Source organism: Ammospiza caudacuta, chromosome 4 (genome assembly GCF_027887145.1).
Source record: "Ammospiza caudacuta isolate bAmmCau1 chromosome 4, bAmmCau1.pri, whole genome shotgun sequence".
In the NCBI taxonomy this organism is placed as follows: domain Eukaryota; kingdom Metazoa; phylum Chordata; class Aves; order Passeriformes; family Passerellidae; genus Ammospiza; species Ammospiza caudacuta.
Window position 1 is genome coordinate 298,706 of NC_080596.1, and position 144,179 is coordinate 442,884.

Here is a 144,179-nt window from a genome sequence, read left to right on the forward strand (position 1 = left end):
CTATTTATTTTAGTTATCCCAAGTCTTGCTTTCGAGCCAATACATTCTCAGAATGCTGTTTCAGCCTTGTGGTGAACACACACACATTTAATTTTTTAGAGAAAACTTTCTGGCAATTGCTTTCATACAGACTCCACTTTGTTTTTAGAGACTAAAATACATTTCTAAGCCTTTTCTTTCTTGTGAGCTACACTGAACAACTACATTTTTCTTTTTAGTGAAGTTACTCTCATATTTTTAAAATGGCCTTCTATTTTAGGACTGCGTTCATTGAAAAACATATACATTCTATTTGTAGTTTTGTGTTTAGTAATAGGTCAAAGCCTCTGGGGTTTCACACTTGAATGAATTACATCCTGGGGAATCCTGTGTACTGAGAAAGCCAGAGTAATTAACATAATCAAACATGTCTCAGTAAAACCAGTATCTAAAAGTACAGTGATGTCATATCCCATCACAACACCCCCTTTAAATGCTAGAATGTACAAACTGACAATGCAAGTGTGGTAAGGAACACATACTTGAGGTCTTTACTCCTTACCATTATGATATGTGTGGTTTTCAGCTGTTAGTTTGGAAGCCAACCTTATAAGAAAGTAATGAACTCTAACTCTGTAGCTGAATATATCATTATAAAGCATTTGGGGTTTATAGGTTCACATGTTTTAGTATTGGAGCCATGGCTGACTTGAACTGAATCTCAAGGATCATCAGACTTTACCCAGTGGCTTCTGGACCAAACCCAGAATATACAACTGACCAAGCTCTAAAGACTTCATCATCTTTTAAGAAAGGTGATCGGTTTTGCTCCCTTTTTATGTATTTCAATAATTTAATTGCTTCAAAATAAGATTATTATTCTTGTATTGTGTATTCATCTTTTATCTGGTTCCAGTTTTGCCAATTTACTACCTCTGATTATTTCAGATTTTAAATTTTTTCCTTGACTTCACAATTTCATTTGCTTCATGCAGGTGTCTGAAGACCTTTCAGTTTTTTACAAGATGAAGTTTAATCTTATATTTAAAAAAGTATTCCAAGCTGTAACATTCTTGTAGTTCTTTTCATAAACCTTTGAATTTTGTTGGCAGCCTTTTTACAGGATGATTAAACATACTGAACCATATTGTGTTTATGATTGGGCATACTAAAGCAATAATAATAACTTCTCATGACTACAACTATGATTAAATTGTCTTAACAATCCAGAATAATGCTATCAAACCAAAAAGCACATTAATTATTCCTTCTACCCATATATGCACCTCCGTTCCTCTGTGTGAATAACTTGAAGTAGCTACATTATCTTGCATTCAGTTGTATAAATTGTGTGTTAATAAACTGAGGTAGACTATAATATTGACCCATCCTATTTCTTGTTGTCCTAATATACAAAGTTTTTCAAGCATCCCCATTTTTGGAACAACAACAATAAAAAATATTTTAATGATTCTCATTAGGAGCATCTTCTTCCAGTAGTCTTAAACCACTTTTGCCTCACAGGCTACTGTGAACACTTGAAGTTCACTCCTGGTGAACACTTCTCAAGCTTATAAACACAAGTGATTTACTTTCATATGTACCTAAATCATGGTTGAACCAGGGATATAGTAGCTATCCAGCCTGCTGGTTATAAGGAGAATTAGATACTGACTTTAGAATATTTTGGTAAAAACTTTTTTCCAACATACTGATGTTTTCCATTTGTAAAGAATGTACTTCAATTCACTTCTAATACTACTGAAAATAAATGAAGCAGCTCATTTATTTTCAGTAAGTATGCTGAGTTTTGTATGCGTGTGACACACACCAGCTACCATGTTATGAATTATGAGAAATATTACTTTATTTTTTTAATATAAATAAACAACATTAATATTTGAGACGGAAGCTCTGATTCCTGGATTCTGGTTTTAAAATAGATGTTCAAACAAATCTCATTTTTCAATCTACTGTAACTGCCATAAGTATCAAAAGATACCATAAAGATCTTCTAAAGATGGGACATAGCCCTTAGTTTAGCTCTATATAATAAGCAGGTAAGTCTACCAGTAACGATATGGAAAGACTAAAAAGGTGGTAATTAAAACAATATAGTAAAATTAAAAGAATAGGAAATATTTAATCAAAGTTTGAAGTCTACAGTAGTGTTTTGTTGAATTGGAACCTTTTATATATCAAGGTGCGTTGTTTTAATTCACTCAGAAGAAAATATTTTAATATTCAACACTACCAGCAGAAAAGTTTGAAAACAGTCTCATTTAGCAGAATAAAATATTGCAATGGTAAACTGGCTACCTAAAGCATAAGCGAGCATATATATTTCCCACAAGGATTTTGAGAAGCTTGAACTCTGCATATCTAAAGTATAGCCTGCATTTATAATTAATAGAACTGCTCCTATTAGAGACATGGAGAGTTCGTGATGGCAGTTTCAACTAATAGCACCTTAAAAAAATGCATATGCCTCAGTGCAAATAAATGAAATTAGAACAATTCACTGTTGAAGTACATAATGCACAAAAATAAATAGCTCCTGGAGGAGCAGCCTCGCTGCATACTCATTTTAAGAGAAAAGAGAGGAATCAATTCTTCTAAATACAGAAAGTACTCCACTGATTCTGCAGAGCACCTGCATTGACAGAGTGTCCCTGAGCAAATAGAGGGTTTGTTAGTTTGTTTGCCATTGTGTTTTCAGTTGAAGGTGTAAACAAGTTTCTTTCATTATCATTGTTGACATTTAGGGCTACAGAGAGAAAAAAAGCCCAAAAGGATCAACTTTTTGCAAAGTGGACCTAGAAACCTAGAGTATCCCTTCGTTTATGTAACCCCTACTAATTAAAAAAGTTCAGGGAATGGAGGAAAATTTGTTAGTGATGTTCTGGTACATTCTTTGCCATACTCTTGATAGGTATCAACAAAGAAATCCCAACTGGCTCTGAAATGTGTGGTAGGCATTAATATTTAGTGATGCCTGCTTGGAACAACCTTGAAGAGGAGCTAAAAAAAAGAACAGCAATATTGTAAAAATGGTCAATGTAAATTAAGAACTGTGATGAAAGTTACATGTGGGGTATTTTTTGAAATAAAAAAAAAAAAAGAAAAGACAATATACCAGCAGGTGGAACACGTGATTACTTTCAAGGTTTCTAATGAAATGCCTTCTTTCTAACTCACACCTATCTTTGGATATAAGGAATGCATAAAATCCCTGTTTCTTATTTCTTTCCTTCATCTCCTCTACTTGATGACCTTATAATTGGGGTTTTTTCTGTGTTAAAAGTTTTTCTCTTTTTCACTTTCTCTCTTTCAATCTTCCTTTTTCTGTAATGAATGTATTATACTTCCCTCAAATTTCAGTTTCTTTTTGTTTGCTTCATGTGCTTTATTTTGTTGAACCTTTGCCTTTTTCCACATCTGCTTCCATCTTTGGCCTTCAAGTTTTCTATGGCTTTTTAATAGTTTTAATAAGAGTCTGACATGAGATAATCCTGTGGGCTGTGCATTTGTTGGAGCTGCACAAGTATTGGGGCTGCCATCTGACTGTTAGTGTTTCCTGTTTAGTGGCTACAGGGAAAAATAGCGGGCACATCATTCTGAGGCAGTCGAGGAGAGGGAGATAGGCCCAGTCAGATGCTGTTCACAAATGCAGAGCTGTGTCCTGAACTGGACCTGCCAGATTTCTCTTTCCACTGGGTCTCCCTGGCATGACGTGGCTGTTCAAAGGACATTGTCTTTTAGATTCACAGAGCAGCCCTACTTTACAATCTCATACATATTCTCCCCTTCTGCCTTTCTCCAGGTGTAGTCCTTCATGACAAATCCTTCATATTACTTTGTTGACAAACCATACAGATTACTAAAAGAATTTCTTAAACAATATTTCTCCATATCAACTCATAAAGCCTTCCCCTTGCTAAGGAAAGCTGAACCTGGTTTGCCTGAAATGTTTGGTTTCTCTGACAATAAATGTAATCATGTCACTTCCCTACTGCCACCTGTACTCGTAACATTGTTCTCTGTCCCCCCTGTTCTCATAAATAACTTTCTGGTTTCCCTATTAAGATGTTCTTTCCCATAATCCCTTCCACTCTCCTTCCCAGTCAAACTTTCAGACTCTTTGGGTTTCCCCATTAGCCCACCCTATAGTTCTAGATCTTCTCTCTTTTCTGAAAAGTCAAACAGAACAGGATATACTTTTTCTGTGTCAATCAGCGCTGTATTTTAAAAGAGTCTGAAATACAGAGATGGGTTTTTCACACCCCCTCAGCCATTTCCTAAGTAAAATCCTACCCCCAGACCTACAGGCAAAGCAGAAGCGCCCCTCTTTGCCCAGTCTTGTCCGAGACCCGAGGTTCAGTGAGTTCACCCGGCCTCTCTGACGGCAGCTACCCCGTGTAGGCATCGACTCGGCGGCCCGGTCCCCGCGGCAGGGACGGCGCTGGGGCAGGAGCCGTTCTGGGCCCCGCCAGCCCCGGCGGAGCGTCCCCCGCGCCCGGTCCCGCCCCGCGCCCCCGCGCCGGCCGCGCTCTCGGGGGCGGCCTCAGCCGGCCCGGCCCAGCCTCCCGCCCGCCCCGCCGCCGGCCGCGCCGCGCCCCGTGCCCGGGATGCGTCCGGCGGCCGAGAGCCGGCTGCTGCCAGGAGCCGGGGGCAGCCGGGCGGCCAGCGGGGCTCCCGCCGCCGCCGCGGCTGGGATCAGCTCCCGCTGGGCTGCGATGCGGAGCGGCGGGGCGGGCGCGGCGGGGCCCAGCGGGAGGGCGCCCAGGCGCTGAGGCGGGCGAGGAGCCGCCGGAGCTCTCCAGGGTGCTGGGCTGCTGCCCGCCCGCGGAGCCTCTCCGATGCCTCCGACACCGCCGCTCCCGGGCTCCGCCGCGTCTGCGAGCAGCATGGCCCGGATTCGGTACCTCCGCGCCGCTGTCTCGGGGTTTTATCTGTGGGAAGCTGCGGTCCTGCTCAGGTGAGTTGCTTTCTTTGGGGAACTAGAGGCGTCCCCCTTCCCGGGTGTCGGGCAGCTGAAGTGCCTGGGACGGGTGCGGGCGGCCGCCTCGGTCACCGCCTTTCCTCACCACGGACGCCCGGCTACCTTCGGCAGCCAGGCTGTGGGCACAGAAACTAATGCGTGAGCTCCACGCTTCCTGAACGGCTTCATAACACTGCACTGTCCCGAATCCCATTTTGAATTTTACATTGTGTAAAAATTGTGTACTTTCTTCACTTGCTCGCAGATGGAGTTTCCCTGTAAGATCTGTGAATTTTATAATTGCTTTTAGCAGGAATTGTAGCATCAATGATACTGAAAATTCTTAAGGTGCAAAGTGTCTATATGTAAAAGTTACGGAAGATGATCTGAGTTGGGAATATAAAGACTTCTTTATTACTGTCAGTTCTTTTCAGCAAAATGAAAATCACAGATTGCCTTAGGTCAGAAGTCTTGTGCAGAAACAGAGAAACACTAGCTGAGTGTTTCTGAGAGGATATGGTCTACAGAAGTTCCCTTAAGAGGGAAAGCATTTGCTGTGCTACTGACAGTCTATGATTTGTATTATGAAAGATGGCAACATATCCATAAATTATGACCTGAGTAGAAGACTGAGGTTCGTACGGCTTTCTCAGCCCAGCACACTCTTTTTAGGTAAAGTGATGTTACTATATCAATGTAAGCATTCTTTTAACACGTAGCTCTGGAAGTGTGGTGATACCAGGCTAAAATGAACTTAGAAAGTTCATTTTAGAACCAGTATCACCACACTTCCAGAGAAAGAGACTTCAATGTCTTATATTCACTGCTGATGCAGTTAACCATGCTTGTTATCAACAAACATTCTAGCCCTGTATCACAATAAACAAACTATGGCATATAACATGACAGTGCCAGACTATTTTAAGAATCACATTGTTATTTAACAGACAAAAATCAAAACTTAAATTTGAAAAGAGAGTTTGGGGATTATACATGTAAGGGTTTTATAAACATGAAGTTAAGCCAGCAGCATGTATTCCCCACAATGATGGCACACTTCACAAGTGCTCACAGGTTTATAGCAAATCTTTCAATTTTGAAGTTAATTTAATGATGTCAACATATGTAACATAAATATTTTATAATGCAATTTTATTGTAATTGTGCCAAAAGAAAGAGATTTTAAGAAACTTGGTCACATGGTATGAGATTGACACTGTGAGGAAAGAGTCAATGCATGTATATTACACTTTAAATCTTGCAGTGAGTATTTAATGTTCAGTGTAGGTGACCAAACACTTGTGTAGTGTAAGCAATAAAAGCAGTACTATGCTATTTTTTTCTATTTCAATGTACTTATGGAACTTATTTCTCCTCTGCATATCATTCCATTCAAATGGTTGAATTGTTCATCCTTTATTTTAACAACATAAAAACATTTATTCCAAAGGGGGAAAAAAGCTATAAAGTCAGTTATGAAAGTCATAGAGGTATTTTTCATCACATAAATCTGTACCAATAATCTGAATTGTTTCCAAACATATGCAGATATCTTATGTAGCATAAATTCAAACTATTCTCTTCAACATCCAGATAACTGTTGTATTGTAATAACATTTTGCTTATAAATAGTCACTTTATGATAATGAACATGGTTACCGTGCACATGGGCTATATAGTTGGAGAAAGAGTTCAGAAAGCTGCTCAAAGTCCATGTTTATCTTCCATATCAATCTCAAGATAGAGACTGCTGATGACTTTAGGTCTAGAAATAATACATGAGAAACCTGAGCCGGTTCAAAACACATAGGAGTCTTCTCCACACTTTGAAAATGGGAAAAAAATGAAAAAAAATGTAAAATATGAAAACCTGTAAAATTCTCAACTTTCCTAGAGCCATTAATTCTATTTCTTTTCCAACTTAAGCCTTGTGAAATGATTCCCATTGGAGCAAAGGGAGCAGGGAATAGTAGAATGCTGCTCCTACTCTCTGTTAGACACAGACTCCAGCTTTAGAACCTGTGTAACACTTGATGGGAAGGTGGGTGTGCTATGGATTTCTAGGAACAGTCAAAGTGGTTTATTTACTCAAACACTTTGGAAGAAATTATGTTATCTTCTTTTACATTGTGCAACTTTGAAACTTTTCTGCTCTTCATTAAGAAACTAAAGGCTGTGTGAGAAAACTGAATGAAACTAACAAGAAAAGCCTTCATTACTTGTCCAACAGCCCTGAGGCTATTTAAAATTAATGTTTAAATTGCATGCCTGTGAAGATAGGAAAAGAGATGGTTTTCAGTGTAAATTTGGACTGGCTATTTTAATGAGCAAAGTCTCGAGATGCATGCTTAACAAGAAGAAACTTCACCTGATTTATTTTTTTTTAATAACTCATTCTTCATTCCACATCAAAAGATCCTTCAAATTGCAGTGACTGAAACAAGATGTCTATTGGTCATTATTTGGTCTAATTATTTGGTCTCTGAAAGATGTAGGGAAAAAAATTAGAAGAGCAATGAAGCTGGGAAAGGGTCTAGAGAGCAAGTCTTGTGAGGAGCAGCTGAGAGAGTGGGGTTGTTTAATCTGGAGAAGAGGAGGCTCAGGGGGGACCTTATTGCTCTCCACAACTCCCAGAAAGGAGGGTGCAGCCAGGTGGGGATCAGCCTGTTCTCCCAGGCAACAAATGACAGGACAAGGGGAAACGGCCTCAAACTGTGCCAGGGAAGATCCAGATTGGTTATCAGGAAGAATTTGTTCATGGAGAGAGTGGTCAAGCATTAGAATGGGCTGCCCAGGTGGGTGGTGGAGTCACCATCCCTGGAGGTGCTCAAGAAATGACTGGATATGGCACTTAGAGCTGTGGTTGAGAAGGTGTTCAGTCAAAGATTGTACTTGATCTTGAGTTCTTCTCCAACCTTAATGATTTCATGATTATCTGTAGTCTTTCATAGTACTGTGCATGTTTGTACTGTTATACCATAGATTACCAAACATATTGATAATGTATTAATACATTTTAAACCTGAAAAACAATGGTTAAAGCACATAACACTCTTGTTTATGCAATATATATGAGGATAGAGAGAAAATCTATTATCAGACCAAAAATAAAAAAAACTCTTTCTTATTAATATTACTGCCAGTCTGAGCCTGAGTGTGATACTAAGAGGGTCTGGGTGTAAAAAAGAGGCAAAATCTAGGGAAAATAATGTAATGTAGCCTTGAAATAACTGTAATTTACTATCAAAGAAAGAAAAAAAATTCTGAGATATAGTTTGAAGTTAAAATAATGTCTAAGACTGAGTATTCTCCTGAGTTTTCAATAAAGTAATAGTGTTAACAAAAATTCCTCTGGATTTGCCTGAATTCCAAAAGGTCATGATGAAAGCAAGATCATATTTGTAGAGTAAATGCAAAGATCAGATTTGTGAGTCAAAAGCAGTTTCATAACAGCTCAGGAACTTTCACGGACACCAGCACTGATCTGTTAGAGCTATGTCGTAGGGGAATTGAAGGCATTTGCTTTTTCCTTGGAGGATGTAATCTATCTATTTTATATGTAGACCTGTGTATGAGGAAAGAACAGGATGAAAAGGTAGACTGCACTGGGGAAATGCAAAATAGATTCTCCCTATGTGGTATTTCTTTATTTGTCTACATTAGCATAGACTAAGAACTGTGCTACAATTAGACTCTTGCCTCTTTCCTTGTTCTTTTCACTACTCCATTGAACCTACATTAAAGAAAACAGTATTGCAGACACAGATAATTGCTCTTAAAAAACAGATTTTGGTGGGGAAAACCTCCATGCAACCTAACTTTGGGGCATATCTGAGTTTAAGGTTAACTGATTTTGAAATTGTTCCTGCATTTCATTGCAAATTGATTCCAGGTGAATAGCTATAAGAGGCAGAAGTCATTATCCTTTAGGTCAGTATTAGTTCCTTCAAATAATGAAAGAGAAAAAATACAACAACTAAAAACTATTAATTCTGACATAGCATCACAAACACCTTTGAAAATAGAGATTTTCAGGTGCTCTAATGAAGCTTCAGTAGCTTATTAATATGTTAATAATTAGACCTACAATGCTACTCAAGAAATAAAAGTGTCCAAATCAAGATGTGAATAAAAGTTTGTAAAAGAAAATCTGCTAAAGCGAGATGACAGCACTGAGGCACAATGCTTTTTCTTGGCAGCCCAGACTTAATATGAACGTTAGTTTCTGTGGAATAAATCAGGTGACAGACTCCAGGTCCCATGAAAAGCACTTAGCACATCTCAGGGAGTAGCACAGGAAGGGTAGGCAAGCTGGGAGCTCAGACTCACAGCAGCACAGGAAGGAACAGGATTCTGCCATAAAAGTTTGCAATCCCACAGCACTTGTGCAGGAGAACAGTTCAAAAGTTCAAACTGATGGGCAAAGGTGGTACTGAAGAGGTATGCCCAAGGTCAAAGCCAAAGGGTCAGGTCAGCAGGTCAGGCTCACGATGGAAATGATGAAGGTACAAGACTGGGTGAAAGCATGCTTGCACACTAGCTCGTGCAGAGACCACAAGAATCTCCCCAGCATTTCTGGGGGTGAAAATAAAAGGAAAAGCAAACACAAGTCCTCAGAGAAGAGAGGTGAACCCCTGCTGAGGGTTCTTCAAAACAAACCTCTCTGTTTCAAAGCTGAGTTACCAGAGCTCACACTGAGCCCAGTCAAATTCCTGTGATGAAGGGTCCTTCCAAAAGTCTAAGAGGACAGCATCAGTACCGTTAGGAAAGCATTGCATTTTCCTAAACTCAGACAAAACTGACAAAAAGGGGTTTTGTGACCCCTTATTTGAATATGTAATTTAAATGCTCCTGTATATTAGCTCTACCAATTTCTCTTCTATTTCAACTATACCACTGAAGACACTGAAATCCTTTTGTACCAAACAGGTACAATTTTTACTTTACATGAGTAAAAATTTGATTAGTGCTTTAGCTATCCATTCTTTACTTCTATAAAAATGTGGTGATTTTTCTAAGTGATTATCATCTTTATAATTTCAGTAAAGGATAATATATATTATGTATATATTTTTGTGTTTACAGTACTATAACCTTTAAGAAAATTAAACAATACAGAAATTTCAGTTAAAACTATGAATTTTTCAATTCTTACAGTGCTAGTGACATTTTCTTACTTTTCAACTTATTTTAATTCATTCCTAGCCAACTGATGGTAACAACAACAGAAAGCAAGTAATACTGTGAGATAAGTGCTGTGCTTCTGTATGATGATAAATGTAATAGCTCCTCTATAATATTAGTTTTGTCCAGGCATCCTAGAAATCATGACAATCAGAGAAAATAAAAATTTTTACAAGATTAGAGCTTCTTATTTTAACAGATTCAGAATACAGGCTTCAAATGACCTTACTGAGTATTATGTAATAATACCTATAGGGAATTATTCCTGCAAATCAGCTTTTCTCAAGTAATGAATGATGAAGAGCCCTTTTCTGTGGTGTTGCTTCTTGTCCTCTTTACTGCTTTTCCTACTAAAGTTCATGATGTTTAGTGAAAGAATCAGTGAAGGAAGACAGGAAATAGAAGATATCACTTTCACTGATAAATAGGCATCATGAATAGGTCACATAAAAGGCACCTGTTTGAGGATATCAACTACCAGCAAAAAGGGAACATCTCAGAGAGCAGGAAAATACACTGTAAAAAACTATGTTTAACAAGGATGCAGGACCAAAACAGAAGAATAAGAGCATCAGAAAGCAGAATAGTTTGCACGGTAAAGTCAAGAAAAAAGGATGAGAATCTTAAAGACTACACTTTTTCCTAGCATAATTTCTTCTTTTTTATGGCTTTTGAGGCAATATTATCCTTTCTGGCTGTCCTTTCTGCCTTTAGATGGTATGGCAATGGAAGTGTAAGAAGTGACAATAAAAAGAAAAAATGAGAAAAAACCATAGGTGGTATGTATTTATATAAGTATAAAATAATGCATTTCATTATTACATTTCCAGCCAGATGTCTAACGAATTGCTCCAACACATTATTGAATACAACAGCAAACAGGGTAACAACACCTGATCTACACTTAACTGGACTTTCCACATAATGAACAGAATCACAGAACCATAGAATCACAGATCACAGAATCACAGAATTAGGTTGGAAAAGACCTCTAAGATCATCACATCCTTTGAATGAACATCCTCATGTTAACTAGACCATGGCATTAAGTTCCGCATCCAGTCTTTGATTAAACATCTGCAGGGACAGTGACTCCACACTCCAAATTTTTATACAATTTTTCCATACCACATACCACCCTGTTACTTCTCTGGGCTTACCTCTGGTGCACAAAATGAGTGGGGACAGCAGGGAGAGTCAGGGCTATTTCTAGGTAGGAACTTCCCTAAGGAAGATCAGTCCTCTTCAATATCATTATTACTGAAGTTTCTTTCTGGTGACACAAAATATAAGCAAAATGCAGTTTTCAAGGGAAACAGTTTAAGACCACAGAAAAGGTAGAAAATTTCAAGAATACTCTGGTCTGACATGACCATGGTCACTGATGGGGCATTGAAATAGTGGAGCTGCACAAGTCGTGGGGCTATGACTAATACAAATCAATGGTTAGAGGAGAAAGAATGGCAGCAGGTTATCCCAAGGCTCTTCTGGTGAAACAATAGAGTAGAATACAGGAGTACTAAATTTTCTCAAACAGTTCCTTAGGCTCAGTTAATTGCTATTAACCTGCATGGGATTCTTAGAGTTAAAACTAATTTAGGAAAAGTATCATAAGCAAAATCAAACCAGCTGTAAAATTTAAAGAAACAAACTAATTTTTTTCCTCTAATAAAATTCAAGATGTAGTAATAACTACATCACCTACTGTCTTAATATTTTTCTCTGTTTTGCATTCTCTCTTTGATATAAGATAGATTTTTAAAAACATTTAATCTAAAAAAGGTATTGGCTTATGCTGCCCATCACAGCATTGCTCAAGGCTTCATATACGATGTACAGTTTACATTAAGACTCCACTATGTCTAAAGGTCGAGTTCCTTATAAAAAACATTCCAAATACCTTCTCCCTTTCTGAATTTTGAAAGGTAAAATGTGAACCTAATATAATCCTAGTATCTCTGAAGACCCACAAGTACCAGAACATGCAATTTTACAGATTATTTTTCTACAAAATTGGCTGTTAACAATTTTGTATGATTTTTAGCAACACTTTAATTAATTTTAATTTCACAAGTAATAACTCAGCAGAAATACCTGGCTAATACAATTATATCAGCATGGTTCTCATTGGTTTTTCTTTTCTTTTCTTTTCTTTTCTTTTCTTTTCTTTTCTTTTCTTTTCTTTTCTTTTCTTTTCTTTTCTTTTCTTTTCTTTTCTTTTCTTTTCTTTTCTTTTCTTTTCTTTTCTTTTCTTTTCTTTTCTTTTCTTTTCTTTTCTTTTCTTTTCTTTTCTTTTTCTTTTCTTTTCTCTTTAAAACTATTATGATATTACATCTTAGTGGGAGACTGCACTTAGGGACTATTTCAGGACTGATCTTAGGGACTATTTTGTGAAAAGCTGGTTTAAAATGTTCTGGCATAGAGTGGGACTCAATTTCTAAAAAGATCTTGAGTTTTTGTCCTGCTAAGTCTTGTAGTTTCATAAAGGGCTCAAAACTGCAGTGTCCTTTATGAGATTCAGAAATGCACAGGAGTCCATCCTCTGGGCTAGGTAGGCTAAGACATCTTCAGGGACCAAGTGAACTTGCAGGTTTGTGAGCAATATATGTGCTGAGTAAGAGTTGCCCTACTAGATAAAATAAACATCACAAAGTGGTAAATTGCTGGCAAAAATAGAATAAATACCTTGAAATCAATCATGAATAAAGTGCTGACTTCACACAGCGAAGTTGTGCCTAACTCCTGTGTTTGAGAGTAAATGTCCATTCTGTGCCTAAGTACATACATAGAATTTTTGGAAGGGATGTGCATCTGTGGGATGTTTTCCCTGATGCTGTTGGGTTAGATCCATTACCTCTGACTCAGCAGTATTAGAACTAAATTCAAAGTGGCCAGATTTCAGCATCATATCTGGAATATATCACCCAAAAGACTTTTTTTTAAAATCCATAGTGGATTTATTCCACAGTGCTTTATTCCACTAGAAGAATTCTTTGTGGATTGTTTCTTTTCTTTCCTTTTTTATTTTTTTTTAAGAAGCAGATTTATAAGAGTTTGCCTAAACTCTTAATTTGCAAGACTTACAGTACAATAATATATCTTGTCACTTCCCGCAGTTCTTGTGCAATAAGAACTGATAGTCAAATGTTTTGAGCATAGTATTACAAGTTTTTACCACACAAAATGAATATGAAATGTCCCCACTTGAGACAGAAATATGTGATTACAAAAACTACAATATAGCAGGGAACTGGAATAAAAAATACTATTTGGAGGTTTCTCCATATATGTGTTAAAATTTTACCTTTTGTCTTCAAAACTTATACCCAAATTCTAACACTCTGCAAATGAGCTCTCAGAATATCCCTCTCTCTTTACCTCTTTCTGTTGTTTCTCTACACGTGTCTTTGGATCCAAAAGTGCTCAAATTTTCACCTGTGATCAAAATGTGAGCACAAAGGCACTTGTTCAGATTCCCTAAATAATGGTTAACAGAATGCTCTTTTTCCTCCTTTTCATCAGGGATGACTCCTTCAGGAAAAAATGGATCTTGCACATAATAAAGCCTTTAACACTCTTTGGGAAGGAGGCAGTGTCCTCAATGCGTTCATGATGGGCCAGGGAAGGGGAGAGGGTGCTCTGTCTGGACCCCTTGCTCATCTGGGGAAGGATTTGTGAGGACAGTGGGGGATCAGCTCAGGTCATGAGCCTTCCTTCTCTCAGCTTATTTGGAAGTTTTTACACAAAGTTCCTAATACTGGGATGATAATTTAAGTGCTGCCATAATGAAGACTAGAAAAGCAAAGACTAAATATGTATCTGAGGGGAAGTTTGAATGCCACTTTCTGTGTGTGAAAGAGAATGAGTGTAGTGGACCAGGATAATTTTGGAGGAAGCATGAAAGGCTAGCAGCACTTTTTTTTAACCTTCACATTATTTTCTCTGACTTATTCCGTAAGGAATATGCTTCAATGCATGCATTAGGAATACTGGGTTCTGTCATTATGTGGCATGAATTCTGTCACTCTCATCATCACCCTGAAGCTCAACTCTGTTCTTGTTAAAGAAAGTCTTATACTGATTTATTACAGTGTTGATCCTGGATAGAATTAATAGAAAGGAAAAAATTACTTAATCCACATATCTCCTGTAAATTAACACGGTTGGTTAAACATCACCATTCCTGTCTCACAAAAAATTCCGAAGCTCTGAAAATATTTTCTCACTTTTTAATGCATTAAAATAATTCTAAGTTGCAGAAAGCAAGAAAAAAATCTCCTAATTCTTTGAGGAAGATGTTCAGAGTCTTTGAAAATTAGAACCTGAGACTCCAACTTCAGTTTCCATTGACATTGGAAAACTGATTGTTACTGACAAAACAGAAAGGACACTGAACAATAGTCCATCCAAGGCTGTCAACATTTCATAGAGCTACATTGAAACATATATGTTTCCTTTAAACTCCATTTCATGAAAACAGTATTTTTTCAACTAGAAATATTTTGTCTTATTTGAAAACTCTAAATTATTAGTAAGAACACAGATCTACACTATAATTAGCTGACTAGTCAGAATAAACAATTTCATGAGAAGTATTTTGGGAAAAAATACTTTGTATAGTGAGTTTTCAGGCTATATTCAGCTCTTCTCTAACAGAAATTTTATCAAATTTATTTTAGAGAAAACAAAAAACATTCTAAACAGCCATCTCACATGTTCACTCAAGATCCAGGACTGATATAGAGCTTCCCTAAGGCAAACAGAATATTGTGTCATTGAATTGTGGTTCAGTCTTTACAAATCTGGAGTTTTAATTCAAAATCAATTTTTTATCTAGTTTTGATAAACCTCAATTGTTTTATTCTAATGTAAGATTTTCTGAGAAAATTTTTATGTATACAAAAAATTAAGAAGAAGAGCAGCAAAGAACCCATTTTTGGTTTTGTTTAGGGTTTACAACCCATAAAAGTCAATTTTTAAAACAAAATATAAAAAAGGATCAGAATACATACGACATTCTAATTGGCCATTAATTATGATTGCAAGAAAGATGTCTCTTCTGCAGAGGTGCACTTCAGTGAACACTGTTCTGGTTATACTGTTAAGAGTACAGCAACCTAACAAATGCAAAGCTGATGGGGCACTCCCATAATAGTTAAAAATCCATTAGAACTGAGAAACTCAGTGATAAACATCTCTACAATTTAAATGACATTTTGGAATGTGTTCTAAATGCAGAATGAGCAAAGCAGCTATACTCTGTAGAATTTTGTTTGCAGAATTCACAGGTTCTTCCTCGATCTAGGAAGAATTGCCTTGAGAAACAGCAGCTTACAGTCAAAAGTCTCCCTTGCATTCATTTGCCTTTCAGCCTTGCGTTGCCTCATTGCCACCAGCCGCATTAGCAGCCATTATGGTGGCGAAAGACACCAGCCAGGGGCTGTGCAAGGTCACTTGGTTAGGGGAACCATGCCTTAACCATGACAATAAATGTAATTATTCAACCCTGACAGCTTTTATAGAAGAATATCTGGTGTAATAACAGAATATTCGAGAAATTATTTCACTTGGTCATTTTGCCATCTATCCATTATGCCTATAACTTTTCTGCATTATTTAGTGAATACATGAATTACTCTTTATAGTGAGATAATAATGCAAGTTCAGAATTCTAGAAATAAGTGGTCTACAGATTATGTAATATTTTTTAAAATATTCCATTCTTTTTAGCCAAGTACAATCTATCAAAAAAACCCAAACCAAACCAAAACAAAGTTAACTGAATTTGAAGATTTAACTATTTTTAATCAACAAATAAAGTTGTCAAAACCTAAACCCATTCTTCAGATCCTTGGAAGAGTGAGAGATTTGTCAGAATTTGAATATTTGAAATATTCTCTGCTCCTCTTTGAGTTAGCTTTTTCCTCCCCCAAAAGTAGGCTGAATAAAATAAAAAATGGCAAGAAACTAAGACCTGAGTTTAGATAATTTATAAAAATAGGCTATACAACAGGCTAAAAAAATATTAAATAGGTTCTTCTGGGAGATAAATGAAAAATATTCAGAACGGAGTCCAAATTTATAAAATATATTAATTCATATGCTGCATTGCTGAAACTGGCAACAATAAACTTGTCTTATAAAACAAGGCAAAATCACAGAGACATCCTGTAGTTTGTTTTATTCATATTTTAATGAAGATAGAAAGCCTTGCCCATAGGATTATGAAGAATGCCGATAAATTAGTTTTCTTCTTTTACCCTAAGAGATTATTTTTCCTAAGGAAAGTCTAAAGCATTGTGCTTATATATATGAACTAAGTCACAAACAAAAAAAATTATATAAATCTAACTTTATCTAGACTATAATATACTAGAATGATGATCATGACAGATCAACTTATTCAGAAGACTTTAAATCACATTATTCTGTTTCTTTTCTCTCTGTTGAGCTGAAACATTCCACATCAATCTAAAGTTTTTTGAAACTATAGTCCATAATTTATGTACTTCATGTTGACATGTGTTAAACATGTGTTTACTTCAGCATGCTATTTTACTTCCATCGCAAACATGACTAGAGGAAGATTGTAGAACTGTATTAATAAATGCAAAAAAATATGGCACCTTAAAGGTATCAGGAACATAAAAAAATGCATGTAACTATTGCCTAAGCTACAGGAGCACTAAAATTTAATGTTAATTCTGTAGCTGAAACAGAAAAAAAAATTCAAATCTAAAAGAAAAATACTTTTCTAATAGTTGCATTGAAATTCAATCCCCTATATATTTAATGTAGCTTTTATTTATAGCCACTAAAATAATAACGAATAAATATTTAGTACACTTAAAATAGAAAGGGTTTTTTTGTTGCACCTAAGTACTGTTACTTTGGCTGAAAATGTGTCCTGATGCAACTCTACTTATCTCCGCAGCTGTGAAAAATCAGTAGAAAATCTAAATTTTACACAAAATATTTTAAATTTTTTTGAGGGCTTTTCTTAGAAAATACCTTTTTTAAGTCTTGGTAATACAATGCTTCTGCTCCTCTTAGTTGATGACACTCTGGCAAACATGAGTTAAGAATTCTGTGTTTGTTCTGATAAAATTATCATTATCTAAAACATTGCAGGACATGAAAATCTGCATTTTCTTTGCACAAGGAACTGTCAATTTTATGACCTACAACAAGTAAAAGAGATTGCATCTTTAATTAGCAAGAAACACATTATTGTCAGTTTTAGCAGAAGTACAATGAAATGCACTTACAATCTCAGTCTTTGTTAACCCATTGCAAATTTAATTCTTTCTCTGTCATTTACTATCACTGGCTTTATTATATGCCACCCTCTTCCACTATTCTTTCACCACAGGAAACTTTTTTTTGTCCCCCAGAATTAAATTAATTTATTCACCAATAAATCATTATTCAAATAGAGTTATTTTCATAATGGAATACAAAGGAGTTGGAAGAAAATTATCTCCTTGTATTAACCTTGAATAGTAGATGTTAACATTGTCTAATTCAGGCATCTGAACTAAGAGTTCAGGTTCCCTGAGTTCACAGTACAGATAATGTAAAGAGCTTGTCTTCCAAGGATAATTCAGAGAAGGAGATGAATTTTGTATTTTGTTTTGTTTCTCAGAAAAAAGTATCTCTGTGTGAGCTAGAATGGAGCAGCAGTGACAGATTATTTACTATGCCACTTTCAGTACTGGGTCCATGCAGCTGTGACCCCCTGACATAGCTCCTGCCCTTCCAGAATGGCCCTGGATTTTCATAAATAAATATTGCTGATGAATGGCCTCCAATCAGAAAAGTCTGTTTGTCTTTTATTTTTTATGAAGCATTTCAATTTGTTTAAATTTTAAAAATAATTGCTTAAAAATTTTTATCCTGTCTTCTGAACTCCCACACCACAATATTTGCTAATCTTTAAGGTTTCGAAATTTAAACTTCTTTATTGCAGTAAACCATCGAGACTTGTCCTTCTCTCCTGCACAGCTATCTCAGTCAGTTTAAACACGTTACACCTCAAAAGAATATCTGTGTCGTGCCACTTAACTGAACAAATGCATTTCAGTGATAAATGATGCAAAAGTTTAGAAAAACCTTAGCTTTATCCCAAAAAATAAAAAAAAAATTAGTATTGTTTATGTTTTACAGTAATGGATTACATTTTTTGGTGTAAAATTGAAAGCAGTTTTTGTCTTTCTAAAGAGAGCAGAGTTTATTTCTGTAAAAACAAGGAAAACACTAATTTGGATCAGCTTGAGGCCTTCAGTAATCATTCCTGTTATATTTTATTTTTTTATTTTAAGATATAACATACTGGAACATTCTACTGTCAAAAAGGTATTTTTGTTCAGGTTTATGCACCTCTTGACTAATGTGTGCAAATTATGCTTACTATAAACTCTGATCTTGTTAGTCCTTCACCTACTTAATTAGTAGATCAGATAGTTAGACATTACCATTACAAAAAAAAGCCATATTTTTGTACCATTACAAAAATGCTTCTGACCTCATCAAGTTAAAAGCTTGCTTTCCCCATTAATTCTACCAAATGTATTTGATGAAGTTCTGTATCATTCAGAAGAGATTTTGAATGCTTTCTTCATATCACAAAATCTTATTGCTACAGTTTTCAAAATGCAAGACACCATCAGATGATCCAACACCACCAATTAGAGGATCATTTCCTTCCTAGCAGACCTCTTAAATTTCATGGTTACACTGAATATTTTTTTGTTTTAAAAGCTGATGAATTCTATCACCATTGCTTACAGCTATAGAAGCAAGGACACTAGTCATGAGGTTAATTCTCCTAACCATTGCTGGTGAATCAGTGAATAAGTACCACTAGAATAATTTACTGAAATGCTTTTGTGTAGCAATGTATGTGAGATGCAATTAAATGCATATTGGCTGCAGTTTTTGCTTTCCTTCTAAGGGTGTAATTAATTTCTTTGAACTTCTCTGGAAAGTATTTTCATATGAAGTGCATTAAAACATTCAAACATCAGCTGGAGAGAATGGACCACAAACACAACATCCAGTTGCTCCAGGGGTTTGGCCACACTTGCTGTCTGAGAGAATAAGTTAAATAATGAAATGAAAGACCTACTGGACCATCACAATGCACGTAGTGGCACTGTAGTACGCATTGCAAAATGAAATGCAAAACTTCAGCCTCTCTGAAAGACTTAAATGGATTGTGTTTGAGACAAAATTAGTAATTTATGATGAGATTAAATGAATTCCCAGGACAAATGTGACAGTAACTTAGTGTTAATGTGAGAAAACATTTTTTCAAGAAAAAATGCATCAGTAGTTTACCTATGGAAGGGAGAAAATGAACTTACCAAATAATTCAAAGATAATTTGTATCAATTGAGTTCAAAAGAAAGTCTGTGAGACTCTGGACACTACTCAGAGCTAATTTGGATAAATGAGCAGATTGTCCTAAATTGGACTTGGAAACACCTCTCTAGGAAGTTTCCAGGAAGGTATAATTACAGCACACCATATTCTTTCTCTGCCTGTCACCTCCTTGTAGCAGCAGCAAAATGAGAAGACTCAGCAAATGGTGTAAGATGTAATTTCTTCCTTCCCTTTTGTCTTATTAAGCCCCTCTGGAGTGACACAATCTTTTTTATAGAAATGCTGATAGTACTCCATCACCATTTTTCTTCAGTATTTTCAAAAAAAATATATGTATTTTTAAGGCTGAAACCACACACTGAAAACAATTTTTAATACCCTACCTTGAAGATGAATGTTTAAATGAAGGAAATCAGTAAAAACCGGCACTTTCTGCAGTACAAGAATGATAAGTCTCAAAGGTAGTAGGCCTGAAATCACATTTGAAAATATGCCTTTTAAAATAAAGCTTGTATAAAGCACTTTCATATGTAAAGTTTCTTTCCCTTGTTTGTGCTTTTGTAAAAATGTGCAGAGGGTTAGGATAGATAGACACAACTTACAGGTAGAACACAGTAGTTCTTCAGGAAAAAAAAAGACATGGGAAAGCAATCTGATTATCTGATGCTTTTCAGCCTTAAATGTTTTCGAGAAGGAAACATTTGTGGGAATTGTACATGCCCTTTGAAGAGTTTTTTCCTATAGTTTTCTTTTGGAGGAAGAGAAGAGAAAGATGTTCTCTCACAAACATTCCTACTTTAAATAGACAATCCAGGAGCACAGATTCATGACCCATGCTTTATCTTATCATGACCCATGCCTTATCTTGGTAGGTAAATTGCAAGCTGATAGATGAGACCTCCCATTTAAATTCTGTAGATTTTGGTGCTCTGGCTGTATAGCTGTGTTAACCATACTTTTTTCAGACTTCTGTATCAGCAAATAATTTAAAAACATAAAAGAATCAATCATAATGCAAACATATTCTCAGGAGAGGATTAAAAATAGCTGAATCCCATCACCTGCAATCACAGTCATACATGTCACACTATCCTAAGGTCTAGCTCCATCTTGAAACACACAAGGCTATCTATCTCTGCTCAAAGTGTTATACTATTCCATAACTAAAATGTTTCAGTGGTTGAAAGTCTTTTAATTTTGATCTAAATTTATTCCTGGCAACTTCACATCCATTTGCTTTCATGACAACGTTGTCATTTAGCTTACAATTCTTTATTCCTTGCAGGTGCATGTCATAGACAGAATATTTGCCTCCCTTTTTCCTAGTTGTGGTCAACCTCTGATTCTTTAAACTGCTTGCTGCTTATGGGCAGCTCAAGTGCACTTTCCATTCCAGAGCTCAAGTTCCTACTGTGCAAGGAGCTGATGCTCATACAACTGCTTAGTAAGTCAAATACCCAGCTGTGAAAGGAATTGAGCAAGATGAGCCAACATTACAGCTGTAACTTTCAGACCTCATTACAGCAACTGCAAGCCTGCCACCCAGCCCTTGTGTAGAAGGACCCTGAGAAGACATCATTTCACACTTGGAACAATGCCCATTGCTTCCCTTCCTTCAGTCAAATCAATCAAATGCCTTTTGACAGTCTGAAGATTTCTGCATGAGATTTGTAATGTTTAATTTTAATTTAGCCTGCTTTTCTATACATTATTCCTTTTCACCAACCTAGCCATATATGAAGAACAATACCTTATATTTTATTAATTTTTTTCATCCAGAAAGCTGTATTGTCTTAGTTGGTTCAATCAGATCTTCTGTTATTAAATTGTGTGTCCAAATTCCCATTTGAATTTGTCCAACTCTCATTGGTTTTTCTTCTGCTTTTATTCTTTAGATAAATGTCCAGCATTTTCTGCTGTCTTGAGATATTTATGCACTTCAATCAAGCTATTTTTTTTTCACTCTTCTTTTTTGATAAACACAGAAGATTAAGCTTCTAAAGTCTCTTACTTGAAGCAAATTTCCCTAACTCTCAGGTCATGGCTTTTCAGTACCTTTCCAACTGCTTTAATGTCCTTTTAAAACTCAGATGTGGAATTTGATGCAACATCCCAGAACTGGTCTCATTAATATCGCATAAAATAATAAGTGACCTTCATGCTTCTACTCACTCTTTCAATCTTTCCACACCCCTGGATAACACAGCAGCACAGTGAGAACTTCACCACAACAGTGCTGAGTTGTTTCAGGAATTCTGAATCTTTCTTCATTGCTTTCTCATGTTCACAGTTCACACATCTCTTAATATCCTCGCTCTAATTGTTTTAAACTCCTACTTAAAGGGGCTGACTTCAGGAAAGGGGTTGTTTTCTTCACATCATCAGAATTTATGTCTCTGTCAATTCTTCTTGCATTTCTTAGTTTTAAACCATCAATTGCTTTGCATTTTCTTTTCAGATTGTAGATGGCATTGCTGAATGACATTCTTATCAGCAGCTTGCTTTCTCAAATTTAGGATGTGGTAGCTGATCTAGAGAAGCTGCCTCTAGTTTGTGTCAGGCTGCTTCTTCTCTCTAACATTTATATCCCACTTGAAATATCTTCAGCTTGACCTAACAGTTTCTGATTCAAATATGACTCTTTGTAGGTAAAGCACCTGTGATTTAGGAGAGTTTACTATGTCAGTGATTGAAATTCCAACTTGACAAAACTCATTTGATGCAAAACTCATCTGTTCTCAGATTTTTGTCAAAAAAAAGGTTAATGGACAGAATAGACAGAGACAGGAGTAATTATAGTCCTTGTGATTCTCATTTTCTGATCTTGTCTGGTGTTGTGTGACAGCTCATTTGAAACAAAAACTGTAAGTTTTAATGGTGTGAATTTGTCTGGCCAGAAATAATTTTTTAATATATCTCTTGACATTTTCAATTTTTTTCTTGATTCTTTTCCACAACTTCAGTTATCAAATTTCTTTTCCATTGTTTTTGAAGGCTTAATTTTCATTTTAAAGATTTTCAGGAGGCATCCAGGAAATTGAAGTCAAGTACTCTTCTAAGTCTGAAATTGGAAAATAGCATAAGTCCTTATAACTGATAGTAATATTTGCGAATAGCTCACAGGAACAGCTCAGAATCACTGCCAGGGAGACCATTCTTGTTGGGAACTTTTCCTCATAAAATATGAACAGACCAGAAGACTGTCAGGTTATAATCTCTCTCCAATAAAAGACTTCAGCAATGGGAAGCTTCTACCTCCAAAAAACTGTACAGCTTTGTTTTCCAGTAATTTAAAGTTGCATTATGACTTTATGTTAAACACAAGTCCATTTTACCTTGCTGATATTAAAATTCTTGCTGATATTAAATTCCTATAATTCTTTCTGTTAGAAAATGCATGTACAAATTCTTTAAAGAACTGTGACAGGTCAGAATGAATTCCCTCTGGAGGCACGCAAAGCCATTCCTGGACTTATGCAATAGTTGTGTATCGAGGACAAAGTTATGTGCATGATTAACACTAAAAGGAGCTCAATTCTTGGTTCATGAAAGGAGTCTACCCTCCTCTAACCCCTTAGCCAGAGGCCTAGCTTTCAGAGGCACCGTGCAATACAACTGAAGAGCCCTTACCATGCAGAGTAAATTTTTATATTAATCTGGAAACAGAAAATCCCTTCCTAAAATCCAGCGCTTTACTTGGCTTTTACTACATTATCAAGTCTAGCTCTTTTTTAGCTGGATGAATATTCCACATGGCAGCTTGGACTGATGAAAGTTTTATTTTTCCAATAGTATTCTTGTAATACATATTTTCAGTAAAAGTTAAATCAAAAGGGCAGAATTCTGCAGAATTCAAATAGCTTTTTCTCATTACACCCCAAGCTTAGTAAAAGGGAAAATATTCCTTGAAGAAATATTTAGCTACAAATTACAAATTACTTTTGAGATAAAGCTTGTTTATACAAAAGGTATTAATTATGCTGAATGTATTCTTTTCATAAGCAGGCATTGAATTATTCAAGGTACTCTGAGACTTAAAACTGACTTATGAAAGCAAATATTAATGATGCCATCATATGAAACAATAAATGTCACTTTGAGAAAATCCATAGTCACAGCAATTTCTATTTTTCCCAGTTAGCATTAGTTACCCTAATTTCAAATTACTTTATTCCATGGCAAAGCAAGAGCTACAAGTACAACAAAGAAAGGTTTACAAAAATTCCAGTGAAGTAAAAAAAGAGCAAAGAAACAAATTCTTCCTTTCCAGCAAATGACATTCAAGCAAACAATGGGCCTTTCTATATTTGAGTTCTGGATAATTTATGTATATTAAGAATAAAAATATAGGATTGCATATGCCATAGTATAGAAATTTCATATACCTAAAGAATAGAAATATAAATTCCTTACAGAGGACTACTAGAAAGAAATCTAAGTGTTTAAGTGTATATACTAAGTGTATACACGCAGTAACTTGCTTCTCCTGCCTTCCAAGTAGATAACACCCAACAAAGGGTAATCTGGCTCTTGTATTTTATTTGCTTTATAGACATTAGTGATGTTTTACAGAAACAGTAATCATTACAAGTTGTAATAATGTGAGGAATCAGGTCCATTCGGAATGATAGATAATGAAAATTGTGGCAATAGGATAATTTCAAACTGAACTACAAAAGGAATATGTTGAATACTTTCTCAGAAATGGAAATACATTCTGCAGCTATGGGAAGAAATAAAAAACTAAGCTATTGAAAGAGAGTAAAGAAACATTTCTTACTGAAAGAGACACCAAAATATTGAAAACCATTTAGAAATATCCAATAGTTTAACAATTTTTGAACAATTTAAGAATATACCAATCAACTTACACATAGCATGGAATAAACACTTGCTAAGCAATTAAATCAAGGATAAAATTTAAACCTTCTGCTTTAATATTACAACCAAAATACTTAATTTCCATTTTTAATTAAAATATGAGCAAACAATAGCATTCTAGAGATTTCTGTATTCACACTCTGTGTGCCCAAATTTGTAACTCTCAAGCACTAATATGAAATCTTTTTTTATTTAAGATAATAAATCCAAATTTCAAACTTGAAGACAAAAATGTTAGCAGACTTTCTAAATGGAAGTGTCTATAAAACTGTAACTTTTAACATCCTGGGTAAAAGAGCCTTCGAAAGAAAGAAATTACATTCTCAGTCTGTGCTCCACATGGCCTATGCATGCACACATACTTGCATGAAATTTTTCCATTTTGATATTCCATCCATTGTTTAGAAGCAAAATTTAGCATGGTTTTCTTATGAGCCAGAAAATTCCTAAAGTCTTTACATTATTCCCTGTGTTTACATCTAAACAAAAACATATTTAAGCGGTTCTAAAAGAGTGATTTGATATAGAGATAATGAATTGGGTAAGTAAAAGAGGTTTAAGTCCTTCTGTAATGGGTTTTTTACCTGAATTCAGCGCAACCGTTCAAAGGTCTTGATCTTTTTTGAGACTCCAAAAGCCACAAATAGTTTCAATTGTACCGTGTATCAAATATTACTCAAAATTTATGTATTTTCTGACTGTTATTTTTCCAGTGTGTTGGACAGCACTCAAGAGTTGTTCCACAAAACATAAACTTTTCCTTTGGGTCCCATGGCTGACCACTGCACTCTCTTAACATGTGCAGAACACACTTTAGAATGTCAGTGGGAGTTGTGCATGCATATGAAGAGGGAGCTATAGGAGATGACATTTGACATGTGGCCCTGAGAAGAAAAGTTTGCCCTAAAACAGTTTCTTCAGTAAGTTGTTAGGGTTTTGCATTTTTTTTTTGGGTTTGGTTTTTTGTTTGTTTTGTTTTGTTTTTTTTTTTTTTTTTGGTTGGTTTGGGTTTTTTTCGGTTTTTTGGTTTTTTGTTTGTTTGTTTTGTTATTGTTTTTTGTTTTTTACCCACTTGAAGACAATGTTAAATACCACCTGCCAAGAGACTGATTTGTTTTATTACAGTTACCTATCAACATAAAGCAAAACTTGGTGATAGTAGTCCTATTCTAATAAATTCCTTAGTACTTTTTTTTTCTTCTGATCCAGGCTTCTCTCACAGCACACACAGTTCAAATAGATCAGTCTCAGAATAAGCTCCACAATAGGACATCCTACATATGCTGCTGACATTATTTAACTCTGTCATAATGATATTGATTATTGCTGACCGAAAGTATTATTAATCTTCAGAAGTTCTGAGGAAGAAGCAACCTATAACTGCAGCATAGCATAATAAAATGCATGTATGAAATGACAGATATAGAAAGAACTTACTGTTTTACTTTCTTTACTACTACTGTTTTTGAAGTATTATCTAGCTTGAAAGACTGTCTTAGCTTTCCTGTTTTCCCATTGCTACAAAAATGAACTATGATTGACTAAATAAAATCAAAGTTTTGCTAACAAAACTTCTAACAAATTTTTGTTTATTTGTTTGTTTTTCCTCACTGCTAGCTTGGTAGCCACAAAGGAAACAGACAGTGCAAGATCTCGTAGCATGCCAATGTCACCATCCGATTTCCTGGATAAGCTAATGGGGAGGATGTCAGGCTATGATGCGAGGATCAGACCAAATTTCAAAGGTAATTTCACAACTAAACTTTCAGGTTTTCAGTATGTCAGTATTACTGCTCACAAAAATGCAATTTCTGAAACAAATATGAAAACTAAGAGGTACATTCCCTCAAAAAAAAAAATAGTGCCTTCTTTTGCATTTCTTTTGTATGTGTGGCAGCTCATTTCAGTAGCTATACCTTATCCTTCAGTAACTATACCATATCCTTAGATTTGAGTTATCTGATATAATTTGTTAGTTTCTTGCATTTCCTGAAATGCTTACTGATGGATTCAGATTCCCAGCTTGGATTGCCATAGCATGAAACACTACAGAAAGCAAGCTCTTTGAAAGATTGGCCAAATCTTCATATCTGTCTGGTTCTCAAGAGTGTGTTAATGACATTGACCATCAAACTCAAGACAGCTTATCTTAGTTACCAATTCTACCACGAAATTATATTCCTCTTTCTTGGGCCCCATTTGTGCCTTGAAATGCCAAAAGGACCATCTTTCCTCTTGTTCTTTTCTCTGTTCCCAGTTCTCCACTGAAATTTTAAGTTCTCAATACATGGAATTTTGTCCTGGCATGTGCCTTTTATGCACTTATCACAAAGGAGATTCAATTAAAACCAAGCAGTTTCAAAGGCTGAAACAGTTTGCAAATGGAATGACTGCACTCTCTTGACAGTCTTAGCATATTATCTAGACCCAGGCACATTAAAATATTTAATGAAGGATTACACAAACTATATTTTTATATGAATGTGGAAAGTGTCATACATACAAAGGCCATCCATTCTAGTCTTGGAAGTCTGTGTAAATTTGACTATCCTTCTTTCTGAAAACAAAGGAGATCCAGTGTTATAGTGGGACCATATTTAACTATATTACTGAATTTTTAAACAAGGTATCAGTCTTTAAATTACCCAGAATATAAATAAAGTTTTGAAAGAACAAACCTATTGTGATTAAAAATTATATTATTCTTACTTTGCCTTAGTTGCTTTGTTCTATGCCTATCTTCTTGAGTCCAAGAGATTCTCTTAGCTCTAACATTTCACATAAGCCTCATATAAGGCTTTACTCCATGTTTACTACAAAAATTTTCCTTCAAGCTGGCTGTGCTTTCTCCTCTAAGTCATCTGTCACTGCCTTTCCATCTTAATTCTCACTCAGCAAGAAATGTTATGATTTTTTGACATCTCCAAGTTCCAGAAACTTAAGTGGTTTTGACTCTAAAGCCACTGCCATGTGCTGGTTTTACCAGAATTTGCTCAGTCTTATTCATAAGGACCATGTAAGAGATTGTCAGATTACTTCCTCATCAGCAAACCATAAACAGTTGCTTGTGTATATATAAACTTGTTACCCAGGATTTACTGCAGCTGGAAATGCTTTGCTCTTTTTTAAGTTAGTGGTGCCGATATTTCTCAGGAAATTATAAACATGCACTGGAATTTTAAACACACCTCTATATGATTTGGGGATTGAATTTTATAGTTTGTCATGGATGGCATCCAATCACAATCTTCTGATGGGGCAACAGTGAAGAATAGGCAGATAGTTTAAAGATTACAAAATTAAATGCAGTAATTCTTGAAAGTATAATTCAAAGGATTTAGAGCTTTGTTTTGTAACTATTGAGACTTAAAGAGACAAAACCTAATTTGACGTTGTTCCTTTTCAAAAACTGCACATTCTAAATCTTCTGGACAGCTATGCAGTTTGAACAGATCTGCCCAGAATGATTCAGACCTATCACTAGGAATAAGTATCTCCTTAAGTGACTTTCCCACTTTTTGGTTAGTTTTATTACTCCTACAACAAGTGCTGGGGCTTAATGCCTTTTTAAAGGTTTTTAATTAGTGATAGCTTCAAAGAAAGAGGGTAAGTACTAAAAAGATAACTCAGACATTAATTTTAAATCTTTTTTTGTTCCAGTAAAATTCCTATGCAGACAAGATTTTTAATTACCCATTTTATTCATAATTAATCTTGGTCAAGAAGACAAAATTATATATTTTGTCTCTGTGGTCTGCTTTTGGATATGGAATACTGCATATGAGTTCTTGTTCAAAAAATATCATAGAGAAGACATGGTGTTTATTCAGCTATGGAATACACCAGGAAATTCAGCATCATTGTAAAAGCTTTGTTCCAGTTGCATTTTTTTTTTTTTAATGTTACATTAAACCTATAGCAAAGTGCTTCTCTGACTCAGTGTCCCATTGCAGATGGAAAGTATGGAAAACACTTAATTGCCTTTTAAATTTGAAAACAATTATGTATCCTAGATGTAAAAAATTTAAATATCAAAGTAAAAATTTGGGCATTTATATTATATATAAAATGCAAAGTATTACTTGCTCTGATATTGGCAAGATTCTTTCAGCAATCATTAGTTTAGAAGCTTTGAAAACCAGGACTTAATTAAAAAAAAAAAATTTGTTACATATGGTTTCCTGATCCCTTCTGGAAACTTTTATATATTTGGCCTTTTCATTATCTTCTGGCAATAAAACCTTTGTTTTTTGGAAGATTAAAAAGAATTTTTTTGTTTGCTTTAAATTTGCTGATTATTTTACTGATTTTATTGCCATGTGACATACTAAGATATGGAGAAATATTACCTCCTTTTGATCTTTGCAAAGTTGTGTATTTGCATTTTACTGCCTACTGTGTACCTTTTCCAGTGTTTTCTACTTAAGCTGGTTTTGTCTGGCAGCTTTTCAGAGAATTTTTGATCCTTTTTGACTTTTTGACATCTTTCTTCTTAATATATATATATATATATATATATATATATATATATTCATTCATGTGATGTATTTACATATAATATTAATCTGTATCTCTTATTTATAAAAGTTCTCATTATTTCTACTAGTTTGGCTGGTACAGAGGTAAGATTTGCAGGGTTAAAGTTCATGTCCCCCACCATCATTTCTGAAATCTGAGGGGTTTGGTTCAAGCTATGCTTGCAGAACATGGTAGACATTTCCACTGATTACAAAATTGACACAGGTGACAACTGACTCACAGTGAATTGTATTTCCACAATTCTGCAAAGATTTTTATAGTGTCTGGATTTATATCACCTCAGCCAGTCAGTTTGTTCCTGTTCACTTGGTCTGAAATGTCTTCTACAGTCTTCATACAAAATTCCAGCAGAATGGCTCTAGTATTTGACACAGCCAGCAATTGGAGACAAATGCTGCTACAAAGACTTCATTTGGCTTTTCTGCTCTGACCTTCTTCACTTCCATGGATACTTTTATACCTTAATCATCTTCTTTCAGCTTTCAGATCTTAGCAGGATTCTATTTTTAATGCCTTGTGAATAGCGATCATTGTTAGCTTTTCTGTCTCTAGTGAGTTTTAGCTCTATTTCTTTTCTGTCTCTCTTTAATCTATGTTCAAGTTGCCTGAATTCCTGTGCTGGAACATGACTTCCAGCTTTTACAGCTTCTCATTCGTGATTCTTTGTGACCATATTCTGGGAAGTTCATTTTTACTCTCAGCACAGTGTCTTTGAGTTAACTCTAAAGCACTTGGAGGCTACTTTTAGCTTCTACTTTTGTGTCCCTTTTAACTACCTATTAACTGTTTTATTGTAATTTGAAATTAGGCATCAGCACTGTAGTGATTTAGAGCTTTTTCTTAATAAAAGCAACTATGTTGATAAAGCAAGCATATTTTAAAGTATAGTGCTATTTTAAACAAGATAGTATCACATCAAATTTGAAAGGATGGCAGGTACCACAACATGGAAGTGTTTGAAAGAAAAGCTGCCTTGCAAACAAATGACTAATATGGGCAAGAAATACAATTTTCTCCCTGACAGTTTTTAGTGATTGCCTTCATTCATGGTCCCTACTTTTCCTGTTCCCCTTGATTCTTTTCAGGAGTTGAGCATGTAAAGCTTTTACTGAATTCTCAGAACTACTGGATATACTCCACAACTCTAAATAATTAACTGTGTATCAAAGTGACTGCAAGTGCTCCCTCCTTACCTGAGAATTCTGCTCCATAGGTGTAGTCTTGTGTATTGCAAAGACTGAAGTATGTGTTTAAGTGTTTTGTTAAAATTGTTGTAAAGGACTTCAAAACAATTTTGCTCTCAGAAAAGAAAGCTGGATGTTCCAAGTTCTGTCCTATTGGGAGAAATTTTAATGGACATTCTGATTCTTCAAGTATTTAATGTGAATTTTATTGGTGATGTTAGATTTTGCTAGTTGCAATCCACCAGTAGTGGCAGAGGAATTTTTTTCTTCGGTGATACTAAAAAAGAGATACTACATAAAAGTTTATAAGACCAGTCTTCATATTCCAGATACAGATCTCTCATTGTTAGACTGCTTGCAACTACAAAAAGAATCCAGGTTCTCCCACGCTGAAGTGGTTTATTGATATAAGAATACTGCATTGTAGAAAGGTAACAAAAAAAACCCTGGAGATGGAAAAACCTTGCTTGGTTTGGACACGGACTGAAATTGATAAGGAATACTGGAAAAATTAGCATGCTTTTCCACAATGACATTTTTAAAGTGACTTCTGGAAAATATTTTAAACCCTTTTCCATGAAGAGGCAATTCCTTGTTCAGTTATCATAATGACTGCTCTGCCACTATTGATTCTTAAGACAAAACAACAGTTGACTGAGGGCCCATGGTAACAAAGAATTCAGTTATAAATTGACTCAAACATTTTGTGAATTTAAGAGAAATGGGAATAAAATCTAAATTACTTTCCTGTAAGCAGTAGAGATAAGAGCAGCAATAATGCATTTCTTTTCCCAGTGATGACAGATAACATTGAAGGTAGAAGCTGCCTTGAGTGAAGAAAGTCACTTTCCCCTCTAATTGTCGTGAGAAGTGATATGCATTCTCACTGAAATACACATAAAATATTTTGAATATATATTTCAAATGGGATGTTGTTGTTTTTTTTTTTTCATTTTTTGTATAGAAGCATGTGTGCAGGTCTATACTGAACTTTGTTTCTGCGGGTTTTTTTAAATTGCTAAACGTGGTCAGATAGGTAGTGTGCCTTTGACAAAATTCAAAAGAAAATTATTAGAAACCATTGTGTTTAATGTGTGTTAAATTACTTATGAATGTAGCATTATTTCTTCCAAAGTCAGTAAATATTGTTTACAATGGTTCATATTGAACAAACAATCAATAAGCAATAATTCTGGAACAGGGACTGGTGGTATATTTTTTTTTTTCTTTTTTCAGGTCCTCCAGTTAATGTCACATGCAATATATTTATAAACAGCTTTGGATCCATTGCAGAGACAACCATGGTAAGATATTTTAACTAAGTCAATGTTTGAAGTTCAAATGAAATATGTTCCATGAGCTCTAAAGCTAGCTAGGGCTTCAGCTGGAAATCAGGGAAGAAAGAAATCCACTTCTGAGAATGGAAAGTGAGAATTCCTAACTTGGCAATTGATTTTTGTTCCTAACAAAAATTTCATCATTATCCCATCACACACAAGTAAAAGTAAAGCCAAGGCTAGAAGGTTTTTTTTAATGATTTCTACCGAAGTTTTATTTGACAATTTCAATGAAATAATTATTAGATAGATATTAGTTTCAATAATGTTCCACCTTCCTAACCTCAAAAAGAGCTAATTCATTAAGCAACTTTGTTAATAATATTTTTTAATTTCATCATGTACAGTGTATACTGAGATGAATAGTTTATTTTTAAAATCCTTCTTCCATAGGGTTATTGCAGTGAAATAAGAGAAATGACTAAAACTTTGAACTGGTATATAAAATTTGGAATAAAAAGAAGATGGTTGCATATTTTTGTACATACTTAAAATTTGTCCACTAAAGAAAGATGATACAATACAAAAAGATGAGATTTTAACAAAATGAGGAGAAGAGGTCAGAGTGTAAAGGTAACAAAACAAGATATTGAACTGTGAATTGATGAGAACCCTCAGGATAATCTCACTAAAAGGTGAGACATATGCTTGTAAATTAGAGTATATAATCACTAAAATTCAGTGTGGGGAGATATTGGCAATCCTTCTCCCTACAAGCATTTCACATTTGTTTGAAGAAAGTTAAAAACACCTCTTTGAAAACAGTTTCATAGTAATTTTGGGGCAGAGTGGGTTAAAATACAGAGAGATGACAGAACAACTGTGGGAGTTTGTAAGTTCTAAATATATAAAATACTCTGAAATCCTAACAATTTCAGGAGTCAGGATATGTATTTAGAATGACAGAATTGAATTCTTATAGCAAGAAAAGAAAAAGAAGAATCCAACACAAACAAACAAAAACCTACCAAAAAACCCTGCTGTAACCAAGAACCAAGGGCCTGTAGTTAGGAAAGCAAAAAGAAAAATTCATATAGTCTAATATTTATACCCCCTATCTTCAAGTGGTATTAACAACTGCCTGTTCTTTACCTACCTTGGAACATAGTAGTGGATGTTATTGAGAGAGGTAGATGATTTTTTTTTTCAGATAGAAAATTACTTTAATTTGTATTTGGGGGCCTTTCCAGATTGCAAATCCCAAACAGATTGACAGGGCATCTAGAGAGATTTATTCAGGTTCAATCAGAGGATTAAGCAATACCCACATGATTAGAATAGCGTTCCATAGCTACTTCCTAATGTCTGGACGAGTGGATCTGGTCCAAAAGAGGAGACAGACCACAAGGTCAGTAAAGTTCAAAGACCTAGCCACTCAACTGCTATATAAAGGATATATACAAAGCTAGAGTTGTTAACACACAAAAATTGTCCTGAGTTTGGGAAGAGGACGACCAAGTTCACATCTCAATTGGATTTTCTCTCCAAAACCAGAGAATTTTAAACATTTCCTTTCAGTGCAACTTAGTTAAGTTAGTACAATATTTCTATTTTATAATCAAACTACAATCTGCTCTGTGTTACCTCCAAAGCACATTGAAACAGTCAAGGTAGACAATGACCTGGTCTGTAACAAACAGTTCCAGGTAATGTAATGCGTTACAGAAAATACCAAACCTGGTCAGAACCACAAGGTTTTTCATTCTCTTATTTTCATGCATTCAGAAACTGGACATTTAAGTATAACCTTGACCTTCGTGATGCTTGTGTTGTGTTAATAATGTATTCACTGACATAGTTCAAAACAGACTTCTACTTATTGTCAGCAGCTGATGACCTCTCAGAGACTCAAACATTTCTTTGCAGAAAAAATGCTTTTGTCTAGATAGGACTTTCAATTGTGTGGTTTATCAGCTTTTCTTCTCCCTAATACTGATGGTGAACTTTTAAAAAACAGGAAAATCTTTCTGCCTTTAAATGACAATGAAAGCAATCTTGCATTTCACAAACTGAATTTTTAACTATAGTTGATTCACTGCAGTTCCGTATGTCTTCAATTTTCACTATTTTATCAATTGAATTTATTGTATCCCTTAAAATTCAGGTACCTATGTCTTAACTTATTAGAACAAATTCTTAGACTCAAAAAGGACTTTTAAATTGTTCAGAAATACCTCTTTTTCCAAACTGCAAACGGAACCGCTTAAGTAAGCAACAAGTGCAAAATAAAAACTGGCCACTGATACCTTTTATTTAAAACTACTAGCTGATAATGGGGTACATAAAGTTGCATACTAGCTTTAAAGGAGTCCAAACACATCCAGCCCTGTCCTTCCCTGTCGCTGCGGTTACCCCTGGAAGTGTGCTTCTCTGTCCGGGCCTCCCAGGGTCTCTTGCTGATGTCCAAAATCTTTGAGCTCCCTCTGCTGCCTCGGCTGGGCATAACAGAGGAAACAGGCAGAGAAACAAGGGGTTAAGAAAGCCCGCGTCACCTGCAAAGTAGCCCGGTGCCAATTTCACACTGCTGGGCTGAACAGCTCTCAGTAAGGACCAGGATGTGGCAGTGGGCAATGGGAAGGGCAGTGTGTGGCTCTCGGGCAAGCACATTCCCTTTGACGCACCTACACCTGCTCTAACAGCTCAGGAGACGCAGACAAACCGAAAAAGTAGCTTTATTTGGCTTACAGATTGTCAACTCTGCAAACTGGTTCTTTCTTTCTTTCTTTCTTTCTTTCTTTCTTTCTTTCTTTCTTTCTTTCTTTCTTTCTTTCTTTCTTTCTTTCTTTCTTTCTTTCTTTCTTTCTTTCTTTCTTTCTTTCTTTCTTTCTTTCTTTCTTTCTTTCTTTCTTTCTTTCTTTCTTTCTTTCTTTCTTTCTTTCTTTCTTTCTTTCTTTCTTTCTTTCTTTCTTTCTTTCTTTCTTTCTTTCTTTCTTTCTTTCTTTCTTTCTTTCTTTCTTTCTTTCTTTCTTTCTTTCTTTCTTTCCCTTCCGCCACTTCCGCCACTTCCTTCCGCCACTTCCTTCCGCCACTTCCTTCCTTCCTTCCTTCCGCCACTTCCTTCCGCCACTTCCTTCCGCCACTTCCTTCCGCCACTTCCTTCCTTCCGCCACTTCCTTCCGCCACTTCCTTCCTTCCTTCCTTCCTTCCTTCCTTCCGCCACTTCCTTCCGCCACTTCCTTCCGCCACTTCCTTCCGCCACTTCCTTCCGCCACTTCCTTCCTTCCGCCACTTCCTTCCTTCCGCCACTTCCTTCCTTCCTTCCTTCCTTCCTTCCTTCCTTCCTTCCTTCCTTCCTTCCTTCCTTCCTTCCTTCCTTCCTTCCTTCCTTCCTTCCTTCCTTCCTTCCTTCCTTCCTTCCTTCCTTCCTTCCTTCCGCCACTTCCTTCCGCCACTTCCTTCCGCCACTTCCTTCCGCCACTTCCTTCCGCCACTTCCTTCCGCCACTTCCTTCCGCCACTTCCTTCCGCCACTTCCGCCACTTCCTTCCTTCCTTCCGCCACTTCCTTCCGCCACTTCCTTCCGCCACTTCCTTCCTTCCTTCCTTCCTTCCTTCCTTCCTTCCTTCCTTCCTTCCTTCCTTCCTTCCTTCCTTCCTTCCTTCCTTCCTTCCTTCCTTCCTTCCTTCCTTCCTTCCTTCCGCCACTTCCTTCCTTCCGCCACTTCCTTCCTTCCGCCACTTCCTTCCGCCACTTCCTTCCGCCACTTCCTTCCTTCCTTCCGCCACTTCCTTCCTTCCTTCCTTCCTTCCTTCCTTCCTTCCTTCCTTCCTTCCTTCCTTCCTTCCTTCCTTCCTTCCTTCCTTCCTTCCTTCCTTCCTTCCTTCCTTCCTTCCTTCCTTCCTTCCTTCCTGCCTTCCGCCACTTCCTTCCGCCACTTCCTTCCGCCACTTCCTTCCGCCACTTCCTTCCTTCCGCCACTTCCTTCCGCCACTTCCTTCCGCCACTTCCTTCCGCCACTTCCTTCCTTCCTTCCTTCCTTCCTTCCTTCCTTCCTTCCTTCCTTCCTTCCTTCCTTCCTTCCTTCCTTCCTTCCTTCCTTCCTTCCTTCCGCCACTTCCTTCCTTCCGCCACTTCCTTCCTTCCTTCCTTCCTTCCGCCACTTCCTTCCTTCCTTCCTTCCGCCACTTCCTTCCTTCCTTCCGCCACTTCCTTCCTTCCTTCCGCCACTTCCTTCCACCACTTCCTTGTTTTTTCATATTCCATTCCATTTCTTTGTCTCAAAATACAGATCAGATGGTTCAGAGGAGGGAAAAGAATGCCACCTGTTTCTAGCAAGCTGAGTTGGACCTAAGTGATTTTAAGTGATCATATGAGAAGTTTCATTTATGTCATGTATGCTCTGAGGAGGCAGGCAAAAAAAAATAAATTGCATAATTGAAAACACCCTAAAACAAACTTTTATCATTGGCACCATTTAGGATCCAGCCTCACCAATTTTTCTGTGTTATCAAACTGAATGGTAGCACTAGATCAGTGCATGTCTCAATGATATTCACAAAGTAAGAATTTCACACTCATCCTCTAGACAAGAAAATCTCCTATTTCTTCACACATATAAAGGAAAACCTAGGACCAGTGTTTCATATTTTACATGTTGCTGTTATTCTGGGCTTTTTATACAGAAGAATTTAGAAATCTGGAAGAGTAAAAGATTAAAAAATTGTGAAAACACAGAATAAAACTACTATTTCATTATAATGAAATGAACATAACATATTTAATACAAATTAACATGTGAAGTTTTTCATTGGAGATAAATAGTAAACACCTAAGCACACATAACATTAAAAATCTGACAAATTGGTTGGATTGCTTGATCACATAAATTAAATATATATTGGCAGTACAGGAACTATTTCCCACAGGAAAGCCAATACTTTTCTTACTGGCGCAGTGGAACTTAAATTTCAGCTTTTATCACAATACCCTAAAAATTTCCTTAGATAGTTTTTCTAGCTCAAGCTGCACTCAGCTTGTATTCACACTGTATCTCCTAAAGATAAAAGATTTTTGTGATCATTAAGAGCAGAGTCATATATATTGTTGGTAATTACCAAAACATAAGAAAAGAGATTATTCAGTCACACAAGGTCAAAATAATATCAGTGCCAACATTTTCAGCTGCAAATGTTCAGAGTCAGAATACTGAATACACAAAACAATTAGTCTATTGGGTACATAGTAGGCCGTACCAAAATATCTGCTTTAATTCTAGGAAATGTGACTGATAAACTTGGTCAAGGTTTTCTGAGTTTTAAAGGTTAGGTACAACACTGACCTTAATGCAGATTTACAGCAATTTTGACTCAGGGTGTGTTAATACGCTTAGCATAATGCATGTGCTTAAAATGCATTGTAGGGGACGCTCACAGAGAGATGTGATGGAAAATAACAACAGTGCAGACAATTAACGCTGAATTAACTAATTTAATTATAGTCTAACACTCGTAATTAATCTCAATTAACAATTGAAAGTCATGTCTCTTATTTGTCCTTACCATGTTTTTGCTCAGGGGTATTTTTTGATTCAGTCTGAAAAGAATTTAATGTTGATAGGAAGCACGTTATAGATCTTTCTCTACTCCCCCCACTAATGAGATCATCTTGCATTTGCAAATAAAATATGCTTTTAAACCACACCAACACATTTTTAAGCCAACATAATTATGGTCCTTTCATGTGCCACAGCTCTTTAATTTCTGTAGCTTCATCTTTCTTCGATAAGCATTCCTGATTTTGTTCTATCATACCTATTCTAGGTTGTCTTTCACTAGATTGCTTGGAAGAGGAGTGCCCTTGTACACATTACAAACCTCAATGCTAAAGAGCTTCATCAAGCATTTTTCCTCAAATGAATAATTTAGGCTGATATCTCAAATACAAAGAAATAGATGCCTTTCTTTACTGAAAATACACTGAAAAATCTGTCCAGTATATATAGCAATGAGTTAATACTGAAGTGTGAAGAAGAAACACCTATGCTTTGTATCTCAGATGAGTGAAAGCAAGGCCTCTCAATAATGGCCACTTTACAGTTCCAGAATTTAAAAAAATAAAAAAGGTCTCTGTTTGACAATCAACTCTCTTCTATCATGGCACAGAAAAATGGATTGTTCTTGTGCAAGTTTGGGCATCAGATTATATAACATCCTTTAGTTTTTTTCATACACTGGCCACTGCCACCCTGATCCTGGCTTACAGAGTCACAAGTAGACAGATTTTACAAATTCTAGTGGGTCTACAGCTGTCCAGTTTGTTACATGTCCAGAGTAATCCAGGCAAATCCTGCTGCTGAACCTGGATTCTAAGCAGAGAGATCGTATCACCCTTCTGAGATTCAGCAACTATTCCATGTTAGCAAACAAATAGCATATTTTTTTTTTCAAATGTAAAAAGGAATTCCTATATGTAAGAGCATCAGTAGGAGTGACGGGGGTCATGCATGGTTGGCACGGACGGAGACGAGAAATCTCTGCAGCCAGGTCGTGGAACTATCAGTTTATTGCAAAGGGCGTGGGTGCAGGGCCCTGCTGGGAGCTGCAGCCCCAGCTCGGAGCGGCTCGAGAGATGAGAGGCTTAAAGCATAAGAGAGTTAAAGACAAAGGTTTAAGAGCGGAGAGCATGTAGAAAGGAGGGGGTGAAGAAGTGCAGAGGAGAAGACGAAGAAGTGAGCGAGAAAAGAGTGAAAAAAAAGCAACGTTCCCATTACAATACAATAAATCATCTTCAGTGTTGAATATTCAGATTCTCATGAACCGATCTACTACAGCATGCATACCCTATAACATTTCCATACAACCTATAAGAGTCACTACATTATCATACTGTGTTACATTTTAAACCCTAAATGTTACTCTTTGGGCCCCTTCTGCCAAGCTGTGGGGTCTGCTCTGACCCTTGGACCTGCCTGCTTGCAGAGGGTGTTGTTTCATCAAGAGGGGATTACCTTCAGCTGGCCACACCATTGTTTTCCAGTTGTTCAGTAACTGAGGGATCTCAAAACTTGCTTTCATTTCAATCTCGCTTATAGTTTCTATATTCTCAAAATCTTTTGCCAGGCAATCACATTTATAAGGCTTTTCTGTTACATCCTCCCCAACACCTATACCCACTGATTTTCCAAGCAGAAATGGAAAGCATTTTTATGTACACTTCTGCTCTGGAACTTTTAGTTTAGGATAACTTTTTAGCTGGGAATTTTTGAATTCCCTGGAAATTGTAGTGGAAGATATCATGTAAAACACTGGCCGGCTTTACAACAGTATAACAAAGTGAAGAGGGACAAGAAAATATGAAGCAAAGGTATCAGAGCCGTGTTCCAAATGTCTCAACAAGTTGCAAGGTGTGACGTGGCATTGCATTGCAACAGTGGATCAAGGTTGATGTGCTGTATTGCACATCACTAACAGGTGTTGAGGACTTGTTTTCAGAGAAGCTGGTTAAGAATGAGTTCCATTTGAAGCTGTGCATAGAACCGTGAGAGTCAAGTATCTGATTTGCTGATATATCCAGAAAATCTCTCTAGACTACTACCAAATGCATACAATATCTCATGCTTTGACTTCCTGGTCCTGGAAGAAATGTCAAATCAGGTATACAATTACCTATACCAACTTCAGGTATAAACAAGTTCTGAAAACAAAACCCATTAGTCAGAGATTGTTTCTTAGGTCTAGGGAAATGGTAGCAGTAGTAGCCTTGCTGCTTGTGCACTGGGTCACATGTTTTTTAATTCTTGTTTACATTAATGGAAGCCTAGCCTCAAATATTTTTTGCCTCATTTGAAGAAAAAACTGAATCCAAACCTACAGTTGACTTACTACTCTAAGCTGGAAGTAATTGTTCTGGTTTATCTAAAATAGGTAAATATTTACCAGTGCAGGTGTTATAATCAGCTCATCCAGACATACAAATCTATCCTTTTCTGATGCATTTTAATAAGCATTCCTAAAGAATTTGAAAAACACTGTATAATACAGAAAGCTGAACAGCTCAGCTTATAGGCACAAAGCTTTCTACTACCCCATAGCCCTTAGTGCAATCATTAGCTACAGAAGACCTGAAGTGACCTCCTACATCATCAGCTCAAGCCCCTGCTACTGCGTACAGTGCTGCTTTAAATACTACTCATCACCTGTTCTAACGCTTCCTAAAACCAAAATGGTTTCTTTACAAACTTATCAAAGGTTCTTCCAGAATCGTTATCTTCTCATTCCAAGGGAGACAGCCTTTGGTTAAATTTTTATATCCTTTGTTTACCTAAAGTGATTTAATCTTCTAGCAAAGCTGGGAAACAGTTCACACCTCTTATTTCCTCTTATCTATGTTTGTTTACACTGATTCCTCTTCCTCTGACTGCTCTTTTTCACTTAAAGGGAAAACCATTACTTGTACAGCACTGTGCACTATGCACTATGAAATCATGTGGCATTACTCCCTTCCCTCCCAGTATCTTCTTACTACTTCCAGATTATTATATTAGTCTTCCACATTATTATATTAGTCTTTTCAATCTGTTTGAAGGCTGTAGTCAGATAGGCTGTTCCTAAAAATCTACATCCTGATACAGCAATTGCAGCATTATCCAGAAAAAGATGTGAAAATATCTAATTTGCAAGCTGAGTTCTACTCAGTCACTATTGTAGAAAATCTTAGCATCTGTGAAAGTAAGATTGTGGCATCACTACATAGCTCTGTTCACATCATATGAGGTATGCTCTTAATGAAGTTTCTTATTTTGTTGTAATCACAAAAGATTAACTCCCTTGGGCTTATGATTATGCAACATTTGTGATGATTTCTAAAATCAGAACACAGATATCAGTGTAAAAACATTATTTAAAATAGTTAAATCAAAGGAATAGGTCAAAAGTAATAGTTTTAAAAATATCTTTAGTGTAGCGGCGTCCTTATGTGCATTTAAGCAATGGATATTAATCTCATCATGATATATGTGGATTTTATCCTTAACTCCCAATAATGCTAATAGGAGTTAAGTCCATAAATCCCCATCCATCACTGTATGACTGTAGCCTGTCTCCCTCAGTTTTGCATGAACTTGCAATTTACTAACTCTGTTTATAGTAACAAGAGCTGCAGTGGACTTTAGAATATTTGTTGAATGAACCTGAATTAAGAAAGTAAAGGATTTTCAGATTGTCACCTTTGTCCCTAATTTCTGTTCTTGAGTCTAATAAATATGCCCTGGAAAAGTTCTCAGTACTAACATTCTACATGACCTTGAAATTCTTGATTTGAACAAATTTCAAAGCCTCATTTTAGCATCAGTTAAAAACTCTATTCTCTCACCCTGTCTTTATTCTACTCTGAACACTTGGTACTTTCTGCACTCTGGGTGTGTGTATGCTGGGTGTGATTTTTTAATTACAGCAGCCAAAGTAATCACTCAACATAAAAGATCTGTATGCTCAGACTTCTATGCACCATACCTATACTGCAAAGATATATTGTAAACCATATATTAAAAACAAAGTTGAAACCATTTTATAATATTTTAAAATTAAACAGTAAAATTATACAATTCATCAAAAGTGCTTTTAAGAATCTGGTTTTTATGTACCAGATTCTTTTTTTTCTATAGACAATACACAGCATGCTATTAATTATGGCTGTTAAAATCTAGCAGAAGAAGTATTATGAGTCTGTGAATGAGACTTTAATTTTCTTTAAAAGTCAATATGATCACAGCAAGGTGTGGTATGATATGCATTTTCTACTGACATGCCACTCCCTATGTCATTGCTGCCATTACATCAGTAGTGTTAGACCTCTTCCTCCCCCCTCCAAATTCTTCTAAAGCCTAATACCAATTTTAAAAAATAAAAAAACTTCATGATCTCTCAAGTAGTTTGATTTCTTTTTGCACAAAGTAACCCTTATGACTTCAGAATCTCAGACATACTATGTGGGCCTCAGCAGCAGCAGTAGCCATCTCCTTCAGCACAGAAATTGGTTTCTGTCTTCTCTCACTCCTAAGCACTTCCTTTGACCCTTTTTCTAATTAACCCAGGGAGTGCTACTCTGCTGTTTAGATTCATCAGACAAGTGTCTCTAGGCAGAGATCTACAGATGATTAACACTTTCCTCCCTCTCTCCAAATTGCAGGTAATCCCAACTCACAGGCTTCTCTGCTCCTATGCCTCTAGTGCTCCAGCTTGCTGAGGCTTTCAAATTCTCAGCAATTTCATCCAGGGCTGAAAAGCACTGCCAAGCCAACAAAAATCCCTCGTCATGATTTAACCCCAGCCAGCAAATGAGAACCACACAGCCTCTCTCTTATTCCTCCACCAATGGGATCAGGGAGAGAATTAATTGGGAGGGTAAAAGTCAGAGGACTCGTGGGCTGAGATAAGTACAGTTTAATAGGGAAAGCAAAAGCTGCACACACAAGGAAAGAAAAACAAGGAATGAATTTACTGCTTCCCATGGGCAAGCAGGTGTTCAGCCATTCCCAGGAAAGCAGAGCTCCATCACACGTAGCAGTTACTTGTCAAGACAAACACAATCACTCCAAATATGCCCCTCCTCCTTCTTGCCCCTCTACCCATTTCTCACCCCCAATATATACTGAGCACGACGCCATATGGTCCTGTTGGGTATATTGCCTCAGTCAGTGGGTGTTAGCTGTGCCAGCTCTGTCTCTTCCCTATTTCCAACACATTCCCAGTCTCTTCACCAGCACAGCAGTTGGAAAAACCCAAAATAAAACAAAACAAAACAAAAACCCCAAAATAAAACAAACACAAACAAAAAACAAACAAACAAACAAAAAACCCCAAAAACACCAAAAAAAGCTTCGGCTCTGTTAGAGCATTTCTCAGCAATAACAGAAGACGTCTATATTATCAACCTTGTGCTGAGCACATATCAAAACATAGCCCAGTAACAGCCACTGTGAAGTAAATTAACTTTACCTCAGCTCAAACAAGCTGCAGACTTCTCCAGAGTTCAGAAAGATCCCAACTTGCAAGCCTCTAGGCTTAAAATCTAATTTTTTCCTATGAGGAAATTTAGTCCCATATACTTCTTTCCCATAAAAAAAAAAAAAAAAAAAAACAAACCAGGCAGCCACCTCCTCAAGGCATTTCTCATTGGAAACTGAGGCAGTCTGAATAAATACTAACCTAAAACTTTCTTACAACCATTAAGATATTGAAGGTGAATGATAAACAAATGTATTGAACACACATAACTGAAAAAAGTAGGTATACATTATTTCTTGTTTATCTGTTTTTGATGATAAAACAATAATCTTTGAAAGCACTCTTGGAGAATCTGAATTTATTCCCTTGCTTTAAAAAATAAGCAGTGCCAGATCTTTCAGTCGCTAGGTTTCTCTTTCAGTTAATGGATTTCAAAATGTAAATGTATAAGAACATATGCAAGCTAATTTATTGGCATAACAGGATTAGTTAAAGAAGATTTCTAGCCTGATTTCCATCTACAAACATTGTAAACTACAATATGCCAGATCTCTCACAATCTTCTTTTTAGTTCCTCTATCTTCTTTTAAAAGATTTAAATTGAATGAAGGTTTAGCTACTTAACTCCTGGTAGGATTGAAGGGATAGAACACTGAAAATTTGATGTTTCTAGTCAACCATTATTAGGTCCTTTGTTTGCAGTACATTTTTCCTTTTTTTTTGTTAATGTGGCTGCTCTACAGTTTCAGAAAACTGACTATACTAAATACATAATTTGCATGTCTTGTTAATGTATATCATATATGTATATAAAATATATACTAAATATAAATATTACAAAGTTTTTACTGCATATATTGATATTTTACACTGGTTAATTAATTTTGAAGCTTAGCAAAATGCAGGGAAAATGTTTTAGATTTGTGCCTGTGACTACTGTTTTGGTATTACTGTAGTATTACAGATTACAGTCTCTGAGATCTTTTAAAATAGGGATTCACTTTTCAATAAGTTACCTTTATTTCTACCCTTTGGTAGAAGTTCATCATGGACCTAGTGGAAGGCCATAAGTTGTATATTTCTTCTTTCTCCCTTTCTACTCATCTAGACCCACATGTACTTGTTCACAAAGTTGATTTCTTCATGTAAGGAACAGGTTAGCAAATCGATACTGAATGGAGTTTGTGTCTGTTGAAGTTTTATTTAGTTGTCCAAGTGTATTTAGTGTGGCCTTGATAATCCCTAAGACTCCCTGAGTTATCTGGGAAGGGAAACATATCACAGGATTGCAGAAGACATGCATCTTTTTGAACCAGCAGCCAAAAGGCAAAATACCTTAGGGCTTTTCAAATGCCACCAGATGATGCCTTTGGGTAGACAAACAAATAGTTCCCCTTCTCCTCAGTACTGGTACAGTACAAACACACATAAAATTTTATGGGTTGCCATGGTATCGTTGTAAAACCACTAAATCAACCAGGTATTCCTAACAGAGCTCTTGGTGCATTTCATGCATATCAATAAATTTAAGGTCAACTCATATCTGATTGAGTTTGCTTAAGTTACAAATATATTCCTTCTCATGGCCCACTTGAGCAGGTGTTTAGACTACAGGAGTTAGCAGGCTCTGCTTCTGGGCTAGTTTAACTTTACCTTTTATTTTACCTTATTTACCCTATCATAGACAATGTCATATTTGTCTACCAAATAAAGGAAGGCATCAGAGAAATTTAATATGGAATTCTCAAAATTGTATTTGATCTAATTTGGTTACATTTCTCTGAGGAGATGAAACAGAGGGTGATTTCAAATGCATATTTTCAGTAAAAAATTATAAAATTAGCCCATTCAGTCACTCATTGAAACCAGTCATTTTCAAAGGGCTAACATAAAATTAATTAATGACAAAATGGAATATATAGTACCAAAAATTCATTTGAATAAATGAAAAATCTCAGAAAAACTTAACTTTTCACTTAGCAAGAAGTACTTTCTGCTGTAGAGCAAAAACTTCTTCAGGGACACATCATTTGCTTGCAGAAAAAAAACCAGAATCTTTGGTCAACTGAGAACATGCCAAACACCAAATGAAGATAGAGGCTTAGTGTATGTTGTTTGTTCACGTAATTGTCATGTCCTTTATCATCTAATCCCTTATCTTACTGCTTAAAAGTGCAAACATTTTAAAAGCCCCTGAGCTAAAGCTTAAAAAAGCAATTACACTGAACAAGTTTCAAAATGTGATTTTAGTGTAATGCATTAGGAACACACAGCTTCCATTAAATATGGGAGTAGTATATAGAATCTTTAATTAATAAATATTCTAGGACATGCAGTAGGAGCTATGACAAATAATATTATACAGTATGTGAGTAGTAAATTAATCTTTTTAAGAATAAGCATCCTAGATATTAACTACCTTTGACTTCTGATGATTATAGTGAGCACAGAATGTAAAATCCAGTATTTCTACCAATAATAAACTCAACAAAATAAATCAATGCTAAAATAAACCAAACCCATCCATTTGCAATGTTTTATCCCTAAAAGGTATGGAAAGTAAGTAGATATTGTAGCACGTTGTTGAATTCAACTCATTTTGAATGCTTTGTGAAAAAGACAAGGGAGTAAGTAAAGAAAAAATTAAGGAGCTCTCTCAGAAACTACTGCCTATATTATTTTTTTAGCTGTGGATTGAATGATGGTCTGATAGCTCTGTGCTAACAAGCATCCCATAAATGACCCAATGCTCTATCTAAGGGAAAGACAGAACTGAAGTAGTTGCAGTAGCTTCTCATCCTTCATCATTTGTAATGGTGGCAAATGAGGTATGACTTATCCCGGAGAAAATAAAGCAAGGAATGTTCATCTGTGCCAGCCAGAATGCTAACAGAAACCATACCACTTCAGAATCCAAGGGAATGAAAGCAGGTGGCACACCTAGGGAGAGCGCTACATGCAGAAGTGGTGTATAACCGTATTTGCTGAACGGTAAATTTTAAGTGTATAAGAAGTCTGAGAGGTCTGATATTGCAGGTAGCAATGCTGAAGTACTAGTTTTAGCCAACTCTTTGCCAAGTGACTTCTAGTTCTATTGACTTCAATATGAATATTGATGGATGGTTATTGGAGTCAAACTCTGAAAGGAATTAGGTAAAATTAAAATAAAGTTTTAACCAAACCTTTCACAGGACCCCTATTGGGATATCTACTAGTTCTGAAATGTATGAGAAACAAACAAAACCAAGCTAAACCACTAAAACTTAACTTACCAAAAAGAATCCCAAACCCTAGAAATATTAAAAACATTAATACACACCTTAAAATCTACTGCTCAGAGGAGCTGTTCACTTGAATCCATCAACAGATTTTCTGAATAGCTCAATTAATTCTTAAATCTTCGTGAGATCAGAGTCAACTTAGTTGTCACCTAAACCTCCCATCCATCTGGGTCATCCTACTTAATGGAGGGAGCAGGAGCACCCACAATTTGCAATATAGATTAGGATTAGAGGAACTGAGCAGGCCTTATTGCTCATCCTCAGCCTTCATCGGCTGAAATCTAGACATCCTAATTACCCATAGTGTGTTTAGCCAAGTAACTTCAGGCAGGACCAGAAAGGAAAGCTTTCCATGTGTTTGCATGTGGAACCGAATAATTTTCCTTATACAGAAGAGTCACAGGAAGATTAGGAACAAAAATTGCAAGAAGTCATTTTCCTAAGGCACATCCATGAAGACATTGATGTCTGAGGGAGGAATCATGTGGTTCTAGAAAATCTGGACAAAGTAATTGATTACCTAATATGCAGCCACTGTACTTAAAAACAGTGAATAAATTTAAAATGGAAAGATGTTATTACCACAAATAAGGCCATCCTATCTAATTATACCAATCAAGGCAGCAATAAAAAGCATGTCAAATTGCATGTTTTTCAGATACCAAGACAGTTATTATGGAAAATATCAGAAGTAAAAATTAAAATTATCAATGTTTTCTTCTATGGCAGTGAAAATGAGCTTTCATTACAAGTGTCATAGTTAATTCACAAAAAAAAAAAATTTCTACAAGAACAAAATTTTTTATAGTGTCTTATGTTTACTCTTAACAGTGTTCTTCCAAAATCTGTAAGAACTTTTTCATATTAAAATTTTACAGTGAGTTAAAAGAAGGGAAGGAAGAATCCTTTGACTACATCATACAAAAGACAAGTCTAGATTTCACTTAGAAGTATATATTAGGCAAAATTATTCTATTTGGAATAGCAACAGAGAGAGTTCTGTAATTTATGCATGAAATTCTGAGGACTTGGTTCAAATAACAGCATATGTTCTTATGAGAACGGGTGATATTCAATGTTTAAATGAGGGGCATATTTTGGAATCTCTCAGATCTAGAAAGATTCCACATGAAGTGCATATGAAAAATGCTTTAAAGAAATAGTGATAATTAGGAAATTAGTATCTTGAAGATTTGTGGAAAAATCTCAAAAAAGCTACAATCTGTATGTTGTGGTGATATAGCTCTATCTGTACAAGTATAATGAGGTAGAAATCAAAATATCCTGTAAGTGTTTCAGATTTTACTGTGTGCTGGAAGTTATTAATCAAAATGTTAATACCAAGGTCCATAGTGGCCCGAGCCTTGGCATGGACAACAAAGAGCAATTACCTGATCTCCAATTTTTATTTTATTGAGCCTTATGAAGCAGGTGAACAGTATTCTGACCCTCTAAGAAGGTTCACCTTGTGCTAAGGTTTTGAAGCATGGTGAAACACGTGCAGACCCACGTCTCACTCTTGTTCTGTACGACCAGGGTACAGCAGCTGTTCAGAAAATGGCAGCCTTGAGGTTACAGATGAGGCTGTGGACGCCACCACAACTGAAATAATGATTTCTCCCTCCCCTCAAGGGACTGTTCTGTCACAGTTATTTGAATTAGGAGTCATCCTTTCAGGCAAAAGGATATAAAGGATATGTTCTCATAGCACATGAGAACACTGAGCCTCTTGTAGGATAACAAATCAATTCAGGCAGTTTGATTCTGGTGTCTGTGTTTGCATCAAACAACCCTACTTGTTTAAAGTAGTTAGGCCTTGTGCTCATAATGTGTAATTATAAACTGAGATGATGAATACTTGTCCTTCATAAAATAGCAGTCAAATAGCAGCCTCTTTCCTTTGATAGATTAGGATATGTATTTAAGTGAGTAATGAGTGCCAATGGCAGCATTTTCAAGGGAGATAACAATGAAAAATATTTCCAGTTGCTTCAGTGAGAAGTTTAACCCGGACTTTTTTCATCTTAAAAGCTGGAAACAATTTAAACCAATAAACTTTACTCATACTGACATACAGAATAGCTTAATATAATTTTGAAAGGATCACATCATTTGTTATTCTTCATTTTCCTTTTTCATTTGGCCTTCATGCTATGCATTTTTCACCTGTTCTGTCTCACACATGTGAGAAGACCTTTACTATAAAAATGATCCTGTCCATAAAGTCTTCATATTCTACTGAGAAAAGTAAAGTAAATAGACATACCTCAGGTTATGTAATTTAAAATATAAAGTTTGGATTGGGCAGAAATACAAAGTCTTGAGAGCTGTAGTGCTCCCACCCCACTGCCCCAGGTTTAGAGCTGTTTCCTTCAGTGCAAGGATCGCGCATGCTGGGAAAGGCAGTGGAGCCCTCATTGCTCCCACATCCTTCTTCCTCCTGTCCTTTTGATTTTGTACAGCAAGCTGGAATGGACTCTGGTACTACATGATATTTGGGATGATATTGGGATCATATTTCATGCAAAGAAATAAGAATATTTCGGGGGTTATTATTCCCTTTTATTAGAAGACACCAAAATACAGTTCTGTGAGCACTGAGGCACAAACTCGTCTAAGAGTTTTGTCTTACTTTGGAAACACACAGAAAATACAGGCTTGTTTTTACATCTGTATAGTACAAATCCCTGGCTCTGGTTTTACCACATCATGGTACTAATTATAAAAACACCAATGAGTTCTCGTAAGAACTTTTTATGACTTTTGAGGCTGTTCCTACCCATGATGAAAAAGAAAATGTCTTTCAGTCCTTTCCTGAAAGGAGTTGGGGTGTGTTTGTGTGTGTGTTTTTAACAAATTAATTAACAGTTTATTTCTTTAAATAAAGCAGTTGATTAACAATTCTAATGCATTTAATGTTGCATGCTTCCATTTGGTCAGAGAGCCCTTTTCCTGCACTGGAAAGAGTAATCTGAATTAATTTCGTTTTTCAAGTGTAGTTTTCTACTTACCTTCTTTGTGCTAAAAATTGTTAAAGTTATGTTAATATAAAATTCTTTAGTGGAACTTTCTCTATATGATTCACAAATATTGGCAAGTATTGGCAATACTTGGTAAGCATGTTTTTAGCATATTTGGCTACACTTACTTACTCAGTCAAGCTGAGTAATTAAATTGACCAAAACAGCAGGATGCTGAAGATATGAAAAACTTTCTCATGGATAAATGTTGCATATTGAGGTTCCTGTTGTCCTTTATTATGTCTGTTGGCATGATTCTTCCCCATTACATGCCCCAAGTTTCCTAAGAGAAATATTAATAAAATGCTGCATTTTTAACCAACAATTTCTACACCAATGGGGTTTTAACTAGTTAGTCTAACCTATTAAAACTAGTGTCCATAGTTTTTGGCTAAATTTTATTTCTCAACCCTGGACACCTAATTTCCCATTCTGACTAAAAAAGCCTTCTTGTTGAAATTAATTTTCATAATCTTTTTAACCATAAAAAAGTGATTCATTTTTACTTCTGTTATATTCAGAAGTGTCCTGTAAGGTCTGACATCCAGTTGCCATTTTCTCCCTGCAGCTAACCTATCTTTTTCTCTATTTTATTTTGATCTTTTTCATTAATGCAGTTCAAATAATGAGGAAAATCTTATTATGACCAATAAAAGTATAGTTCCTATGCCCTTATGTTCAGTCTCAGTTCTAAATGCAATGTAATGAGAAGCTATTATTCACCTTTATTTAAAACCAAGTATTTTCAGAGTGGCAAAGTTGTAAGAAAGTGGAGCCATAAATACATTTCTGACAGGATGTATGTGCAAAATGACTTCCAGAAGTTTGAAGTCATCTTTTCTTTAAAAGTCCTCTTGATTAAGACAGGAATTTCTGTAGAAATTCAGGTGACTACACCAGTGGCTAATCTAATTTATTATAAAGACTTATAGGGTCTCTACCCTATTTGAAGAGAGGAGGAACATGTGCCCTCCTCAGACTGCTGTATGGCAAGCTACTGCTCACACAATATCCCATAGGAAACTGAGGCACAGAAAGCCTGTGTGATGAGTCTAAAACTAGTAAGGATTAAAGAGAGAGAGAAAAAAAATAATTTAATTTCCCTTACAGTGGGACAGATTCTCACTGACAGAGAGAGAGGGAATGGGAATACCCCTGCCAGGGTTTGGGCAGAAAAAGGTAACACCATAAATCTCTTTTTATGCTTCTTATTTCAAATTCAAGACAAATTTGTGATAGAGTAGGTAGATAGATAAGGTAGAGTTATATGGAATTATATGAACTGTACATGGAGGTTGGATTTCCTTATCTTAGGACTTTTTTCAATTGCCCTGAAATGCATCTTTATTCTTATCCATTGTGTGCCACTAATATAAATAGGTATCATTCTGGCATTCAGCTAAGTAATTCTTTTGTCATCCACAGATGGACAGGGGATTACATGGCTAAGAAATGAAATAAAAGCTAAATCCCTATGCTTGATAAAGCTTTGCTTGTTTTCTCTTTTATTCAGGATTACCGAGTGAACATCTTTCTCCGTCAGAATTGGAATGATCCACGCCTTGCATACAGTGAATATCCAGATGACTCTTTAGATTTAGATCCATCCATGCTGGATTCCATTTGGAAACCTGATCTGTTCTTTGCTAATGAAAAAGGTGCCAACTTTCATGAAGTAACAACAGATAATAAGTTGTTGCGGATTTTCAAGAATGGAAATGTACTTTATTCCATCAGGTGAGTCTTTAATCTAATGGGGGTTTTGTCAGATAGAAGCTCAAAAGTATAATTAGGATTTTCTAAAACGTATATTCAGTTGCTAGTCATGCAGAACTATTATTTGTGAGTTTTGTATGCAGAATTTTGTCAGCATTCATTGTTTATATTAAAATAGAAAATGATCACTCATTAGTCATGCACATAGTAAAAGTAATAAGAAAAATTTCTTTCTAATTTTAAAGTACAGGTACTGAGCCTAGAGGGACTAGGGCACTGCACAGAACAAGTAATTCTGTAGTATTATAATTTGAGTTGGCCTATATACAAGTTTCAAAGTCTGTGGCCTCCAATGTCATGACAATCCAATGTTACTTCTTTTCCCCCTTTCTCAATACTGCAGTTGCTCTTCAACCTGAAAACATGTCCTGTTTGAGGAAGTATGACATTTATAGCATAGCCATTTACTCAACTCTGAAGATGGAGAGAAAACTGGAAAGTAATTTTTGAAAAGGTTTTAAGAAGCTGAAAGCAGTAATCTTAAGTATTGACAAAATCTAATTATCCCACTTCCCACCACTTTCATTTTAATAGAGACATCAGTAGGTATTTTACCACTGTCTTCAAAAAGCAAATCTAATCAGAAACACATTAGATGTAAGTGTGCTAATACCCCACTAGATTTGGTATTGAAGCAGTGACTCACGTCATGTGTGAAAAATGTTACTCTTTTCAAAATAAATATACTATTGTCCACTCAGTGTTTTGCTTTGCATGCTTTTATGACACTGAATTAATGGTAATTAGACTCTTTGAAGAGGCATCGGGAATCTCTAAACGCTCTGAATTCTGGAGAAAAAGAAAACTTTATGAATTTCCTTAATTGTATCAGTGGCGAGAATCTCCTTCCTCCTTCCCTCCTTCCAGTGCCATTAGGCAGCACTTCTCAAAGTTACACAAGGAGAAAAGGTTGGGTTAAAATTCTTATGAGGATTTCATATCCAAAAGGAGGTTAGTCTGCCACTCTGGGAACACAATCAATCTTCAGTGTCACAGCATGTATTCTGTCACTAGAAACAGATTCAGAGTAGATCGAAAGGATTCCTTCCCTGAATTCACGTAGAAATAGATCTAAATCAATTATCTGCAGACTGTCTGAGTCACCTCAAGAGGCACTGGGTGTTGTTCCACTCCAATCAAATAACTCCCTGCCTTGCCCTACTCCTTCCTAGTACGCACTGCACACAGTATAGACCCCACCATTCAGCTGAAACACGTTTGTATTGCAAATTCAATACAATTTAGAGCAAGTTCATAGCCACATGAAATGGGGTGAAAAACCCCAAATGTGAGAAATAGTATCATATTAAATTATAAAGGCAAACATCAACTCTGCTGAAAGCAGACACCAGATAGTTCCTCCATTTCTTATGAAGCCAGAAAGTTTATGTTGCCTTGATTTAATTAAGAGCTATAACAGTTTCTAAAACAAATTTAAAGTCATATCACTGGCATCTAGTTTAGTTATGTGCATTTGAGTAAGCTGACCTTCTGGTAAGGGGAGATATGCTAATTGCTATTATGCTGATATTAAAAGGAAAAAAAAAAGTTTCTAAATTTGCTTCTTTCTTTCATTCCCTAACTTCTCCTCATCTCTAATTGCATTGGGACAATACAGACAAAAAAATAATGGAGGGTAACAGTTCCCAGCTCAATGAAAGCTTAATATAAAATACTAAAATATTTACTGAAGCACAAATTAAAGTCCAGGTGCCTCTGAAATGACTTGCTGTATTACCTACTAGCCAGAATTTGCCTTTGGAACTATTTTCAACAGCATGGGAATAGGGGATGGGTCTGACTTCCCTCTTCAGACTCTCCCCATGCAGCTCTATCACTGTTTGGCTAAACATAAATTATAGCAACAATGAATCAAGAAGGTTTGGTCACCAACAAAAAATTAGGTAAAAGAAATATACAGCCACACTTGCCAGCTACTGCCCACTTCCCTTTAGCCCCAGTGCCAAAAACGTCAATGGATACATAGGTATATCCAGGGAGGGAAAACTTGTGCCTTTATCTCTTATAAATTCTTCTTTCTGATTCCTCAGAGAACTTTTACTCAAAAGATAAATTATTGTAAATAATGTATAAATTATTATAATAAATAAGAAATAAATTTTTACCTTAAAATTTAAAAATACCTCTTTGCTCATAATTTGCAAAGAATTTCACAGGAAGTATTAGGACTAACACTGTTACACAGCTACAGTTCAAAATTGCAGCCATATTTTGGTTTACCATCAATATCATCAAATGTTTCTTTAAGCCTTTGTGTTGACATTTTAAGCACTTTATTTTAGGACAGCAACACATAAAACTACTTTTCCACCATGACTGCTGGCATATGTTATGAAATTCTTGCAAATTTGGGTAAGTTTTATGCAAAGGCTTTGAAATACTGAAACTGTGAAATAATTCTGCTGTAGCACGAAAAGGCACACTGCTGCTGCATTTCTTTAGACTTCTCATTAAGTTAGGCAACGCTACTGAAAAATTTAGTTTTCTGGAAGTCTGTAAATTTATTTTCCATGCTGTCATACTAGGCTGAGTTGGATGGATTCAGCTAATAGAGACCTTTTTGAGAGCTTTCTACTGAAACATGTATTCTATTTCTAATTGCTTCCATTGTATTCGCGCATTTTTCCCGCACAGTTCTATGGCTTTTTTGGGGGTATGTTTTTAATGGCTTTTTTTTGTCCTTTCAGATTGACTTTAATACTTTCCTGTCCGATGGATCTCAAAAATTTTCCAATGGATGTGCAAACATGTATAATGCAGCTGGAAAGCTGTAAGTTTGCGTAATGTGTTATCCTATACATACTTTTGCAGAGATTACAACAGCTATACAGGAGGTAGGAAAACCCCTTGTGGTGGTACAAGAACAAATTTTCAAAATGAATCTTCTATTTTATCAATAGAATCTGTGAAGTATACATGATTTTGAGGAAGAGGTTCTTTCATACCTATTTGAACTGAAAATAGAGTTTTGTTTTGTGTAAATCTGAAGTTACCATTAAACTCAATGACAGTTTATGCAAATATTTCTGCACATAAGGTTTCACCATAAGTCTTTCTGTGTTCACACATGCAGGAGATAAATAATAGGGAGAGCATAAAGGGAACATAAGAATAACTTAGAGAAGTGATGGATGGGGCTTTATGTGAAATAAAATAATTATATTCTAACATATAAAATATTTTACTTATCATCTACCTTGATATCTTGTTACTTAAAAGAGGATGAAAAGTGTAAAGCAGCTATGCCATTTCAAGGCACAAACACACTCACAAAAGGAGAAATCAACTGTTCTGTCTGATGCATGATATTCTCATTTTCCTTGTGATATGAAGTATATGGGAATTGCTGTTTCCCTTAAATTGAGAAGACTTTGAAAGAGACCTGTAGCTGAAAAACCCTCCTAATGATGCAAAGAACAAAAATAAAATAAAGTAAAGCATTCTTTGAAAGCTTCCAGCAATTTGAAGTTAGTGAAAATAAATGACAGGAGTAAAAAGTATTCATCTAAAATATCTAGATTTACAGTTTTAGGGCCAACAAGAAAAATATTTCAAAAAAATAAAAGAATTATGCTTATAGAATGAACATATTGGATTGTTTTAAATATATCATACATCAGAAACACAACAAATATAATTTTATTAACATTTTTTTGAGTTTTTTTCTTTTACTGGAACAAAGCAGCACCTAGGCGAAGGGGAGGTAATTATCTATCAGTCAGTATGTCAGAACTGTTTGTTGTATGGTGTGCTATTTATAGACTATTGCAGGGTGAGTACAAAAGCCAGATCTATCTTTTATTACAATGGACAGATGGTAACATTATGAAGCAGCCTTTCAATATGAGGGCAACAGCTGAATCTGACAGCAGAAATTTTCTTGACTAAAATGGAGAGATAATTATTTGCTGCAAATGTCAAGGAATTTAGGACAATATAATATACCCAGTATCTGAGCAAAACTCCACAGCCAACCTGAGCAGACAATCCTACTGATAACCTGTATAATTAATGTGACTAAATAAAAGGTTACCAGGAGGCAGTTGCATCAGAGTACATGCAGATGGCAGGTCTACTCACTAAATACAGTTATGCTTCAAAGAGGGAGTATCATAGTGTTTGACTGAGCAAGCAAAATGTATCATTAAAAATGCTTTGAGATGTTTTGAAGCTTTTGCTTTAACAGCTTCATAAACTCAGCTGCAATTTTTCCTCTCTTTCAGCTGTTGTGAGGACAGGTCACACAACAACTGAGCATTCTTGAACAAGCAGGCATCTGGTTTGCTTTAGAGAAACCTTGCAGGAGGCCACAGTTCCCACAAACTACACCACAGGGAACCAACATTTATTAGTTACATGGCACTGTGGATGTTCTACTGTATTTTCCAGCAGAACATTTTTCACTGAAGTCTTGTTTTTAATCATTGAGTTCAGTGGGCGTAAATTCCCAGCTGCACATTCACATGGTAAGGAGAGGTTCTCACAAAAGAAGAGCTGAAGAAAATACAGATGAGTGCTTCAAATTCTTTATTCACAAAGAAAGATCAAATTTGATTTCATAAGGAAGTTGCAAGTAATAAAGCTTTTCCCATATTGCCTTGTCTAATTCTATTTTACCTGTAACTTCAGACATCAAAAAACAACTATGGGAAAACATGATGGCCTGCAGCATGTGGGAGCTCTGGATATGCTTACATGTCTGATAGCAGAATAACCAGTTAGGTTTGCAAGACCAAGGCAGCAGTTCCCTGAGATTATTTTGGGACAGATCCAAAACTGTTACATACAGTGACCTAAGTCCCAAGATCCAAGACCTTTCAGAGCAGGAATTCACCTGTCCATAGCCAGTTTCTCTGTACAGGAAGGACAGGAAAGGAAATAAACAACTTAGAAGTGTTACAAAAAATATCTACATGCCAGGAAGAAGAGTGATCAGGTAAAAAAAAAAAAAAAAAAAAAAAGTTTATATGAGAGTGAACTCTGATCAATTTCCAAAACTTAGGAAAGGATGAGCAGAAACACTCAAATTCCAGACTCTCTGGCTAAGAAAAGACATCTAGTTCTATTTAAAATTATAGAAGATAAAAGGAGGATGATGCATTTGGCATTTTCCCAGGCTTCACATCAAATCTCCCGAGGTAAGAACTGACATAACCCTGAGAGCCTGATTCCATCCAAGCATCTCTAATTTCTAGGCCACAGTGTCATACTCTGCTCTGGCTGTCTGCCTTGCATTTTTTGGTGCACAGTGAGACAATGTAAACAGGGGGATCAAAGCAGTAACCCTAGTGGTTAATGCCTTGTCTGGGGAAGTGGAAGACATTTGGTTTCAAAACAGAAAACACAGTCCTCTCATGTCCTGAGTGAATGATCTGACCACCAGGCTGTGTTATAGCTTGGTTTGCATGAGCAAATCAGCAGTAGCTGTGCTTCCAGATGTTTCTTTTTGAAGTGGGGATCACTGCTGTTTTTTCCAAGTTGTGTAGGACATTGTACATTATGAATTTACAAGGCACATTTGTCTCACAGTTTCTGTAAACTGTGTCTGATCTTGCAAGACGTGCTTCAGAAGGTGTCACTGAGAAAATTAGAATCAATCACCTATCTTTTTTTTTTTTTTTAACTCAGGTTACCAGTGGGTTGCAAAGACTGACAATTATAACAGACAGATTATGGGCTTTGTTTCTCCTTTAAGTAGTAATTTCTTTTAGTACTAGATACTTTCCTTCAGTATTGATATGGTTTTTCCATCATAGAAAAGTCTGACAGAAAAAATCCTGTATAGCTTTTATTCCCAAATGATATCTTTATTTTTATCTGGCTCATGCAACGTTTTCTCCAAGGTCAGTCTGAGCAGCTGGATTTGCCCCTGGTAAAAGTACTTCATTAGATCATGAAGTGTCTGAAAAATATTTCATTAGAAATGTCTTCTATTTTTAAAGGATTTATTTTACCAAATCATTTCTCAGCAGCTACAATAGCTGCTTTTTTATCTTAGAAAGGGAACAAATGAAAATGCACATATGAAATAATCCCTTCTACAATTCTATGCCTTACACCAGGGAAGCCTATAGGCATGTGGGATAATTTTAGTTTTATTCTGCTTGAATAAGATACAAAGAAATGTCAACCAGATATGTATTTATTTCTGTGGCCTGTCTCCCCACAAAGATTTTTTTTTCTTTCATATACTAGAGGTTGTTGTCTTTCTTTAAGTCTCTCTTTTACCTCACAGCATTCCTTTACTCATAAATTACAATTATAATTTTATGTGACATTTAATATCCCTGAATTTTCAAAGAATATTGAAAATACTAAGTTACAAAAGAAAAAAGATTATGAAAAGCAGCATAGGTAAGGTATAGAACACTTTCTTACCTCATAATTTTAATTTGATGTTGATTTTTAAATTAAACAGTGACCCTTTTTTTCCCCCTTCTGATTTATGGGGGCTTTTTAGTCTTTCTAAGCAATCATGCTCCTGTCTTCTGGATTGTTAAAGAAAACTCCCTCTGTACTACATTATTATTTGCACAATTTCTCTCCCCCCAGTCTCTAATTTGGAGATTGTACAAGTGGAAAAATGGGTATGCAGGCTGCAGCAGTACAAGTTAATGCATTACAGAAAAGTGTAATGTGTACATTTTTCCTTTTCCCACAACAGCACAAAGACAACATAGGAAAGTTAAAATAACTGGAGCATATTTCTAATCTGCCAGGGAATTCTCAGGTCTCTACCTGAACAACAGAAATTATGGACACACTAGGCCAATGCCTGTCTGCGCAGAAGGTGTAGAATCATACTGCTTCTCTCCTTTCCACTTTAGCAGCACAAAAATTATCAGCTGCTGAGGCTGTGATTGTTATTCTGCAGGTGGGTGACTCCAACTATTGTGTCTATCTGAAGCGAGACAAGAGACACCACAACAAAGATCAGCATACTTGTCATCAGCTCCTGCCCAATGCAGGATAAAAGGGCAGTAGGAACTGCACAACTGCTGCTGACATACACAAACTAGAATAAAAGTGATAGCTGAACACCTATAGGCTTCAGCAAAAATAGTAGGTTTGAGAGATGTGCTAGAGTGCTGAGCTGAAATGTTATGTTTTTCCAAAATCCAGGCTAAGAAGAATAACCCTATAACTGCCCAGGGAGACATTCCTTCAGAATGACTTAGAGGGCAATGCAAGGGGCAGACACTTTTCAAAGCAGCTCAGAAGTACATTAAATAAAATCCTGCCTTCTTGGAGCTCCAACAAAAATTTAGCCTTGAAATGAATCACAGCTCATTTCTGAAGCTAATATATTTAGTGCATAATGTAGAAGAATTTGTTCTAACCTCAAGGCAAAGGCAGATTCCTTAGCTCTGTCTTATCTTCCCCCTGCTACGTTGCTGGGAATTTAGGACACAATTCAAATTGTGCCATGCTCTTAGGAACAGCAATGTGCAGGCAGCCTGTCCTGGAGGCAAGCTGATGGGATGCCCGACAGAAGAGCAGTGGAATAACCCTAGTCAACATGACTGTAGTCCTTGCTTCAACTGGGGACCTAAAGAACTGATGGGTTTGGACCTGCACCTTACTAAAAATTAAAGAAATGAGAATGGAATTTAGATAAATCACTGGGATATTTTAAAAAATGTAGTTGAACTAAACTCTTTTGCAAAAAAGCCAGATACTCTGCTCAGTTTTTTCACATGCTGAACATGGGTCTGTTTATTGAACATGAGGAAAAGAGTTGGGTTTTAATACACCTGTAGGTATTTTAAAATTACACAAGGGAAGCACAGCCTTCTTGTAATGAAAAAGAATGAATAGAAAAATTTACTGGATATATTAATATTCAGCTGGATCAGAAGTTTGCTCATGGCTTGGAAAGGTGTGCTAAAGGAGGATGCAAATAAAAGCAAATAAAAGAAATAAGACTGTGTCAGCAGATATGATAAAGGAATTATGTTGGGATTGCCAAGACAATGACAGTTCAAAGGTGAGGAGTCCCTAAAGGTACAGGGGAGATGCTTGCTTTGAAGAACATCTTTCTGTAATGGTGTAGTCCTTGTAGTCCTTGGAAGCAGGAGAAGAGATTTAACAATTTAACACTTCAACACTACTTCAAAACAAACTTGTTCATTATTCACTGTTTTGTCTATGAGACAATGGGCTTTTAATGCCTACCACTGATACTGTATTAGCTAAAATAAAATCCTCCTACTTTTAGCGTGCAACTGATATAAACATCTTGGTTCCAGTAAGTTCTATAGAGTAATGTGGACTGATGTGGCTTAAATGGGACACTATGTATTTAAGGCAGGCTTTGTTACTATACTTTCAAAATTGAATGAATGAAAAGTTGATATTTGTTATTAATGGTAGTGCAAAAAATACAAAGATACAGTCTAATTCTTTCTTTCAGAAATCTCATATGAGTGTTGAAAACAACTTGTTAACACTGTTTCTGAAAAGATATCTTTTTCTGGGAAAGATGAGTCAGACCAAGAGAAAAGTTTGGTTTTTCTTTCAAGACACTTTAGATGCCCTTGATATTTAGAAATATTTCAGTAGGATCACATTGTTTTTTCCTGAAATTTTTCTGGAACCTGTAATTGAAAATGCTGAAAATTTTCACTCTAGCTAAACAATTTTCTGTGCTGTCTAAAGGCTAAAGTTACTATGTCTGTCTTGTCAACCATCTGCCAGTTTGTTTATGGATTACATCAACTAAATAAAATACCACTTAAATTCAATTTTAGTTGATGTCCAGTTATTCAAAATCTTTCATCAACTATTCCAAACACAAGTCCTGAGAACTACTTTTCATCAATGCCCTGTCTCTTCCACCTTCTCCCTCTGTTAGTGTGACAGAATTTTACTTGCATTTTGTCACACTTATCACCTGTTTCAGAAAACATAGTTTTCTAAAATAATATTTCTGCAGACCAAATCCAAGTTTCCCAATTGTTCCAGGCCTTCTTCCCTTCTAGTAAATTATAAATGTTCCCTAGTTTGTCATATTCTTCCCAGGCAGAGCTCTTAGTCTGCTATTATATGCTTCATTAGCTAATTACCTGGAATGACTTCAGGCTCCTGAAAATTACTTGTCTCTCTAAGAGAACTGTACACAAAGGCTACAGTGCCATGCATTCACAAAGTTCTTGAGTTTTCCTGAGAAATACTCCCCCTGGAAACGTTCTCTTCCTGGGATTATGTCTTTTTCATATAATTACCAACAATTTACTGCCTGCTTTTGCATTTTAAATGTGCAAGACCTCAGACTTTGGGTTAATAGAGTAGTAATGTAACCTCACCAGCGCTATAACTCCTGAGAACCACTTTTCAAACATAACAAGATTGTTTTTTCTATCCTTTCTTTGGAGTTCCATGAGGATGCCATTTAGATTTTGTATAATTAGTAATATCTTTATAAAATCAAGTAAGAGTGAGTACTGCACAGTAGCCAGACAAAATGAAATACATTGCTAACTGCCCTCCTCTTCAGCCACAGAAGCTGATGTTTGTCCTTTAAAACACAATTTAACAGCTTCTTGCCTTCCCAGCCTTCATTCTTTCATGCCCTGCAAACCCAAACCCTGGTGCACTGTGTTTCAGTGATAGAAACCTTTTGTAGTCTACTTGGTTTAGTTTAAGTTGGGCTGGTCCTGAAGAACATGCTAGATTATAGCCTCCATTGCTTTCAGAATTTCAGGTAGAATAAAAATTTCACTTTTTTGCACCTGTGAGCTGCATCCTCATATACTACCTAGTCTAGTGACTGACTGTCCTTTTTTCAACAATAAAATTTATCCACTAGGAACTCCCTGGTGGATAAACATTGTACTTCCCAGCCACTGGTAATAAAAATATCTGGTAGCAATCTAAAATAGTCACCAATACCACCTCATAGTCAGAAAAGAAAAGCTTCTGGTTTAATGAGAGGCTAAATATCATTTTGGGTTGCAGTCAATCCCTTATAGGCCCTAAAGAGAAATCTCTTTTTCTTTATAACTGCTACATATTTCAGCGTAGTTCCTACAAGTTGCATAATATCTCTAACAATATAACTGACACATATAGCACAAGCTTGTACAGGTGGCCACACATCATTCAGAATAAAGCCCTCATATTTCAAGACACACTTTACTGCTCCTTTTGCACAGTGATAACCATGTAATGAAACACAACTTCCCATATTTTTTATCTCATAGACCATTTGGAAAATACACACAGTGTATTTCTAATCTTCAAAAGCAGACCAGTATCAGCAACAGGCATTTAGACTTTTAGTTAAATTTATATTATTGAATGACATTTTTTAAAAATTGTTTTAAAGATAATGCACATTTGTTAATCAGGTAGCAAGTAGGCAAGAAACAAAAGCTCAGGTGGACTTCAGGTTTAGTATTTCTAGAACAGGACAGGGACAGTTATCACAATTAATCAGCAGAGGTCTCAAAATTAGTGTGCCAGGAGACTGTATTTTAGGCTCATTGCATACATAGCACCACATAACTAAACTCTAATAGTATAAATACTACACTATGGTAACCACTGGGTGTTTTAAGGAGCGATTTCTATGAAAATGTGTTTTTCCCCTTATGCATACAGCACCATGAGCATTCTGAGTGTTAAGCAGTGTACTATTCAGCAGATCCTCTTCATAAAATCAATTGAAAAATACATTTTCTTTTGATTTCATTCAATCTGATTTAATTTAACATACTAGTGGAAATATTATAATATTTTAAATTTAATTGGTATAACAGAGACTCACATCTCCATTCAGTTCTCTATATTTTAAGACACTTAATTTATGCCTAGGACCTTGAGTTACAAAACTGAAGTTACAGTTTTGAATGCTAACACTGTATTTGGGCATTTAAAATGTAAACGTGACAAAAACTAATTACTACAGCAGCATTTTCAATATGCTGCTATTATTTGTATTGTATTGCATTATAGAAGAATTAGTGGGCAGAGTAGAAAATAAAAATTAAAAGCATGCATTAGAGATGAATGAACCTGATTTAGAAAAATAAATTTTGACACTGCAGTTGTTTCTTGCCAGTTCAATGAGTTTTACTCAGGGAATATCACTTCTGGCCATAATCTATATGCTTCAAGTGGTAATCTGCTTTACACACAACTGCTTTTTGTCTGAATTCATGCAAAGTTTGATAAGATATATACTTCTGATTTTTCACAGTTTATGGCATTTAATAGTGAATTTTAACTGTGTTATGGAATATTATGCAATTGATAAAAAAGCAAGTATTTTATTGATATATGCTTGTAGTGGCTTGAGCAATGTCTGAACTTAATTACTTATTTAAAAAGATATGGTGGTCTCATTTTTATCATGTTAATCCAGCCTCAAAAAAATTGCTGAGTAAATCAACAGTCAGGCTGAGTTCCTGTGAATACACTGCATAAAGATTCTCCCCAAAAGAAACATCAAGAACTTAGAAGGAAGAAGAAGTGCTGAAGATATTTTTTCATTTATAAACACTAATTCTTAGCTCCTAGTTTCATTCAACATAGATCAGAAAAGAGGAAATTATCTCAGTTTTGAGGTCAGCAGATCAGGTCACTGAATGCGATTTATAGGTGTATTAAAAGAGTAACAAAGTCATTGAATATAATGGAGTAAGATTTGTGCCCACACAGCAAAGAGGTTCTTTTTTTGCTGAAACTCAAAATGTCAGTAATTTTGTCCAGACCGTTATTCTAAGAAAGTTCTGAACAATATAGTTTAAACAGTAATTTGTTACTTAAAGTTTAAAAGATTTTCTTGTTCTCAACAGATTATTTTCAACAGCTTATTAATACTGGACTAAAGCAGAAAGGAAATATTGCAATGAAACTGAAAGCTATATAAATCAGATGAAAAAATTCTTTTACCTTCTGGTTCCTTCTAGCACATGTGCTTTAAAATTGAATGAAAATATGAAGCCTTTTCTTATTTAGAAATAAAATTTGAATGAAATGCCCGAGAAAGTTAACAGATCACATATTCAGAAGAAATAGGGGTATTTTCCCCAATGATATCCTATGTGAACATTTATCTGGAGAGGGAAATAGAAGGAAAAAGTACTTGTCTGTTGCAAAGACTGGGCCTTGATTAGTCTCAGTCTTTTGCTGTTATAGCTAATCATATACACATACATGAGGTATGGACAAGTGCAGGAGTCTGAATATTAAAGCTGAATGCTTATTAATATCATTATATGTCACACTCAGTTAATATGAGAGGATTATAATCAATTGCTTTCCCATGTCTTGTTCCAGTTTCAGAGAAAAGCAATTTTTCAATTCAACTAATACTACTGCAGAATTTTGAATTCATTGTTGTCTTTGAACAATTTGCACTTAACCATTCAAACTGACATAAATCCATAAGCATAACTTTGACAATCCACATTTCACCTCAAGGAGGAAGAGATTTGAATGTCTATTTTATCCTTCATGGGTTGAGGAGAAAAAGATGTTCCCAAGCACCAAAGATATTTTAGATGTTTAGCTAATTTAAATGCTTTTGTTGTATCCATTAATAGACCATATAATTATAAGGATTTAAAAGAGTTTCATAAGACATCTGTTTTATCTCTTCCAATTCAATGTGGTATAAAATGGCAGATAAAAATTTGTGATTAACAGGTACAAGCAGACTCTGTGTATTACCTCCTTTGAATAACATTTATTAAAATATTTTAATTTGATATGTTACTGCTTTTCAAAGCTTGCAGCAGACTTAGAGTTTATTTGGGTTTTTTCTTCATTTTAGTTGGATACACAATGAATGATCTCATTTTTGAGTGGCAAGAAAAGGGAGCGGTTCAAGTAGCAGAAGGTCTCACTCTGCCACAGTTTCTGCTGAAAGAAGAAAAGGATTTATGTTACTGCACCAAGCATTACAACACAGGTAATAAAGTGATTACAACTGAAAAGATATTTAACATTTTTGTTATAATAAATGTCACAGTTGGGGTATATTTTAAATGTTCTCGCAGAATTCAGAAGAGGGTTAAAATATACAGGTGCTTTGTGCAAGGTAATGCAGCGTTAATAACTGGCAAATAAACTGAAAGACTGAAGACTGAACAAACTTTAATTTTAGGTACCTTAAGAAAATACAGAGTTGAAATAATGCAGAAACTGTTCATTCAGGGGCTTTACTTGTTCAGTAGGTGCCGTGACCATATTTACAATGTAGGGTCTGAAGAACTACTGAAATCCATGCAGTGCACTAATCACAGCCTGGCTCAGTCAGGAAAAAGGGACACAGGGCTGCCCAGCCAAGTTATCCCTGCCCTAGTTCACAGAGCAAAGGGGCAATGTGAATGAGCTGAAAGGATTCTTGGTGTGCAATGGCCAGGTGTACAAACTATTCATGAGCATGCAGTGACAGGACAAGGGTGAATGGATCCAAACTGAAAGAGAGTTGGTGTTGATATCAGGAAGAAATTCTTTATCGTGAGGGCAGGGAGGCACTGGAACATGGTGCCCAGAGAAGCTGTGGCTGCCTCATCCCTGAAAGTGTTCAAGGCCAGGTTGGATGGGGCTCTGAGCAATCTGGTCTAGTGAAAGGTGTCCCTGCCCATGGCAGGGGAGCTGGAGCTAGGTGATCTAAAGACACCTAAAGGGTGTCTCAACTCCAGCCATTGTATAATTCTCTAAATCTATGATACTGAATTGAGGCCTTTGTTGAGCTGAGATATTTAGCTCATCTCTGGGATTATTTGAAAAAAGGGGGAGATTAACATAAATAATATAGTTATTATGTTTTTATCTTAATTATGAAAAACTATTTTAATTACTGAACAATCACAAGTACAATAATCCTGAAGCGCAAAACCTAAGAATGCGCAGTTTGTGTATTCTCTTAAAAAAAAGAAGCTAAAACTCCTCCATTCTAATCCATATATCTTTTAATTTTTAATCTCCAGTATGATTAAACTTGTCTTAAAATTTAAGATTAGAATGATTCATTTGGATTCTGCTGAAATGTCAGGGAGAGAAAAATCGAATAAGTGGTGTTTATAAGGAAAGTCCTGCTATGATCAAAATTAAGGAGGAGTGCTTTCCAGCACTGAGTTTTATCACAACTGCAGTGCTGCCCTAAGAGAAAGGAAGGTTCTCTCAATTTCCATTCAGAGGAGGAAGATACTGATAGAGATATTTTGAAGTGTTCTCTAAAATAAATTGGAAATACTTAATATGCACTTTTTTGTACAAATAGTAATATCTGGATGATCCTTGAAAACCTTCTAAAATTTGTGATATGTATCCCATAGCAGAGTAATTTTTTCACTCAGACATTTCTTTGTTAATGATATTATTCCTTTTTGCCTTTCTACTATAATCCTTATGAAAATAAGAAGGTTTTATTTTCATTATTTTCTAGTCTCCTTTGAGATATACAAGTAATTTAGCCCTTCTTTTTAGGATTCTCCTGCTTTTGTACCATTTTAATCAGGGTCTGTAATTGCATTCTATACCCTGTTTATGATATTAACTAATGAGACATCATGGTATAGAGTATTCTTCTCTTCTTTCTAAAGTTCATTTGCATAACATGATGCATCAAAAATCTCTGAGAAATTAAGACATTACTGTGATGCTTAACCTCATACTGAATGGAAACCTGGTTTGAAATCTCAGAATTTCCAATGATTTCTGAACTCTCCGTGCAAAGCTGAGTTGTACTCTTACTCATTTGTCTGAGAACTTACATTATAATCATCCGAGTTTAAACCTTGTGATTTTGACTAAAATTTCATTTTTTTCAATATTTTGAAGGCACTACATTTTTCTTCACAACCTATGTTTCAAGCCTATTAACTTAGTATCAATTTTTATCTAAGGAAAAGTAGGAAAATATGCTATGCCTAGGTACTTTATGTTAGGTTATGTGGGTTCAACTTGTATGTACTGTTTTTCACTGTGGCCCTAAGCTGAGTACAGAAGCAGGAGCAACAGGTGTCATTAACTGCATGTGAGCCTCACGATTCTGAAGATGTGGCTACAAGTGTGCTTGTGTCTGCAATTCTGCCACATTTAGATGAGAGGAGGATTTTACTGCAATAAGTCTGGGGGACACTGTGGCCAATCAGCAGCCTGTTGTACTCTGTATTGCTTTGGCCAAACTGCATTTCTGTGGCCAAACATGCTCTAAGATGTGAGTGCAACCCACAGGCCTGGAAAGATGAAGCTCATGCCTGTACTGAGAAAGTAATTTGAACATTTAACTTGTCCACAAAAAAAAATCAAGGCATTTGATAACACAGAAACCTTGGAAGCCTGGATGCAGTTAGAGGATGGGAATGTTAAAAGATGTCAGCAAAAGATAAAGCAATTGCACAGCTGTGGGACCTGCCTGTGATGGGCAGGGGGAAAAAATATGATGCTGATGCTGAGCAGCAGGTGGAAAGATATGTCCTCAACAGAGGAAGCAGCTGAGTGACCTGCTCTGAGTTACAGCATCAAAATTACAGGTACAGGACTTTGTCAGGGCAAATCAGAAAGAAAAGGTGGTTTTACCCAAAAAGGACTAAATTTATTGTGAGAGTCTCCTCTTCAAGATAACAGTATTTTGTTCAAAATATTATTTTTTTTTAATTCAAATCTTCAGTATGAAGCAAATTTAATTAGATTAGAGGGGTTTGGTTTCTAGAAGAATAAGAATTTATTTTCTTTCTTTGTTACAATCAGTATTATTAACTACTATTTGTAGGCTAAAACCCCATAAACATTATATTAACAACTATTTTCACTATGTCACTTGGATACATGACCAGTACTGTGCTTTCTTAAGGCTTCTGCAATGAGATACTGTGGGCAGATATGACCTTAGGATACTCCACAAGAACCAAAATTTACAAAAAGCAGATTTAAAACATGATCTGAAGTCTGTTTCTCTGGCCTATGACAGATTAGATAAAATGAATTCTTAAAATAATGCTAAGCAATTGCAGCTGGTATGCAGTAAGTGACCAAAGAAGAGTTTTCAAATTAAATTTAGTAACAACACAGAATGGAAAGCTCTTCTGAGACATCCTGTAAAAAAGAAAAAAATCCCAAAATTCTCCCTATGAAGCAAATTAGCATGAAGCTTCAGGACAGTATGTGGAAACTCATCAGTGTATGTCCCATCGGTGTTTCATGCTCAGTTGAAAATGGTTCACTGTAACCAGAGTTCAAAAAATAAACTAAATATATGTCTAAATATAGAGACATACCAGTTTCAACAACAGTCCAGCAAAATGGTTCATCAAATCTTGTGTTCTGAAGTGACACAGCAATATTTCTGACAATTTTCATGTTTTGCATCCACAGGCATATCCTCAGTGACCAATTTGGAAAGTGAAGTAGAATCATAACAACCAGAAAAATCACACATGAACCACTTTCATTACAAGGATAGTCTTGCTTTGCCACATTCCTATGTGACATTAATTGCTTCCCTGGGCTGTTATGCAACACCTAAATGTTATTTCAGACACAGCTGCAAAAAGCCCAATATACATTAGCGTGAATTGATACATAATGGCATTGGCTAACAGGCATAAATAAGTCTTGGCTTTACTCCTGCATCATGGATAATGCTTTACACCCACACTTGAGGGATGCTGCTCAGAACTGGCATAGGTCTAATAATGCCTTTTGCATCAAAGAATTGGATGTAGTGGTCCTGGAAACAGGGGAGCTACGATAGTTGCACTCACCACCAGATCTGATAGATTCTGTGTGTAACCATTTCTGATAATTGCAATCTTGATGAGCAGCATGTTTCCTTAGCTCCACACTTCCCATCTGACTTCCTAATATGCACATCCCAACCACAATTCTTTCTCATGATCCCATTTGTTCCCCATCATCAAAAAAGGTGCTTAACACCTGTAGATTGCAGCCTTTCTAAGTCTCACCTTCAACCAACATAGCGCCTTATATTCAGCCATCTTGTTGCCAGCTGGATGACATTGATTAAAGAAGACATAACTTCAGTGTCTTACTCTGACAACAACTTAAAACCTTGCTTGTGTTGGCAAACACCTAAACCACTCTTTCTGAGACTATAGGAGTGCTTTTTAGGACATGACTTTTTAACTCCCTCAGGTTTGTTTTTTTTCCTAGAGCATTTCTCCTCTACAAAAAGGAAGTTTGTACTTTTTACCCAGGAGATAGTCTATGGATGTGAAATCTCTGAAGCTGCTCATTCCTTCACTGAAAAAGCAGAAATTATAAACACTTTGTAAATCAGAGCCCATGGCAGGCTGAGGATGTGACCATCCCTAGGCACACGAAATGGCGCTGTCTGACTCCAACAAGGCTCTTTTCTCAAGGGCAAAGAGGCCACAATTGTCAACCCTGCACTGCTCAAAATTTGAGCATTCTACTTGAAAGATTTATTGAATGAAAATTCATCATCTGTCCTGAAGTGGAAACATTACATCTAGATGTCTCTTTAGTTTATACTTCTCCCGTCTCTGTCCTGGCTAACGCAGTGCAGCACATGACAAGTCTTTCACATCACAAACCTTCTGTTCAGCTTGATATCTCTCAGGCTCCCAAGCCTGGGAGACCTGCTGCCAATCCACCCCCAGCCTGTATCAGGGCAGGGGTTTACCCTGTCCTCATCACCCATCTGTGCATTTGTCTGCTGGCTTCTCCAGCCTATGAATGTCCTGCTCAATGCAGCTCGGTTCTCCTTTCTGAGGGACATGAGAACCACAAATGCAAATTTATCAAGATGGATTTTCTTTTCCATATTTATTTTCAACTCTTGTACTGCAGTCATTATCACCCTTACACCAATGTCAAGTTTACCACCTGCCTCAGTATTTTTTTCCAAAAAAAGCTATGTAAAGATACTTCCCTCCTGTCCAGGTATCTATGGAGTCAAAACAGGTGACAGCCTCAGCACTGATTTCTCCCAATATACTGCTGATATGAACAGACTGGGACTTGAAACAAAGACTGAATAGTAGTACATTTCAAGAGTCATTTAGTGAATCTTGGCTTTAGATACATAGACAAGTGCATGTAAATGAAAATTTATCTAGTTCTATGTGTTAGACACTGGAAAATCATAATTTCTTTTCTGGCTGCATGAAGATAGATATGGTGTTTTATCTATTTGATGACGATGAAAACATGAGTACTTTTATAAGCAGCTTTTATCAACAAAATATACTCAAATTGCAATTTATATTAAAGTGCAAATTGGAAAGTTTCTAGAGACTACACTTACCAAATGCTTTTTTTATTATCCTGACTTCTTCTTAGAAAGGTATGAAAATTATTTCAGCTAAGTTTACTTATATGCAATCAGTTTTATAGGTAAAAATATTTTGAAATAATGAGCTTTACATACACATAATTTATGAATTTCATTTTTTGTTTAAAAAATTTCATCACTGGAAGGCAGAGGAACAGAAAGCATTTAGCTGTATTTCATAATAAGTAAAGCAGAGTTGGTCTCAAACAAAAGTGTCACATTCTTGGAAGAATAAAAAAGGAAATGTCTTTACTGAAAAAGGTCAAATCAAGTGGACTGCTTTTCTTGTGGTGATCCTGATAATGACTCAAACAGGAGAGAAAGTAAAGGGGACAGTATTGCCTCATGGAAAAGTCAGTTTATATATATCGTTCTCCTTTATCTTCTCTATGAAGATCATCTGCTATTCTGACTGCAGTCTTGGCAACATAACATGTTGTTGCCAAGAGATGATAATTGCAATCTTAATTTTAGCAGATGCAGAGAAAAAAGAAAACACTCAACAAAAGGCAAAAGGAAAGTGTTGGTGGTCTATGTGGTCCCTCTTATGGCAATACAGTTTATTTTCTCCCAAGACTGTCTATTTTCAACTAAGAGGTTTTTTCAGTTAGAAGGTAAAATTGTCCTCAGAATTTCAACATTGACAACTTCAAACAAATCTTTTTTTTCACCAATCCATTTTGTCTGAATACAGCTGGAGCCAATAGCCACACTCTCACTAAAGGCAGTGACCTTTGGCAAGGTGATTCCATTCTGTTTACTAGATAAAACATTAGGGTTTATATATACAGGGCCTTTAATAAAAGCGTTGATTGATTATATGATGAATGATTTTGTCTCAGGACAATACTGATCACGCTTTATCTGTCTGGGCCTTTAACACAGAGGTCTTTAAAGGGCTGGCTTTCCACTACCTAGCACACTGAAGTTCCCCAGCTCAGGAGGAGACAAAAGCCAGAATCAGTATTAAGGAAGGGCTGAAAAAATCAGCAAAGGGAAGGTCTGTGATGGCCTGCAGTAAGATCATATTTGCAATATATATTATATGTCATGAGCTATCCTCAGTGTGGGTTGTCCTGCAACAAATATTTGTTTTGAGTAAATATTTGTCCTTGTACAGAGAGTAGACAGGAATACTGAAAGCATGGCAGTGACAACCATTTAGTAAGAACCTGTGAATCCAAGGTATTAAACTTTAGAAAGCAGTCACAGGCAAGAGATACAGTAGCCATGTTGCATCGATCTATACAAAATCAATTTCTCGAGTCCACCTATGGTTTCATTTTGGAGGAAGAGTCTTTAACTTTTGTCTTGAGAAGAAAGAACTATCACTACTTTTATCTCTATAGAGAAAAGAGTGTCAGCTGGCTTTTACAATATATTTTTTCCATATAAGATGACAAAATCTGGTTTTTACATGTCTAAAAATGTGAAACACAGTAGAGGTTTAGAATAACACCAAGAAGAAAATCCTCTGTCTAACACAATTTTCAAACTCATTTTGTATTTAGGATCTCTGTCAGGATATAGGGAATAGACGAATTGAGGTGCTTAAGAAATGGCTTTTCAGAAGACAGACAAGTGGGATAAGCTCTCTATTGTATTAAGAGATGTAAATCTAAGTCAGCCATTTAGGTTGAGCATATCTTAGCCACTGAAGTAGCCTCACTCTCCCCTTCCCCTTGCCTGCTGTCTCTCAGTGTTTTTCTCTAATTTCATGCTAAGCCTTGTCTCTAGCTGTTTTTTCAAGAGGAAAAATGAAGTGTTGTTGCAAAGGAACAGAACCAGGACAGAACATCATCCTAGTTCAGTTGCCCCAGGATTCTGTTAGCAAATCTCCATAGCTGGCAATATTTTGGTCGCTAGACTGGCTGCTCATTGGCTATCATTCACTGGTAAAATCAGAATTGTATAGTCTACATCCATACTGACAGATGTGTTGGAATCAGAATATGAAAAATTTACTTTCCATATCCAAGACACATATTCTGCAGAATAAATATTTATTCAGATTTACTTAACTCTGTTCAATTTTGCTTAGCTTTAAAACCTCTCTACCAACATAAGTTTCTTATTTTAAGTAAATAGATTCATGTAATTTCATTAAGCTGTATAGTCTTCCAGCCACAGTCCTCTCTATATCCATAAGATAGTCCACAGTAAATAATTTATTAGCATTATCAATGACTTACAAAAGTCAGACTACTATTTACCACTATGTAAAGTAGTATCAAGGATCTTCAGCAGATAACTCTTCATTCTGCATGGATTAACAGTTGAACTCCACATGCTTAGTTATTTTCTCATTTGCTTATCCTTATTCATTTAATATTTTATTATACTATTAATTTTTAATTTTATAGTAGTTTAATAATTGTTACTACTTAATTATTTTTCAGGCACACTATTTCCTTGACTCAGAATTCTGAAGTGGTTCTCCCTTATTAAAACTTTCTGAATAGCTTCAGAAACAGCTACTCAGCCTTCCTGGGAATCGTAACATGTTTATGACATCGTAGGGGTACAGAAAGAAAATCTTTGCCCAAAAGACACCTTAAGGGCTGCTAAAAGGAGACAAATACTTTTAACTCCTACCAACTCTTACCTCTGGGACAGTTCGTGACAGATGAAACTATAAAAGAGGACTCTTTATGGCTTGAATTTACAACTTATGCTTGATTTTTCTTGCACATCCCCCACTACTGACAGTACCTTTTAATGACACAAGCATAGTGCTGCCTGCAGAGCCCATTTTTTAAACAGCAGGTACCACAATCAGAGGAGGCTATGTAGTGTGAAGATGACCTGCAGTAAAAAAATGGTCTTCTTGGTTTGGCATGGAAGAAACAACAAAAATAGTGTGTGATCTAGATACTGACTCCAAAGAAAAGCAATTTATGCTTTCTGGGGAAAAGAAAAATCATATAGACTGCCTACAATTTTATTTTTCCACCACACTAATGGTTTCAGCATGAACATTGCATGGAATTCTTGCCAGTTCAGCAACTCTAACGTTGTTATCAAAGACTATGGGTAAAAGATAAAAATGCACCATCACATGCATATACTCCACTATATTCACTTCACATGCATAGGTGCAATGCTCTTCAAGTCAGCACTTTTGGGGCCTTTCATGCACTTAAGTCCATGCTTAGGCTAGACTTACAAACAATGAAACCTCAATTCAAGAAAAAATATTTATTTTGGGAAGCCCTGCATAGTTTTTCTTTCCTTTACTTTACAAAAATCCCTTTTATGGATTGTGTGCACACTTATAATTAGCTTTAATCTGAAACTACCATCAAGTCTTAATTTGTTGCTCTGCCTCAGAAAAGCCACAATACCAGAAGGGATTGGAGTGGTGGAGTCATCATCCCTCAAAGAGTTCAAAAAAAGACTGGATGTGGCACTTGCTGCCATGATCTAGTTGAATTGTTAGGACATGGGTTGGACTTGATGATCTTACAGGTCTCTTCCAACCTTGAATTTCTGTGATTCTGTGATTCTGTGATTCCTGTCCTCCTGCTAGGCACTCTCTGGGACATTCACAGTGCATATCAAAATAAACTGGATCTTACCTTTCATGTACTACAAATGAATTACTAGAGCAATGCTCTTAGTTGCTTGTCTATCTCATTCCCCAGCTGAGATGACTTTATGGGTACCTCTCTTCTGATCCATTCAAGCATCCAATCAAATAGATCAAACCACAGATAACCTGCTTTGAGTTTGAAATGGAATACAGGAAGAGAAAGGAGGCCCGTAGCTGGATGATGCCTCAGGTGGGAAAAAACAGCACAGCCTCTGCTGGCGGGAGCTCACATCTGCTAGTGCAAGTGTTTTCTTTTTTCACTCAGCTTCATTAGCCAGGTTTATGCAGGTGTTTCTTATTTCAGTCAGGAAGGGCAAAAGCTAACATCAACTCTTTCACACTTAGACCAGCAGCTGTTGCAAGTGCAGTGCTGAGACTGCCATGTGCAGCCTTTCCCCAACACTCGGTGGTGGAGCAGAGAGGGGTAGCTGGGCAGCCACCAGTCTTCCTGAGGAGATGCTATATATTAATTTTTCAGTGCTGTACTGGAACAGAGGAACACAGTAGGCTTGACTAGGAAACACTGGAAGTATGCCTGGCAAGCCCATAACTCTCTGGGTCTAAGACAAAGGCAGGACTCTAGATCACACATGTTGTGGCACTAAACAATGGTATTTTTCTACTTTGAGACAGATTTCACTTTCTTTTTTATCTTTTTGTCAATTTTTTGTTTGGTCTTGGTGTTACAGATTTTGAGGGCTTTTTTCCTTGGCCAGTATATTTACAAAAATACTAAACCAAGCAAAAAATGCTTTTTTATAATTCCTCTAACACATCATTCAGTTCTAGTTCTGGCCTCTTCATTAACCCCACTTTTTTCCCTCCTTCCCTGCGGTTACAATATATTCCATTTGCACTTCTTGCATTAAAAAATCTCTTTATTTTTCTTAGGATCATGTTGCTTACAATTATTCTTCTCTTCCTCCTTAGCTCAATTGGATCTGTCAAATTTGCAAACGCATAACATAATCCGTATTAGAACTACTATAGTATTTACTGTTCACTGTTTAGGACCACAGAATTTTTGTGCTGAGTGGTCTGTAATAGTTCAAGTCAACTGGAGTCCTCAGGAAAGAAACTCAGATCTCTCCTCCCACATTTCTCTGGATGGGAAAAAACCAACATACAAACAATAGCTAGTGTTTATTGACACTTCATATATGCATATATTCTGCAGTCTGGTGCTCCTTAATTTTCCTTCCTAGTTTGTTTTGAAAGGAGATTATAGGACCCTATAAGAAGAAAATATTGCATTCTGAACAATTCTTACTGATATGATGCCAAATAAAATGGCTTTGCCTAGACCTAGATTGGGCTGATGCATTTCTGTCCCTCCTCACCTTTCTGTGATGCATGAGACAGAGACTGCTGCCGTCCAAGGCTGCTGAATTAACAGAATGAATGACACAAAAAAGGAAATCCTCAGGGTAAAAACCAGTTTGAAGAATATGATTCCAAAGGCCAGTCAGAGCAGAACTTCTGGTTATGTGGGGTGTACTGAGCTGCTGAGTGAAACATGAGATTGCATTGGTGTCCTTTTGAAGACGATGGAAGAGAAACGTAGGGCAATATCCTGGCCTTTCCTCAACTAAACACCAAAATCCCATTCACTTTTTAAAGCTGCGATTTCATCCCATGACTGGGGCAGAAATCAGTCCTGAAGCTGTGGTAGCAGATGGTTGAGCCAGGATCTGGGACACAGATTTTGGGACTGTAGATAGGATTCAGAAAACGCTGGCAATTAGGAATGGAACTAACAATTGAGCTTGCAGATATAAAACTCCTGAGATACAGGATGTAACCTTCAAATTAAACATCATAACTAATATTTTTCTATTTTTTTTGGTGCCTCAGAAGAATAAAATTATCATAAAATTACATTCATTATGGCATCATAGAAAAATTAGTGCCCTGTTAAAAGAACTGTTATGAAAATAATGAAGTTTAGAAGCATTTAATATCCCTAGAATAAAAAATATTTGTTTGACTTTATCTGAAGTTCATTTCTGTATGCCTAACACTATTGTCACAGCAAAAAACATAGTATAGTATAAGCTTATAAATCCATTATATAATTTTTTTAATCTGATAAGTATCAAATCTCTATTAATATGGAAAAAAATGGCATTTTGGTGACTAGAAATTGATTAGGAGAATATCTATCAAAAATGAGTGGAAAACATAACCAAAGAGCTTCGTAACACTTAAGAAATATATAACAATATAGACTTCCTTATTAAATTTAGAATTAGGAAAAGTTTTCACTCAAAATAAGGAAGAAATCTGAGTTGCGTGTATTTGCTGCTGTGAGAAACTGTTTTATGTATACACCACTTGCAGTAACAGCATTGCCTTCAGCACCATCCTTATGTGACTGATATGGCCATTGGGCAGAATTAGAAAATCTAATGAGGCTGGATCAAGATCTGTGAAATAATCTACAGCTTGCAGGGTGGAAAAAAACCCAACCCCACAACAATCTGGCTAATCTAAAAATATGGATTTATGAAATTTTTATGAGCTACCAATAGGGTTTTTTTTTCTGGTTTGAATAAGTCAGTAGAAATTGCTTAATGTTTAGCACCTGGATAAAACTAGGTCATTGAATCTCCTTCGTAAAACTTCCTTATCTCTGGCCTTTCTAGTCTTCAGTCTGTGTTTGAATCTTGATAATTTCTCTCATGAGCTGAAACCATTTGAATGGGGATACAGGGAGATATTTAGCAGATTCTCCTATTGATAACCTAATGCCCAAGCTGATACCACTACATTTTCCCAATTTTTAATAAAAATAAAATTAAGTTTAAAATTGAACCAAACACAAAGGAGATATTATACAATGGAGAAGCAAGCATTTTCCTTGTGCACAGAAATATTTCCAAATCATAAGTCACAAAAAAAGTGTGGTCTCACAGAGGAAATTTCCTATTGTTAAAATGAATAATGGGGGTTTTTTATAAGAAAATAAGAATTTCAGACCTTATCAAAGTCTTAATTTTTCAGATATTTTGCCCCTTTTCTTTCCAATAGGTATTCCTGTTATAAAGGGGACTGTCTTTATTACGAGTCACTGTAGGTAATTGAAAACATTAATCTTTTTCCAGTGAATATATATATTTGACATAGCATACATTCTTTAGGAGTGTGCACTAGAAGTTGACTGCAAAAGCATTATATTTCTCTTGAATATTTCTTCTTTGTTGTGAAAAGGGAAGTTCACGTGTATTGAAGTCCGGTTCCACCTGGAGAGGCAGATGGGTTACTATCTCATCCAGATGTACATACCCAGCCTCTTGATCGTGATTCTCTCCTGGGTGTCATTTTGGATCAATATGGATGCAGCTCCAGCCAGAGTGGCTTTAGGCATAACTACAGTACTGACCATGACGACACAAAGCTCAGGTTCACGAGCATCTCTTCCAAAGGTAGGCTAAATTTCCTTTGTTTGTATTATATTAATCGTAATGTTATGTGGCAAACACTTTCATTAAACCTAATGTGTTTTAATTTTAACATCCAATAATTTCCTAAACCAGATAAATAATTTTGAAATATGTAGAGGTGTTTTGATTCTCCAATCAAATATATCCTATTTCTCCCCTGTCGCTACTATACAGCCAGCCACGTATCTAGTCAATTCCATAAACCTTAACAAGTAATGAAAATGTTACTCAGTTTTATATAAACCCTGCTTAACAATTGACAGGCTCATACTTTTTCACATCCCAGTATCTGGTGACATGCTAGAAGATATGGCTGAAATTCTAAAGGCCATAGATTCTTACCCCAGATTCTCAATTGTATTCCTTTCTCAAAACTTCCTAAATTATGAATTAGCTCCCTACTTACAAACACATTTACATTAAGATGTAGAAAAATGTGAACCTTAACAGCTCCAAACAATTGCACAAAGTTATTCTCAACACAATAAAAATCACCTAAAGTTTATTTCTATGATTATTTATTTTTGTCTTCTTAGTTGTAATTGCTTTATATATTTTCCATTTCATTTTAAGGCCTACTCCTTGGCCATCTTTGTGTGCCATTGCAGCTAATAGAAATAAAATTCATACAATAAAAATAAACAAATTTCACCTCTTCATTAGTTTTAACATGATATTTTTGTCAAATTAACTTTTTTTAAAGTAAAACAGATAGCCCTAACAGATTTGAGCATGCTTTGTGTCCCAAATAGATGGAACTAGACGTATCTGAAGTTAGCATCAACAGATAAAACAGAATGCTCTAAAAACTCAAAAAACAACAATGTAAGAGGCTAACAGAGAGCTGCAGATAGTTTTGTCACATTTTGAGGCCTGAAGTTAGCTATGTTTGCATGTATAAACAACTCTTATAACTCTGCAAAGACAGAGTAGTTTCAGATTATGTCCTGCATCTTTTCTTGGCAATACAGGATTGCAATGAGCTTTGACCTGTTTCTGATTTTTAGTACTTTCACTGTGACAAATCTACAGGACTAATTTGAAACTATACATTTGATTTCCTGTGCCTATATTAGCAAAGAATGAACCCATCAGACCTATCTCCTTTACCTATATCCTTTCTTCTACCTAATTTTTATTCCAGGAGCTTTCAGCCACATCCATTTTAATACAGGGATTCCAGTTGGTCCCACTACAAGCTATTTTTTGCTTCCTTAGTGTCATTCACAGATCTCAGTGGGACAAATGAAGGAAGAGCATGTGTTTGAGGATTATTTCACTTGTGATGTAATACACTATAAGGATCTGTTAATGATTTAAGCACATTTTGTAAAAGAATACATTTTTTTAACAAAAACTATTTATAGATTGAATTGTTCTTATTACTGTCTAACTTTCATGCAAAGTTTTTTTCAATAAAAGTATTGTTGGGATATGGAGATATTAATGCACTTCCTCCTGCCATGAAGTACTAAACTTCACATCTGTGGAACATTTTACCACACTCAGGCTTCTCCTGTCTCCTCTCATAGGTGTCATACGTCAAAGCCATTGACATCTGGATGGCAGTGTGTCTGCTTTTTGTGTTTTCTGCCCTTCTGGAGTATGCAGCTGTGAACTTTGTGTCGAGGCAGCATAAAGAACTCCTGCGGTTCCGACGCAAGAGGAAGAAGAGCAAGGTAAAAGTAAGAGTGTTCTCAGCTTTTAAAGGGTCTGACTGAGCTGTGCTGGGATGCAGGGTTAATTTGGTCAGCACATTGCAGCCTGAAGTGGCAATAGAAATAAAATGGCAGCACAGCATAAAATTCACTTTAGGCAGAGGGTCACCACAAGGACTATGAATTGCATAAATCCAACTTGAATTCTCGAAAGAGGGATTAAGAGGGATTTAAATGAGGCATGGGCCATGTGGGAGCCATCTGCACAATCATGAATTTCACTCTGTTGGAAGAGTTAGATTGTACCTCCGTGAATGAATGTTACTGGTATTTGTGGCAGTTTTTACTACTGTGACATTCAACAAATATTGTTTCCCCATTTTATTCTAATACTCAATTCAAAGCCTTAACAGCTGTGTTTCATGCAAATATTTTTAATACACAAAGTACTTATTCAAATTACATTATTGGTAGAAGAACAAACATTTTACTTTAAAAGACTGGTAAATTTGGGGTTTTTTTCTTCTGTCCAGAAACTTTGTTTTAGTTGTTCATATTAGTGGTAAGAAACTTAATTATAATAATGGCTATTAGTATTTATATTAGAGCTGGAGCTATACAGACTACCAGTAAAATAACTCACTACCAGCATGCAAAAGCCAAACAGCTAAGGTTACAAGTTTGAATTCTGAAATCTGTAGTTAAATCAAGCAATAATGAACATTTCTTACAATGTGTAACTCCTACTTCAGATTTTACAAAGTGCAAGTAGTTCTCCAGTCTACTTATTAAATGAGCACCCCCTGCCACTGATGTAATGCAGATCCTGTCACTATCAGTCACTACAGAATATTACTAGTGGATGAAAGTCTGACCATAGCTAAATGATTCAGTTCAACCATCTTTCATTGCTGAAGACTTAGCCTACTGCTTACATCAGCAGGAGAAGATATTTTACAAGTTTCTCTCTTAGAAGATCTGCGCTGCTGCAAAGCCTACCTAAGCAGTCTCTGTTAGTAAGACTCAGTGTTAAAAGGCAGGCCAGAGACTCAGGTGGAAATGACATTTTCATACATTTGCCTGTCCCTGTGTGGTGAGTCCCAGACTTTTCCAGCTGCACAGAGAAACTAGTACTGTGGACTAGAGGATGATTCAGACTGCAAGTACCTGTGTTCAGAGTTTGATCCCGTGAAAAATGTTCTTTCTTCCTGCTGACAGTAGCAGGAAAAAGCTACTTTTGTTACAAGGTGTTTGTTCTTGGACTATGGCAGCTCTCTGAAAGCTGTCCTAATGTTTGGAATGGGAAGAATGGGGTGGGGCAGACAGGAATTACTGGACAGGGGTTGGTAAATTACAAGTGAATTGTGTACCAAACAGCTGTGGTAAGTGATGTATTATGTCACTATACTTTTAGTCCATTCATCTTTCTCACCATGTATTATTTTTCTTCTGGATCTCAAGCAAATTTACCAGTTTCAGTTTAAGTGATATCTCTCTTAAATGCAGGTCAATTATTATGACTACAGGATTAGGAACTGACAGGTAGTATCTTCCTTCCTCAGAATCAAACCAAATTTCTTTTCAGCTCCCTCTAAGCAAGACTCCAAATTCACCAAAGACACTCGTTCAGCAATCACAGTCAATTACATTTCAGCCTCAAGGTATGTGAGAGAGGAACCACAATATAAAAAGGACTTGTAAGAGTAAAAGGACTTTTAAAGAAAAAAGGTTTGTGCATGAATAACCACATTGGCTTAAGTGTTTTTCTGGATCATGGTATTCTTGAATTCACACTTAAAAATCCTTATTCTAATTTTACACTTCGTTAGGCAGTCTTCACTGGACTTTGCTACAGCTTCAGGTAGATTGTCTGCTAAATTCTCATAAAATTACAGAGTTAGAATTAGAGACTTTAGAGTGCACAATAAAGTATCAAGTACTTTACTTTGATTCTGAGGGATGGAGATGTTAATTTTAATGTTTTTCTTCATAATGTACTTCAGATGAGGTTATTAAATATTCAGGAGTATAGGGCTTTCCCTTCTCCCTGTACCTATATGTTTCACCATGAGACAAGCTTCTCAGGCTAAATTTACTTCAAAATTCTTTGTTCCTGTACAAGGTTACGATTTTAGGAAAATAGTAATTTTTTCAGAAAATATTAATTTAATTAAATATTTTTTAACTCACTCTAATTCCATGTAGAGTTAGAGCTCCTGAACAGAGTTAACCATTGAGAATGCAGCTTCTCAAACTCTAGAGACAGCTCAGCTAATTGTTTCTCTCTTTCTCAATGTTTCATGAAACCTTTCCTTGCACAACAAGTATACAGGACTTGAAACATGGAGATTTTATCTCTTAAAAAGAAATTTGGATCACATCTAAACCCTCTGTTATACAAATAATACATGAGTTTTTCAAATTAAAAACTGCAGTTAATAACTTGCCTTCCTTACCACAAATGTTATTATTTATTCACCACAATTTATAACATGAAATGGAGGCCCTAGGATCATTACTCAAAGTAACTTGGTTTTCCTTCCTTTGTCTTTTTCAAAGTCAGTTACTAGAGTTCAAACTTACAAAGTTTTGTATGCTTGTTATTCCTTTGGACTAGGTCAAACAGCCACTGGCTCTTAGGGATTAGATTTTATTGACTTTAAAAAATGCCATGTATTAAGAAATGTTCATTTGACCATAAAGTCAAGAGGTGAAAAGAGTTTATGTAAAAAGGCTGCATTTAAAGTAAACTTCAGGGGCTTCCTTGAACATTACATGTTCTTCCTTGGCAAAGAGAAAAACAATATTCTATTCAGTATTTATGTCCAAAACTATTAGAGAAATAAAGCAGATAGGATAACTTATTAGACTTTTTCATTCTGTATGCTTACCATCTTGGAACATTTTCCTAAGATCAGTTTTTTTTACCAGGTGAAGTCTAAGTGTTGAATACAGATTTTTTTTTTCTGTTGGTATTTTATCTACAAGGGTACAGCAAAACTTCTAGTGATTTGACATGTTGCAAAAGTGCAAAACATAGATCAGTTTGGAAATGTTTCATTTCAGGTATGTGTAGGGCAGCTGAAGAATTTCCAAAATCTATTTTCCTTGTAATTAGTAAGATATGCTTGTTGCAAGTAATATTTACTTTTACCAAGTAAAAAAGGCAAAAGCCCTATGATTGAATTTCAGTGTCTTTGGGAGGTAAGTGGATCCATTTTGCTGACTTAAGTAAAAATCATTCATACCTAATTCATCCCAGCCAAAAAAAATTCCACAAGGTCCCTTGAAATCTATTCCAATTGTTTAAAAAGATTTTTTCCTAATGTGTTTTTTTGGCCTGTCATATCTTGTCTAGAAAAGACACAGAAACCAGATTGCTTCATTCCTTCATGTCACCATTTGCACATTTCCATTCAGTCTTTTCTATAAATATTCCCAGTGGATAAAATTTTTGGTTTTGGTTTGCATTGGGTTTGGGTGTTTTGTTTTGTTTTGTTTTTTTCTCATTCACCTTCCCTGGAAATTCTCCTAATTAGTCCATATAATTCCTCAAAACTATGTTTGCAGCATGAACAACAGGAAATCTGTAGCATAACATTTGAAAGCAGCCAAAGGATCAAGTGATCAAGTTATACAGTTGTTTATCCAAGCTGGTTTACCATTTGCTTTTAAATAAGATCATATTATTGACCCATATCATGATTGTGATCTTCCATATCTTCTGGGTCTTTTTCCAGAGAAACACCCTGCAGGGACATTGGCTTTCCAACTAATACAAAGCTGGGTATTTCTGGCTAAATGTCATACTGATTGTCCTGTATTTTTCAAATGCTTTGTTCGACTCGTTGCATTCAATTTTATTTCTAAACATACATTCAAACAAATTTTCAGGTTTTCATAGTTTGGAATATTTTTTAAATTAATTTAAACTATGGGTTATGTCCTTCTGAAAACACAGAAGAGCTGGAATCTCTCTATTAAGAAGCATATGTTTGAACTCAGATAAGACCCCTGCAGTAAATTCTATTGTTATACAAATTACAGTTCTGTACAGAACTGCAACAAGACATTTGGGCATCTAGAGTTCATTTATCTTTGCCATTTCCTTATGCTTTTTCCACTTATAGTCACTGCCTTTTTACACACCATCTGGTTCATTTGGGCCTCCCTTCCCAGACAACAATAGCAGCATAATCAAAGGCAATTCTTAGGTACCACTGCACCGTCTGGCCACCGTTTTTATGATTCTAAGTATGGACTTCATTCAGTGATTCCAAATTACTTAAAGACAAATTTCTTTTCAGAGGCCCAACCCAGTTTGCACAGAACTAGCAAAAATTTTGAAGTGTCTGGGGTTGTGTTATAAATTCATTTACAGATGAAAGCTGTTGTTGCAACATAATGTGCAACCTACCCAATGCTTTTTTCCAACAAGCATCACAGTAGGTATAGGAGATTTTTTTTAAAGGATATAATGTCTTTATGATTCTACAAATGGCATAACGAATCCTGAGAACAAGGGAATTTTGGTTCCCAGTTTGAGACTTCATCTGATACTTAGTATAAGAGACAAAGTTCTTTGACAAAAAAAAAAAACTGGCCAGTGAAAAGAAGTATTCAGAAATATTATATTACCACTCCTTCAGAATGAATGCTAAGTATTCATTTCCTTCTTAAAAGACAAAAGAAAAAAAAGGCAGAAAAAGAAGTCTTACTGGGATACTGAAACACACCTATGATCATTGTTTTTTCTTAGTTGCATTTACATTGTATGAGCAAAATATTAACTGTGTACATATACTGAATAATAATTTGATTTTAGGTTAGCTGTTAATTTATTTAGCTTTTGGGAATATTCAGTCTATTAGTTCTATTTTCAAAATCTAAAGATCACTACATCTTTAGAGAGGAAAATAGACATGCAAACTAAATTGTCTTTAATGGTAATCACACCTTTTTTCTTTTGTTTTCTTTTTGGTCAACCATCCATTTTGATGAAAGTATTTTGAGGGAGTTCTTGATGGAAATGAAATCAGTGAATCATTACAGCATAGCAATGGCTTGAGATGTGCAGGACGTATAGACGGGACTTTGCCTCAAATCTACAGTACAAATTTAAGGGTAAACTATTGAGAAGATGTCCCATTTGTCACAATGTGCTATCCAACCATTAACAGAGGCCCTGTCCTTTTGTCTACAATAACATCTTCCCATGTGAACGTCATATGCCTTCATTGCTACCTGTATGTGATGACGTGAAATGTTAGTAAAGGTACTGTCTTGTTAATGTCATAATCCATTTTGATCTGTTTAAATCTGGATCAAAACATAGTGCTAAAATTCTGCACTCTTTGTAGTGCAAAACAACTTAATACCACTTGTCTTCGCAAAACCGAGCAATAAAAAAGAGAGTGTTCAAATACCAAAGTCAAGGCTTCAAGTTAAGTTTTTGAGTTGTTATGACACCTTCCAATCAAACAGCTATGGAGTTATTTTCAGCCCTTATACACATATTATTTCTCAAGATAAATGTATTACTAAGCACACTAACTGAAAACACCATAGTCAAAAGACCACAAGACTCACAGTTTTCTTTTAATTTATAGCTAAGTATTTTTTACAACAACACTGATACTGAAGTAAATGGATTGAAATTATTTTTGTCAGACCACCAAAGAATTCCAGCTTTCCAAATAAAACTTATCTAATTTTTTTCCATTCCTTAATTACATTAATTTTAATAGAAATTATAAAATATTTAAATGTAACTGCATGCAGAACAACTTTCAAGTTGCTAATTCTATAGCTGAATCAGTGAAAAATGTATTCAAATCAAAGTTCATTCATAATAAGATTTTTAAAGTTTTATCAAAAATCTATAATAAATAGCTTTCTTAGTGATAAGGCACTAAAAATGTCACAAAAGAAACAAAAGCTTCCTTATCACTTAAAAAATAATTCTCTTCAGCCAATATGCAGGACTTTTTCAGGAAGATTCACTGTAAAGGCTCTCAACTGGGTCATACAGGGTATTGTCCTTCAGATGATTTCTACATCTGTAGACTCAGACACATGCATTCTGAGACATATTTCTGGTCAAAAAGAGGGATTTTAGCCAAGTCAATCAATAGTAAAAAGCAGGGGTGTCACTGACATAAAAAGCTAGTATTGATAACAACAGCCACTGCATCTTTCCTGCTGCGCACAAGTACCCTCAGATACGAATCCGAAGCCAACCTAGAGATCTTTTTGCATTATGGATCTGCTGGAAAACTTGCAGAACCCTACTTTGAATATTCAAGCTGCTGGCCCTAAAAGGAATTCTGGTGGCTCTTGGTATGCTCCAGAAGGTCCTTTCCTGCACATCCACCAACCCCAGCACTTGGGCATGATTTGGATGGCTCCAGCCATCCTGCCTGTCCTGGACTCCTATAAGGAGCTTCACACCAGTTCAAGCACAAAGAGCATTTCCAGCCAGACTGCTTACAGATGAATTACAGGAGGTCTGCAAGCACAAAAGTAAGGAGAGACCTGGCCTTTAAAACATTCTAGGGGATCATTCCATTCAGGTAAACCTGAAACAAAGACAGGAAAGTCTTAATATATAGTGCCTGATCCTGAAAATATGCACAGCTGAAATCTGCTACTCAAAAGCATCATTATTTTGTCTTACTCAGCCTGAGCAGTACATGTGAAGATATTTAAATGGCAAGTTGACAGTAAATTCTCACAGTACATGCATTTCTAACTTAATATTTCTCTTAACCGCAACACACAACTACAACTATTATAAAACACAGCTATATTAAAGATGTTATTTTCCATTCTTAGCTGACAGGAGGGGAACACTATTGCAGTAATTAAATCTCTGTTTTATCACGTCATCAAATAATGATCCTATCATTTTGTATTTCTGTTTTTCATTTTCATAGTAAAGTCAGTCAGTGATTTTTTTCTCCTCCTTTTCTTTCATGTTAATTTTTCTTTTTTTTCTTTTTTAAAGGCAAATTCTAATATAGATTTTAGATATAGCAATTTCAGTGACCTTTATCACTCTCACTATTTATTCAATTTACATATATGAAATATTTCAGTAGGTTGGTATCTACAGCTCTGCTGGATGGTCATGCTGATGGCCAAGTATTTTACTTTAAATGTGGTAATTTATTTGCATTCTTTTGTAGCTAACATATTCAGTTAATATTGATAATAAAACTCGGATTTTTTTAAACAAAGTAATTACCAAATATTTAATGGAACTTTTAAATTTTTAAAATTAACTCTTCATTGAAAAGTTTTTTCAGATTTTCAAAATGTCAGACATTTCAAAATAAAAAATTTGCAACTTTGGATTTAATTTGCGCTCACTGAGAAATTGCATTTTTATAAAGTAAGAGATTAAAGTAAAACAAAAACGTTCTAACTATTGAATTGAGATAGTAATTATTTGACTTGCTTGGGCAAGTAAATATTTTTTAGACTTATTTTAATTTCAGCTAGGAAAAGCTTTAAAATATGAAAAATTCTCCTACAAAAGAAAAATTGACAGCTGCTCAACTGTTTTTATAATAGTTATAAAAACCATTTTCAAAATACTTATTTAAGAATTAATGTAATAATTTCTGTATTTCATAAAAGTGTAAAATCCTAAAGCAAAGAGGCGAAATTAGACATGAAAAATAGAGATTCCTGAATTTAAAATTAATATTGAAAAATGGTAAATGCCATCAAAATCACATAATTATTCTTGAATAGCATACATAAAGAAGGAGTACACTGGAATAAATTTCAGAAGCAAATCTAGCCCTGACTTCACAGATTATGTATCCTTTATTTGTCTGCATATGTGCCTTTTTATTACTTGAGGACACCTAGATAAGGAGAAGTAAAAAAAGATGTCTTCAGGCACAAGATACATTTTTAAATTGTATGCTATGAAAATATGTGTACCTTCAAAACATCTACCATTTCTGTGCCATGTGATTAAGAATCACTTTCTTTTACAGTTCCCTAACCCTGAATGTCTTTGCCAGTTTTCCCCTGAATTGACAAAAGAATGAGTCAGAAGAAAAATCTGGCCTTTAGCTTCCATTTCCTTTATTTTAAACGAAGACACTTTGCCTACTGTTCTTTTTAATTGATGCATTCACAGGGAACAGCAGAAATTAGGCATATAGATAAGATTAATTGAATATACAGTGGCCAAATAGGCAGAATTCTCACAAATATAATGAATGTGCATATCATTAGTGATTTTATGATGAGCATCCCTAGAGGCCAGGATCCTGGGTTATAAGGCAATGTACAGACTTAATAGATGTTTTCTAAAAGAGCAGTGTGAAATTTGTCCTTTTGAAGACTGCACATATTTACTGTAAATAGGGAAACTTAAACCAAATCAGAAGTTGTGTGCCCAATTGCCACTAGTTTACTAGGCTTTCTCATTTCTCTAAATAGATTACAGAATCTAAACAAGCAGAAAAATTCAGTGCTTGTTAACAATCCAACAATATTTTTGGCAGACTGATAGGGATGAAATTTCAACAAGTTAAGATAAGGCGTGGATTCAAGAAGTCAATGAGGTAATGGTGCAACTGGTATTTAGCAGCAGGTGAGATTTCTGTAAACAATAGTTGAAAAAAACCCACTTCTTGTTCTTTTTCTTTCTTCTCTTCTTTTTTTTCCAACAGGATGATGATACACGTGACAGTCAGTTCAGCATTACAGCATACGGAGTGGGCCCGTGTGTGCCAGCAAAAGACGGAATAACACAAAAGGGGCCAAATAATCCTGTTCAACCTGTACCAAAAAGCCCTGATGAGATGAGAAAGGTATTCATTGACCGGGCCAAGAAGATAGACACAATATCCAGAGCTTGTTTCCCATTAGCCTTTCTGATTTTCAACATTTTTTATTGGGTAATCTACAAAATCATCCGGCATGAGGACATTCACCAGTAACAAGATTGAGGCTTGCAGTACATAAAGATCTGGCTGTCACACTCAGCAGGAGGTTTTTGTTAGAAATGCACATCAGACGAGTGTTTGGAAGAGTTAAAAACAATGAGGGGAAGAAAGAGGATCCTGCATGGCCTGCAATGATCAGCTACAGTGGGATGGAAGAATGAAACCCAGAGAAGATACATCTGCTATTGCAAACTTTCCTTGTCAAACTAAATATTAACAACTTTTTCATTGAAAATCACTCTCTACTGAAGCTTTACTGCCAAGTATTTATACATATTGTTACATAGTGGTATAATTGTACAGTACTCTTTGAATGGTCCTTAAATTTTTTAAATTCTGGTGTATTTTTAATTTTAAAAATGTTTCCCAAATACCCTAGGTAAATCCCACAGTATTATAGAATAGACTAGCATTTGTAGGTTTTCTTTTAATTTTACAATATAATGACAAATTACGGATTGGAGAAAACAGCTTAAAGGACTTGATGTAGTCTTAAGGACAGTACTGGTGGTTTTACAGTGAACATATTTAACAGTTTTAAGTCATTTAATTCATTCAATGTAGTTCATATTACTGTTCCCCTGGAAGGCGTACATTGAAATGATCTCAGCACAAGGTATACAGCTAAAAAGTCTACATTTCATATGAGAAATATACTAAAATTTCTAAAGTATTAATTCCTGCAAAGGATTTTTTCTTTTGATTTCCTATACTTTGATAATTGAAGCATAGTCTTTAATCTTTTTTTATATTTTAAGGAGTTTTTCTTTCCTCAATTCATAAAACTCATACAGCTTGTGAAATAGACAAATTACATCAAAATTTTGCAATGTTTCATTTTGATTCAATGCAAAGAGATCTTGGACCGAAATTGAAAGCAAAGAGTCAACCATTTCACTGAAGCATTTGGAGGATGAATGCAGTTATGTTTATGCACATTCATCTCCTACATATTACATAATTCCAGGAAGTTTGATTTATGAATGTGTCAAATTTTCTGACTCATTCCTTGAAGATTGTTAATGTGACTTAGATACTGGTTAAGAAGCACTTCACAGCTTTGGAAAAACACACAGCTCTTCTAAAACAAACAAAAAAAAGACCTGGATGGTCTTCTCCTTTACTGGATTTCACATTAATAAATAGGAGAACAACTATTAAAACTCTTAGATCTTCCCTGTTTGGGTTTAAATAAGCCATGTTAGTTGCTTCTTTGAATTGTAACACCATAGAACACATATGGCATAGTGTCCAGGCAAGATTATTTACTTTTGTCAATCTATTGGCAAAACAAAACCATGTTATGATGTGGAAATATAACATTTAGTTATTAGATACTCTAAGTCCAGTCAGTGAGGCTGCTTCTCATTGCAAAATATTTTTATTTTGGACATGTTTAAAATTTGTGCTTCTTTGATGATCAGAATGTGTATACAAAAGCAGAATGGGCTGGAGGCAAACATCTGGTGCACTGCCAAAGGCATGGTGCATATGAAGTAACAGAAGCAATGTAACTCTGTTCTGGGGCTTGTGACATGGCAACCTTGGGTTTGGTTTGGTTTGTTGTTGTTTTCCTCCCAGGAGAGATTCTATAATAGTAGCTCTCATATTTTGTTAAATTGTGTCAGAAAGAACGTGTATATATATATATATATATATATATATATATATATATATATATATACTCCACCTTTTTTTTAGAACTATTATGGTTTTATATTTTGCTTCATTTAATAATCTAAAATTATTTCAGTTCACTTTTTGCTTTCTTTTTTTCTGATATTGTGTCTGCTTTTTTATTGGTTTCTTTATGTGCATGTCCCAAAAATCTCGTTCGCTTATGAAGGTGTGAGGGGGTATCACAAATTTATGACTGATATTCACCTCTCTTAAAGTCAGGGTTAGTTATATTGTATGGAAAGGTTTGTAATCATGTTTCTGTTAACAGCAAAATCGACTGTATGTTGTTTAAGGGCTGTTTTCAAATCCACATAACATTTGGCATGTGATTCTATTTTAATGCAATGGAACCAAGATCTGATCTCTCTGGAGCTGATAGTTTTGTAGACTTTTTTAATGGAATAATAACATTTACCAAGGTAACATAAGCCTCTGTAGTCCACTAACATGTTTTTCAAAAGAAATAATAACTTTAAATTTAAGCTTCATTTAGATTTTTCCTAAATTACTTAGTATAAAGTCACATGGTACAGAAAGAGAGAAATGTCATCTGAGATGATAAGAAACTTCAAGGCACAAATGCCTGCTATTCACCACTGACAACAGGAATAGTCCAAAACTGCCAGCAGGCATGCCAGCCCTCTGTGCAAAGCTGGAATCAGCAGCTACTGGCATCAGCTAAGATTACTGTGGGATGATATTTTTGCAACTGTATAATGAAGCAGCAGGAAATGATGTTAAGGTGCAAGAATTGAAAGGTACTCTGTGGTACTTACCAGACTGCAGCGTTTTTGTTGCCCTCCCATCAAAGAGATGGGAAATGCAGAAAAACACTCATCACAGAGATAATGCTTGAGGTAAATGGTACTTAGCAGGCTTCCTCCTACACATAAAAAAGACCCCATTCATTAGGCAGAAGTAATAGCTACCTCGCTTAACTATCACTGGACCTGGGCTCTGCTGAGAACAAGTCCTTGGCAAGTCACACAAGAAAGCTTCTCATAAGCACAGTCCCTGTGAGACAGGATAATGCAGCTTTGTCCCAAGTCATCATTCAACATAGGTGCAGACCCTGTACTTCTCAGGTCATGTTTTTGTGGACCAGCCCTATTCTTTGAAAATTAAATACTGGCACTAGAAGGACATTGTAAGACAGTGAGAACAGAGACACTGTAGGACCTGGAAGAATAGGCCAGTAACAGAGCTACTGAGGAGCTGACACAGTTACCATGAGGGGAAAAAAGGGATCAAGCACTCTTAGGATTTTTCCATGCCACGTCTCCATACGAACACTTGCTTAGGTGGAAGCCGTAACTGCAGGGAGAAAGAATTTGTATCATCTGCTGCAAAGTTTATGTTGTTTTGTGATAGTGATTTCTACCTGTGCAGATTGACTTCCACACCACCCTCTTTCTTGATAGAAGGAAAAGCAAAACAGGAATGTACAGAATGAAAAGTCTGGGCTGTGCATAGCAGAACAGGAGCCACAGGGAGTGAGAAAGCCCAAAGCAGAGCCTGGAACCTCTTACATGACTGTCTTTTCATTCTGCACTAAAAAGAGATATGGCCAAATCCATGTCACCGTGTCATCAGAAGGCAAAAAACTTCAGTACCTTGAGAGAGGAGAAGCCCCTTAGAGGTGCAGTAGAAATATTCCACTATCACTGTGCCAAACCCCTACTTAAATTGCAAACAGCAAAATGCATTTTATTTTTAAAACTAGATTCAAATATCAACACAATAGGCTTGCATGGTTAGAGGGATGTTTTTTTCTCTGTAATGCTGATAAACTATGTGAAGATGTAAGGGAATTAGGAATATTAATATTGTACTACTTAGAACTCAGCTATTTTAACACCAAAATAAAGTACATTATACTTTCGAGGACTTTAGACAGCAAGCAATATTGTTTAAACAGGTTAGTGTAATTCAGGACGAATAGAGCATTTACTTAAGTTTTAATTATTTTTCATACATTAGGTTTCTTCGGATTCCTTTTCTTATCGTTCATTCCAAAATCTGCTTTATAAAGAATCATTTGTGATGTGTGAGAGATGATTCTGTTTAATCACTAGACAGAAATATTTAGGTGATTAAATGTGCACTTTATATTTAAGGAGTGAGATATTTCTTCAACTTTGTGTATAACCCCTTACAGAACTGTAGACTGATAATGTAGATAAAGAGAGAATATAATAAACTGTACAAAACCTTATATTTTTTAACAGTAGGGAAAGATAAAAAGTCTTCCTTAACCTTAGAAAAAGAAAAAGTACTATTTTCAGCAATAATTTTATAGTAGAAGGAAATGAATATATTTATACCATTCCCAGCCCAAGCTGACGTGATTGGTTGCAAAAGATCCACTTTTCTTCCAGCTTCTACTCTCATTTGAACTACCATAGAAATTAATCTAATCCAACAGAATAGAATTTGGTCTTAAAATGTGAAACTGCTGAATGAGCTAATAATACATACAGTACCCCTGTGAGGTAGTAAAATCAATTTATCCACATCTTACTGCACAATCATGTGGTTATTTAGATGAGTACAATATCAGATTTCAAAGCTTTTTACCTTTTCCTTTTCTAAGAAGAAAAACATAAATCTCAAAGCAGACTACTTGCTAGTAATCAAAGGGGTGTTCTGTTTTGGAGTGGTTACAGAAAAGGTGTCTTCAGGCAACAATAACCTCCAGTAATTACTGAAGTACTATCAGTTTAGAAGGCTTGTGGAAGCAGGTTAGATGGCTAGAAGCAGTAGATTAATGCCAGAAAAAGTGTTGGCTCATCCTGTCTTCTTGACATTCTTGAATATTCCTGCACTTCTTCACTTTCATCCTTGTGAAATATGCAAGAAACATTTCTCATGTTTGTATTTTAATGTACGTCAGAGTGATATTAACAGATGAAATGGACTCAAGTAGCTACTGATGTTCCATGAATGTGGAATTGTGAGCTGTATAAAAAGAAATTGTGCCATAAGCTTTTGACATAAAGGTTTAACATAATATATGGTATTTTGTGTGTTAGTGATCCTGGCTTTTTAAAGGCTACAGCGAGAAAAAAATAAAAATTTATATGATAGTGTATTAATAACTTGTCTGTGAGTTTTCAAAATATTCTCCTGTGAGTTCTCTCTGACAGCAATTTCATCTCAAAGTACTTCCTTTTTTGTAAAAATCTATAAATGTGTTGTGCATGGATTTTATTAGATTCCTTTTTATTGTATTACAGTATCATATTGCACTTAAACTGACATTCTCTGCAGTCAGAAGTGTTTAAAATGTGAAATTTATGGTGTCACCCATGTCATTATAGATATTTTGTTCAAAAAAGAAAATAAACTTATCTTTTTTCAGAAACTGTGAAGTAATTTTTATTATATTTTTGAATTTAAATTAATTCAAAGTCAAAAGAGGAACAGACAACACCGTTGGGAAAAAGGATTAAACCCGAAGCAGTAGTTACCATGCACTACCATTGAGTATTTCAGGAGTGAAAGCAAGAGAGAAAAGGAGTAGAGTGCCTTTGAGCAGAGTGCCTTTGATTGTTATATGGGCTCTAGCTCTGAAAAAAACCCCTTGTTCTGAAACTCAGGGAATGTTATCTTGATAAATGCCTATTGAAATAAGTATAGCCACTCCAAAATAGTCCTGCTGAACTTATTATCAAAAAGGCAAAGAGTTTCACTTGCAGCAAAATAGCCTTATGAAAATTTTATAGGTCTCTGATCACCTCCTATGTACTCCTTGATAGAAAACTTGAAGTTGGCAGATAAGAAGTCATTTGAGAACACTCTGAGTTCTTCTAATCTGATTAGAGCAGTGTTAATGCTCTTATAAAGAGCACAGTCAGTAACAGCCCTGTCTTTAGGAGACAGCTCAGATGTTTGTCACTCCCTGCCCACAAAAGGTGACATCAGTTCATGCCTCTCAATTTGCTTATCGTGTCCATGGGACGCCAAACAACAACTTTGACATACAAATGAAGTGTTCCCATTATCAGTTGCAAGTAATTCAGTACAGTAAACCTGTAGCTTGGAGCTTTATAGAATGGAAATGTCTCAAAGGAACAGTCACATGAAACAAGAGCACCAGAGAAGCCTTAGCAGAAATCTTGAGTGAACCTTCACAGAACCTGCAGAACTGTCAGATCTTTGCTGTTTGTGACAGCTGTTGCTCCAGCAGATCTGTAGCATCTTGTCTTCCCTGAAGCGCAGCACAGCTGGTACCTCTGCCCTTGTTCAGATATATTCACAAGCAACAATGTCATGAAACTACTGCAGTAGCAAATGCTTCCATGATGAGGTACGCAGTTCCCAGAGCATGAAAACTGCAAATGCACCATACCAGGTGTGAAAGAAGCAATTAAAAAGGAAAGTTACAGCCAGGCAATGTGACCTAAGAATCATAGGAAAAAGAAGTAACAGATCTTAAAGAGATCAATATGTGATTTATGGCATAAATTATATGGCTCTTTCAAGACAACGTTCTGGAAAAACATATCAAATATCTTCTTTTCACTATTGCATATATAGTGACCTATTAATTTTAGAAATACCTAGATATTTAAAAAAATTTAAAATATTTATTTTCCCATGATCCATACAGTGGATTTTATTCTGTATTATCTATACATTATCAGATCTGAGAACATACTTTTTTTTCTGAATAAGACACAAGCTCATGAATTTAAAACCCAGGACAACAATCCTCAAAAGTCACAGACCTAGAGTTACAGAGCAATTTTCCTTTTGGAAATGAATCACACTTTCTCAAAAATTTATTAATAGTTCCAAAAATGAAATATTTAAACATTTATTTCACAGAGTTATGAAGTCACAGACAGGCTGAGGTTGTGAGGGGCCTCTGGAAGTCCTCTTGCTCAAACCCCTGCTCAAGAAGGGCCACTTACAGCCCGTTGCCCGTGTTTGGAGAGCTTTTGAATATCTCCAACAATGAGGACTCCACAGCCTCTGCAGGCAGCCTGTGCCAGTGCTCAGCCCCCTCAGAGTAAAAAGTTTCCTGATATTCAAAGGGAGCATCCTGTGTTTTGGTATGTGCTCACTGCTTCTGATCTTGCCACCGAGCACTGTTTAAAAGAGCCTGACTCCATCATCTTTACATACTGCACACAAATTCTTACACGAGTTGATGAAGCCCCCAAAACTGGACGCTGTAGTGCAGGTGTGGCTCCACCAGAGCTGAGCAGAAGGGAGCAATCACCTTCCTGAAGCTGCTGGCAACACTGTTTGGGCATCCAAGCTGGCATTAGGGGTCCTTGTCACAAGGGCACATTTCTGGCTCATGGTCCCGCTCTGAGCACCCCCTGTGCAGCTGCTCACCCTCAGCATGCACTGGGGCCTGGGGGCTGTCACTGCCCTGGGTCAGAGCTTTGCACTTCGCCTCACAAGGCTGAAAACACTTGTAGTATTAGTTCCCATTGAAACAATCTGCATTTAAAATTTCTACTGAGGTATTGAGTTCAGCCTCAAACCCACTTATGTTTTATTTCCTCTCGTAACAAGCCAAATAACACACTGACCTGCCTTGAAAACTTCTCAGTGTTACTTTAGATGTTTTTGGTTATTCTCATTAGGCATGTTTAGAAGACATTAAACAGTTGTTTTTAAAAGTGCATGATAGAGCTGATTTTCCACCTGAATATGAGGAAGAATTTTACTGTGTGGGTGAGTGTGCAGGGTAACAGATTTTCCAGAGAGATTATGGAATCTCCCTCCCAGACATATTCGAGAGCTGTCTGGACACAATCCTGTGCTATTTGCTTTAGGATGACCCTGTTTAAGCAGAGGGATTAGACCAAATGGGCCGCTGCGATTCTGGATGAGGAGTGAACCGCGGTTTCTCAGGACAGCATAAATCACACCACAAGATGGCGCCCCCTCATACGGATTGCGGCGCGTTTTGGGAACGCGCGTTTTGTTCAAGGACAAATACTTAGCAAAATGCATTCTTCCTGAAGATATTTCACCCACTGACAGTCATTATCAAGAAAGAAATTTATAAAATATAATTGCTATTCATGCTACAGATCATAATTCATTTTGAAAGTGATGGAAACATTTTGAGGTGATGATGCCCCAGAAACAAAATTAAACATTGAAGGTCTTTGGAGTAGGTTCCTCATGGTAAGGATGCCTTCAGAGTACAGCTGCAGCTACAAGTACAAATGCCTCACTTATTAGATATGCAAAACAGCCACTCCACTTATTCCAACACGTGTTGTCATGCTGTCATAAACACAAAGAAGGAAGTATAAGAAAGTTTCAGGGTGACTTAATTGAGGCTTTCCAGTAGCTGAAGGGAACATTCCAGAAAGATAAAGACTTTTTGCAAGAGCATGAAAACTTTTTACGTAGGTCAAGGGGAAGTGGATAGGAACTAGAAACTAAAAGACATCAGGTCTAGATGAGATATTAGGAAGAAATTCTTCCCTGTGAGGGTGATGAGGCACTGGAACGGGTTTCACAAAGAAGCTGTGGATGCCCCACCCATGGAAGTGCCCAAGGGCAGTTGGACGGAGCTCTGGGCAATCTGGTCTGCTGGAAATTGTCCCTGTCCACAACAGAGGAGTTGGAACGAGATGATCTTTAAAGTCCCTTCCAACCTAAGCTATTCTATGATTATATAACATACATGTTTCATCGAGGAATAGATAACTTCATATTATCTCATAACTAAGATGAGGTGAGCCCATACACTTCAGCAACATTAATGATGCAAATCTGTAATTCATTTTGTCTTGTAATAGCTTGCTGTATCATCACCCTCTTGCTTTCCTAGCAGACTTCACCTCTTCACACATTCACTGAACAAATATGGAAACAGCAGTAAGAACCCTGAACTTTGATCTGAAATGATACTGAGAATGTTATTATAGATAGGAACTACAGAATAGTTGCAGACTAGAATAGATACTAACATACTTTTGTTGTTTGTCCTTCTCAAGGAAGTACAGCATACAGTTTCTTTCATGATTTAGATGGTAATTAAATAGGACCATTATGAAGATTACTAATTTTTAATTTAGTACTAGTCAATAATTGATGAATTGTATGTTTAAGGTTCACATAATTATTTATTACTTAAAATCAATGAATATTGAAGTTGTTTCTTTTCCCCATAGGCTTTGCAGGCTCTCCCCAATGATTATTCAATGAAATACTTTACACTTTGCATTTAACTTCATTGATAATAAAAGAAGGTCAGTAAAAATAAGTCAAGAAAGGAATATCACACCTCAATAGGAAACTTTTGAATTGTATATGACTGTGGTCAGACATAATACAGAAACAATTTTATGCTACACACAATTTTGAGGAAAAAAAAATGTAAAAGCACTTTCAAAAATAATCTGTCCCCTTTCCAATAGCCTCAGATTTAATTAAGGTTTATAAGTACAAAAAACCCCTTGAATTTTGTTATTGCAAATATATGAGACCAAGTAAATTCCTGAAGAGCTCTGAAGCAGTATCCAGCAGCTGCTAGATGAGGGAACAGGGAGGAGGTGCAACAGGGAGGTTGTGGTGACAATTCTGTGTTCAGGCAAAATCTTGGTATACGAAGGCCCCTTTCTGAGAGGTTCTTACATTCTGATTTCACCCCGAGGTAATTCCTTCATTTCTTAATGACACCTCCAGAACACTGTTGTCATTTAAAAGGCAGTACATTCCAACACCACCCTGTGACACAGGGCAAGTGCATTAAACTGGTTTGTTATCCCTGCTCACCTTCTAATGATCTCTGCCCTGTGACTGGCATCAACATTACACACAGCTACTCCACTTGCAGAACAGTTACATTGTCTTTCAGATTATTAAACCTCTAATGCTTTATTCTCACTTGACAGTACTCATGCTTATGTTCCTACTCTGGCTTCCCCTGCAAGGGAAGGTATGGACTCAGACTAACATGAAAATCCCAAGCATTCTCTTGGCATAAGTGTTACTAGAAAATTTAGGTACTTAGATCCCTTCCTCATCGCTTTTCTTCATTTACTACCTGATCCAGGAAAAGTTTTTCAGTATTAGCAAGTCCAAGTTGTCTTAAGTCTTCTATAAGTATCTTTTTCACTACTCATTTTCAAAGTGTCAAACCTAGATCTAAATCATACCTTTTTTTTTTTTTTTTCCTTCCTTGTATTCACCTGGGGGGCACAAATCTTTTGGGATGTCCAAAGGGGCTGCGGGACAATTACTGTAAATACACAGAAAATCCTACACATTCTCTTTTCCTGTCTACCCTCATAATCTCTCCTGAGGCTGTACTAGCTCTCATCCAACCATATCCCACTCCCTAATACTTAGGAGATATCCACAGGGTCATTTCAGGGTACAACCAGCGTTAGCGGATCTGTGACTTTTGTAGGGTTGCTTAACCTTTTTTAAATTAAAGCATAATACTTTACTTGTAACCACCAGTGCAAAATAATCTGCATGCCTCTTGGGGCATGTGCAAAACCACCCAAAACAAATTTTTTACATCGTGACTAACCAGGCTACCAGACCACTCTGAGCTTCCTGGGAAGAAACAATATCACCTCCATGGGAATGTTACAAATTATGCAAGCTCATCCATATTGCCTGATACAAAACTCAATGAAAAGGTAATTCAAATTGCATAGTTAATACTTTAAATCAGTGGCTGAGTCAGTTAATTTTGCGGTTGCAATTTTCTGAGCTTAATATCCTTGACAGAATTTTAGTGGCTGGAATTTCTGTGAATGTGTTTTGAACTAGAATTTGTAGTCAAGCCTGTTTGGGAAGTTACCAATAGCTCTGTTTTGTGGCTCTGAAGCAAATGCAAAAATGTCTGAGAAATTTGATCAGGATGGTCTACCTGCTTACAAAAAGGCAGTGGTAATATATTTCATTGTAGTTGGAATTTTAATCATTGTTTTTTCAAAGGAAATTGAATCACCATCTTTGACATAGTCTTTCTGAAACACTTCAGCTTACTTCAGACCCTAAACAGATGTTCTGAACTCAGGGAGTTGGGCAAACTGCGAGTCCTTTCCAGTGCTTAATTGTTGTGCGCTGCAAGTTAATGAGCTATTTATTCTCTCCATAAAAATAAAGTGCAGCAGAATCTAAATTGAAACTCGAGCATCTGAACCAAACTTGAACATCTGTAAAATATACTTGCCATCATGCCTTTCTTAATTCTACTGCCATCAAATCTAGCTCTGCCTTAAGCAAAAATATTTCTACAGACCTCAAGCGTGGCTGGTTTCAATTATACTATAATATTTTAACTAGTAAAATAAACATGGAAAATATTGTCAGAGATGGTAACATAATAATCATGCAACATCCAGAAACATTATTTTCATCCCAACATCCCAACATCCCAAAAAATTATTTTCATCATACCACTTTTTGACACTTCTTTTATCCTCCCATGTATTTTTTGTTGTTGTTGTTAGTTTTGTTGTTTGTTTATTTTTTTTTTAATTCTAGGAATAAAAACCTATGGAAACAAAGTAAATATTTTTGTTTGTGCTATTTTTATCTAGACAGTAAATAGTCAGCAGAGGTCAGAACAATGAAAGAAACACTTAAATCCCCTATCTCTAAACAACATATTTGAGTTCAGATTTAGAAAAAGATTGTTTTTTTCTTTTTATTTCAAATTTTAAAGAATATTCATACCTATCCCAAATGGGTCATGCTTTTATTCCTTTCCCACTTGAAAAACCAAATTGAAATTTTCTGTATCAACATTTTAAATATCTTAAACAATAACTCTTGTCTTTCCCCAGACAGTAATCTTATTAAAACAGAGCAAATCTTTAGTGCAAGGAAGTGGAGTTCAGATTCTGCATGTACCCTCCAAACAGAGATACCACTGAACAGAGATATTTCTGACACTGCTTGAAGTCCCAACATATAAACTGCCTCCTTGGAGTTTCTGTGCTGGCAAGAACTTCCCTTTGGTCATCAGAAGCAGGGTGATGCACTGTTGATGAAACAGATTTTACTACTGTTTTACCTGCAGAGGAATCATCCCTAGATATTGTAGATTACTTATGAAACAGATCTGTCTAAATAATTAGTTTTCCTATAACTGCACAAAGAAAAATTTGAAAAAAAAATTCAGTCCAATGTTTATTTTTAATCAAAATAAAATTCATTTTTATGTGAAATCAACAATTTTATTGGAAACATAAGTAGGTGATAAAATATATTGAGTAAAATTCAAAATTATAACATAATATTTTCAGATATTTTGCAGTGGGCTGACCCATTGTGAATGTCAGATGCCCACCAATGCTACTCTGGCACTCTTCTCCTCAGATAGACTGGGGAGAGAAAATGTAAGGAAAGGTTCACGGTTTCATATAAGGACAGAGAGGTCACTCAGCTGTTACTGCAACAGGCAAATCTCAGAGTTAACTTGGAGAAATAAACTGAACTTATTATCAATCAAACCAAAGTAGAGTAGTGAGAAATAAACCCAGATCTTGAAAACACCTCCCCACTACTCCTCCCTTCTTCCCAAGCTCAACTTCACTCTGATTTTCTCTGCCTCCGCCCTCTCGGTGAAAAACGAGGGGAATGGGGGCCTGCAATCAGCTCATCTCACATCATCTCTGCCACTCCTTCCTCCTCGGGAGGAAGACTCAAACTCTTCATCTTCTCCCATGTGGGGTCCCTCCCACGGGAGCAAGTTCTCCATCAGCTTCTCCAGCATGAATCCATGCCCCAGGCTGAGGGGTGCACTTGAAATATTCCATCACGAAATGTTTTGGTTAAGGAAAAAAGGTCTAGTACCAGTTATGTGATGCAAGTTTGTGTGTTCAGTGTAGCTAAAATGTGCATTTTAAGTGAACATAAACTCATAGAAGTAAAAGAATTTCTGAGTTAATGTAGAATCAGATATGTGTGTGTGGACAGACACTTGTTAAATCTATTTTAAAAGAACCTCCCAGCTTCTCAGCAGCTCATTATTCTTACTCTTAGAAGTTTTTTCTAAATATCTTATATAACTCCTTCTTTTTGCAACTTAGGTTATTATTTCTCATTTTATCTACAACAAACAGGGAAAGCATTACTCTCTTCCTCTTTACTAATGGCTTATTTATTACATTCCTTCTCCACACCATATTCCTTTCTTTTTCTCTTTTGCTGCTGAAGAAAAAAAACCAATCAAAATCACTTATTCTTTCCTCGTAGACCATGGTTTCCAGAGTTGAAATCATTGCTGCTTCTCTCTTCCATGGGCATTTCAGCCAACCCTCAGCATGTTTTGGAGAGGAAAAAAAGAACTGAACAAATTATTCTAGTGAGGTGCAGAGGAGAGGGATTACTTTGCATGTTTTGGTTACACAGTTCTGTTTATATGTTTTCCTTTTCACAGCCGCATGCCTCTGCTAATTCATGCTGAGCCATACTAATCCATAGATTTTCTTTTGTGCAGAAATACTAGTAAACCTCCTACTTCGCTTATTTGAGCAAAATATTTTTCTCACTTCTTGCGAACCTTCCTTTTAAAATTCCTTCCGCAGCTTCAAAACTCTTCAAAGGTTTTAAGACTTTGTCAGTAGAGCTGCCCTCACCACTCAATTATAACAAAATTTCCCTATCATAGCCAAGATACATATTATTCACATGCTGTAATAAGAGTGTTTCTAAGGAAGAAAGCATGAAATTTTGAGCAAATATTCATCTCAGGCCATTTCTTGCTTTCAGAAAATAAAAACCAGATTTTCCATCCTTCCCTTTTCATACATATATGCTCACAGGCACAAACCAATTTTTTATGGAGGATTCTGTCAGTGTTAGAGAGCTATTAGAATGTTCTCAGCTTACAGTTGGCACCTAAAGAGGGGGAGTTTCTGTTATTGAATGGAAAATTTTTGTGATAAATGTTAGAACATCTTAGGCGCAATTCCTCAAAGTGTGTTGGCTGCATGATAATACATTTTTAGAGAGAGAAAAGAAAAATCTGAAATTGCTGATTAAAACACTGACCCATTTAGGTCATCGCAGTGTTATTTACAGAAAGACATCTGGATGCAGTGAGAAGAAAAGCCTTTGAAGAAGGTGAATTCAGAAATTTGTAGTACCTCTGTGGAAAACTGTTTTTAAAGTTGTCTTTTCCACCTAGAGGTATGTAATTCAATATTTAGAGTTTTATAATTGCAATGATCCAAAGTGCAATAAAATGCAGCAAAACAATTTAATATTCTTACATTTGGGTTTCCAATATTTCAAAGAATACACCCACACCTCTATTTCCTCCTTCCCGTTGCTAAGGGAAATGTGTTCAGAATCAATACTTATTTTTATTTTTCTCTGAATCTGCCAAACTGTTCTGCATGTCAAGAATTATTAAATGGGACTGCCAGTTATTTCAGAGAGAACATGGGGAAAAAAGACCTAGATACCCTTCCAAAATCCAGAAATGTCAGCAAATCCAAATGCTTCCCTTGATGTAATTTCAAACATCTGAAAAAACATTAGTAATCCAATGCTAAGGATTTGTCCTGAGTTATTAAAGAAATAAGAAAAGAGATCTAATTCTTAGTACATTTTGTCTCATATAGTTATTATCTGTGCAAAACATGTACGGAAGAAGACACTAATTTTAAAATTTAGAGGGAAGATGGTGAAGTATTTACTCTATCAAAAGTAAGCTTTTTGATATAAACTGTAAACTGATTTTATATCAGGTGTCTCAGATCCACTGTCAAATATTTGTCCTCTTAAGTACAATCTAAAGAAAAGACAATAACCATTAATTTGGAATGGTGAACTGTCCTTTTGCTTCCCTCTTCCATATCAGTTGCATCTCTGATTTCTTTGCGAGAAAGGGAACATAAGGTTATGTGCCCCCTGGGAAACAAAGTAAGTAGTAATGTGTAGTAAGACACTGAGAATTTCAATGTTTCAAAAAGAGTCTTTTTCTTCACCTTAATTTATTTTTCTGATAAGGTTCTTATCTTGTGCTTCATACTTAATGGCTGTCATGGTTTACTAAATATATTTTAAAAAGTGACAGAATGCTATTTCAGGGGTGCTATATCTGTAATGGAGAGAAATGGGTTCTATCGAAACAGGAATGAAGTCAGAATTCATTACGTAGCATAGTAGGAAGAATTCCCACCCCTTTTTTCTCCTTGGTTTGTTTATTTGTTTGCTTGTTTTCCCTAGGATCCTGGCATTATTGTTTTTACTTACAGCTCATCCATGACACCTTGACTTTGCTCTTTTCCATGCTTGCAATGGCGTAAATTTCTACAAAAAATACAGGCTGATAGAGAAGAAGGGCTGGTTGTGACCACAGTTAAGGAAAAAAATAGTTATCTAAAAATTAATTGTAACTTTACAGTGACTCCCTTCACTTTTTTTTTTTTTTTTTTTTTTTTTTTAGCCATAAATGAAAGGAGACCATGAAAAGAGAAAAAGGGATAACTGGATAAAATTTACATGTTATTATGGAGATTCAGTAAAACACATTACACTGAACATAGAAATTCTCTGGGTGGTTCTGCACTCCTGCCACACCAGGGCCATTATGAAGTCATAGGCATATATTTTTCCTGGTCACAAAACCTTCTTCCAAGAGCTAGCTGCAGTAGATTAAGTTACATTTACTAGCTGCTGCTCGGTCAATCCTGTGACTGCTTAGAAGCACATGGTACAATGCCACATCAACACGAGCAGCGCACGTGATCCATCACAGCAAGCTCTGTAGCTCCCCAACAACCTGTGACTTGAAATTCAGTTTCACAACTTCCAAACGCAGCTGTTTGGAAATGTGTAAAACAGTTTCCATAAACTTCTCAATGACCTCAATGCCTGAGAAGAAAGGAGGAGCCAACTCTCATTCAATAGCATAAAAGAGAAAGTCTTCAAATTATTCAGTAAACAAGAAAAAGGGATTTAGAGATGACTACAGAATGGCACTAAACTGTCATGCGTTGCAGGAGAGAAAAAGGCAAAAGGGATCATAAGAAGCATAATCAGATACATTTTTGTTGCAAAAATATCCCTTTCAACAATCCTGGGACTGTTCTGAATGAATACATTCAAACACCTAAGGCAGATCCAGAAGAGTACTACTTAGATTACAAAAAATTACTACATTTGTCTTTCAGATAAACTTAATTTTCTTAATCTGGTAATAGAAATAGCAAGCATATATGACTGATTTGAAGAAAGTGAACATATCCTTGTGATCCTGATGAGAGAAAAACATCAAGAAGAAAAAAAAAAGAACTCTTTTAAGCTAAGAAAGGATGTCAGCAGGAAATAAAGAGGTCATTAGTATTTTAGACTTTCTTCTTATAGAAGAAAGAGTCCTAACCTGTAGACCTTTCAGTATTTGGAATACACTTCTAATGAAATCAGTAGAAGTACAAGCCTTCAAACAGAGAACTTTGAAGGAATATAATGTGCTTTCCTACAACAGAGTGGGATTTCTCTCAGTGACTTATTTCCTTCTAGATCACTGTTTCCATTACTGTGTGAATATGTACTTGTGCACATACATACACATACATTTGCATGCAGACAAAATTTGCAATGTGTAGAAAATACATGTTATTGTACAATGCATTTTACTCATGGCAGGATGTTTTTACCCACGGCAGTATGTTTTTACCCGTGGCAGTATTTTATCTGACTGCATGCATGTGAAGAGTAAATAGAGATATGTGGAAGGTTGGCTAGGAATTAAATGTCATAACCTTTTGCCACTGAAAAGCAAACTATGTACTTTGGGTGTATAGCCCTGAGTCAGTGTTTTTATTGACATTAAATTGTTATACAACATTTTTATTTTAGATAAACACAATGACAAAGTAAGAACAAACATATTTTTCCAGGAACTATTTAGGATCGAGTGTACCTTAGTATGCCCTGAAAAAACAGTGTATAATTTAAGAGTGACTCATTTGGGCACCAGCTTTGGAGGATTGTTCAATTCCTGCTCTATCATAGACTTACAATTAGTCAGAAGAAAGCCAAGTGGGGCCTATTTTTACTATTGTTAGTTCAACCACAGTGTTGATGGAATTACTGAAACTGGGACTAAGTCGCTCACTGTATTGAGTGCAGCACGGTCTTCAAGAAGGTGTGATAAAAATTAAGGCAGTCCAGCAACCTACTGACAGTGAGAGAGGTGATGTCATCCCCTCCAGCCTCCTCCCTGATACCCAGACACACAGCCCTGCCCTCTCCCTCGTACCAGCTCTGTGGCTGCCCCTCAGAAATACAGTTCACGTCTTTAAGCTCACTATTTCTCTTTTATCAATAAAAACAGGGAAGGAAGAGTCAATTCTAGGTGGTCTAAGTCAGGACCACGGGAGACAAGGCTGTGCTTTTTAGTATAAAATATTCTTCAGTTGATTGAGTCATGTGAAACTGCATTCACAAAAGGGATGACAAAACCCTATTTTTGAAGAGCAATAATGCCTTTTCCACAAATGTCTTCTAGGCAATCATTCTAGCAAAACATTGAGGAACAGGAAGGAGGCCTAATTTTTCAATGATTTTACCAAAAAATATCCTCATTTACATCTAGCACTAATCTTTAACTCTAAATTACTTCTGGATGGGTAAAAATTTGCATGTATTTGTGAGTGTACTGTAGGTATATAAATAAAGAATAACCCAGTTACCCATTTCATGTTTAAAAACTCATTATTAAAATTTGTAGTCAAAAACACCTCTGGTATTGGTGATTAGAATACCAATAGCAACCCAAACTATCTAAAGAGGCAACATTATTTGCTCCACAGTACTGAAGGATTTCTTGGATATTTCTAAAGGAGCAAAAGAAATTGTAGTGTTTCTTGAAGGAGCTGGCAAGGCCCTGCCCAAGGCTCTTCTCAGGTTGCAATCTGTTAGGTTCAGCTGCTGAAGTCCTAAGCAGTCCTCAAATGGAGCTGGATTAGTTTGAGCAACCGGACATTGACCTGTGCACTGTGACTGAAATGATCCCAGGAAATAAAACATGAGCAGTTCAGCTAACAGAGCTGATGGAAGTGTGGTCTCTGTGGAAATTTCATAATGTGCTTCCAGGTTTGGACAATTCCAGCCAGCTTACTTCCTTTGTGATGTGGATCTATGCCTTAAGTCCCTCATGAGACACAGGAAAAAAAGATTCCTGGCCTGCTATCTCCAGCACATCCAGCTAGTTAAACCTGAGCCACTCAATCACTACTACTGCAAGGCAGAATCTGGAAATCATCACTAAAATGCTGAAGTTCTTCTGCACTAAATTCTGCCATTTTTAATTGTATCTTATTTTTTTTACAGATACAGTGTATTTTCCATAATACTGATCACCACATTATCTAACAGCTCCATTTTTATTTTACACTACCACTTTGGGTGGAAAAAAAAGGATTTTTTTTCTATATATGAATACAGAAATTATGAATAAGTACCACAAGAAATTATTTTAAAATTTTAATTGAAAAAACACAATTCACAAATTACTTAATACTAAGCCAATAGCAGCATCATGTCCCATCCTTAAGTTCTTTAGTGATGTAACATTAACAAAAAAAAGTGGGATACACTTAATGTTTTTATTTTACTGCCTTCATCCATCTTCTTTATGCTCAGTGGTATTAGCAGGAGCAGTGCAGCCTGCTCTCAGCCACTCCCAACAGAAAAACCCAGGAACAACCGAGTTGGGACAACCTTTCTTTCTCTTCCTAAAGAATCAGCATCCAGTTCCTGTGCATTTGAATAACATAGTTTTTCAACAGAACATTGTAAGGTTGTGCTGATTTATTTGCATTTTTTTCTATCTAACTGATAGAACAAATCCTACAACATATTATGCATATATAGCTCTGAATGACTTTATGCAAAAGCAATTCCAATGGTTTCTTTCTTCTGCTTTCCTTTTTAGTATCTTTCATAAGAGTTCTTTGTCAAAGAAAAAAAATGCTTTCGTTTTCTGAAATGCTACAATAACTAGTTATCATCAGACCCACAGATTACAGATTAAGCTCTGGGTTTGTGCCTCAGCAGAAAACAAATTGCAATCAAATTTTTATGAGTATCATACCTTCCCATTTCCCTTAAACTCTCTTTCAATTCCTTAGTTATTTGAAATGTTCCCCATTGTGAAGGGAATTGCGCGAAAAGCACAAGTGCTGCAGTTGTTCTGAGGAAATATTGTTGTGCTTTGTTATGAGTCAGACTGGATGGAGTCAAAACATATTAGTTGGTCTTAAGAAACACTGGCTGAAAAATAATCAAAATCACAGATATACATCTGCTTTTACAGAATATATCACATCTGGACCGAAATTCTTCCATCATCCAATTGAAAGTGATAAATATTCTTCTCTTTTCTTTTCTTTGTTGGATCTACTCTAAACTACAAATATATGATTTTTTAACCCTGAGGTTTTATAGAAAAATCTGGAAATTAATATCTGTGTAGAAATTATGATGCCTAGTCAGAATACTTTCTTTTGGTTCCTCTTTCCCACGGCATCAGTGGTAAGTTTCATGTCTTCATGCAACTTCTGAAAGCTTTATCCCACACTACACAAAGTCTAAAAATCAAGTTACAGACATGAGCTTCTCTGTCACTGTAATTAAAGCCACTGACATGCGCTCTTCTTTCTCTTCTGGTATCTTTAGTTACACCCTCCATTTGATGCAGCTTCCTCAAACTGTAACATTAAAATGTGAATTTGTCCCCCGAATACCATCCCTTTTCATATCTGCATGATAGGAGATGTTTTGGAATGTTTTATGACAAAAAGAGAAGGATGAAATTCACTTTCCAAAAAAAGGCTGAATGAAAGTACCTGCACAGTTTTAGAAAGCCAGATTTTTGTACGACACAGAACTCTAAACTTTGCTTTCGCACAGTCATGGCAATTGCTCTTCAGAAAAAAACAATATTGGAAAGGGGACTGCTGTGAAAGGTGAGAAAAATTGGACACCCAATGTATGGCTAAATGCCCTCTCAATGTGGACGTTTTTAAAACCTGAAATAAGCTATTGTTGTTGAGTAATTCAGAATTTTTTCTTGAAGATGGAGAAAGATTTCATTCATTAGTTGTTTCCCTATTTTGTGTTGCTTGCTTCTCATTTTTCCCTGAAAAGTCTGAATGAGTTGCCTCAAGGAGCATTTTTTTAAGGCAATACATAGTCCAGGAAGCTAGTGTAAAAGAATTTTACTTTATGTCTTCATAGGAGGGTGGGGGATGGTTGTTGTCTGTTTAAGACTAATAAAATACAAACCAGAGTGAGATCACTTATCCTGAATGGTTTCCTTCTGTTTTATCATTATCTCACCAGTTTCATCCACTCCTTTGAATGTCAGCTCGTTATGAGAATGTTGATGCACTACTGTCTCTCGCTTGATCTTGTTAACTCAAAAATACATAAAAGGCAGGTTTTGGTACCACTGAAGGGTTTTTGTACCTGTCAATAGCTCATTTCACATAGTCTAGGAAAAAGAAGATTGAGAATTCTTTCACCCTGAAAATTCACCTGATGATGTGATCAAGGAGGAAAATGTTGTACAATCTATTCTCCAAAACAGACTTGTTTCTTGTGGTCTTCTGCTCAGTTAAAATAAACATCTTTTAAGCCTAAAGCAATCTCCTAAATTTAGAACTCTCAGTTGTGTACATATTCTTGGGGATGTTATGAAAACAAGAAGTTCACTGTTACATGTTAAATTTGCACTCAGCAAACCGGCCAAGAGTGCTTCCAGTTGACTTACAAAAATGTCAAGCTATTGCTGTGGAAAAGAGGATATTAAAATGCTTGTTGATAATTTTGTTTCCTCTGGAAAAAAAATTGAGGAGAGAAGCCTTCCTTGAACAGTCACATGGTGATAGTGACCATGTGTTTCAATTCACAGTGTGTTCTGGTTAAAATGCACCTGAAATTGATGAATTACCGATATGCATAACTAACTGTGTCTTGCTTAAAGAGAGGTATGTAGGACAATAAAATCTTTGAGCCAGATACAGTATCATATCAATTTACAGGCCTCTGATCTTGGATGTACTCATCATTTTCCTGCAAAAGTCCAGTGTCACCAGGTGTTCAGGTATCACAGCAAAACTCTGACAATTACTGTTGGAGCTTTCACTCCCAAGTGTGTCATTTGCTGTCCACTAGGCACAGTAAGTAGATCACTTAGGTGAAAACAGGTAGGACCATGTGTTATGGCTGAATATCACCTGATTATTTTGAATTGTATTGTTTACATACACCTGTGTACATATATGTTTATATATGTGTGCTTATATAATGCATGTAAAGAGTACCTTGTATATTAGCTACCTGAAATATTTGGTACTCCAACAAGCCTGCAGAAGACAATAATTACTTAGCAAGAAGGCAAGAATTTTACTCTGTATTATTAGGAGACTGGAAACATATGTGGTGCTAAAGGTAGATTACCAGTATATGACTGACATACAAAAGGTTCACTTGAAAGAAGAATTTCTGTAAGATTCTCTGCCCTAACTGCAAAAGAACCTTTCTGCATCATCAGTCCATTCCTGCATCCCCTGCCTTTTTGTAGCCATAACTGGCATAGAGAGACAATGTTTTCCTACTTTGTTTTGTTTTCAGTCTCCCATAACAAAAACAAAGACGAAGAAGTCATGAATTGTATTAAACAGTTATTGCAAAATGAATCATTATCTGACATACATCAGAAAAAATATGAAATTAATTATGGCATGCTCTAGCTACAGCTTTTGGAATCTTGCCATTTGCCAAATTTATTTTCTTTTAACTTTCTTGAAAACAAGTAGAAGTCCACTCATTTTGTTTAGATACTTTTTACTATCAGTTTTCTTATCAATCTTAGCTGTTATTTATCCATATAGCATCATCAGTATTTGCTCTTTAGGATCCACAACCTTCCTACCTCAACATGAATGTATTCTCAAGTAAACAAACATACACAAAAAAAGGGAAGAAAACACTGAAACAAACAAAAATGAGGAACTTCTTGCTGAAAAGAACATTTATCAAAACCTTACCCTATAGAGTTCTCTAAGCAAATCTTTTAAAGCCTGCATAAGACCATCTTCAAAGGTCTTGACAGCAGGCTCTCTCAAACCGATGGGGGAATGGGAAGGGCCTCAAATTCCAAAATTTAGGCTATGAGCCACAAAACATTTAACTGCTGCTTAATTTGAAGCAGACAAGTAGTCCAAATGACTGTAAGCTCTGTGTGCCTGTGTCTGCCTGTTTACTTACTTACTTACCTGCCTGCAGCTAGCAAAATCTTTTCCAAGCATGGAAGCCATTCTCATGGAGATGTGTCTTCAGTGGGAAAGCAGGTGTGCTATCACATAAGGTAACAAATGCCTAATAAATTTCTAATAAAGACAGGCGATGTGTGGCTTTCATAGAGTAGCAATTCACCACAGCAGACTGTGCTGCAGCAAAGGTCCAGCTTGGTCCCTAAATTCATGTTGAAATTCTGAACAGATTTGTCTTCATAAGGACTTTACCTCATAGTAGTAATCTTATTTATCATGTGCTAGCTAAACTGACTAATGATTTTTTTTTTTGAGAAAACAAGATGTGTGAGAATTCATCTGTTTACTTGACATCTAAATTACGACTCATCTGAAAACAAAGTCTAATGAATACACTGAGAATAGTCTGGTGATCTTTATCATCTTGGTGTTACAAAAGAAGGAAGTTTCCTGAGCTATTAGGATGCAAAATAACTCATAAGAACCACAGGGAGGAGGGGAGTTGACTATGTGTTGGGACAGATATTGGTCCCTTGTTAAGGGCCTTCTTGGCAAAATTTGCTAATTAGACTGAACCATGTAGAAGGTTTTAAACAAAATATTTTTTTTCTTGGCAAGCAATCATAAGGTTAACATTCTTTTAAAAATCCTAGCCAGGGTTCTGGTGATTTGCTTGATTTTCCAAATGAAACATACACATGTAATGTTCCTAGAATCCTGTTTATTATGCTTTGGGGTTTTTCAGTGGAGATAATTACCTGCTTTATTGCTTTAGAAAATGGTAATTTGAGAGGAGTTGTTTTTTATTGTTGTTTTGCTTTGTTTCATTTTTACATCCAGTTGCAGACCTATGCTGAATTCACAGTTTAGTAGAGGCAAGATTCTTCAGTTTTGCTTTTAGGTAAAATAGATTGGGTTAGCAGTATGCCTTCAGGTGTCTCTTTTTGTTTCATATTTATTTACCTGGTAGAAAAGCTGAGGTTCCTTGTCACTGCATGCATTTTGCTTGTAGTAATTACCCTGAGGTAAAGGCTTACTTAATAATCAAAGGCAAAGTGAGGTTTTTATAATTGTGGGTTTGGAAGGTTGGTTGCATGCAGTTGGTAAGAGTGTGAAGCCTGGTGCCTGCTTGGTAGTACTCTGAAATTATTACTGTTTATTAAATATTAGGAAGTTCACTTTTCCCTTCGAAGAGAATCTACATGGAACCAAGCTTATTCCTGTCTTGCTTTCAGATTTTTTTTTCTGAAATAATGTCTCTAGATACATTCTGAGGAAAAGTTTAAAGCAATTCTGCACTTTATCCTGTACCATGGCTCCTGAACAAGCAAGCAAAGTTAGTAAAAACCTAGAAGAAACAACTACACATAAAAACTCATATGCAATAATTATTAAATTGAGTTAATACTAATTTAATTAACTTAGCTAAATGACAAAGTTCATCCAGTAATTTCCAGTAAATTCATATATTTTCTTATTTATACTCCTCATTAATCACATTAATATCTTTCTTTGATGGTTTTATTTTTTGAATGTGTTTATTGCAGAGGCTGGCAGCCGGCTTGTATTGAACAGAGAACCAAATATGGACAACTTTGTTAAGAATACCAGGGCAAATGAATCTGTTTTGATGAAGTGATTTCTGAAATTCACTAATGCAGAGACTGATTTAATAGACAAGAATAAATATTAAAAAGTAATAAATAGAAAATGTAAATAAATAATGAACCATAACTGAAGTACAGAAAGCTATGAGACCATGGGCTCTGAGAAGAATTAGTATCCCAGTACCCTGATTCTAAAAGACAAAGGAAGTAACAAAGAAAAAGTTAGTGCAGGGCAAGCACAGATTATTTTTTTAATTATTATATTTTTCTATTATTATTTTCTCTAATAGTTTCCCAGTCTCAGTTGTTTTCAGTTTATCAAATTTCTTGAACTTCATGTAGTTCATCTATTTAATAACCCCTCTCAAGTACTTGCATCACATTTCCAAGTGTCTTTCCAGTTGTTTGCTTGAGCATGTGTTTATTTTCTAATAAAAATGTTATTTAGCAAAAAGTTCAAAATATATACAATACCACTGTATGATCAACCACCTCTTTCTGTTTTAAACCACAGCTTTATTCATTAGCTCCCAGCTCCTGTCCTGTAAAAGACAGTGAAGAGATCTCTCTGGCTTCTACACAACTACCTCCAGATACTTATAATTCTGAAGAGCTTTACCATATACCTATCCAGTAATCTCTCAGCTGAGCATCATTCAGTTTAGTCATTATTCATTCTGAAGCTGTTTTATGTCTTTGATCATCCTTGTTACTCCTTGAACTTTTTTGATTTCTGCTGTAGGCCTATATTCTGCTGAACTGAGATAAGGAAAAACTCACAGAATTCTAGGAGAACATGAAGCATATATTTACAAAGTGGCATAAACATTTATTTGGCATGTGCTCTTGCTTCCTTTTGTAACAATTCTTAACATTCCTTTTTGTCCACTGCTGAATGTTAAGTCAGTATTTTGACAGAGTTATTTATCATAGCACCGGTTCACTTATGAGGAGCAAGGTTGCAGATTGCCAGGTCTCATGTAAAGCTAGGATTTTCTTTCCTCATGTGCGTCTTGTTATATATATCTAAAATAAATATTAGCTTCCTCTTCATTACATAGTCACATCAATTTCTAAGATCCTTTAGCTGTCTTTAAGTGCTCTAATGAATAATATTATGTGAAAACTGTTTCACCCACTGAGAATATAATTTTCCAATAATTTATAAATATGTTGATAAGCCAAGATTCTTATCCAAGATGCTGGGGAATGCAATGGAACTACAGTGGTAATCTCTCTCTCTCTCTCTCTTGTAATGAAATCGTATAAATTCTGTTTTGGTTATCTTTGTTAACCAGAGTTTTATCAATGGGACCTTCTCTCTAATTTCATGATAATTTAGTCTCCTTAAAAGTCTTTGAACAAATACCCAACAAGTCTTTGGAAAGGTAAACTAGCAGTCAGACTACCTTTAGCCACATGTCTGTTGGTCCCTTTGAAAATCTTCAAAAGGTTTACAATGCAGGACTTCCCTTTAATAAAGCTATACCAAATCCTCCCAAAGGATTGCAGTTACCCATGTTTCTACTCTCAATTAATTTAATCCACTTTAAGATTGTGATCCCTTAGATAATGAAATGTTTCAGTATTTTGTTTAATTGAGTCATCTTTTAAACAGCATGAAGCTATCTAAATGTGCTACATCTTTTCAAGAATGTCCTGTGCTCTAGTATGGACAGGCTGTGTGATTCTTTTACAACTACATGAAATAGAGGGGTATAAGTGCACCCCCCAACTCCTAAGCTATCACAAAATCTTATACTGTAGTGCTGATGATTTACAATGACTCATTCCTAATAGCTAAGATTCTGTTAGAAATTGGAAGCAGCTCTCATACAAACAGATACTTAGTCTGGAGACTAAAGCATGGTGTTTTGCAAGAGAATTTTTCATCATCCTTTGGGCTCATTCCGAATTCCTGAGTAGCCAACAGCAAGGGAACCTTGTATTAGAAGTGACACCATTTGGGTTAAAATAATAAGACGTTATTTTATCATAAACTACATAGATAGATAGATAGATAGATAGATAGATAGATAGATAGATAGACAGATAGATGACAAAAAATTATAAAGAAATAATATAAGACAAAACAAAACATGAACAAACTTAAAAGCAATATTAATAAAACACATTAGACAACTGTCAGTAATTTCCAGTCTAACTTCTTGGCAATTTTGGAGAGAAGTAGAGATGTTTGGACCGCTCCTCAAACAGCTCAAGGCTCCAGGAAACAATATAGTGCTAAGTAATTTAAAAACTTTGCTTTAATATTCATAGAAGCAAGGATTCTCAAAGTTCATAATAGTTTTTCATTGTGTGTAATGGTTATGAATATGCTTTGATTCTGATAAAGTCTTCAAAGTACTTACAGACTATTAATTTTTACTCATACAAAAAAAAAAAGCACCATGAATTTTTTAATATAGCTGAGGTGAGAGGCAAGAAATTATGTATTTGGAAATACCAAAAGATATGTAGTCAGGGTGGAGCAGGATAAAGGAATAGGAGACTTTAGAAAAGACAGTATCTTCCAAGACATAGGCACAGAAATAGAAATCTTGTCCCATCTGTACAATTCTGTCATTTCAAAGGATCCTAGAGAATTTCACAAAATTTGAGAGTCAGCAGTTACCTCTAAAGTAGCTTTTTATTTCAGACTAAAAGCAGCCTCATGAAGGAAGTCCCTCAGTTGCCTCCAATCACTAAACACTGGTTTGCATTACAGGGTAGAATCAGAGTGCATGAATTGATTGATTTTGAGTGACACTGTTTTACAGTGCAGGACCTCACTTCCACATAACACTTCAGCTGGTAACAGATATCCACTTCACGCAAGCCCAGAGCTAACCTGAAGTAATCTCTACCACTGCAAATGCGTTGCATGGATGTCCTCAACAGCTTACTCCCAGCTAAGGCAGATACAGCCAGAATAAGAGCGACATCAGTAGCTCAGTCAGGGGGACAATGAGTGAGATATTGATGTGTGCTACAGCGCCCAAGCACAGTTTTGCTCAGCCTTCAGAGTAACATGTTGGAAAATTTTTAAAATTGAATTGTTATGATTCCATGTGCAGACTAGAATTAAGTTTAGCTTATGGTAATTCTTAAAAGGTATGCATGGAATTTACTCTGCTTAAACCCAAAACAGATTAACGCTGAGCAGGAAAAGTAGTTGAGTGTGTGCAGCAGATGTGTTTTCCACATTTTGATAATCAAGAATGATACTTGGCCTGAAGTTAAGTTTTCCTCAGTTCAACTTTTGAATTAGATGCCTGGTGGTAATAAATACCACCTACTTTGGTGCTACACCTGTAGGACATGGCAGTTCCAAACTGAGTCATGTGAGCACCATTTAAGGTCAATCTTCAGCTCTTCGTCTCTTATGATAGAGAAACCGTATGATCTTAAACACCTGTGTTGAATTTTAAGGCATCCAGCACACATACACACACACACACACACATGTACACACACACACACGCACAAAATGAACCCAGACTGTGCTTACTTTTCAAGTTCTTGTAGGTGTGCAAATATGCCAGCAGAGTACATATATCAGTCAGTCACTATTATCATTATCAAATATCAGACAGTTACTATCATCACTCTTTGCATGAGACAGATTCAAAATTGTGCCCAAGTATCTCATAAACCACAGTCAAGGCCAAAATGAGCATAATAAAAAAGGTCTATAATTTTGTCACAGCTAAAAAAGTAGTAATTTATCTTAATCCCAGACAGTTTAACAGGTCTTTGCTAAGCATTATTCCATTTGTTCATGAACAGGTGTTCAGCATAGACTACTTGGTGAAAACATATTTACTCTACTTGACACACAAAAAGGACCAATATTGGCAAGTCTGTTTAAAGGAGGAATCCTCTAGACTGTGGAACTCCTAAGGCAGCTACAAGATAGATAACATCTAGCTGTTGGAACAAGGGCAATGAGGAAATTGTTTCAACAAAGCAACACTGAAACATATGGAGTTATTACAGACATCCACGTAATGACTGGGACAGGATAATTACAATGTCAATCAAGGTGGAACACGATCAGAAACAGATGAAAGGGAAGGCAAAGATCCAAGTAGAAAATATTAATTTAATTCAAGTGAAGACTAAAAGATGGTAAATACAAAAGGAATTTAGATGACAGCAAAGTTGAAGACTTCAGCAGAAGCAAAAATTAACATTTTATAGTACAGGAAGCTGTGCAAGATTCTGCAGATAATTAGAGTAACCACAGAGGGTACCCAAGGGAAGTCTGTTTGCTGAGACAACAGGATAACTTGGCAGTGGCTGGAGAAATGTAATGAAGCTCTAGAGCAACTAGATAGAGTGTTCTGTTATGTGAGTCCTAGCTGTCCAACAAATGGACATAAATTTACAGCTTTAACTCTCCTATTGTCTGACCTTCCAAACATCTCATTGCTTTTCAGGCACTCTATACCTTTCTAGACTAATCTCTCTAACCCAAACATCACTTCAGCATGCAAAGATAGCTTGGAAATTTCTACAGAACAAGTGAAGTGAACTCTGATTGAAGCAGAATGAAATTTTATAGAAACTGAGAAGGGAAACCTGGCTGCCATATTTTCCAGTAGGAACAACAGCACACAAAGCTTCAACAGCAGAAAATTGAACAGATGAAACACAGTGGTGTTTTGTTGTTACATTACCATGAGTCACATCTAATGGAGTACTGTACAGGATGTCAAAATCATAATAATAATTCAACAAAAACTGGTCAGATGAGAAAATCCAATGCTTCTTGAGATGAAAGCACAATACAGATGGTTTTGGAGAGGACTGCATAACTGGAAAGTATTTATTGTTTTTCTGAAAATCTGTTTGCAAGTAGGACATGAAGAATGACTTTTTCTCTGTAACATACACTTCTATGATTCACAAGGTCTCAGTAAATTTGCAGTAGAATATTAAGGGTACAAAGAAGGTACAATGACAAAAGAAGCAGTCAAATTGTTTAGACCACAAAATAAAAAGACCTGCATGACAGACTTAGGCAGGTATTCACAACCAGACTGAGCTGGTGATAAAAACTGAGCTCAGATGAGTTGTGTTAGCAATCTCTAACCTACACTGGTATTATCAGCAGGTTATCACAAGTATGCCTCAGGCCTAAGGATGAGGACATTATTTGTCTGAGGCATCTGTAATGGGAAATGGCAGAGGGAGTGTATTGTGATACTATCTTTTCAATTAGTCACAAATAATTATCAGAAAACTTCTATTAGCAAGAGGTCTCTTATGTGAGGCTCCAAATCTGTGAGACTGACATATCAACATAAGCCATTGTCAACCAAAATCTCATTAGGTCACAGAGTCTGAAATATCATGTTCTTGGTATCACTGCACGTCTGGTGGTGCAACAGTTAGGAAGAGAAATCAGAAAGTATGGAAACCAATGGATCACATCCTAATGTGAGGATGAATCTCATGAAGGTGAATTACAAAATCCACAGGACATACTAAGGAGGAATTCATGACAGCTGGAATGACAGGAGGTGTAAATCCAAAGCAATCCACAGCAATAATCATCCAAGCCTAACATGTAAAGTGACTTTACAGTGAAGAGCAGTTCCTGTGCATGATTGCCACTTAAGATCAGAAAAGCAATAAATTAGTTGTGCCCTCCCTTCACAATTACTTCTGGCAGTGAAAGAACAGTGCTGTAAATATGATAAGCATATTATCTCTTTGCTGTGTGTTCTAGTTAGCAATGATTTGGGGTTTATTTTGTAGAAACACAGATTTGACATAGCCGCTTTGTAATTGAACTCATAATAGGGAGAAAGAAGATAGCTGTACTTTATTTCTTTAATGGTTTTGGGATTTTTAAGAAAATGGAAGAGAAGAGGTATAAGCACTCTTTCCCATTTCAGGAAACAAGCTACTTCCTTGGTCTTACTGAAATCTGGAAATTTTTCATGCCAAAAGAACACCTTTTTAGCAAACATTGAAAGAAAATTTGTGATTTGTGTGCTTAATGCAGTAGTATATTTTACCTGAGCCGACCCATCTGAAATAGGTTTATTTTTCCATCTCAGACAAAATTGTAACACTAGCTAGAATTTTCTTTAAAATATATTATATACAGGAATAATATGGATATTTAATGAAATGTGTTAGTTTTCCTACCATAAAAATTCATATGATTTTCTGTTGGTAAGCTAAGAGGCAAAGTGGAATGCTAATGTTTATGCTATGTTTCCACTTTTTCATTCTGTCACAGCTGTCTTAGACTAAACAAAACAGTTCTATTTAAAAACAAGAGACTGTACAGTTACTTCAAGGAATTAACAGAGCTTCTAGAATATTTGCTTTTAAGAGACTAATGGGAGATAACAATATTAAATAAACATACTGAAAGACAAATATACACACTATCAAAATAAAAAACAAGTTAGAAGAATAGTTTGGCTGTATATTTATTTAAACATGCATACAAATCTGAGGTTAACTATTTTAAATAATAAGTATCCCCATTATTTTATTGTCCTACATATTGTTTTATTTCCTTTCCATTTCCACATATTATTCATATGGAATAAGGGTATACTACTTGTACATCTAAAGTTCTTCTTCAGTGACACAAATTTATTAAATCACAACATGAGACATAAATATATTTTTAACCACTGAAGTGAACTGAAGGTCTATACCTTGAAGTAAAACTCTCAAACACCACATTGACTTTATTGATGTTTCAAAAAATATATTCAGGAAAAGTAGTGAAGTGTGTTGATTTGGTTTGTATTTAGTTGGTGTCAATTCTATAATCTGTATTAACAAGAAATTATACACAGGGATAAACAGATATCTTCTTCAATAGTGTTCAATGGTCACCTTTCTTGGGAGGATCATGACCACTCCAACATCTAGTAAATTACTTTTGCTGTATCAAGAGTACAGGAAATTCAATCTTATCTAACAATGAATCACAGCAAATTCCAAGAAAAACTACTTATATCAATTAACCTAGGCAATTGTGCAACAATTCACAGCTTTTTAATCTCTTTTTGAAATATTTTCTGTCCTCATATCATATATCAAAATATTTCCATGCAAGTTCATCTCCGTGTTTTAACTCCATACCCGTTTATGCCTCATTGTGTATTCTGTAGATGTTTAGATCATGCTCCTGTATTTTCTTCATTATCATCATTATTATGCATAAAGCTAAATTAGTTACAGATCAGCATACCCTTATGACAAGGGTGTTCAGATAAAATGAATGCAAATTATGGCTTTGTATATGTGTGTGTGTATATATATTCTCAAAGCACTTCAATTTACAAGTAAACATTATATGACTAGGTTCCATTGAATTGAAGCTGCTTATCTACACATGTTTAAGCACATGTCTAAATATTTACAAGATTTGATATTTAGAAGATTTCTTTTTTAAGAGGAATAACTTTGTATACTACTGCATATTAAGAAGATCCCTTAGCTGCCCCTGGGGCAAAAGAGCTGTGACCTGTCATAGTTTTCTAGTTTGTAAATGAGAATTATTTCAAAGTTATTTGAGATTTGGAGATAAAAGAAGCAATGAAGCCCCCTGATAGTCTCATAGTACTTTTGGCATATGTAATAGTTGTTCTAGAAAAGTTTAAAATAGAAGCAAAAGTTTTCCTTCAGGATTTATGATATCACATGAATTTTAAAAGTTGTAATCCTGTGAAAAATATTCATCCATAAGAACTCAAACCAAGTTCTGCCTAAAGAAACAAAAATCTGGATTTTTTTTTATTGAAGTCAATGGATATGTTCCACATTTAAATGGGTGCAAGTAAGAGCAGAGTTTGGCTTCACATTTTAGTCACAGTCAGAAATTTTTAAGAGTAGGATATTTGGAAAATTATTTTTATATAGTTTTCCTCTGGAAGGAAATATGTATAGCTTTTTATATTTTTTCAGCTGGAAAAAAATATGACTATTTATTCCAACCCTTACAAAAGGAGGATGATACTTTTGCCACATAGGACGAACACAACACAAGACTGAGTCATGGTTACAGTATGCTGGGTGTGGCTACAAAAGAAAGAAATATTCCTTACCTTGACAATATTTGTTTTTTGGGGGGAGGTGAGGATGGGGCAAACATGGGTGATTTTATCAGTGAAAGGGTGTGTTCCCAGCAAATTAGTATGGGTATTAGCTGGGTATGCCAGCTGAGTAGGATTCTCTATGAACTTTTGGTACCAGAACATAGTAGCAAAGACAACAAATAGTCTAATAAGGAATCACAGCAAATCTTGAAGTTATAGGAAAACCCTTACACTAAGTTTGAAAGTGCCTGAGGGAGGGATACAGTTTTCCAAACAACAAAAGTTTTTCCAGGTTCCTGCTATTGGGCACGAGGACAGGTAGATCACGCACTGTAACCATATTTGTCCATCAATGACTTCCAGATTACCCACTAAATCCATTGCAGTTCAGCAGCTATCTGGATTGTTTAATGCAGATTGTTTATAAGTCTTAATATCATATGTAAAATGTTAGAGCAGATAATTTTTCCTGTTGCCTTTGTTCTGCAACAGCCTGCTGCTTTTCCTGTGTGGAATCCACTGGCCCATGTTTTCATCTAGTGTTCCTCTTCCACTTCAACCTCCCTGCTGTCATACCCACCCCTCCTGTCATCTTGCAGAAGTTACCTAAATGTGTGGGTCATCTGAGCACTTCTTTTCAGAGATCAGAACTTTAAAAAGGCATGGATTACTAAGTGCAAATATTTACCCAGGAAAATAACACTCTCTGCTTGTGCACATGAAGGTCAGACGTTCTTTCCTCCTTCACACTCGATTTCTGTGTGTCAGGTGAGAGCCTCAGGATCTCCCTCAGCATCTCTCAGAACTGGGCCTGTCAGCCAGGCATTGGGAAGGGCCTGGAGCATGATCTCTAGCAATAAATTATCTTATGAACCAGGATACCTGGGATGGACTTGGAAGTGGAAGCCTACTTTTTATTGAGTTAAACAAAGACAATTTTCAACCTATAATGAACATGTCCCAGAGAAATATCTGCATACAAGAATTCAGTCCTGATGCCTTTCAGCTGAAATTCTATAATTTAGTTCTCCTATGAAGATTCTCACTTCCCCTGTGAGGAAGTGTAATGGCACATGCCAGGGAAGCTCAGGCTAATATGACTTCGAGTCTCCCTTATTTTCTTTAAGCTCTTGTATCCAAAAAACACTGCCAGGCCACATGCAACCCCTCAGAGTTCTTCCCCATATATTATAACAGAACTGCAAATATTCAATACTCTTCTTACTCTTTCTTATTGCTTCTAAGTCTTTTTAAGGATGGACACACACAGACGGACAAAAGACAGACAAAATATTATCTATGAGTCAATCTGCATGCACTGAAAATTTTCTTCTGGAGACCAATAATTGATTTCCAGGAATCCCGTTCACAGACTATTCAATGGCACATTAAAGAACAGAACATAGCAAGCACCAAAATATGTACCAGGTATTTCACCTACTGTTCAATCAAGGGAACAGTCTGGAATTAGTCTGGACAAGTTGATCCCCCTTCAGACTGTGTTTACCTCCAGTTCCATTGGATTTCTTTCCTAACCCGAATATCCTTTCTTGTCCCATTTTAGAAGCATAGTTCTCCTTTCATCATTGAAGTGCTACTAAACTCTGTTACAAAAAAAAAAAATTACTAAGACCTCAATGATATGCAAATTTTAAAAAGCTGGTAACTAAAAGGCTTTTAGTTTTTTCTATAAAATAATTTTATTTTCTTTTATCTAACTATACTTCTTTCAACAGACTTTATAGGTTTTTATGCCAGATGTTTGTTCCTATATCTATATTCCCCATGACAGTGAAGATATTTTATATAGTCTTCAATAGCTGGATATATTTTTTTTCTTCAGTAAAATGCTGGTAATGGAACAGAGGCTTTACCTGCAAGGAAAATATTACAGCATATGACTGCATAAGGTCATATCAGTCTTATAATACATAAAAAACCAGGTGCCTTTAGGTTCATAACCCCTAATGTTGTGTTGCAATAAAACTAGGGCTAGACTCTAAATCTTTCGTTACTGACAGCCAAAAGTAAATAATCTATTGTAAATGATGTAATTTTCAAAGCCCCTTTACTTTCTCTTTGCAATGTCATAACAAAACTTATGGCAGCTTTTATAGCTGACACCTCAAAATCCCTGTTGGCAAAATACTTTGCTGTTTAAGAAAAATGTGTTTGTTATCTATATAAAACAATGAAATCCTGGTTTCCAGTGAACCCATGGTCAGGTCATCCACAGATTAATGGGCTTTAAGCCTAGAAGGTACTATTATGACCATTTATTATGACCAAGTACACAGCAGAGCAGATCAGCAAGTAAATTCTGCATCAAGTCAGGAACTTTCTCTTGAATTGAACTATATCACAATACAGGAGAACTGAACTTCTATCAGCTAAATTTTACGAAATTAATGGAAGCATGATCTGGGAATACATGGTGGAAAGAGAGCTTGGAAGAGAGCCTTTACACTTGAGTCCATGTTAATAAAACCTTGAGAGTCATTTGCCAAACCAAATTTAAAGAGAAAAACACTGGTGCTTCTAGAGAAATACACCTATAGAGCCATGGTTTCGGCCTCTGGACTATGCATTCTCACTCAGAGATGAGTGTTAGCCTCATCTGCAGGTGTACATCAGTCATCCTGCAGGATGGCTGTGACGGCTTGAAGACCACTCAATAAATACTTAGTGATATTCTTCTAACATCCAATCCAAGATTTTTTCCAGGGTCAGTCTATATGCATTTGTTCTTGTGCCAGCATTGTTCTTTAACTTAAACAGATCTGTTCCCTCATGGTGTTTATCCTTGAGGAGAGCAATCTTAGCCCTTCTCAGCCTTCCTTTTGCAAAGTTAAATAAATCACACCCTTCCACTATCTTTTGTTGATTAGGTTCTCCTTTCCTGTTGTCACCCTTGAAGTCTTCTCTGCAAATGAACTAGTTTCAGTTTAAATTTTTGCATATCTGTGACAGGAGTTTTAACTATTCCTGCTCATTGCAGCACCATTGTCCTGCTCACTGGCTCCCCTGGGATTCTCCTGGAGGGGAATATTTCAGTCTCATTTGCCTTTTTTCATGGCTCCATCCCTTGAGCAATTTACGCCCATGACATGACCATCAAAAATGCTTTATTGTACTCTCCTTTAACTACTTACCACCAGGAAGATGTAATCTTACAGCAAATGTCTTTGTTATCAGCCCCCAAATCATGTGTTCATAACTGTGCTGAATCTCCATAGAGATGACGTTCGGAACCGAATCTCTCCTGAGCAGATCAAACAGTAGCAAGAGACATGCATGCACGGCTAAGAACAGTTGAAGGCGTAGCATGGAATGAAATTGCTAAACCTTCTTATTTAATCACAATGGGATTAAGCTTAATGCTTCCACATACAACAATAAGCATTTAGAAAGAGAGAAAAGCCAAATTTTGCAGTACCCAAGTACAGAGAAATATAAATAAATATTGTAAGTAAATACACAGTGGTCAGATTCTTTTTTTCTGGTAATTTTTTTTAAGTTTGGTAAGGTTTTAGTTAAACAACTAAGTACTGAATACAATGAACTTACTAAAAATTCTGCATGCTTTCATACCTCAGAAAAACAGAAAGAGCAAAAAGAAACACAATTTTTACTTCCCAAAATTTGAACACATACATAGCAAGCACCAGCTTGTGCAGAAAAGTCTATTTGAGATTAAAAATATTTTCAAAACTTGCTGACTATTTCTATCTCCTGCCTCTTCAATGAACTTTCTTAAATGGTGGAACGTTTTCTCTACCTACCCTTGCAAGCAATAGTATTGCAGTGAAATGGGAATCTAGGTGCTTATTTCTATAGTGAATGTCCCAATGATCAAACAGAGTTACTCCTCTTCTTCCAGTTTTTATTGTCTCATTCTTTTCTTTCTGCAGTTTCCATAAGATGGACTGTAGCAGGAATAGTTGAGAGCCATTCCACACCCAGGAAGTTAGAATGCTCTTTCAGGAGGTAAAAGACATTATTTCAAATCTCAAAAATTCCTCATAGAACATGCCAGACTCTATCTTCAATGTCTGATTATCCCAAGCTCCTGGCAAAAGAAAAGGTGACTGGATTTGTGAACACACTGCCTCTTTTTGCTTCTCTGAAAAAAAACTGGAAAGCATTCCTTTTTAACAAATGGTTTTGCTAAGAAGTGTGGAATGAAAGGATCAAGATTATTTCAGTACAGCAAACAACAAAATATATCCATTTACTAGAAAATATGTTTTTCTTTTAATTGTCTGGCTAAAGCCAAAACAGAGAACATATTTTTTGCTCCCTTTTCCATATCTTTAGTCATTGCAATGTCCTGCAGCTGCATGTTTTGACACTTTGACAGATGCTTCCAGATCTGCCCAATGGCTGAGAAATGACTCTTACTTGGAAGCAAAGTCTGAGGCATGGGAACACATAATGCTTTTTAAAGGGGAACTGGACTACGCTTTCCCTTACTTTTTAGATCATTACGTGTATAAAAGGGAAAGAACCATTCTCCTCTGCCTTGTTTCTTACATCAAAATGCTCATTGCTACCACTGGGGAATATACTGACCGTTTGATCTGATTCTTTATGGAATTTTGTTATTATGCTATTACTTATTATGGAGCTGTGCCTCAGGCACTGACTTCAGCTCTTTGTAAAACTGCAGATGATCAGCTGGAATTTGCGCAACAACACCGATTTCAAAACAAGACTGTGTTTGCTGGTGCATTCAAGCAAATTTAAGGGCAAAATATACCCCACATGAGGATGAGGGCTTTTGAGTTCACATTAGAAGTTTACACTTTAGTATCACAGATCAAGTCCCAGATCTTTGCTTCATTTTCTTCACATCACTGAAGAAGCAATCTGCATTTACAATACCACACCTTCTATTCAGTGTGGATTTTTGTGCAAAATGGCCATTTTTTTCAGAAACGCGACATCAATGCATCTGACTTCCTTAAAACACAACCTTTCAGTCCATTTGCTTGTGTTCTGGTATGCCTTCAATTCAAAAGATATCTTCTGGCTTCAGGCATCCCCCAAAGAAGTACACTCCTAATTTCCTCAAAGAGGGTCAGTACTTTCTTTTTTGAAATGTTTTTTTAATGAACATTTACTCAAGCATCAAGACCTTTGTTTTCAATTTTAGACAGTTTAGTTCCTGTTATTTTCTCTAAAGTTCTGCAAGGCCTTGAAGGTTATCTGTCTTTTGTTCTAGCTGAGAAAATATGCTTTAGTAAGTAGTTTCAGCTAGAGATCTAAAGCTGAAGTCAGTTCTGCCTGTTTTAAGAACATGGGGTATTTATATTTTTTTTTATTCAAATACATTGCATGTTAGTTCTGAATCCTCAACAGATTAATGCTATCCTGTCAAAGTAGTGACTAAATTTGCATTAAAATAAATTCTAAATTCTGTAGAAAATGTTTCACAAGACTAATCTTCTGAGACCATATCATTCATATGATTTGTATAAGGTTAGTGTAAGCATGAAGAATTGCTTTCAATTACACCATTCAGAAATTAATTTGTAGTTAGTCTTCAATGATAATTTTGTTTATTCAGTATCTCTGAAATATTTTTGTAATATTTTGTTTATAAAAATATTTTGTTTATAAAACTGTTATTTTCTTTTTCACAGTTAAGGGGTGAATATACTTTGACTTGACAGCACACAATTTTATGCTGCAGTCCGTACAGTAGCATACGTAATTTTATTAAAGTACAGTAGTGTATATGGTTTTATCAAAGTCAGAAAAAGAGTTATTATTTTAAAAGATTTAGAGGAACACATCTATTTAGGCCATTTCAATGGTTCCATCCTCAGGATTAAGAAGAGGGATATGCTACTCAAGATATAACCAAGAAAGTTTAATAAGTGTTTTGAGGACAAATTTAAAGGCTGATTCAGTCTGATGAGGACGTTGCCTTGAACAGAGATAGATTTCAGTAATGTCTGTCAGGCTTTTCAGGACTTCTTTTTCCCTTGCATTGTTGCTTCCTGATGAAAGAAAGGAAGTTACAATTGATGCATCGGTATCCTGGCTCCTGAATGCACAGAAATACCAGTTTACTGGAAGAGCAAATAATATTTTGAGGTTTAAAACATCATCATCCACCTCAAAAATAGGTCTACATGCATTTAAAGAACTTCTAATTTTTCCAGCAAAAAGTTATCATTTTTGCTGCCTGTGAAGTTTTATTGTCATGTTCCAAAAACTCAGCAGAAACTTCTAGGATTGTTCATTCACAATGCTGTGCTTTTCCATGGACACCATTGGGAGCATTTTACTCTTCGCCTGTTAGAAAATGCACCACCTGGTAAACTGCTCTTTTTTGGGTGTGTCCTCCTTACCATATGTTTTTATTTGTGTGATACATGAGGCAGGGCCATCCTACAGACACTCGTGGACAAGGTAGATAATGAGTTGTACTCTGCCAACATCCCCTCTATAGAGAAGAGCTCTTCCCATGGCACTACAGAGCCTGGAAAATGCCCTTTTTAGGACGACCAGGACCCTATCAGTGAAGACAGGAGCAGCAACAATGCATATAATGTTTCTGCTACTCCCTAGAGGAAAGCAAAACTGTGGTCAGCATCTACACACGTTACCTGGTGGAGTTTGTGGCTCCAGGGTGTTTGCAATGATATTTTTGCTGCCTCTGAAAAGACTTGCTGAAGTGTGTTGAGCCATGCTGCTGGAATGAACTGATGAAATCGTGAGAAGCAACAGTTAAATGTTATATTGACATTGCCAGCAGAAAAAGTGCTTGACTCCTTTCCACCTCAAGTAACCTTCTAGGGAATATTTTTTTCTGATTGTTTTTAATTTGTTTTGTCATGCCCAATGTCCCCAGCCTTTTCAGATCACAGTCAAAACATCTTCATGGCCATCAAAAGGCCTCTCAATATTTTTGGGTAAAAAAAGTTACAAATGGAGACGACCTCTATCAAGTAATATGTCACCTCATCTCATAATCAGGGGTGTATCTAGCCTGGTGCTGTGAAAAAACACAACAATATTTTTTCTGTAATTGAAAGTTGATCACAATTACAGATTTAATTCACAATCTCTGGGAAAAGAGATGATTTGAGATTTGAGACTTTGAAGAAGATTTCTCAGGTGATCCTAGGCTGATTGCAGAGGGCCTTCTTCCACATCATTAACATTCGCAAAGTGAAGGGCTGTACCTCTACGTCAGAGTTTGGCTTAGGTGATTCACAATCACTGATTCTTGGGATTCATGTTGCAAAACTTGCAGATTAACCGCTCCACTTAGCAATGTTCCAGAAGTAGAGGATTTTTTTTCTGCTTCTCCTTCTGAAATAAAGGTCGGAGGAATGCTGTGAACAGCCTGTACTGCCTTTCCTAGAACCATAAATACAATCGGTGGCTTTGGGAATTGTGAAATTGCCAAATCAAGTGAAAATATTGCATTATCAGAGGTAGTTCCCTTTCTTTCTTGGGACTAGGGAAATTAGTAAATCCCCATCCTTCTTTTCATCATTCAAACGGTATACTTATGTATGCAATCAATCTGTTTTTCTAAAGAATCATTTACAGACTTCTCCTCCTGCTCCTCTGGGCAGTGCCTTCCCTTCACCACTGAAAAAAGACAGTTTCAATTGGAAAATCTTACAACTATGACAAGGGGCAGGCTTCAAGTGTTATTGCAGTTTCACAGCACTACAGAATAGGTAAGGGACCACTGGAGGTCCTCCAGGAGCCTCCCTGCTCAAGCACAATCCTCTAGAGCATGTTACTCAAAATTGTGTCCAAACAGCTTTTGAACATCCCCAAGGAGACTTCACAACATCACAGGGCAATTTGTTCCACTGCTGAATAACCTTAACAGCAAAGAAATTCTTCCTCATGTTCATGTGAAAAGCTGTGTTCCAGTGTCTGCCTGTGGCCTCTTGTTCTATTGCCTGGCACCACCAAGGGACTGGTTCTTGACACCCTCCATTCAGACACTTATCTACACTGATAAGATCCCCTCTCAGTCTCCTCCTCACCAGGCTGAGCCAGGTGTATCTTCAGAATGTGCACACAAAGTCAACAGACACATGCAATAACATGCAAGAGAAGTAGAACTTCCTGAAGTCAAATCAGAATGAAACAGTAAAACCACCATGATCCAAATAGGCAACATATTTTTCAATTAGCTTGAACATGCTACTGGAAATTTTTATGAAGCCGATACAAATTATGTGGCTTTGGTTTACCAGTATTTACTGTGGAAAAAATGCTACTCATGGAAAATTTGGACCAATTTTAGTGAAAACTACTTGCAAAGTGCAGAGAAGATTCATAAAACTTCAGAGATCTGATCTTCAAAGTATTCTTTCACTGATTGCAAAATCTATTCTTTATTCAGTGGTGATAAAAAGGTGTTAACATTTAGGAACAAACTGAGGAGCTAAAATTCTGCGAAAGACATGTGATTGAATAGTCACATGAATGTACTTGTGCTGCAAAGAATCTAAATAGCAGCTATTAGCATATAGTCACTACAGCTAAATTACACACTAGTAATAAATTCATTAAGTAAATGAAAATGAAAAACACTCTCATGTGCCAGAGGCAACTTTTTTTTTTTTGAATCTCCCATCTTTCAAATACAATTATACCATCTTCCTGGAGTCATCCTGAAGCAATAATTCATTTCATACTCGTTGGCTGTAAACATCCTGGTATGACACAAAAATATTTAAATCCTTTTTTATTTATTACCTTATATTGTTCCATGGCGAGGATGCCTTTAGAATGAGTTGCTCTGAGGTGAGAGAGCACCAGACTTAATCTAGAATTATTTCACCATGGATTAAGAACTAATCATTTATGTGGTCTCAAACATTTCGTGCTACCATGAACTCAGTAACCCATTGTCTCCACCTATGTATATGTATGACACACGTACACACGCACCTACGTGTCACCTCAGCACAATTCTTGGATCTCAGGATTGTAAAGGCTATCAAGAAGATATGACAGTTTTTACATCTCACAGAAACTAATTTATTTACAAGAAAACTCCACTTGTTGCATAGGGCAGACTTGGGTTGCATGGTTATGTACATGGTTATTACATTTTCACTGTTCCTCCAGAAAATCTAGGTTTCTTGAATGCTCTATGTCAAATGTACCTGTGGGTATCTAATACTCCTTAAAGCATATAAAATTATGGTTAAGCAACAGAATCCTTGCCACTATTGTCACTAAAATGAGGTAAAATATGAGTCACAGAATACAGTGCACCTCAAAGATTTAGTTAAATAATTTAGCTTTGAGCCATAAATATTTTGAGGCTTTCAGTGAATAATTCTTAGGGAACAGAAGATAGTCATAATAGCCACTGCCCAAAAGTTGGGCTATTTTCTTTCTTTATTAGTACACATAGACAGTCTGTGATGTACCTTCTCTTGGGACGGATCTAAAGGGAAAAAAAATCATGGTGTAAATCTGCATTGTTATTGACTATTGCTTATTTGACAGTGACTGTACTAAAAAGAATCCATAAACACGAAAACTAAGTTGCTAAGATTTGAATAAGAATTTGACATTTTCTGACGTGTCTGTATAGTCTAGTTTCTTAAGCATTTTGACATAATTTGTGAATCTATTTTTCTTTGGAATTTTGGAAGAAACAGATGTTTAGTTGCAACTTCCCTGTCACAGGATACTCCATCTGTATTTCACATTTATGGTATACTAAATTGAAGTTACCACATACTGTGTGTTTATTTACTCTTCTCATTTTCAGTCTCTCTCTGTCTTGAGTTCTATTTTTCTTATTTTACTTTAATTCTGATTACATATGCCTTTCATAATCACAGAATTGAAAATTCATTTAGATTTGGTGACCAAAAAATGCTTTCTGATGCCAGAAAAAAACAAAGAGAACAGCTGTCTCAAAGCGGGTTTTTACTCAGCTGTATTTATTTACCTCATTTTCTGCAAAAATATTCCTTTTTAAATACTAGTCACAAATAGTTAATGTCAAGATAAATGACAGCTGCTGCTGATACAACTTCTAGGTTTAATGACCAGAAACTATCCCATGTAAGAATCTGACAGACTCAGAGGTCTTTCTGCTTTACTTCTCTATTATTTTTTTCTTAAAGACTAATTTTACAGTATCTAGATGCAAAAATTCAAAAATTAATCCACAGTTGCAATAAAATTAATTTTCTGTTGGAATTTTCCATTTCTATTTGGAGTTAATGATTGCAGGATTTTTTAAGCCCACAGGGTGAGACAGGATTCTTTGCAAGAAATTACATTTATCTAGAATTTAAATTAATCATGTTGGTATTCAAATAAACAAATAACATGAATATCTCACATTAGCCTGGATGTTTCTGCAGCTACATATAATGATCACTTAGTTTAAAATACACAGGCATACTTGAGGAACCACTGAAGGACTCCTTAAAGAGCCCTAGTTTCAGAAAAAGGGTATTCCCTCACACCAAAACCAGTACCACCCTATGGCCTCACAGCCCTGTGGTAAAACACTTTCTAGGGAGATACGGATTCCAGCTCATTCATTTTGTGGAAAGTCTTGAACCTCTTAGCTCCTTATTCTATGTGAATGCTTTAACTGTTTAAGTATTCCACAAAACAGAAGACAGATCACCTTTACCATCTCTTATTTTAAGGTTTTTAAAGTGCTGAAAAGATCCATATTTTGATTGAAGTCAATGTGAAGCTGCACAGGTAAATACATGGGCAGAAAATACCCACTTTTTCAGACTAATAAATGCTTTGAGCTTCAAACAGCTACCACTCCTAATCCTAGCAAGATGGCAGTCACTGAAAATAATGGAATTTTTTGCATTAGAGAAGTTTTGCCATGAAAAATACAGTCCCTTACATGGTTCAGCAGCACTTTTGAGAATCACAGTCTTGGATTTAGAAGCTCAAACCATCTACAGATCCACTTTTGGCACTATAGTAGTTTCATGGATCTTGGCCTGAAACCCTCTGAGTCCTGATTTGAACTAGAACTATGAAAAACTGTAGCAATCTGCTATGGGAAAGCTTTGACTCTGCTTTTGATTCCCAAGCGATCTGCATGCCAGGAGCTATTGGTGCTATTCTGTACCAGCTGCCACGAGCACTGCCTCCTCACTAATGCTACTGGCTGAGAGATGTAGGGCAAAAGGCTAGTATAGACACATCTCTGATTGTTCAGGCTGATTATTTGTTCTCAGAGCAATAGAAGGAAACTATGCAATGAATTTGTGCAATAAATTAAGCGTTAAGCAAAGTGTTTTCCCAGTTACTGATAATTTTGCAAAGTTTGCTGATTTCTTCAGCTGTCATTCTCTTCTGAGTTTGCTACCGTGCTAATTAACCTGTGTCAATTCTGCTTGATTAGTCATAGACCTAAGTGAATCAGCATAAAATAATTCATGTGTGTCTTAGCTTCATTGGATTACATTTAGTCACGCAATATTTGATTAGTCTTCGTTCCTAGATTCAGATTCCTAGCGTATGATTTTGAATTTGTACATAGTTACTCTCTAAATTTTTGGACATCTTTGCTGGTTGTTGAGACATCCTGCCTTGAACTTTATCTGCTCCACATGCCAGATGTGGTTAGTAACTTTGAGCTAGAGCCCAGAAACTTAAAAAAAAAAAGAAAAAAAAAAGGCCAAAACAGATATGGAAAAAAAACCTACAGTGGTGCCAAGATCCACCCTCACTTTTCATGCACGGAAGGTACACTGAAAACTTTGAGTAAACAAATGCTCCATCTACACACTTAATGCTGTGAAAACATGACCTCAGCAAAATTGCAAAAAGGAAACCACAAGGCTTCAGCCTAGTAGTAGACTTTGTACTTACTAGAGCCCTCTGATTCAACATATATAGAGTTTAATTGTGTCTTATTCCTGGGAAGCCCCTATGTGACTGACTTGAAGATAACATATTTCTACCTTACAGAAGATATGCCTGAATTAAATAAACAACCATATTTACTTGTAAAAGCAAAAAGTACAAAATAAAATAAATAAATATCTTTAGGAATCTATTGACAATAACAACCATGATAATAAGAGTTATGGTACTACTATTACTCTTCTTTATGAAGAATACTCTTTTTTTACAGAATTTAAGTCAGGTAATTGGCTTTACAGAGACATAGAATATTTTAAAGCATATTTTCAATGTCTTGTACCTCTATAATTTCTAAAAGTTGCACATGTATGAAAGTCTGTTAAAACCAATGTCATTCTTTTCCTTCATTCCCTATAAAATGCTGGGTTTGTGTTGTTTAAAGCCATATGATAAACTCTATGGTTAAATTGTCTTTAGCCTGTGGAATCTGATCATATCAGATTCTCATAAGAACCACTAAATACCTGCAACTTGCCTGAAATTTATTTAGGATCACACAGAAACTGGACTTATGGACTTGGTCCTAATCTCATGAAATCCAGGAGGAGAAAAAAAAAAAACCCTTACTGTACAACTGTAAAAATATCACACATTGAAATTTCTTTTTTCTCATTTAAACAAGTACAATTTTTAAAGGCATGGAATCAGATTAGTTCATCAAAATGCTCTTTGAGATGAACATACATATGCCTTTCTTGGCACTGATCTCTGTCAGTCCCATGTAATGTCACCTAAGCCAGAAAAGAAAACATAAACTCACTCTACAAATACACCAGCTTGTACCAGTTTAGGTATTTTATAATGGGCTAATTTATCTTTCAAACAGAAATAAATGAAATGGAAAACCAGCCTATTTCCTAGATATGGAAAGATATGCAAGCTATGCATATTTGTATAAACACACATAAATATACATTGATTATTGGGTGCGTATTGATATAGAGAGGACAGAATGAAATACACCTGAATTAGATTCTAAAAAAAAATCAAGCATTCTTCAAAGATAATGCTCTATCTTTAAAAAGTGTTCTGAAAAAAATGTGCGGAATAGATTTAGGTAACTTTACAAACATTACGGTACTGTCACAATATCAAAACCAGGATTCTACTCATTCTGAACATAGATCCACATATTCTAAAATCCTATCTTTGACAGTCACCAGAACATATGAATACATACACGTGTGTGTATATATATATTTATGTTATAATCTACCACATTTTGCTGTCTCACCTTCAGTGATGGTAATTTTGGGTCTAAGGGCACGGGAGCACACGATTTCCAAATGCTGGAAGTCAAGGCAGAAGACCCAGTTGGCTGAACAGAAATCTTCTCAGGAAATAAGGCAAAAAATGAAGGCATATGCACAGTGGAAGCAAGGTCAGGTGACACAGCTAGAATAGAAAGATGCTGCTTGCCATTGTAGGGAGAAAATTCATGTGGCCAAAACTCAAGCACAGTTGAAGATGGCCAGAAATGTGGGGGGCAATAAGAAGAGTTTTTTTCAAATCCATTAAAGGCAATAGGCAGTGTAGAAATAACATCAGCCCATTACAGGGACAGGATGGTCACCTCACAAACCCAGACACAGACAAGGCAAAAGTGTTTAACACATTCTTTGCCTCTACCTTCAACGTGGACGGTGGAACAAGAGGATCTGAGCTGGAGGACCACGACTGCAAGGGTGATCAAATTCCAGTCAACCCTGAAATTGTGTGCGATCTGCTGCTCCAGCTGGATCCCTACATATCTACTGGTCTGATGGGATTCAGCCAAGAATATTCAAAGAGCTGGCTGATGTCATTGCAAAACCTATCTCGATGATTTTGAGCATTCTTGGGAATTCAGAGAGGCCCCAGCTGGTGACCACTGTTGCAGTTTTTAAGATGGTCTAGTAGGAGGACCCCAGAAATAACAGGTGTGTCAGTCTCACTTCAGTGCCTGGGAAAGTTGTGGAGAGGATTATTCTGGGAGGTAATGAAAAACACCTGAAAGACAATGCAGTTATTGCTTCAGCCTGAGAAAAAGAAACTGAGGGGAGAGTCTCACTTCCCCTCACACTTCCTCATGAGGGGCAGGTACTGATCTCTTCTTTTGATGACCAGTGGCAGGACCCAAGGGAATGGCCTGAAGCTGGGCCAGGGGAGGGTTGAGTTGGATATTAGAAAAAGATTCTTCACCCAGAGGGTGGCTGGGCACACCTGGAACAGGCTCCCCAGGGAAGTGGACAGAGCACCAAGCCTGACCGAGTTCAGAAGTGCTCAAGAAGCGTTTGGACAATATTCTTGGGCATACAGTGTGACTCTTGGGAACAGAGCTGTTCAGAGCTGTGAGTTAGATTTGATGATCCTTGTGGGTCCCTACCAAGTCAGCTCATTATGGGATTCTGTAAATTTCATTGATAATTTTTTGAACTTGTTTAAAATGATATGACATCCTATGGCAGTGGACAGTCTAACCACATTGTGCATGCTGTAGTGATTCTGACACCACTAGCATGTCTTTTAAATAGTGAAGTATTACTTTTTAGTTATACACTGATGTTGAGGAGCCATATGAACAGACAACCAAAGTACAAGGCTTATTCATAAAGTCACATTTAATTTGTACTCACAAGCTCTTAGCAGCTCAGCAGAAAAGTTTCCCGTTTAGATCACACACCTCATTCTCTCAATGAACTGTACCAAAAACTTATGTATAGAAGGCCATAGCTGAGTTATCTGAGTCAACCAGCTGGGACCAGGCGCCTCACAGCTTGGCATTGCTTCACTTGGAGATGGTTGAACAATGGTCATTAACTGTAGACTAATACATGAGAGATAGATAGATAGATAGATAGATAGATAGATAGATAGATAGATAGATAGATTAGATAGATATGTGTGATAGATAGATAAATGCGTGAGAAAAATGAAATACTTCCTGTAAATATTTTTTTAATTTTCTCCAGTTCAAAGACATATGGGACAATCTTTCAAACAATTTTTCTATGGGCATATATAAAATGAAATAAGGTTAAACTATCTTTGCTGCCAGATTCTGCCTGGTTTACTTCAGGATGGAATTAATCCAATAACAACTTCCTTTTGAATATGGCATTCTTTAATTTAAAAGAATAAACTTCCTATAAGAAAAAGTGCCATGGTGCTGACATTTGAGATTTTGGACTCATTTCTTAATTTCATTTAATGCAATAATTTCTAGAAACTACATCACTCATCAGTTTTTTACTTCCTCCTTCATACCTTTTCTTTCACTTTTGGTTCACTTTTTCTTGTTATTTCTGGATGTGATTACATCATTATTCTGACCAGTTGTTAATCTATAGCATACAACAAGTTTTATCTAGCACTTAAGTTTTTGCTTATTATTTTCTTTACTCCAAACCTTTTCTTTCAGTAGTAGCAAATGTTCCCTAAAACATACATCTCACAATCACTCTGCAGCACTAAATAATCTGCCCCAACTCAAAAAAAATCCTCTTTTTTTCTTAAAACAGGGCATCCACAAAGTGATGCACCTCAACAATGACTATATGTATAGAAAAATGGAGGGAGCCAAAACACTAGAAAGATAATCAGACCATCTATCACCATCAGAGCATACATAAAACTGGAGGGCAGAATAAGAGGATTGATTCTTTTCACGGTTCCCTGCTAATTCCTTATTCTCAGATTTGGAATGTGGAATGAAGATTTTTTTGGGGTTTCTCTCTTTTTTGTTTTTTTGTTTGTTTGTTTGTTTGTTTTGTGTGTGTGTTTTTGTTGTTGTTGTTGGGGTTTTTTGTTGTTGTTGTTGTTTTGGGGGGTTTTTTGTTCTTCTTTTCAAAGATTAAGACATAAAATAATGTTTCTTCTCAACTGGATAGTACTCAAAGAAAGCACATTAGTAGTACCTATCAAATAAAATAATTAATTAGACTCCATTATTTAAACAAATATCAAAATCCATTTAACTCTGTGGTTTTAATCCCTTAAATAAATAGACAACAAGTCACCTGCACTAGAATTACACAGTTCTAAGAAACTCAAGTTACTGTACTGGGTAGCTAATGTGACTTTAATTGCTCACCCTAGCTTTTTAGGAAGCCCTTTAAAATTTGATTATAAGCCTACAATATTTTCTTTGCAAACATATAGATATTTGCAGTGCTTGATGGGTTGATAATCAAATTAATAGGGAAGACAGTCACTCCTGCATACAGTGTGTTGCCAAACTTGCAAGAGGCATGGGAGGAGTTCACATATTTTTGTTTTGGTTTTGCTGCCAGCTGCAGTACTGCTGTGGTGTTTAAAGACAGTGCCAAATACAGGGTTTGAGAGGTTCTCCTATAATTATATCAGATAGAGAAAGGGCAGGGCATGCTTTAACACTGAATCTTTCCTTATTCACTTAGAGCTTGTCTCAAGCCTTGAGAAGTTTTAACACCTTGCAGAACTGCCTTCCTAGCAAGGCCTCATGCTCATCTTGTCATTCTTCCAGCAGACTATATTTTTTTTAAATATGTTATTTATTTTCAAGCATGGGATTAACCCCAAATTCACTTATCTAGTAACTTTTTTTAAGTGATTTTATTAAGAATGCTTCTATCCTTCTTGAACCTTGTGTTACCTTAATTGCTTTAACCTTTTTTATTTTTTTTAACAGAATTAAGTATCTAAGGGGAAGCACAAGCAGCTAAGTGTTCCTCAGTTATATGACCTATATGCAGGACAATGGATTGGAATATTTATCAGTATGATGCCTGAGATACAGACTGAATTAATGCTGAGCATGGAGGAAGTAATTTGATCAAGGAAAGGCATGTTGGAGAGCTAGAAAGCCTCTCTGAATAGGTACTCAGGAGAGGATTTCTAAATCTTTTGTCCTTAGCTTCCTAGGCAGCTATTTTCTTCACCTCTTCTCAAGATATTTGGCACTACATTATTTTCTTAACTTCAAAACTTTTCTCTCAGTAGTAGTAGATGTTTCCAAAATTACAGGAATCTCAACCTTCCTTCTCTAAAGTCAATTAAAGGCATTCTAAAAACCAGTCATAATCTCTCTGTGTCTCATTTATTGTCACATCCTCCCACACGTTCTGACACATCTTTCCACAAAAATATATACTTTTTAGACATTCTCAAGAATCAGGAAATTGCATTGTACAAGTTTCTCTGTCTCTTTTTTATCATCTCCAGTGACTTGTCTTTTCTACTTTATAAAGCTAAGTGATCTAACTTTCACCGTATGGTCCTCTTTAAGCTAACAAAAACTTTTTATTTTCATCAACTACCTTTTCTCTTATGACAATACTACAAACCTCAATTGCTTTTATTTTCAAAAAACCCCACATTATTGCTTTTCCTACCCTGCCTCCTATTTTTGAAAAGACAGACAACAACAGAACTATTTGTTTTAGTGTCTTACTCCAAATCTCACCATGAAAGTCATGACATGTTCAACATATAGTACAAGCACTATGAAAAAAATATTTTTGACAACTATATTCTTGTACTCTACTTTGATGTACCTGTTTTTCTCTGATTTGACCCAAGTACATTTTTGTACATGTTCTGCTGCTGTCCTAAGTGAACAAAATAATCTAGCCACTCACTACCATGATATGATGTCGTCCCCTAAAAATGCATTTTGGCAAGCCTCTGAGCCTGTTATTCATTCATTTTCTTGCCCTCTGAGTTAGTTAGTTAGATATTTCTGGCAGTCAGTCTATGTCGTGAACTCTCTTGTATACACAGCTAGATGTAATATCTGATATGTAGCATAGCTTCATAAGCTCCTCTTCTTATGCAGCAATTTATGCCTTTGAACACAATACATGCAGGGAGAAAATACATAAATTGCATTATGAATATGCCTCTTGGACATGGAAAACTCTTTCATACTCGCTGTAAATTTCTTGTTAACACAAAAACACACAACACATAAAGTATGTGGCCTGAAATCTGTCTTTTAATTACCCCATGCAAGGCTGGACATTTGTGGCATTTCTCTAGCTTTGTATTCCACCTGTTCTTCTTAGCAGAAGCTGGGGAAATGGACTGAGCTGCATACCAAAGCACACATGCTGATTAGCTGTGTTTGTACGCCCTGCTACACACACTGCCTGATAATTCATTTCCCATGTGACACCACTTGGTCTTTAGAGCAACGCGGATAACACCTTGCAGAGAATGAGAACATGGGAACAAAAAATGAATGAACAGGGTGACATATGTCTGAGAGGTCATATTTCTGTCTTCTCTACAAAAATAGATATAAACAACCCGGAGCTCCTTCACTTTGATGCCGCTGTGGCCTATGAGGAACAGTGCAGTAGAAGCCACGGACTTAGTAAATGGAGAGAAATGGAAGAGGAGCCACAGAGATAAAAGGAAAGCAAAAAAAGACTTATTGCTAGCCAAGAAGTTTACTAGAAAGCAATAAATGAAATGACATTCTGTACACAAACAATATGCAAAGGTTAATAAACATTCAACATTGCACCCTTGTGCAGGAGTTCGTGTGAAAGATTTGACCTCAGCTGCATATAAGACATTATTTAGTAGTATTATTATTTTTTAACTTTGAACAGAAAATGCATGGAATTACTTTTCTCTCAAAGCACTAAAATCAAGTGTTTGTGTGCTCATTTAGTATCTTTTCATGCCTGTGATTTTAGATAATAGTTTTTTGTGATACTTTCGAGTCTAGTTAATGTATTACACAAAAACTCCTTAGGGCAAGCATTAGTGTAAATTTCACTTTGGTGAAAAAAATCCCAAATATGATAAAATTTGGTTTGACTCTTGACTCATGCACCATTATTAACTGTCTCACATTTTCTTAAATCAGCCTATCAGCTTAAATAAGCGTACCAATATACACAGAATAAGGTACCCACGGCACATACTCAGTCTTCTGCAAATTGGCCACTTATGAAAACAGATCATTTATGGTATGCTACTGCCTGATGTGACAGCTCTTCCAACTTTTTGTGTGAGGTTGAGTACTTTTCTTTTTAAGGTTGGGTTATTTGAAAAGGTGGGTCATTAAAAAATTGACAATGGAAGTCCTCATGCTTCTATGAACCTTTTCTTTAAAATTGAAGGAAAGGTTCAAAAACTGTCAATTTATGAATAGAAGAGAAAAATATTTCATTACTACTCCTTACCCCCCAAGTTTCACCAAGACTGAGATGCTAACTCAGGATTTCTAACAGATGTCTACAAGAAGCTTCTTCCTAGGGCAATATTTTATCTTTTATGCAGTTGGTCAAATTAAAAACTTGTGATGGTAAAGGACTATGTGGCAGCAAATTTCTTAGGAGTGCCTGTAATGAGTTGGCAACAAATCCAGCGCAGTTTGAAAGAGCAAAGCACATATATCCCTTACAGCCAAGGGATCTCTGCTGGCTCCAGAGGTAAATCACAGAGCCATCCTTCTATTACTTCCATCCTGCAGAGCATTGGCACATCCCTGTTCTAGTTAGGAACGTCGTCTCTTATATCAAACATATTTCTCCAAGGTTATGGGTATCAGTGTGGATCCTTTTTTTGCCATCTTGGAAGATGTATCATTTGCATTCTTTAATGGAATAATGGCAAGAGTTTGTTCAGCCAACAAAACCAGGTTAGAAACTCTGGCTTAGTTTATCAGAATACTTCTAAACAATTTCAACCTATGATACCCAGGATTGTATTCAATCAAGCAGATCTCTGGACACAGAATTATAAGCGCTTTTTTTTTTATGGAAACAGTGAGTGCACTCAGATCTTAAAGCATTCCAGCATTTCTAAAGAGTCCAGATTGTTCTTAACATTCATGCCAAATTATCAACAATTTAGAAAACTGTTGCCAAAGGTCATTCCAACTACAGCTGTTTGGAATACAGAGGGGTTTATTGATCTTTTCCTTTGCATAGCTCTTTAAAAAAAAATACATTGTGGAAATAAAGACCAAGAGAGATGTTGATCATTGCCATAGGAGAGGGAAGGAAGGGGAAGGAGGGGCAGGTGGGTATCAGGGTTAAATTGCAGGTGAAAGACTCAATGCTCTTGCTAGATCCCTATGTGGTAATACTGCTCTCATGATGTGACATTAACCTGTCACTGTGCTTGTGTCCCAACAAATTAGGGAAGCTGGCTCAGCTGGTTGGGACAGAGCTCATTAGGCATGGCACTTTGGGTGGCATAATATTCACAGCTCCAAAGTAAATTGTAGTCCTCCCCAGAAACACAGCTATCATATGTGAACAAATCACTTATCCCAGAGGCCACCTTTGACTGTTCTTCTGAAGTATGGTGAATCATGATTTTTAGGAAAACTTGATGGCTGTGATCCATTCTAGCAGCTGGATTATATTAGTTCGCATTTTTAGGACAAAGGTTATAATAACGAGATCTTGTGTTATTCGATTTATTCAATTAGGTAACATAGTTATCCTTAATGGTTCTGTAACAGTTTGCTGGGTGATGTAATTTCTTTCTTCTAGGTAATACAAAAGAAGGGAATTCTGTAGATAAAGGCAGAAAACAGAAGAGGGATAAAAGAGAGGGCAAAATAGGAACATTGCTACTGAGGAACAAGAAGAAATTACAAGACATTAATGATAGAGATGCAGTCTGAGTCAGAGTACTTTAGGGCCTTGAAAGCACAAGTAAAACATTTAAACCTGATACACCAGGCAAAAGAAAAGAGAGAACATAAAAGACAAGTGTGTGTGTTATACACGCACACTTGCATGATGTACATGTTTATATAGCTCAGGACTGGAACAAAGGATTTTTCCTGCCTACCCAACACTCCACAACATTGCATTTGCTATGGGATAACATTTGTGAATCTTGTAACAAGCTAATGAACAAGAGCATTTATTTCAGCTTTCATATGATTAAGTGTGCTCTTATTTCTACTGTACGCTCATATGCATTTGTATTGAGGAATTTTAATTGCATACAGTTCACATTAATATAGCAGACAGAATTCGGCTTATAAGCTATAAAAACAGTTAAACCTGTTCTAAGGTATATTAACCACAGACCTGAAAATTTCACAAAAACACTTATCTTAATATATCTAATATCTGCAACAATAAATGGTTGCTTTTTCAGGCAAGTAGATTCTGCCTACTAGGGGAAGAGAGTGAGAAAGCTAGTGGGTTGTTCTGAAGTGAGAACGAGTGGCCCATTTTTTTGTTTTGTTTTGGAGGCTGTCCTCACCCTATTCCTCATGCGACTTGGGCCAACCAAAACTTACACGGCCTCAGGAGCTGCCAACAGCCCTTACCAAAGCTTGGAACAGCTTCTCACGCGATTTACCCACACGCACACACAAATCCCCCTCTCCACCGAGCGGAGCTGTAGCTGCCCTGGGACCCTTTCTCCTGGGGACCCTGCGAGCCCGTCCTCCCCGGAAAGCCTGTGGTCGGGAAGAGGGGACGAAGCTGATCTTCCCTCTGGCTCTCGCTCTCCAGAGCTCGTGCAGACACTCGGGACGATTTAATGACCCGCTCCGCCCCTGCTTCCCCCCGCCCAGGCAGCTCCGGGAGGCTCCCGATCGCACGAGTGGGGAGTGGGGGGGAATGAGCGGCTGCAGCGGCGGCGGCAGCAGGAGGAGGGCAGGAGGAGGGCAGGAGGAGGGCAGGAGGAGGGCACGAAGGAGGGAGAAAGGAAGCCGGGCAGGTGACTCCGCGCTGGGCTGCTGGGGCTCGGCGGGCGCGGAGCGGGCGGCAGGAGAGCGGCCACCATGCACGTCAATGGGAAGGTGGCTCTGGTCACCGGCGGGGCGCAGGGCATCGGCCGCGCCTTCGTCCAGGCGCTGCTGGGCAAGGGCGCCAAGGTAAGCCCCGGGCAGCGCGTCCTCCCTTTCCCTCGCCTCTGCCTGCAGCCGGCACCCGCGGGCGGGGCGTGGTGGCAGCCCCCGGGGCTCGGCTCGGCTCGGCGGGCGACCTGTCCGTCCGTCCGTCCGTCCGCCCGCGCTCCCGCCAGCCGCTCATCTTCCTCCCGCCCCGCTTAGGTAGCCCTGCTGGACCGCAACTGCGAGGCCGGACAGGAGAGCAAGGCGGCCCTGGACGAGCAGTTCGAAGCGCAGAGGACGCTGTTCATCCAGTGCGACGTGACGGACCAGGAGCAGCTGAAAGGTAGGAGGTGAGCGCTGAGCCGCGCTGCAGAGACGGAGCTCTGCGGGACAGCCTGCTCCCGATCGCGGCTGGCACTGACCCAAAAACGATTTGTTCCTGAACCTGCAGATGGGAAATACTGCTACCAGCATTACTATCATAATTTCCCTTTGTTCCTTGGCACAACAAAGCCAAAGAAGTTAATTCCATTGAGTACTGTGGGTGATATTTTTGCATGAAAGGCTCTGCAGAAGATAATTGCTATTTTATGAGTAATATATATAAACTTTAAAGCTCAGACTTGCTTTTTATGAGGTTTCAGTACAGATTCCAAGCTGCATTCCCTCGTCACAGGAGTAATAAATTCTGTGCTGGGTTGCCGTGCTCTTTACATACAGTGCATTTACTTTCATTGTGTGCTGCCACAGCTGAAAGAAGAACTGGCAAAAACTGGCACACTACTTCATCATGGGGTTAACTATAAGATGATAACATTTCACACACATTTTGCAGATGCATGGAATGGCAGCAGCTTCCCTCATGAATGATTTGCATCTCTGTTTTCACTTAGTGGATAAACAGTGTTCCCTACTGAGTATGATATAACATTGATGTACCTTCACAATATTTCGTAACAGGCACATCACTTCATCAAAGTTTCATTATTAAATGGTACATTCATAGGTAGTGACTCAGATTCAGATTTTGACATCTCTTTTGACAGTGCCCTTTCCCCAGATTCATTTCTGCCATACTAGATGTGAACAGTTTTGGTCTGTTTTCGTTCATTACACTTCACTGGTCACTTTCTCAACAGTGACCATTGAGCATAACCATTTCAGAAAACATTGTTGCTATTCCAGAATTCAGCTGTACTGTCCACTGTTCCAAGATAGCATGATTATTCCTAATTGTATAGCTTTACATTTCCTATTTGTAAGAAAAATGCTGTACTTTAAATCTGGGATCTGCTGTAATCAGCAAAGTTTTTATCAGCTAGGTTGATGATTGACTTTTTCTCCAAGTGGGAGGAGTAAGGAGCAAGAAAAAGCATCCTAGGGGCAGGAATAACATGTGCTGCTGTGTGGGTGTTACTCAGTGTGCCTTGTCTCCCACACCTCCTCCTTTCTTTAGTGCCAGGCGAGTGCAGGACCAACAGGGTGTGAACCGGGAGCTGGAGTGAGAAGGACAGGTCAGCAAGGGAGTTTTTGGAACCAAGTTAGTAGGAAAAAAGTAATCAGAATAAAATTGGAAGTGGCTCCTGCAAAGAAAAAAGCAAGAGCAGACGGCTGCTGCTGCTCATGCCTCTCTGATCATTGCATTAATCCTGCTGCAGGTTTCTTACTCTAAATTTGCAATCATGTCTCACAATCCTTTGGGAATTCTGACCTGGTTTTGATGTTGTTTTATTTTCATATTTTTCCACTTGCAATTGTAAGCTACTACTTCACAAATTTAGATTAATTTCACATTTAGGGCTTAAAGGTTTCATCAGAGGAATCAAGTCCTGTACTTTATGTTAAAGGTCATGTGTGTGAATGAAGTTCCATTTTTTTTTTAACTCTAGCCCTCCCTAGCAGTAGGAAGAAAGTCCCAGTACTAGAACTAATATTTCTAAGTACAAGAGGCTTATGGGCAAGAAATCATCTGCTTAATCTGCTTTCAACTCTTGCCTGAACTTTTTTCTCTGGTGGTTCTTTCACCTAATCCCCCCTATCTCATCCCACTTTTGAAAAATCACCATACTTACTATTGCCTTCCAGGGACATTTAAGAAGCTCACATATAACTGGTGTTTGTGCTGACTTTGCATTGTTTTTCTTACCTTTCCTTTAAAATGAATCCTTCTCTTAATTTTTCCTTCCCCACTCAATATTTCAAACAAACATCTGATTTTAATTTTTTATAATTCCATAAGCACTAATTAATGTGCAGTGCAAACACAGAATTAGTCTACGTTTGAAGAGGGAAGAATAAATCAGCTTATACTGATGTGTAGGTGACAACTTCACTAAGAATTTACAAGAAAATTCTTCCTTTTGTGGGTAGGTGATAGATGGGATTACTGTAGGCAGATAAACTTTTACCAGAAATATTCCAAACACAGATATGCAAAAACATTTGGTCTTTTCTCAAAATGTAAAATAGAAAACTACAATTAGTGAAGTCTGTGTAAGTTTAATTAAAAAATCATTGGCAAAATAACTATTATCCATGGTGGTTTTTGAAGATTCTAATTCTTAACAGAATCTTCAGAAACATCTTTCTTAGATAAGATGTTATTTAGAGAGGACTTAAAAGGGAATTAGCCAGTTTCCAAAATTTGAAAGATAAATAAGGAACCAAATTGTATTTATTTTACTCATTCAAAATAAGTTAAATACTCAGTTCTGCTTTTAATAAAGCTAAAGGTTTTCATTTCAGCCCTTGATGATGCAGAATTGGAAAGATAAGTGACTGAAGAGTTGAGAAATCAGAGAATGAATTGGCAACTAACAAAAGAAAAAAAGGGAGAGAGGCCAAACCAGAAGATTTATTAATATTACAATATTCTAGTATAGAATAAGAATATTAGAAAGACCTGTACAATAAAGGCAGCTGGACAAATAAAACCTGTTCCATCAGCTGCCCAGCTCTTGTTTTGATCACAAGATGATGATCATGATGGACCTGAAGCATTGAGGCAAAGAAAAGGCTGGCGCAGGAAAAGCTTTGTAAACGCCTGCAACTGCTGCAGAAAAAGGTAGATGTCTTCAAGCTGATGCTGTGCACCCGATTGACATGAAGGGCCGAGCACTAAGGACCAGAGAAGGAAGATGCTCCTGGGACCACCTTTCAGTGAAGTAATTTCATCAAGGCCTACCGAGCGCAATTTTTGTATACCTGAAATACTGTTGATTTTCAGTCAAATACCAAACAATGTTTTTTAAAATAATATTGGGGATGTGGTGTCTTGGTTTACATAATAGTAAACATTTAGTGATGAGGAACAATATTTGGAGGGGAAAACAAGCAATTATATATATACATGTCAGAAAATCTCCTCAGTTCTGGAACATCTTAGTCTGGAATGAACATCTGGAAGTCATCTCATCCATCTTGTCAAAGCAGAGCCAGGCTTGAGAAGCTTGCTCCTCATTATGACATCATCATGTTTTTCCATACACATCTTTTATCTCAGTTCTAACACTGTCACCTGGGAAAACACAGTGTCACTGTGGAAGTTTCCAAGTTCTCATTTTGAAATTCTTTGGAAGACAAGTCACTATTTTTATCCTCAGAAAAAAAAAGGAAGATTTCAATTTGAGAATATATTATTAAAGTTACCTCACAAGTAGGATATATAGCAACTTAACCATAAATAGATACATCTAAACAAGAATCGTGATTAATTATTAGTAGTTGAAATATTCATGTCAGTTATTCATTAAATAAAAACTGTGTTCTTAGGTTAAATTTGGACTGAATTAAGAAAATTTTTCTGAACACTTGATGCTTTTGCTTTTCATTCAAAATAGACAGTATCAAATCTTGACTTTACTAGCTATACCAAACTGCTACAAATCAAACTATAAATGCTTAATGTATATAATTGGGGTGCCAAACATCCTACCTATTACAAATGTATAAGTGCTAAGAACTTACAGCTCCTGTTATCAAACTGAATGAAAAGGCAATGATGTTATCTTAATCCTTCCACTTTCCCTAAATTTATCTAATGTTAGTGCATGTTAGATAAAGTATTTAATTGCATGTTGCTCATTTAATGTTTAAGAAAATAATGAAGACATTCTGGTAGACTAATAAGCCATTCATTTTTATACATGCATTGTATTTTTATATATTACTTTCCAAAGTTCTAAGAAATGTCACTCTTGGATCTCCTATAGGTGCTTTCAAAAAAGTAATTGAACATTTTGGAAGACTGGACATTGTGGTTAATAATGCTGGAGTGAACAATGAGAAGGACTGGGAAAGCACTATACAAGTTAACTTGGTAAGCATTATCTCTTTTCTCCTGTTCTGTATTTCAGTATTTAATGTTGGAATACAGTTAACAGCCTGTGGCTTGTACAGATTTTCCAGATGACAGAACATTAATTATTGGATTGCTAAGTACAGCTATTGA

General features: G+C 36.3%; 2 protein-coding genes across 2 annotated transcripts in view; both read left to right on the forward strand.

Moving 5' to 3' along the window:
- Positions 1-4,838: 4,838 nt before the first annotated feature.
- GLRA3 (glycine receptor alpha 3) lies at positions 4,839-87,018 on the forward strand. Its single transcript, XM_058803795.1, has 9 exons — positions 4,839-4,957; positions 26,027-26,154; positions 31,369-31,436; positions 50,226-50,449; positions 53,197-53,279; positions 63,288-63,425; positions 75,583-75,797; positions 77,348-77,494; positions 86,167-87,018. The coding sequence occupies exons 1-9, from the start codon at positions 4,839-4,841 to the stop codon at positions 86,434-86,436; spliced, it is 1,392 nt and encodes a 463-aa protein (XP_058659778.1). The 3' UTR covers positions 86,437-87,018.
- Positions 87,019-139,567: 52,549 nt separating this feature from the next.
- Positions 139,568-144,179, forward strand: part of HPGD (15-hydroxyprostaglandin dehydrogenase) — a 25,365-nt gene continuing 20,753 nt past the window's right edge. Inside the window, exons 1-3 of the mRNA XM_058803894.1 lie at positions 139,568-139,771; positions 139,949-140,072; positions 143,941-144,047. Of these exons, the coding sequence (XP_058659877.1) occupies positions 139,679-139,771; positions 139,949-140,072; positions 143,941-144,047 (324 nt within the window). The 5' untranslated portion in view covers positions 139,568-139,678. The remainder of the gene's footprint in view (positions 139,772-139,948; positions 140,073-143,940; positions 144,048-144,179) is intronic.

Excerpts from the sequence above, each read along its gene's own strand:
- GLRA3 (XM_058803795.1), top strand. The coding sequence starts at position 4,839 with ATGCCTCCGACACCGCCGCTCCCGGGCTCCGCCGCGTCTGCGAGCAGC. Across the intron at positions 53,280-63,287 it reads TATAATGCAGCTGGAAAGCT|TTGGATACACAATGAATGAT; the intron begins GTAAGTTTGCGT and ends TCTTCATTTTAG. Across the intron at positions 75,798-77,347 it reads CACGAGCATCTCTTCCAAAG|GTGTCATACGTCAAAGCCAT; the intron begins GTAGGCTAAATT and ends CTCCTCTCATAG.